We start from the raw sequence: 136,910 nt of genomic DNA, 5'->3' as shown, positions 1-136,910 counted from the left end.
CATCATATTTGAAAACAAATATCCAGGCAAGTAAGACATGTCGAAACAGATTTAAAAAGCAGAATCATCAGCCAGGTGGAAAAAGAATCAAATAGTAAATTGTAACGATGGAAAAGAATTAGATACCTGTAACACAGAGAAGACAACAGATAGAATGTAATTGTGGAGCACCATGGATACATATATGGTACCCACCATACTGCCTAAAAATCCAACAGTAAATGGAAGTCTCTGCATACATCGTGGAAAAAAAAGTACATCATCAGACAAGTAAATTAGGCAGTGCGACAGGTTACAAAGACAACTGAATAGGTACATATGCAATCAAGTTACCTCTTTTGAAGACATGTGAGCAAGCTGATTCTTTGGACCTTTGAGTGCAAAGAAGGATGCAATAATAAAGGCACACCCAAGCGTAAAGCAGATAGCAAACTTCTGAGGCATCAACACCATGACAGGAAGGAACATGATAAATGCGATAAAAACAAAGAACACCCCCGTTGCTAGAAACAAGCCAAAATACATGAGAGCTTTTCCTGAAGGGACATTACTAGTAGCAGACTGGAGGCTCCCAGGTATATCTCTCACTCCTTTGGAAACCCTACACAGGAACCGAAAAATTCAAACAAAGACCGCAGCAATTCTGAGATAAAATAAAATCCCAGAAAACAAATCAATATTAACTTTCGTCTCAAACTTGTCCATTCAGCGGGTGTAGGCAAACTACACAAAACTAGGGTACTCGGTGAATGATATGTTTCAGGCAAAGAAAGGGAGTGAATTTATATTTAAAAATGATTAACCAGTTAGATGTTTACAATCTGAAAAATCATTCCATAGAACAACAGAACAACAAGAAAAAGCAATATGCGTTCCCTGCGCCCCCCACTCCTCTTCTTCCCTAACTTCTGATTTATGTCTATATGCCACATTACTAGGATAACCTTTCTGCCCATCATGAAGGAACAACACAACTATTGAAATAACTGTTGGATTTTAGTCTTGCTTAGAGTTATTTGTGAATTGTGAAATTTAAGAACTTTAGATCTACTACTAAAAAACCATTGCGCATTTTGCAAGCTTTTTTCTAATCATATGAAGCTGAGGCACACATATTCAGTTACGCATTCTACTAACTTAAATACACTCTGCTATGAGCTAATTCTCATTTCGTAAATACCTCGGCCAGGACCCTCCACTAATCCTATAACTCACATAGCTTGGAAGCTCTTCGTTTAACTATAGTCCAATCATACAGTCAGGACTCAGAAGGAAATTCATAGACCCTAAATCAGCATATGAAACATCATAACCAGTATGATGCACTCAATCAAATACTAATCACAGATCCAAGCACAGAAATCAGATGCCCGTCATCACATTACATACCTAATCCCTAATGCAAATTTTACGAAACGGGTCAAGAAATTAGCTTATTCTACAGACTCAACAGCTCCTAAACCCCTAAAAACCAAAATCTCCATATCAGATTCACCTCAACATTTTGTCATTTACACAAACATAAACATAAACAGCCCCATACAAAATTCACCAAAAATATACATAAATATCATTAATCCAATATCAGATTCACTTATTTATACAAAAATACCCAAACCCATGATCAAGTTCACCTCAATATGCACTGAATCGAAAACCCAATCATCAGATCACTTAAAAACACAGAAATTAAAAAACTCACTACCAAAATCTCCAACAAATAACTACACAGTAACTAAAATGCTGAGTTAACTAAGCAAAAAACTATGACCAGATACGAACGTACACGCTGAAAGTTCCGGAAACGGTGTCGTTAGCAGAACGGACCGCAGATTCGAGATCGAATCCAAGTCCCAAAGAGGAGCTCTCGTCCGTAGACTGTGAAGCGGCGTAGGAGTTCCAATCCGCTAACAAGGACGACGACGACGGCTTCTGCGAGTCATCGACGCCGCTGCTTATCTGCGAAAACCATTCCTGCGCCATCTTCTGCATTGTGAAGAAGCTTCGCCGGGGAATTGGAAAATCACCGACTTTGAGCTTTCGGGGAATTTAGAATTGGAGAATGGAAGGGAAAAGCACGTTTCTTTTTGTCGAGTTTCCTTGTCGAAACTTGTTTTCGGTGGATAGAAAAACGGCGGTTTGGTGGTTTCCCGGGATAATTGTCGCCGTGGAGGCTTAGGAATGAAGCGTAAGGCTAGCGGTGCCGGTGGGCGTGGGTTGGGTGGTGTCTGCTTGGAGCCAAAATCGAAACCAAACCAACTTAGTGGGTTGGGTCAAAATTGCAAATTAAAATCAACTAAATTAGGTTTAAAATCGATCACGTCGGTTAATCAAGAGCAATGGATTGATTTGGGTCAGTTCTTAATTTATGTGAAGATGAAAATACGTAACAAATTTTTCTCTCAAAAGCTTCACAACGTAGAATTAATGAATGATTACTCAAGAAAAAACATAAATGAAGCAGCCCAAAAGTTTTGAGAACTGATTTATATTACTACATGGGGACTCTTAATCTAATCACGTTTTATTTTCAGGTGGTGAAACATGGTAACTTGCAAATAACTAATCATTTATATCATTACACATATTAATTATAATTAAAAAATTAAATTAAATATATACATATCGGTTCAATTAACTACACTCTAAAAAATTTGAAAATCAATTACCAAATTGATTATGATCGGTGTGATCCAATTTAACCATCATAAATAAAATAAAATAAAATAAAATAAAATAAAACCAAAACAAAACAAGCCATCCGCACGGTTCAGACGGTTTACTTGGTTTTTTTTTTATTTAAATGCCCAGCCCTACATAAGGCTGGCTGCTGGTAGTAGTTTAAATTTCAATTTTTTTAATTTTTTGGGCGAGAAAGAAATTATTAGGCTTCTCCTCGTCCTTGGGCCTAGTGAGATGTTTTCAAAATGGGCTACGGACTCAATTACGAAATTGTATCAATTTGCTTGCATTAGAATTTTTTTTTTTTTTAACAAACGATATTATCTACATTAAAAAGATGAGGACGAAGGCTATGGTTATTTAGAGAAGGAGTTAATTGATGCAGTGTATTATCCGATGATCCTGCCCTTGAAGACTATGCTACCACCTATCGACTTTTGATCACTATATATTTCTTTTGGTTCAAAAATTAACTTTACAATCAGAATATCTGTAGCTGGATATATATTATATGTTACTTGGCTCGAATCGAACCGTACGTTTGCTTCTAATTCTCAAGTCGTACGTGCAAGAGTTTTATTATTTCATATATATATATATATATATATTAATGAATTGTTCTGCGAGTTTCTCTACATATTTGTATTCATATAATAAATCTTTGTTTTGCGGCTTCTCGTTAATAATCTAAACTACCAAAAGATGGTAAAAAGACTATTTAATCTTTTAACACAAAAAAAATGATGAGTAACAATGTAATTTTACATATCCAAATTTTACTATTTTTTATTGAACCCTCATCTACAAGTAATGTTAAGATATCTTTAATATTTAAAAAAAAAACAAAACAAAAACCTCGCACTCTTACCTATGTTGTCTCTCCCTCTTTCCTTCCCCCTTTTATTATTATTATTATTATTATTATTATTATTATTATTATTTTAATAATAAAAGTGTTCTTTCACACACAAAATGTGTAGGCAAATGCTAGTAGTTACTGAAGAAAACATATTAATTTGGATCAAATTGAAAAACTGATTAAATAATATATTTATTCTATAGTTGTACGTATGAGATTACGTTCAACTTCTTTACTTATCTAGATATAAAACGTCGACATATTCTCCACGGCCTTTGAAGATTATGATCGTCTAAGTTTTCAAATTGTTTTAAAACACAAAATCTTATTGAACAATACTCCTAATTATTTTGAATTCATTATTTTCATCATGTCATGTATGCTTCGGATTTCCATACTATGCTATCAGTCATCAATATAATTTCACTCTGCACGTAACTTACTTTCTGTACCCATATTATTTTTTTATTAAATCATCAATATCTCTTTAAACTCATAATTTACTTACCAAATTACAATCACACACCCAATTTAAGATGTAAATTTACAACCATTTTAAAAAATAAAATAAAAAACCCAAAAATTAAAGCCACGTTGTCTCCTTCAAACAAGTACGTCGTCTTTCCTTTTAGTTATTTGTGATTTAATAAAAATAGAAATCAAAATCAAAATTAATACGTTAGCAAAAACTCAATCAAATAAATAAATAAATAAAATAAAAATTACGGGGTTGGTCATGGCCCAAGTCCACATGATATCTGACCTTCAAAAAGTAGGAATAAGCCTATATAATATTGGGCTTGATCCAAATCGAACTAGATCAGCCACGATCAGAAACCTAAATAAAAGCAACAAAATAATCTTACCTGGTTAAAATTTCCAACGGGATCGTAACTGGTACCAAAATTCTGTAACCCTAACTTGCTATCGCGAATATGGCGAAGCGCTCCGATGACCCCAATTCTTACCGTTGTGGGACAAAAAGAAGGTAACTCCTCTGTAACCCTAACTTGCTATCTCGAATATGGCGAAGCGCTCCGATGACCCTAATTCTTACCGTTGTGGGACAAAAAGAAGGTAACTCCTCTCTTTCTCTCTCTCTCTCTCTCTCTGATGGGGAATTGTGGGTACGAATTTAAAGTTGCTAACTTTTGTTAGTACTTAGCAGTTACCCGGCCGAGAGGTGATTGAAAAACTTCATAAGTTTGTGTTGTTTGTTTCAGTAGGTTGGATGCTGTTGGTGGTGGTGCTACGGGAGGCTGTCGTCGCTCGGCACGTTTAGCACAGCATTATGATGCCGATGCTGCTCAAGGCACCGCCGCCGAGGTCAATGAGTCCAGGAGGCAGCGGAGGAAAATTACTGCTCAAGGCACCGACGCCGAGGTCAAGCAGTCCAGGAGGCAGCGGAGGAAAATTGCTGCTCAAGGCGGCACGCCTGATACGCAGGACCACCAGAAGATGGAGATCACTACTGAGGTCACCTCTTATACGCCCGAAGACGTCGAGGAGTATCGGCTACGGAGGGGAATCCGTGTTGTAGGCTGGGATGATATTCCAAACCCCATCAGGGCCTTCGATGACACTGGGTTTCCGGGTACCTATGTTTATTTTTTTCTTGTATTAAACAAATTGCTTTGTCATACAATATAACAAACATACATTTCCATGTGAATGTATATACATATATGTATTGAATTCTTCAATTCTCTTGACCATTGCAGAAAATGTTATACAAGAATTTTCAAAAGCTGGATTTGTTAGACCTACACCAATTCAAGCTCAAGTATGGCCAATGGATTTGGAGGACCATGACCTCATTGGTATTGCTCAACCAGGATCTGGGAAGATGCTAGCGTATCTGATCCCTGCAATTCTCCATGTAAACTCCCTGCCAAAACGATGTGAGTATTATATATGTTAGTTATCCTTAAGATAATCAAATCCAAGCTCTTTGAATCATATATTTGGTTATATATGTATATATATGAATCAGGAATAAAGTTTTCCATTTTATAATTTTCCTTCAGCTCGTGGTGGAGATGGCCCAATAGTATTGATTTTGACTCCCACAATTCAACGCGCTGAACAAATCCAACAGGAGGGTGCTAAATTTGCTGCAGCTTACAACATTAAAGTCTTATCGGGCTTGCACCTGCTAAAACGTGAAAATTATGGTCAGACTTGTGGTAGGTGGTGGCGGTGGCGGTGAACTACATTTTACTATCTATTGCTACTGTTTTGCTACTGTGACTGAATTTTCATGTGTCGGACGTTTGCTACTTGTTTTTCTGTTATAGGCTTTGGTTATGGTAACGTGCAATTTTGTGTAGGTGGTGATTTTAAGGGGATTTCTTGTTTGAGTATACAGTTATTCTACTTATTGATTGCATTTAATATTTTGGCTCAGGAGGTGGGATTTTAATCGACACACTTAGTAGCTTGCTTGTTTTGTTAAAGAGCAAAAGTACGAACTTGAAAAGCGTCACATACCTTGTGTTGGATGGTGCTGATTGGATGCTATCAGACACGCATGAGTCTCAAATACGAAATATATTATCTGAGGTTTGACATGTTACCCTTACTTGGTTCTTCATACCTGCAGTGCTATGTTTTCAACGTCAAACTCTTGAAAAGCTGGAAAACATTATTGGATTCCATTAAAGGGGTCAGATGAACTCTTTAGCATGTTTAAATTCCCTTACACACACACGTGTGTGAGTGTGCGCGCGTGTTTATATATCAAAGTTTATGTTCAGTTGAAATTGTCATTCTATCTGTGGGTTTGTTGAATACAGATTCGCTCAGACTGTCAAAAATCATTCTGGAGTACTGGCTGGCCAGAAGAGGTTGATAAACGGGCAAAGCTATTCCTTCACAACGCTTGCAAAGTATTATATCTTACAATTTTTTTTCCATCACATATTCGTTTTTAATTATTGTTAGTGGATGAAATTGGTAGTCACATAATGTCCTTTTAATTCTATCTTGTGATTGCAATAGTACTCTTGGCGAATTTTCTCATGTGCAATACCCAATACATGTTTGATATTAATCTTTGGATGTTCAACAGGTTCAAATAGTTTCTCCAGATCTGAAAGTGACACCTCCGGTTGACCAAATTGTTTACGTCCTTACTGAAGATCAGAAATATAACAAGTAGGGGACATTCTAATGGTTAACTCCGTGCAGTTTGTTTGAGGTTATATATATCTCTGATTTATTTCAAATTTTCAGGTTGGTTGCGCTGCTATATGGTATATCGGATGGCAGCAGAGTAGTGATATTCATGGATACAAAGAAGGGACGTGAATCACACGATCAGATCGCCCTGCAGCTTTGCACAGCCGGCCTGCCCGCAGCCTCATTTCATGAAAACCAAAGTCAAGCTGAAAGGATCGGTATTGCCTCTGAGTTTCAAGCTGGCAAGGTCCCTATAATGATTGCAACAGATGTAGCTGCTCGTGTTCTAGGTATTAATAGAATTTCTCTTAGTTTGTGAAAGACTTGAAATGAACTCTTTTTTGGTTGTGCCTCAACAGGTGCATCTATTATTACTATTATAATTTTATTTAGAAAGAAATTTACGTTCTTCAATCTCATCACAGTTGAAGGCTTTATTTGATTTACTAGTCGACATCCCCCTTTGCAAAATCATGTCCTGTTAGTAACCTAGGGTTTGTTTGTTTACTGTGGGGGTTGAGGTGTGTCAACCTGGCAAATTTTTGTTGAATGCGTTTATCCTGTGAAATGGCCAGACGCCTTGTTTCTAATCATCTGTTTTATGCTTAATTTGCAGATCTGAAGGATGTGAAATATGTTATCAATTACGACTTTCCAGGATCCCTTGATGATTATGTTTACCACATTGACCGTTTTGGAAGTGCTGCAGCAGAAGGAACAGCATACACATTCTTTACAACTGCTAATGCTGGATGCGCAAAGGAACTTACCATCTTACTCAAGAAAGCTGGACAGTATGTTAGTTCTGAATTGGAACAACTGGGGCGTGATGTAACATATCCAGGTCAGTAACTACAAACACTAGGTTAAATAATGTTGTACACACATTGTCATATACACACGCGATGGGCTATGGTGCACGGATACTTCTGTTTGGTCCCTTATCCTGTATTTGATACTTGATCAGATATTATACTTGCCCGATACTCTCGGATACTCATCCAACACGTATCCTGGTTGATGGACATGAATTTGACATGATGGATACATGTATCCGGCTTTTAGGATACATTTACACTTTCAAAAAAGGTAATGAGGAGGAGAAAATTAATAAGAGACATCCATAATTGAAAGTTGCTGAATACAAAGAGTTTCCCTCTAATTAAAACCATGAATACGACTCTCACACTTCTTATACAGTTTAAAGATGATTAGATTTCGAACTTTTCTTCTCTAACAACTTAAATGTACTTGAATTTGAATGATGAATTATGTTGTAAAATTATATATTTGTTGCTATATACATCTTTATTTGCCGTATCCATAGCGTATTGTATCTTAATTTTTAGAGATTTTCCGTATTGTCGTGTTGTGTCGTATCGTCGTATCCATGTCCATCCTTTATAGGCGATGGGTAAATTATTCAGTTTCAGGTTCAGTTATGGTTACTGTGGTATCCACCTAGAACCCTTACCCGAAACGAAACCGTTTCCATTTTTTAATGAAAGAATATAAACATTTATTATATGGAGAACTGGTTATAAATAATCATGTATTAAAACATTTGGAAGTTCATGCTGGTAATTATATGCATTATATCATTACTAGTATAAATAATATGCTTATCAATTATCAGTAGTATAATTATTTTCTTGGTAACAAATATTTAAAAATATTTGTTATATGCATATATATCAATTTTATTAGTATTAGTAGTCTATTTAATCTCATTTTATTTAAAATCCACTATCTAATTAGTATCTAATAAATATAAAAATACCATAATGGGGAAAACTGTTACCCAATGAAAAATCTGTTATCTGATGGGTTGGGTTACGCGATAACCCATTAAGGGATTCTACGGTTTTGTGTTTGGAGAAAATAAACGGTTTTGGGTATGGGGATGTGTGTCATCAAAACCCGATCCACCCCGTTGCCCTCCGGTCCTACGAACACCCTGTATACTAGATGCTTTAATGTGATTTCTTAGGGTATTATATAAATTTTGTTGCTTTGATCTCACATCTCTTGTCGCCATTCTTCATTTAAGCCTAAAACTTGTTTAGCTGCCCTACTCCAATATTGATGGTTGGTACTTTTTTTTTTTTATGGTTTATGATTCGGGTATGCAAACATATTGTTAATCTTCGACTTCCGATTATTTATTTATTTGGGTATGATTGATGGCGAAACATATTATCAAGATTTATTACTTTTCAAATTCATTTCTTTTTTGGATTTATGATATGGATATGAATTGATGTCTTCCAGGAACCTACATACCTCGGACGTGGCGCTGGAAGGCTAACAACAAAATGGTATATGTGAATATGTGTGCACGCGCTGCTTGGCTGCAGCTTACTTTACCGTGCATTTGCATATAAGAACATTAAATAATGGCATGCACCATCTGTGCTAATACATAGTGTAATACACATTTGCATTTGCATATAGGACCATAAAGTAAGGTCTATATGTTGCTAACTTTCTTCCGCTTGCCTTTATTTAAACAGACTGGATATGGTCATTTCTCTCCTATGTATCTGCCTTACCCCAGTACTGAAAAACATGCACGTTTCGCCCTGGAGGAAATCAGGAAAATAAAGGTTGTGATCTGAATTTGTAATAGCTGCTGCTCTATTTCTTACGTTAGCATGTTCTGTTTTACGAGTAATCTTTAGTAGCGCACTTGTTTTAATATAATATTCTGCATGGCTTTCTTTTTTAGGGGCTCCAAGCGCATTTTGTGAGAGTGGTGGAGGCATACGAATTCTTCACCTTGTGTTTTTTTGTTAGTATGACTTATCTAACTTTTGAGGCCGCTGACCCCGCGACTTACGAAAAGAAGCTTTACCAAGCAATAGTTGTTAAGGCGAGTGGCAAAAAGGATTTGATGTTGTTTGGTATGGTCAATTCTGATGGCCGTTTGTCAAAAATGCATGACATCAGAGAGGGAGTCGAATATCGAAGTAAGTATCAGCTGTCTGAAGCACTTAAAATTCAGAGAACTTTCAAATTAGTGATATCTGGGGTTCTTAATTAATTATCATGCATTTCATTTGTCAGTCTATAGTATCTGGCGAGAAGACGATGAAGACGATGAGGACGATGAAGTAGAGGAAGATGACGATGAAGACGATGATGAATGATGGGGCACGAGTCACATTGACAATAAGCGGTAAATTTGATGTTTTATTATGTCTGCGATTTTATTTTTGGAACTTTATAATAAAGAAGATAATACTTATCTGCACTGATGTGTATCATAAATATAATGATTTGCAGGCAACTGTTATTGCAATGACTAAGAATTTAAGAGAATGGAAGAAGCCGGCCGGGGCGGGGCTACTGCAGGCTAGGGTAATCTAACATGACTGTAGATATTGATTAGGCTTGTTTTGGAGACCGTAAATTACGTAATATGTGGTTGTGTTTGGATATGAGAGTTGGAAAACCCAATGACCATGTATTATACTTCAGTAGACCTAAACTAACTAATTTCGACGTTGATATCAAAACTGGGTGTCAATGGTTGCTTCATTTGCTATGTCGCGTTTGCACAAAGGTAATCCGAATCAAAATGCAGAATTAGTTCTAACGAACATTGAGAATCAAAAAGTTGACGGGACTCACTCGAATTTTAAAATTTGTCTCCATAATTTGGAGGAATTGGAGTTCCTATGTTTAGCTGGTATTTAATTTCTTGGTTTATTGGAGAATCGGAATGGATTTATTTTTTCCCTATTATACCCTTCACTTATTTCTAAAGGGATCATTTTAGTTCCGGTCTCTAGCTGACCTTATTGTTAAAATGAATTTGTTTAAATAGTTTGATTGAAGTCCCTAAAATCATTTAAGAAAATTAACTCCTGCATTTATACATTTAATATCCCATTATGAAATTTAAACAAATTCAAATAGTATTTTTATAATATAATAATTACTTAAAAATCAATAATATAATAATATTGTCCTTCGTATGGTTATTGACATACCTCGATCCAAAATGTCTACTAGGACTCCGAATCGAGCTAAGCTAGTCGACACTTGAAAGGTGACGAAGCCAGAAGCCATAAAATGTAGTGATGTGGAAAATGTGAATAAATTTAAACCTCTGGTGGACCAAATTGTTTACGTCCTTACTGAGGATCAGAAATATAACAAGTAGGGGACATTCTAATGGTTGACCCCGTGCAGTTTGTTTGAGGTTATATACATCTCTGATTATTTCCAAATTTTCAGGTTGGTTACGCTGCTAGATCGTATATTGGATGGCAGCAGAATAGTGATATTCATGGATACAAAGAAAGTATGTGAATCACATGATCAGATCGCCCTGCAGCTTTGCACGGACGGTCAGCACGCGGTCTCGTTTCATGAAAACAAAAGTCAAAACGGAAAGGGTCGGTATTGCCTCTGAGTTTCAAGCTGGCAAGATCCCCATAATCATTGCAACAGATGTAGCCACTAGTGTTCTAGGTATCAATAGAATTTCTCTAAGTTTGTGAAAGACTCGAAACGAACTCTTTTTTGGTTGTGGGTCAACAGTTGCATCTATTATTACTTTTATAATTTTATTTAGAAAGAAATTTACGTTCTTCAATCTCGTCACATTACTTTTATAATTTTATTTAAAAAGAAATTTACGTTCTTCAATCTTGTCACAGTTGAAGGCTTTATTTGATTTACTAGTCGAAATCATGTCGTGTTAGTAACCTAGGGTTTGTTTACTGTGGGGGTTGCCTGGCAAATTTTTGTTGAATGCATTTATCCTGTGAAATGGCCAGAAGCCTTGTTTCTAATCATCCTTTTTATGCTTAATTTGCAGATCTGAAGGATGTGAAATATGTTATCAATTACGACTTTCCAGGATCCCTTGATGATTATGTTTACCACATTGACCGTTTTGGAAGTGCTGCAGCAAAGGGAACAGCAATACAGCATACACATTCTTTACAATTGCTAATGCTGGATGCGCAAAGGAACTTACCATCTTACTCAAGAAAGCTGGACAGAATGTTAGTTCTGAATTGGACCAACTGGGGCGTGATGTAACATATCCAGGTCAGCGTTGGGTAAATTATTCAGTTTTAGGTTTAGTTATGGTTACTATGGTATCCGCCTAGAACCCACAACCAAAACGAAACTGTTTTCATGTTTTAATAAAAGAATATTATTATATGGAGAATTGGTTATCAATAATCATGCATTATTAAATTTGAAAGTCCGCTGGTAATTATATGCATTATACCATTAATAGTATAAATTATATGCTTATCAATTATTAGTAGTATAAATATTTAATAATATTTGTTATATGCATTATATCAATTGTATTAGTAGTAGGAGTCTATTTAATCTCATATTTATTTAAAATCCACTATCTAATTAGTATATAAATAAATATAAAAATATCATAATGGGGAAAACTGTTACCCAATGAGAAATCCTTTATCTGATAGGTTGGGTTACGCAAAAACCCATTCAAGGATTCTACGATTTTGGATTCGGAGAAAATAGACGAATTTGGATATGAGGATGACACTTCAGAACCGATCAACCCCATTACCATCCTGTCCAACCTACACCCTGGATACTATATGCTTTCGTGTGATTTCTTGGGGTACTAAATAAATTTTGGGAGCTTTGATCTGACATTTCTCTTGCCGCCGTTCGTCATTTAAGCCTAAAACTTAACTAGCTGCTCTTCTCCAAATATTGACGTTGGTTCTTTTTTTTTTTTTTTGGTGGGTTTTGATTCGGGTATGATGCAAACATATGTTTAATCCTTGACTTCTGATTATTTATTTATTTGGGCATATGATTGACGGCAAAATATATTATCAAGATTTAGTATTTTTGGAATTCATTTATTTTTGAGAATTTTAACGAAAAACTTCTGGTACTGTTTATTTTAACGAAAAATCACATTTTTACGCTAAAAATTCAATCCTGGTGCTATTCACTTCTCCCTTTATTTTGTCCTTATCGTTAAAACTCAAAGTTTTCAAACCATTTTCATTAGTTTTCCTTTTATTTTTTGGAGTGTGAACTGATGTCTTCCAGGAGCCTACATACCTCCGTTGCGGCGCTGGGTGCCTAACAACAAAATGGTATATGTGAATATATGTGCGCGCTACTTGGCTGCAGCTTATTACTTAACTGTGCATTTGCATATAAGACCATAAAATAAGGTCTATATGTTGCTAACTTGTTCCGCTTGCCTTTATTTAAACAAACTGGACCTGGTCATTTCTCTCCAATGTATCTGCCTTCTCCCAGGCCTGAAATACATGCCCGTTACGCCCTGGAGAAAATCAGAAAAGTAAAGGTTCGGATCTGAATTTGTAATGGCTGCTGCAGTATTTCTTACGTTAGCATGTTCTGGTTTAGGAGTAATCTTTAATAGCGCACTTGTTTTAATATAATACTCTGCATGGCTTTCTTTTTTAGGGGCTCCAAGCGCATTTTATGAGAGTGGTGGAGGCATACCAAGTCAATGCCTTGTGTTTTTTTGCTAGTATGGCTTATCTAACTTTTGAGGTAGCTGAACCCACGACTTACGAAAAGAAGCTTTACCAAGCAATAGTTATTGAGGCGAGTGGCAAAAAGGAAACGATTTTGTTTGGTCTGGTCAATTCTGATGGCCGTTTGTCAAAAATGCATGACACCAGAGAGGGAGTCGAATATTCAGGTAAGTATCAGCTGTCTGAAGCGCTTAAAATTCAGAGAACTTTCAAATTAGTGATGTTTGGGATTCTTAACTATCATGCATTTCATTTGTCAGTCTATAATACCTGGCGAGAAGACGATGAAGACGACGAGGATGATGAGGACGATGAAGACAATGAAGAAGACGATGAATGATGGGGCACTAGTCTCATTGACAATAAGAGGTAAGTTTGATGTTTTATTATGTTTGCGATTTTATTTTTGAAACTTTATAATAAAGAAGGAGAAAACTTATATGCACTGATGTATATATATCATAAATTTAATGGTTTGCAGGCAACTGTTATTGCAATGGTTAAGAGAATATGGAAGGAGCCGGCCGGGGCGTGGCTACTGCAGGCTAGGGCAATCCTAACATGAATGTGGAGATTGATTAGGCTTGATTTGGAGACCGTAAATTATGTAACATTTTTTACATTTTTTTTTTCATATTAGTTAGTATATAGAATTTAACCACAAAATTATATATAAAATAAATTTATTTTAATTATAAGGCATTTTAGTACTTACACTGATTTTCATTTCGATTCTAATGAATTAGTAAACCGTTTATATAGAATTTATACCAATCTTACTTCGATTCCATAAGGTTTTAATAAACTTCAACATGAATCTAGTTCTGACTCATCTTCTTTCCAACTCCTCATTAATTCAATTCCTCCAATTTTAATTGCAATTTAGTGAACGAGTCACTAGTGTCCCTTAAAATCCTGCAAGTCAAAGTTAATCAAGATTCTTCACAACCATCTTGAACCTGAAGACGCTCCATCGCGCCTATGCCTCTCTCTGCCGCCTCGACTACTCCATCCCATCATGTCGAGTCGTTGTTAAAAATAATTCAGAGATTAATATTGGTATAACCACAAAACGAACAAGTAGAGGCCGAAACATTCGCACCTATCAATTAAAAATAGGGGCAAATATAGAGATTTCTGCACCTAATATTAAGGAGGGCCATATGTTGTAATTTAAAACGATGACGTTTCAAACTCCATCGGGACTTTCAATGACACTTGGTTTCCGGGTACATAATTTTTATTTTTTCTTGTATTAAACAAGTTAACTTGTTATATAATATAACAAACATACATCTCCATTGAATATACATATATATGACATTTTATACAAGAGAATGCTGATGTACCGATTTTCAACATTCAGAGCTCAAATGCCCCCAAAACCATTCTCGAGCGGATATCATTTGGAGTCGCATGAATTAATCTGCACAATCTGTACGTTGAATCCTGACACCGCTGGGAAGCTTTACGGTCCTGAATGCTTCAATTTCCAAACAAAAATCACATATGAGACTCGTATAATTTTCCAATATAAGAGCTCAACACAACCTTTGCATCCCAAATTATGACCTAAATTTCATGTAGAAATCGAAAACACAAAATGGAAACAAACAAAGACCGACATAAAAAATTTTGTCGAATGATTTCAGGCTCTTTTATCTCTGGCATTGGTGCCGCAAAAATGAGATGTGCTAGAACTGGGCAGAATCCCATGAACTGCAAAAACAGCCTTCTTGGCAATGTTTTCGCCGGTGGTGAGTGAAATCGTTCATGCAAGGTCCTGGCCACGTTAATTTTAGATTGATCTTTCTCAACCTAACTGGTTTAAGCAACAACAACATGATCAACCAACTCCCTCAAAATTTAAACCAAAATATCAATTGCCAGATGACATAAAATTTGGTCACTGCAATCTAGGAACTATTATAACAGTGAAGACTGAAAAGGAACTTGCTTTTAGATTCAGTAAAGTGGGAAAGATCACATAAATTTAGTTTTCTAACTAACATCCAACACTATCATCTTCAAAGAGGAGGTCACTGCAGAAGTATTCCGAGTCCATCACGCATAGTCAAGTGAAAGAAATTGAAACGCACGACAATACCAGAATGACTTGATATATTATCATTTTGGCATATTATCATATTGACATTCCGGTGTAGGCAAGTTTCTCCCGAGAAACCAAATATATATGTCAAGATGCAGAAACTTTTACCTTGGAATTGTTCTGTGAGAAGAATGGAGGAGCTGGAGTAGGGTTTGCAATGAGAGAGCTTCCATTGGCAAATGGAAGTTGAAGAACTTGGAGATAACGGATAAAATGTGGGGAGCTTGAGAAGGCATGGAGAATTTTCCTACTGAGTGTCAATGTCCATATAACACCGGCCATATGGACCGTTCTTTTGGAGTCATACAAAAAAGTAGGTATAGTGTTAAGTTTTGTTTGAAATATTTTTAAAATGAGTTAAAACGTTTTTAAAGTAAATGTTTTTGGGTTTTAAAAGCGTTTAAAGTACTTCCTACAAGAAACAATAGTTATATGCTTCTTGCATAAAACAATAAAAGGCTTTTTTTTTAAGATTCATTTGTCATTTTACTAAGAATTGGTTCCAAAAATTTTAATAACAAAAGAGCTTTTAGCTATTTTCAAACGAACGCTAAGTCAATGCAAAAAAGAAAATAATTATATCCGTGAAAAAGATCAACCATTAATTTCAAAAAGAAGAAAATTAACCATACTTTAAGATCTAATGTTGATTGATATGAAATGAAATTGAATGATAAAATACAAATGAATGTTTTGATTTAGTGGTATTTTCTTTGTTAATGTCGGAAATTCAAGTACGAAGATGTCATATTCTCTCTATTTATAAAAAGAAATTATATTTTCACTATCACAAATGTAATGAGTTTGAGTATAATGTAAAGTAAGATTGGAAAATTGCGTATTTCATGAAAGAACTAAATTAAATAACGTAAAAAAGATTTTTTTTTTTTTTGTTGGGGTCAAATGATAGATTTGTATAAAAGAAACTTGGGATTTCACAATTTTGTAACCTTCAACCAATGAATCTACATTAGATTTTCTTGATTGATTAGATTTTGAAAATATCATTCAACCAAGTCCTTCATATTAATGGTTTTTTAACTAGATAGTGTTAGAAGGTTTTTATTTATTAAATATTTGACTACGAGACTAATAAATGTTGTTAACTACTTAAATTACAAATCCTTATGAAAAAGAAGGTCGCAATCTTTGTGTTTAGGTATTATAAGTACTTGGAAATTACCAAATCCTTTTCTTATAAAAGAAGAAAAAAAAAGAAAAAAGAAAGAATAAAAAAAAGGGATTTCATCTGTATTACATGTGGAGCTGCTTGCAATTTGAGCACGTTTGCAACTGTCATAGATGATTGGATGCAATCTGTTACAGGTGGAGTCTGACTCTTAAGAGGCTGTGGCTGTCTGCAATGGAGGTACGAATGACCAGGGCAGGCCTCGAGAATTTAGGGAACTTGTGCAACATTTAGACGGAGGCCTTTCATTTTCTAACAGTGTATTTTTTTATATTATTTCTTAAAATAGAATTGAAATATTACAAATTAGTGAACCAAAAATAAGTTTGTGTTTATTGGAGTGTTTTCTATCTTCAAAAAGTCTTGAGTTCGAAACAAGTTGAATGTTTTTGTGTAAATTTATCTGCTCAGTAAGTTTATAATATGCAAAAATTAGAAATTCCAAAGCAAAACAATAGGGAATCGAACCCCTCTCTTAGGTGAAATGGTAGGAAGCCCAAAGCACTACCCCCTTTGAGATAACTTTGGCGTTCTCTAGCACATTTAATATATTTATATGTATATGTGTACATGTAAAGAAATTTTGGGTGGCACCCTTTACACACCAACAAGGTTGACTCTGCAAATGACCCTTCGACTCTAGGTTTTGTTGCTTATGATATTAAGGAGCTGACTTCTGAGTCACAAGAGTATAGTATTTTGTATATTTCTCATAATTGTAAGGGAGCGATTTGTCACCTCGCCAAGTTAAGGTTATATAATGGTGATTCTATAGTTTAATTTGAGGAACTTATGTTATAAAGAGAAGTTTTTCAATGTACCAGGAATATAGGATTTTACGTCATAAATTATATACCAGTGGTGAAAATTATTTTTTAAGCGTTCTCAACTTATATAATAATATATAACGTATGTGTTTATATTCTATGTACACCTAAAAATCTCTTGTTATAAGGGACATACTCTACCAAAATTTTGTACTCTAGTCGAAATTTCTTCGTCACTAAGGCTATCGTTTTTCAAAAAGTAAAAGAGAAGAATCATTCAAACGTGAACTTCTTGGCAAGTTTCGGATTCAAACTTCCCTTTTTCCTCTTTGATTCTCTTATTGGGGCAACTTGTCAACACAAAAAGCCGAAGCCCTCAAATTCGAACAGTCTAGACCCGACACGTGGCACCGCAACAGCCCAGGTCTAACGGAACAGGAATTCCCAACCCGTACGCGAACCGGACCCCGAAAATTCCTATAAAAAAATAAGATCCAATTAATTGGCGAAAAATAGCAATCGAAGGATCTAGAAACCCTAGTCAAGTCTCCTATATAATCCCACGCCTCCCTCACTCCAGGAACCACTCTCTCCTACGCTCTCCCTTTCTCTTTACGACGTCGTCTCCAAAACCCTAGATCTGCAGAAAATCCTTTTACGCGAGATCAATGGCGGAGGCTGAGACGTTTGCCTTCCAGGCTGAGATCAACCAGCTTCTGAGTTTGATCATCAACACCTTCTACAGCAACAAGGAGATCTTTCTCCGTGAGCTCATCAGCAATGCCTCTGATGTGAGTCTTCGATCCTTTGATGTTCTATTTGCTTTCAGTTTCGGTGTTTTTGTGGCTTCTTATATGAATCGTTTTGCTGTATGTTTGCATTTGGAATTGGGGCGTTTAGATTCTGCGATTGATTCTGTTTAGGTTAGATTAGAGATCTGAACATGTTAATTTAGATGCTAAAGTATGTAGATTTGTTCTGTTTATCTGAACTTTTCGATTACTGTAGAAAGAATATTGGGTTAGATATCTTGTTATGGCCTGAAAATACTGTAGAATATGTGATTAAGGGTTTCCGGGTTTCGATTATTGTTAGGATTTTGATATATTCTGGGCTTGTGTAATTCATCCTTAAAGCCAGTTATTAAGTTCAATTGGGTATAAATTTTTTATATGTTACTGAGTTTCATACAAATAGTGATCTTGGTTTTTAAAGGTGTGGAAATTGTGTAGTTAAATATTTTTATGTATTTGTTTTATTGTGATTTCTTTTGTTGAGATAGATGAAATTGGCACTCTTTTACTTATTTGTTTATGTTATGTATACAGGCTCTTGATAAGATCAGATTTGAGAGCTTGACCGACAAGAGCAAGCTCGATGGCCAGCCAGAGCTCTTCATCCATATCATCCCTGACAAAGCCAGCAACACATTGACCATTATCGACAGTGGTATTGGGATGACCAAAGCTGGTACGTTGGTGTTCACTATTTAATTTGTTATTTGATGTTGTTTGATTTATGGTTCGTTTATTTGATGCTAATCCAAATGGGATTTATGCTTATGGTTTTAATCATGATTTGTGATGTCAGATTTGGTGAACAACCTCGGTACCATTGCTAGGTCTGGCACCAAGGAGTTCATGGAAGCCTTGGCTGCTGGTGCTGATGTTAGCATGATTGGTCAGTTCGGTGTTGGGTTCTACTCTGCATACCTTGTTGCCGATAAGGTCATTGTTACCACCAAGCACAATGACGATGAGCAGTATGTGTGGGAGTCTCAGGCTGGAGGCTCATTCACTGTGACCAGAGACACGACTGGTGAGGTTCTTGGCAGGGGTACAAAGATCACCCTGTACCTTAAGGAGGACCAGCTTGAGTACCTTGAGGAGCGCCGCCTCAAGGATTTGATCAAGAAGCACTCTGAGTTCATCAGCTACCCAATCTCTCTATGGATTGAGAAGACCACCGAGAAGGAGATTTCTGACGATGAGGATGAGGAAGAAAAGAAGGAAGAGGAGGGAAAGGTTGAGGAAGTTGACGAGGAGAAGGAGAAGGAAGAGAAGAAAAAGAAGAAGATCCAGGAGATTTCCCATGAATGGTCTTTGGTTAACAAGCAGAAGCCTATCTGGATGAGGAAGCCAGAGGAGATCACCAAGGAAGAGTACTCTGCTTTTTATAAGAGTCTCACCAATGACTGGGAGGAGCACCTTTCTGTGAAGCACTTTTCGGTTGAGGGTCAGCTTGAGTTCAAGGCTGTCCTCTTTGTCCGAAGAGGGCTCCATTCGATCTGTTTGACACCAAGAAGAAGCCCAACAACATCAAGCTGTATGTCCGCCGTGTCTTCATCATGGACAACTGTGAGGAGTTGATCCCAGAATACCTTGGCTTTGTTAAGGGTATTGTCGACTCCGAGGATCTTCCCCTTAACATCTCAAGAGAAATGTTGCAGCAGAACAAGATCTTGAAGGTCATCCGCAAAAACTTGGTTAAGAAGTGCATTGAGATGTTCCAGGAAATTGCTGAGAACAAGGAGGACTACAACAAGTTCTACTGAGTCCTTCTCCAAGAACCTCAAGCTCGGAATCCATGAGGACTCCCAGAACAAGACTAAGCTCGCATGAGTTGCTGAGATACCACTCCACCAAGAGCGGTGATGAGATGACCAGCCTTAAGGACTACGTGACAAGGATGAAGGAGGGCCAGCAAGACATCTACTACATCACTGGTGAGAGCAAGAAGGCTGTTGAGAACTCTCCATTCCTTGAGAAGCTGAAGAAGAAGGGTTACGAGGTTCTCTTCATGGTTGATGCCATTGATGAGTATGCTATTGGTCAGCTCAAGGAATTCGAGGGCAAGAAGCTTGTCTCAGCCACCAAGGAAGGTCTGAAGCTTGATGAGAGCGAAGACGAGGCCAAGAAGAAGGAAGAGCTCAAGGAGAAATTCGAGGGTCTTTGCAAGGTCGTCAAGGATGTCTTGGGCGACAGAGTTGAGAAGGTTGTGGTGTCTGACCGTGTGGTTGATTCTCCCTGCTGTTTGGTGACCGGCGAGTATGGCTGGACTGCCAACATGGAAAGAATCATGAAGGCGCAGGCTTTGAGGGATAACAGCATGGCCGGCTACATGTCTTCCAAGAAGACCATGGAGATCAACCCCGAGAACCCGATCATGGAGGAGCTCAGGAAGAGGGCAGATGCAGATAAGAACGACAAGTCGGTGAAGGACCTTGTCCTCCTCCTGTTTGAGACTTCTCTTCTCACCTCCGGGTTCAGCCTTGACGATCCCAACACCTTCGGCAACAGGATCCACAGGATGTTGAAGCTCGGACTGAGCATTGATGATGACGCTGTCGAGGGCGACGCAGAGATGCCACCATTGGAGGACGCTGATGCTGATGCAGAGGGCAGCAAGATGGAGGAAGTCGATTAAGTTTCTGAGTGATTTAACCCCCGCCCAGCCAGCAGTAGTTTTTCTTACCCCACCCCCCTAAGTAGTTATTTTTCTTTTTAATTCTAAGTTTTTGTATTTTTGGATGGTTTACTACTGTTTGGTATCGGATATTATAATTACCATTTTTATTAATGAATGCGTTTTGGAACAATTATCTCTTGTGGCTCTCTCTGTCCTTTTTTAATCTTATATTTTAAGAAAAATTAACCAAAAGTTTGGAAATTGTTTTTTTGATTTTTTTTATTTTGGAAACTAAGTTTGGAAAAACTTTAATTTTAATATAAAAAAATAAATAAATGTGTAGTGAATAGTATCATGAAAAGGTAAAAAATATAGTTTTTGTTATAATTAAATAATATTGGTAGTATTTCGTTAAACTCTTTATATTTTAATTCAAAGTTTATGTACTTTAACATGGGCATATCTGGGTTATTGGTTTCTTAATTTCTGTAAGTAATATTCTCTTACAAATTAGAAGAAATTATAGCAGTAGTTAAAGTTCAATTAATATCTATGAATATTGGTCTTTTTTAACTCATCAAATGTGTAAATACAGTCTTTGTTAGAACATGCATCAAAATGAGTCACACGTAAGCTAAACTAAGAAGCAAATATAAAAACAAAATAAAATTTTGCATTAGTGATTTCTCAATTTTAATTCAATTAGAGTAATAGTTTCTAAATTTTAACCTAATTGGAAAAATGTTCTTTCAACTTTAGCCTAACTGTAGCAATGATTTTTTTTTTTCTTTTTCCATGACTTATTTTTTACTGAAGTTTTGACAAAGTTGACGAAAATAATCATAGATACACGTTTTAATAAGTTAAAAACTAATGGACATCGATTTTTTTGTTAAAGTGTTATTGTTCTAATTTTGTTAAAGTTGAATATTCATTACCATAAATTATAGACGGACTTGCAGAGACGGGGTGACATTGCCATGATGTTTTCGCCTACTAAAAGCAATGTTGATTTGGACGCTACCATATGGTTTCTTGGATCGAAAAGGTGGATGCGCTTTCATTAAGAGAGATTGGGGACAGTTGGGTAACACTAGATTTTGTTTTACCAACGTTTTCATTTTGGATTAGGATTTTCTCCCTTTCTCTTTTTATTCTCTTTTATCTCCTTCTCTCATATTCTTTTATATTGTTTTTCTTTTACCATAAAAAATTAATATAAGATGTTGACGTAACTTAAGCGTGACTATTCAAATAGAAGGGAAGGGAAAAAACGAGAAGAGAGAATCATACTCCCTTCTTTTTAAATTAAATGGACAACTTTCCTTCGTTAGAGGATGTCGTTGAGTTCAAATTTCATAATTGATAATTACTTACGAAAGAAATAACGTATTTTCATATTTAAGTCTATATTCAAACATAAGTATCGGTGTCGAATATGAATTTAGATAACAATCTTATGGTGGTGTATTCAAGCCTAAGTATGTTAACTTTTTTCAATCCAAACTTTGATTATCCCGTAAGATTTCTTGATCGATTTGCCAAAAAATCCAAGAACGAAAACCAACAGTTTGATTTATTAAGTTAAAATCGAAGATTCAGAACAAGCAGCAGTCAAATTGATAGAACAGTGTTCTTCTTCTGCAATCAAGTTTAAATTTCACTTCTCGTAGATTAGTGCAAGGAAGCTTTGGCAGTCCTTAGAGTTAGTGTTACGTAAAGATGCCCTTTGCTTTCCACTAGTGGTCTTTGTCATCAGGCACCAATTGCAACTTGAGTTGTTAACGGTATGACAGTCACACTTGTTTATTTATCGGAGTGTGACAACTTTGTCATCGTACTTCATTTTCAACATCAAAAGCAGATAAAAAGGCAGAATTCTTCATTGGACCAAATTATATCGAGTGGACAGATACTTTTACAGAGTACCAATGAATGACAAATTGCAAGATAGCAAAGAACTTGCACTTTTCTATCTTTTTAAGTGCCCAAAATCATACTAGTGTGCCTCTCTACAATTCAAATTCAGTCTCGAAAGAAGCCGAAATCGGAAGCCACATTATACTTAACAGGCAACTTCAGTCGTCGTCGTCGATCATAAAATACACAGCCAAAAAAAAAAAAAAAATTCAAAAGAAACGACAAATATGACGGTGTAAAAATTTTCTACTTGGCCCTTTTACACAATAGTGAGCCCCTCCCATTCTTCGGAAACATGCAAACCACAACCGAATCAAAGAATGACGTCTGTTGGAGCTTAAAATCGGAAATTTTCGACTTCAGGTGTCGTCCACTTGTGAGTGAAATACGAAGCTCGGGAATGTTGTGGTGATGTCTCTGCTCACAACACAAAACACCTGATGGTCAGAAGTGTATGGTAACACGCAGTTGAATCTGCTACAATGAGTTCAATTAAATCTCAAACTTAGTACTCGTAAAGATTTCTAACGTATTCAGTTTAAAGTTTTGAGTTGGTAATGATCGTTTGCTGGCTGTTCATCACAGGAAAATCAAAACCAAAGCAGATATCGTGGATATATCTTGAGCCCTGTGGCTATAAGCATACACGAACATAACAACGTTGATTTACAAGACCATGGTGTTTCAAAATCATTTCCACAAGAGCTGTCTTTGTATGGCCGGAAAATTTTATCTTGTACTCAGCAGGCATATAAAGTAGGGTCATTTGTAAGAACAATGACTTGTGGGACAACTGCAATGCGTATTATATCTGAAACTTACTTGAGGTATTGGAGCGTCATATTTTTAAGAAGGGACGGGTGTCGCAAAACAAGGCTTCTCCACTCTTCCTTGTCGATCCTCCCATCATGTTTTGTATCAGCTTCCTCAAAGGTCTGAAACAAAAAGTTCCAAAACAAGAAAAGCAAAAACCAAATCAACTTCAGTAACATACCAAGTACTCTTCCACGTAACAAATATATCCAGGAACATCATACACCAAAATATCAAATACTAAAGTTGGGTTGAGAAAGCAGCTTATCAATTATACTCTCTATCACATCATCCGAAAGGTTCATGCCAGATTCTGCGAGAGTAGCCACAACCATTTGCTTCACCTAGATACAGAAAGACAAATAAGAATAAATGAACTGTGAGAAAGAAGCAGATTGAATCTCAACAAATAAAGTGGGAGATAACAACAGTTTACTCGAAAATAAATTATTACCTCCTGCCTTTCAATGAAGCCTTGCTGCTTGAGATCATATAATTGAAACGAAACTGGAATTCGACATTTTCAAACTTAGTATTGAAAAAACAATAAAAAAAACGATACAAGACAAGGCATAATTGATTTATTAAAGACTTAACTTTCAATTTCATGATCATATTTCACGAGTTACAATTCAGGTTGAAACATTAACTGAGAGATATTACAAGTACATAATTAACAGCATGAAAGAAATCGTCAACTGCAGACAACGTACACTCAATCTTGTCATCAATAGGGGCGTTGGGATGAAAGACAGAGAGAGCTCGAGCAAACTCTTCAAAACCTAGTATTCCATTGTGCTTTGTGTCGAACAAGTCAAATACCTGCAATGACAAATCAATAAATAAGCAGCGGCTTATCCAAGCCACTTAAGGCATGACAAATGCCTTAAGATGCACAAGTGATGAAATTTAGATGATGGATTTAAAGAAAAGAATAACAAAATATGATGAAGATGTAATATCTCACAGAAAAACGTACACGATCAGCAAACAAGCTCTCTTTCTTGTTTGTCTTGAATAATGCCAGTTGAAATTCCTCCTACACAATGGCATAAAAGAACAACTTGAGAGAAAGATATAAAAAAGAATGGAATGGAGAAAAGTAAACTTGTAAGAAAGTGCAAAATCACAAATACAATTCTGATCCAAATGCATACGTGAAAAGCATTGGCTAAAGAACAAAAAGATTATGCAAACCTTGTTAATCAACCCGTCATCAATCACTGCACTGCTGATCTTCTTAAATAGCTCGTAAAGTGCCTCTATTTCACTCACACTGACTGCATTTAATAAGAAACAGTAATTTGCAGTAGAATGAGAACCGATTGTTTAGATCTAGAACTAAAATAATGGGTATTTAGACGCATTAAAAGTTAAAAATTGCTCATTTATTGACATACACACTGTCTCCCTTGCTAGAATTTCAGGGTCTTCTAAGCCTCTCGATTGTTTGTACAAGTCAAGATCACAGCAACTCAGTAGGGAAGCACATAAATGCTTTAACCCGCCTATACACTGCAACATGATATTTTCCGCAGATCAAAACACTCCATACCTGGTTGACACGAAAAAATGAAACCACAACATGAGACTACCTTTAAGTGTTTCTACAAAAGATAGGATTCTACAGCATGTAAATAACAGAACAAACCTTTTAACCATTTCCTGCTTCTAACTCACGGCCCGAACCCCAAGATCGTAAAACTTGAGGCAGCCAAAGCTATATCTCCTGTGAAGCTTGTGATAGTAGCTGAATCAAACAAGTAGAATGATAGATTAGAAAGCGTTTTCAAAAACAAGTTTTCCACTCCTAAAGCCCAAAAACAAGGGTAAACACACAATTACTAAACAAGGAAATGCATATGACTCGACCAACGAAAACTCTCTGACTCAAGAAGAACAGTCCGATCACATGTGGCAACCGAAAAAATGATCATAATGAAATCCTTTACATTTTAAAGAATCCTTCCATCATAAAAAGAGCAAAAACTTCATGACATAGGCATCCTAGGAGTACAATTTACAATACCTGACAACTATCTTCGATTTCTAAATACCACAACGTTTTCAGAGTCATAACATCTAATGGGATTTGAATAGAACTAAACAAACACAAATTCTTCTACCGATTACAACCCACAAAATTAAATAAACTTTCAATTTAGACCATGAGAACGAAATTACAATTATGAATCTTTATTCAGCTCACTCAATTCATACCCCATAAACACTTCGATTGCTTTCGAAACACACGGCTGAGAAACAATCCAATAAGAAAACATATCCGAGAGCAGAGACGAATAAATGTGCAAAATTTCGCACTAAATTTCGGCTTAGAAATCATGGAAAGTGACTCCTGAATCCACAATTCATTTCCCTAACCAATCGCACATCGATAAATAAAAAAATTCACAGCAATGGACAGAAACATTAAAATAAGCTCGCAATCCTCGAATCCGATTCCGAGATCCAACACAACCAACCGAAGGCAATCGGAAGACTCAAAATTTATACACCAGGAGCTCAACGATCCGTTTGGCGCCCGAGAAAATCCGAGAACAAATTGAAAACAGATTCCGAGAAACGAAAAAACAAGTAAAGATTCGAAATTTGGAGAATTATATGAAGAAAGATGGAAACTTTACTTTGTGAGAGAGAGGAGGGGCAGATGTCGCGGTGGCTGAGCAAGCTTCGCGGCAGAGGAGGCGGTGGTTTGGGATCTCCGTGCAACTCGCTGTGGTTGTAGCGAAAGAGGAGTTACGAATGTGATAGAGAGGAGAAGAAAAGAAGAAGAGCACGACGTTGTTGGAGTTGTTTAGAAACACTGTTTTATGATGCGAAAACCATTAACGACGACGTTTTGATGTTGGATGGGCAGATTGCCACCCGCCGCTAGAGAATTATTGGAGGGTATTTGTTTGTTTTGTTTTTAATTGTTTTTGGAAAAAAAGATAAGGATATGTTATTTTTTGGGTTGGCAATCATTCTAACTTTTACAAAGTTTTCCAACTGTTATTTGTTTATTATAACATGCTTTTTGAATATTTAATGATTTTATTTATGTAGCTTTTTGATAGGCATTTCGTTTTTCCATCTGTTATTTTTAAGAATTTGATTAATTTTTATTTTATAATTTTATTAGAAATATGTCTGATTATCTATAATATTGGTCTAAGTGAATTTATGACACATTTGGATTATTGGTATATTTTGTTCCTTAGTAATTTTAAAATGTAAATGTATCATAAGTCAGCAAAAATCAGTAGGGTTATTTACAAATATACCATAAGTTTTAAATACATTTTTTAATACAATTATACGTAAAATTTTAGCAAATATTCATGAAGTTTTCTTATGAAAGTATACGTAATATTTAACAAATAATCATGAAGTTTTGTTATGAAAGTATTAATGACTTTTTCTAATGAAGGGCATAATTCCTTTTTTGTTCAAATTGAACATTACTTTAGTTTAGCTGATCCCGCTTAATGAGGTAAGCTTTGATTATTGTTTCTTGCCATTGCTTTAGTTTTTTATTAATAATAATGTCTTGTTGTTGTAGTTTCCTTGTAAAACAATTAACAAAACCTATTTGGCATCATAATCTCTAAACGACCCTCTTACTAAGCGCTGGTCAAATTAAGGTTTAGAGTTCAAATCCTGCCTTCTTTGATTTAAAATTAATCGACAAAAAAAAAAAAAAATAGAAGTATACATAGTCCCAAAATTTCCATAAATATCTGAACAAAAGTTAAGATCCATTGGGGCTAGCAGATGAATTTATTTTTTAAGTTAATTGGGCTTGCGGATGAATGATCCAGCACCTATATACATATATGAAGTGTTAATAAAGTGTTAATCTTAATCTTTCGTGAAGTTGGTTATCAATCGTAGTTCAAATTAAAATTTCTGTCAAAATCTCATCCGCATTCGGAGGTAAAAAGGTCATTTCATTCTTTTTTTCTTTTCTTTTTGGAAATTGCACTTTTTTATAATCAACAAAAATATAAGGAAAAAAAAAAAAATAATCCCTATCCTTATCAACCATAGCCACGGCCACCCACGATCTATGCCCCTCTCTCTCACATAACCCTAGTCATACCGTCCACTACTGTTTTTCTTAAAATGAAACTAAATCCAATGTATGCATAATAACTTATATTCTAACCTAAACACGTTAAGGTACTTTGTGATTTTTTTACATCTTGGATTTAAACTCTTGGCTATCTTAAAATGAGAAAGTCTGATAATATGAATTCTTTAATTTTATTGTTTATTTATTTTTTTATTGTAGTACTAAAAGTTTTAGAAATAAAAAAAAATTCATGTCTATATGGCGTTTTATGATTGATCGATAAAATCAATAAAAATGAAAATAACAATTTTAACCCTACAAAAGAATGAGGGAAAATTCAATTTAGACTCTTAACGAATTTCACCACAAAATTACAATTAATAACTTTCTCACCGCGTGTTCTATTTAAATGTATGAATCACCACAACGATCACGAAAAATTTTTGGCCTAAATAAAAAGAGCGAATCGCAACGCAATCAAAATCCTTCAAAAATTCCAGCTGAAATTTATCTGTTCAAATCGGAAACTTCAAGATCCAATTTTTTGGAATTTGGGAAAAATCCAAAGGAAATCGGAAGGAAGGTCGCAGGTGTTAATAGGCTATTTGATTGAAAAAGAGAAGCCCTCAGAGAGTTGTAATCGATGGGGAAGAGGAAAGAGCGTCGTCTTGCAGCTAAGACTAGCGCTGGTCGCAGAGTCAAGCTCGATCTCTTCGCGGAACCCTCTGGTAATCTGTGTGTGTGTGTGTGTGTGTGTATCTGTATGTATGTATGTATGCATGTATGTATGTGTGTGTATTTGTGCTTGAAATATTGAGACTACCCATTACCCTGTTTAGGAATTTTTCTAAAGTAACTATGTATTGATTAGCTTGTCTGAAAAGTGTGCTGAATAGTTGAGGTAAATTTTTATGCAATTTTGACAGGAAAGAGGTTTACTTTAGATTAATGGTGGATTGAAGGTCTCTTATTACCAACAAATTCGATATTCTGCTTATGTAATGAGTATAAGTGCTTTTGCTAGGCGTGCTTTTCTTATAACCATGTTGAAATTTTTATTATAAAGGCAAGTGCTTAGCAGTCCCAAACAGGTTCTAAGTATCGACATTATTTTTGAGTAAAGATGACATCTTGTGTTGCGGGATTGGGTAAATATATAAATGGTTTGTTTGGAGTTTGTATGGATATTGGGGTGTTAAGTTGAGGAGCTTTGTTTTGCTTTTATAGGAGATTTGGGTGGCTCTGCTGGACATGATGAACATGGAGACGAAACTAAATCTAAAGGCCATGCTGGGTTACCCAATTCACCATCTTCTTCAGGTGGGTTCCGTCAGTTTTCTTCAAAAAGGACTTTGTAGAGAGGACATGTGTGCTCAACATAATGTAGATCGGTGGAATTTGGATACTATATGTGCAAGACATGTTATGTTATTCGCCCCCCGAGATTTTGTTTCAGACTGTAGGGTGGCTGTTGTCATGTTAAGAAAATTTGTTGTCAGACCATCTCGGACCCTGCCACAGTGAAATTATGAGTCATTCCCATTCATTATGCCCTTTCTGGCAGCTGCAAAGCATTTTGGAGAGTTCGGCTGGGAATTTTTTCTATCGGTTCGTATGTCCTGGCTTTATTTTACATTGTACTTGCTGACATTTTTCTTCCTTGTGTAACAGGTGGCTGCAATGAAGAGATCCTAATCTTCTTATTTCAAATTTACATTTTGCATTCTTAGACAACTTTTTCCTCCACAATCTTAGTTGCTCCTACTTCCATTCTACATTAGTACTCCAGCTGTTTGTTTGTTTGGGTGCTGATAAGTTGGTGATTACTAAGTATACATCTCTATCAAAAGATTAGTAATTAGATAATTCGATGGATTAGGTGGTGTTTGACATGCTAGTATTTTTATGTCTGCAGATCAGAAACCACAAAATCCGCTGCTATTACTTGGGCAGTATAGTGATGACGAGTTGGATGATGATTCAAATCATAGCAATGCTTCTGTAGAAAATTCTTCCCCTGACAAAAATGATGAGGTAATTAAATAATTTTCTCTATTTTCTGCCATTTCTGAGAAGCTTGGTGAGCAGCTCTTTACACTGTTCTAGGATTTAGGGTTTAGATGTCAAGATGTACTAAGTTGGGTTTCACTTTAAGGCTTTAAGCAGTAACGCTCAAGCTAGGTACTAAAAGTAAATTCTGTCCACCTCACAAACCTGTCTTTTTGTGTTTACTCCACATGCTAAATGCTGTGCCTCTTTCAGGTTAAGAGTTCGCTTGGTGAATCTCATCAGCATTTGGATTCCGATGCTAGTGAAGACCTTGCTTCTCAGAATGTTGAGAAACAGGGAGGTAATACAAATTCTGCCCGGCAAGATTGTGACAAGAACATGGAGGACAATGATCAAAGAGAAAATGATGATATCGTCTCTAGTGATTTACGTACAGAATCTGATTTGATTGAACAAATCTCTGTTCCTGAAACCTCTAGTGTACAAGTCATTGGAGATGTTAGTTCAGGTTGGAAGATTGTAATGCATGAAGAGAGTAATAGCTATTATTACTGGAATACTGAAACTGGCGAAACTTCATGGGAAGTCCCTGATGTTTTAGCCCTGGAAACAAAGTTCGGTGACCAGGAAATGGCTACTACTGCTGGAACAACAGATAATGTTCCTGTTGGTACAGAGGGGTCTAACGCTTCTGATGTGAAGTTAGATGGTTTTTCTAATTCTGCCACAGTTGAAGGGGGTGCCAATATAATCCATCATGGAATAGAATCGCATGGGCATGGGTCCCAAGTGGACAAGTGGAATCTAGAATTCAATGAAGGAGCCACTCACGATACAATGGCTAAAGAAGATTCTGAATCAGCGATTGATCTCTCCTCTGGTCTCATCAAACATTGTGAGGTGTTGTTAGAAAGATTGAAGTCACTACAAGGGTACGACATGTTTTGCCCTTCTTTCCCCAACCCACCCACAACACAAGCATCCAGTTTTCTTAAATTTATTTGTTTGATCATTCATTTAGATTCATTTGTATGTTACCCTCTGTTTTTGTTCTTTTCTTTTAGATGTTTAATAAATTAGTCTATATGCTTCAGGTCGGAGGACCCGCTGCCAGGTCTCACCTGGATCTCAAAGTACACTATGGAAGTTGAGATAAGGCTATTTGATATTAAGTCTCTTTTATGTCATGGTCCATCTCTGCTTCCATTTTGGATGCACTCTGAAAGACAACTTAAACAACTAGAGAGTGCTATTAATGACGAAACGTCCAAGATTGTTAAATCTCTACGGTCAAATCAAGTTGAGACAACATATCCATCTTTCTGCCAGGGAGAAAACAATTTTCAGGAAAGCATGGGGTATAAAACTGAAGTAGATCAAGTTGGAACTCTGGATGATCGTCATTTTACTCATATTGTTGATACATTAGCGATGGTTTCTAAAGATCAAGATGTTAAAAGTTCTGGTGCAAATTCTGAGCATGTGTCTGCATCTGTCTCTCCTACTAGACATATGAATAGTGGCGAAAGTGAACAAGTCAATGGGGTGGTATTTCCCGATGACTCGACTACCAAAAATGAGATTTGTGCTGGGGAAGAGGTTGATATGGATGTGGACATGGAAGTTGAAGAGTCAAACTCTGCAGGAGATACAACTATTGAATATGCATTGAATTTCAAGGAGTTTGCTCCACCAGAGCAGCCAATTCATCCTAGTCCACCTTCTATATACACATCTTCAGTGTCAGAGGATATGTTCACTGTTCCACCTCCCCCAGATGAGGAATGGATTCCCCCACCACCACCAGATAATGAACAAATTCCTCCGCCCCCACCTGATGAGCCGCCACCTGAGCCCCCATATCCTCCTCATCCATCTTACCATGAAACAGCTCAACCTCCTTATGTAGAGCAATACAATTATTCCTATCCAGCTTCCAGTTTTGGGTATTATGGACATACCGTCACTGAAGCTTCTAACACTAATTTTTTTGGACATCCTGAAGGATCGCAAGTAGTTATCCCCCCGGCACCACTTTACTATGGTGCAGTTCCTAGCACCTACACGGAAACTGCTCAAGTTGCGGTTAACCCTGTTGAGTCTGTCACATATTATGGGCTTCAAGATAGCACTGTACCAGCTGCTCCTGTAGTTAGTAGTGTAGAGCCGTTGCAGTTTCACAGCGAGTCTGCTCCTCTAAGCTATGGAAACCTGGCATCTGATCAGACTGGATCCATCACCTCCCATTCAGGAGCAGGCAGTAGCGCTTCAAATGTGAATATTGAGCATTTTTCTGTTGGTGGCAATGGTGGGGGATGTATTGAGGTTTCTTCTACCACAGCCACAATTCAAGCACCTGCAACTGTTTCTGTGCCATCAACTAAGTCTGTCCCTACCGCCGCATCTATTTCTGCCACATCAGTGGCTGCCAAGGTTCAATCTAAAGGTAAAGATTTTGAAACCTAATTAAATGGGGTAATTTTCTTTTCATGGCATTCTTCTTTGTCATCCTACTTAACGTGAATGATGGATTTAATCTCTGACAGGTCTTAGTGACTGGCGTATGATTATAAGCATACTCATTACTTTCCTTTTCTCTTATTCAGTTCCAAGGACGAAAAAGCGGACAATTGCAGCTGCTTCCTCCTTGAGGTCTAATAAGAAAGTGTCCAGTTTAGTAGACAAGGTATGTTTTTGTCTAATTCTTTCATATCCCTACTTGCATCATATAATGATTGATCCCCTAATTTGGTTTCAATTTAACCAGTGGAAAGCAGCAAAAGAGGAGTTGCTTGAAGACGAGGAGGAACCTGAAAATGCATACGAGTTGTTAGAGAGGAAGCGACAAAGGGGAATAGAGGTTTGCGCTGGACTTTATTTGTACAGTACTGTGCTTTGCTCCTCCTTTTGGCTCATTCTGGTTTCTTACGTTCCTATTATTGTAGGAATGGTATGCACAACAAATTACCAGCGGAGAGGCCAAAGATAATGCTAATTTTCAGCCTCTGGGTGGCGACTGGTATGGTGACCTAAATTACTATGTTAACATGTCACTGTAAATTCTAAGTTTGCACTTATATTCATTTATTTTTGGGATGACTTGGTCGCTTTCACTGATTCTTTAGACACTGAGTTTCATGTTACATCAACTTTCTTCTGATGTGATAGTTCTGTTTCCTGCAGGCGTGAGAAAGTGAAGCGAAGAAAAGCTCAATTAGCCCGTGAAGCTGCAAAAACTGCAGCAGCATCTGCATCTGAGGCTCCTACTGATGGGAACAAGCAGCCTGATATGACCGAACAATCAAACGGTCTCCCACCCGGATGGCAGGTATGTCTTACTGAGCACATCAGGAGTTGTATTCCTTAATAGGCTTTGATGTCTGCTTTAAACAAGGGTTGTTGCTTATCAACATTTCTGTTAAGTTGATCCTGGTCGCGTTGAAACCCATTAAGAAAGAACTTACAGCTAGAGTCTTACTCGCTTTCCTGGTTATGTGCTTATTGTTTAATCCGTTAAATGTGAAGCAGTTAATTTTCTCTGGCTTAGACCGAAGGGAGTTACTTGTTCAAAATCTGATTTTCTTTTCGACTTCTGCAGGCCTACTGGGACGAATCCTCAAAGCAGGTTTACTATGGAAATACCGTGACCTCGGAAACTACATGGACGAAACCAACAAAATGAGTCTTCAAAATTTTGAGGGATTTTTAAGTAGATAGGATTAATTACAGTGATTTGTTACTGCTTTTTGTAATCTAGGGGTTGGATTAGGAATACATTCTGCTATACAATAACCAATTTTTGCCAATTTATTGTTCGTGTCATTTTCATGTCATATCCTTTATTTTAACAGGTTGTGTTATGTCAAACTGTTATTGTAACGGGTTATTAACATGTAACCTGGCAATGAGCCGATTCGTTAACAGGTCGTGTTGGTCATGTAAAAAATTGTCATGCTTAATATCAATACATTTGACAAACGATATCTTATCAAGTTTGAACAGGTGATCCGATAACTGTCTGACTTGTTAATGAGTTTTTAATGAGTGATTTGATAATAATTCGACTTGTTAACAAATGACTTGAAAACTGTTATTTCGTGTTGGTTTGTATCGAGTTAATAGGTCATGCAAGAAATTGCTAGACCTCGCTCCCTCGTGGAAAAATCGTTGACGACTGCATATTTAGCGAATCGATCATGCTAAAAACTAAAAATGAAATGTTTATTAGATCGTGTTGGTCAGTGAATGAAATATGAAAAAGAATACAAAGCTGTGTTGAACGCTGATGCCTAAATACTAGGCAACCGTACATTAAACAGATCTTTGTCGAAGTATAAAAGTTGATTATTATTCATTGGCGCAGAAAAAATACAATGCAAAATCTTCATAATACGTCCCCTCAAATTCCATCACCTTCTCCTATTTTCTCGATATGAACCCTCACTTTCTTTATCCTTTAAGAAGCTTAGGAAAAGAAGAAAGCCGAAAAAGGCAAAGCCTCCGGACCAGTTGCCTCCACCGCCGCCTCCACCACCACCGCCATCGCCATCGTCACGAGGAGGGAAGCCACTCCCGCCATCATCAAGCAGTGGGGACTTCTCCTTGCCTGCAGTTGCACACACTCAACTGTTAGATGACTTCATTTCAGAAATTCAGGCAGAGAAACACGGCTTGCAAAGTACATGCACATTTCTATGTGAATTCTAAATAACTATTGAATCCAAGACTGCAATAGAAGCATTTATGTTCAATAAACACTCATCTCTAATGTTTCAAAACGATTTTTTCCGCAGCACTAGTAAGAGATTAATACAAAATATCGGCCCTTACCAGGAAGATGTGTAATTGTTGGAGCCTCACGTGTAACAGTCTGCGTTTGTTCTGCACCGCATCTGGCATTCTGCAAAATAAAAGAGCAAAATCAAAACTTCTTTTCCTTTTTGTTCCTTGACTGAGGAAGTTAGGGAAACGAACAACTATAAGAAGCAAGAACAAAATGTCGACTCATAATTTGAATAACGTTTTAAACAGCTATGCAAAAACAATTTCTCGATGCTTATTTTAGGTTATGCAAACTTAAGTGCAAAATTTAAAAGTAGTACAAATAACTGGACCAGGTAACTGATTAATTCCAGCCATTTGTAGCCAATAACTCAACTCAGGTTTGACCAAAAATTAAAAAATAAAAACTCAACTCAGGTGAATGAATTTTAAAAAACCATGCCCATATCTTGCTTACATCACCAATATGAAAAGGAACAAAATGCATCGGCTTATCCTACAGGGTCACCATTATCGGGGTTCAAATCAATGAATTCATGATCCATAAATGCTTCAGTTATCTCAAATTGCAACAGAAGAGTATAGGATACATAGCGATCCATTATGCAACAAACCAAAATTATATTCCTATGTAAAGGCAAGGTAAGAAATGATACTAGATATAAGAGAACAAACTAACCAAAGCACTAGCGCATATGACAGAAGCAGACTGTGTTCGACTGGAAACCATGACCAGATTTCTCCTCTCGAGTGGAAACTGTGCAAGCCCCATCACTTCCATCTTAAGATGCACCATTTTTCCATCAAAATGTACCTTTTTCGCTCCACGGCTAGAAAGCTTAAATTCTCCACGGCATCGGCCTACTGTTCTCACATATACAACCAAACATCACAACAATCACATGCCATTCGCAAAAGAAAACCCTACAAATATCATCAAACTGAAAATTCCGACAAACACAGTTATGGAAAAAAGTTCTTCAAAGAGAAACTCTTGTTACAAAATCCCATAAACGAGCAATCAAAATCAATAGGAAAATCAAATAACAGAATCTGTGAGCCTTCAAAACCTCAAAAATTTAGGAATTGAATGTCATGAGTACCTGCTGGCAATACAGGCGAGTTAACGATTGTACTTGCAGCAGTCAACATTGGCATCTTGGTGATAAAGATCACCTGAAAATAACATAAAATTAGGACATAAACATTCATAGCAGCATGCGATTTGGAATTTGGCAAACCCTACTTCGGCTAAAGCTACAAGTTCTTGATTAAGATTAAATTGAAGGGAAAATGAAAATGAAAATGGCAAACAAATTTTAATCAGATCATTTATATCTAATAAATAATGGGTTACGTTTGTTTTCATGAATTCGGGCCACAAATATGAACTACAAATAAAATAAATAAAATAATTTAATTTAATTAATTTTGAGGTGAAATTTATCAGAACCCAAACTTCTTACCCGATAAAGACTCCTCCTTTGGACCTCAGAAGCAGCAGAAAACCCCTTTCAAAAACCCTAACCCTAAATTATCTGCAAAATTTTGAAGTTTTGTGGAGGTGGAGGTTTGGGTGTTGATTTCGGTGTGGACGCCTATGGAAACTATGGATGGCGGTGAAACAACGGCCGAAATTCCCAACGGTGTCGTTTTGTCTTCAGTTTTGTTATCGTCTTGGACAGCTGGACTGGGCCTAATCCTTACCCATATCTTCTGTTCGGCCTGCAAAACAAAAGACCTAGGCTCACTTCAATACACACCAAAATTTAATTTCCTTACAACCCCAAAATTCGAAAGTAAAAATAAAAGAAAAATTAATGAAAATTGTTTGAAAATTTTGAGTTTTAACGATAGAGATAAAATAAAGGGTAAGGCGAATAGTATCAGGATTGATTTTTTAGTGTAAAAATATGATTTTTCGTTAAAGTGAATAGTACCGAGAACTTTTCGTTAAAGTGCCCAAAAAAAAAGTAATTAAAACAATGAAAAGGTTAGGGTTTAGAGGGAAATAAAGAATAAAGCATTTTTTTTTCTTTTTCAGATTTCATCTTGCAACCGAATCGAATTCAATCTAGTTGGTTTCAAGTTTCTTTGATGATGTGGGGGTGATAAGAGAAAGGAGACGATATTCCAAATTACTCTAATTTACGAAAAATAAAAAGGTTTCAAGTTTCTATGATGTTGTAGGCCGTTTTGAGTAGCCTAAAATTTTGACCATGACAACTTTGCAGTCGACCCGCCCTCAAAGGAGGCAAGGAGAGAGAGGAGATTTGGTTTTGTGACCACAACACTTTAGCGTAGTATTACTAATTCACGTGCAAATTTTTAGAATTCAATATTGATAAACATAAATTACATAAATGTACTGTAACATGAGTTTGGTGATAACACCAATTAATTATGATGAGAAGAAGAAGGTGGGTGACGGTCAAATGACGTCTGCATAATTGGCGTTACATACATGTAAGCAGTTCTAATCCGTAGGGCTACTTAGTTCTTATTACATGCGGATTGATTAGTCAAGTTGTTTTACACGGACTGTTAGGGTGAGTTCAACTTCAACTTGATGGATTTTATCTCTTAGACGGATTCCATATGATAATGTTATGAGTTCGATTTTTAATACTGGTAAATTACATTATAATAGCTAGAGAGAGACTGAAATACTTATGAAAGTTTTTCCATCCCCAAAAAAGATGGGGTGATGTGACATCATTAGCTGGTTGTGTTTTAACGATAAGGACAAAATAAAGGGTAAAGTGAATAGTACCAGATTTGACTTTTTAATGTAAAAATGTGGTTTTTCGTTAAAGTGAACATTACCGTAGGCTTTTCATTAAAACTCTTTTCTTTTTTTTTCTTTTTTTTTTAAGAAAAAAAAAAAGATAGTTTGTTTGCGTGTTGACATCATAATTTGGCAAAAATAAAAAAAAAAATAAAAACCATCAAGAGCCAAATTATAACTTTATTATATATCTCCAAAACGAAAAATGAATCCCTTTACGATTCGGAATTCAATTACAATTTTGGGTAGGATTAAGAAACTGGCTCAGTACTATATATACGTGCTCCGCCTCATGTTTTCTTTCACCAAACTCTCTAGTTGAAAGTAACCTAGCTCTCTCTTCTCCCATGGATCCCAAGTTTGCACTCCGGTTTCTTCTTGTTCTTCTTCTCGTTTCACCTCTCCTTGTTACCAACACCATGCAAGCTGAAGCTGTCCAACCCTACGAAGAAACAAACCAGCGCAAACCATCGGGGACGATCAATGGCGGTATGGTGTCAGCCGTACTCTCCGACAAAGGGTATCATGCCATGTCACTTACCCTAGACAGGATTCTTGAAGCTATAAACCCTAACAGCACTATTACCCTCTTTTGCCCACAAGACAAAGCTTTCTTCAACTCCAAGTACCCACAGCCTCCGTTGACGCTCCTCAAGTACCATGCTGTGCCATTCAAGATGAACAAAGATTCCATGGAGGCCTCTTTTCGCCACGGTTCCAAGGTTGACACTCTTCTGCCGGGTCATCCTCTTGTTGTCACTTCCTTACCTGCCGGCACACATGGATATGCTTCTCTTAACCTAGTCAAAGTCACTGAGTGGGATCTCTATAACAACGGACGGCTGATCGCTCACGGGGTTGAGGACTTCTTCGATCCGGCTTTCCAAACCCTAAGGTATCCACAGTTCGACGTGGTTGCGAAAGATGTTAGTTCTGGTGGATCTTGGCTCAAGAAGGCAACAGAGAGTTGGTTTCTTTTGTTCTAAGCCTTCGAAGACGAATGATGTTCACTATTCTCCTTTGTATTATTAGGTTCTTGGTCATGTATCAAGTTAATTGATTAAATTTTTTTAACTATGTTTGAGTTTTGATGAATCTTTTTGTATATTCTGCTGGTTCTTTCTTTCTTGTTTTTATTTGAGGAATAAGAAATATGCACTAGAGTGTTGATTACAAAATTTTAATCAAAGATAGATCCTCGAGTGAATGGTAAAGGGTACTAAACCGTGATTTATATATACTAGAATTGTTTCATTCCTCTGAAACTTCTAATTCAAGTTCATATATAATTTAAATCGCCAATGTCCCTCTACATTAATCCACATTTCACATTTGTTCGGAGAATCAATTTTCAATCACAATTAGGTTTAAGTTATTTTCTCCTTCCCAAAAATACTTGTGGCTGAATGTTAGGCCTCATAGATTAAAATTTTTATTGATGCTGGTTATTTAGTGGTTAATCCGAAGTTCTTGAGTCCGAATCCTCATCTCTCAACATCGTCTTACGAAATAAAAGGAAACAATACGTGCTTTATCATAAACAAAAACAATTTGAATTAAATTCTTAATGTTTTACTAATCAATAAATACTAACAAATTTATACAACACTCATCAGATGTAAGTTCGTTTTTTCTTGATACCCAACATTCATCAGGATCTTAGTTTTGGTGTTGACAGTATATAATATATATTATTTTTCTTATGTTGAAGAAGCTACACGCATGCATGCCAAATATTCACTCAACTCAACATTTTTCCATATGATCAGAAGAAGTTACTGAGCAGGGACTGAGTCATTAAGGGGACTAGGCTCTACTTTTCGGTTCTCGAGCTCCGAGAGGTTAGAGCCGACGGAGCTCCCTACACGGCTGAGGCCTGATCCGAAACTTGATGTCCGGTGGTGTCTGCAGCGGAATGAGCCAACATGAGTGGTTGGGGAGCAGAGGCAGTTCTTCCACCTTGCTGATTTTGGAGTACCTCCTTGTGATGTTGGTGAACCAAGCATGTGATTATGCTTCCTGAAATCCTCTATGGTAAATTCTGGTATGGTTAGGTTTTGACCCTTGCACTTGATCGTCCTTGGGGTTCGGGGATTCTGCTCCACCTTTTCAGCCATATTTTCTGTCAAACTTCAACCAAAAAGAAAAATAACAACCGTTATTATACATGTATTCACCCATGCACTCGAGATTTTGAGTCCAACAACGATTTGTTTAAAGAGAAAAGGCTCTTAAGATACTAGATTTCCAACGATACATGTACTTTTCTAGCATGTTTATTCACAGTAGAACGCATACTGAAATGATTAGGGATGATTCTCGACTTTCTGCGTGTTTACTAACACACGATCATCAAAATTATACCGATTCATGACTTTTTCCGTAGTGTTATTCATCGAACAATTCGATGGCTGAGATATATAAAGCGATCGGAGGACGGCAGTAATGCAAGCATCGTGTTAAACTCATTATCATATATTCAAAATTGATTAGAAAAAACAAACAAATAGAATCAACAAAAGTAAACTTTTGAAATCAGAAGATCTTGACAAGAAAAGTATATATGTAAACCTGCAGGAGAATACTTGGAAATGGCAGAAGTTCTTCCCCAATCGCCAGAAAAAATGTTGTCTGTCTTCTTGCAAGGAGAGAAGGGTGAGATGGTGAAGGGAGGTGCTACCACATTTATCTTTCAACCCACCCCCTTGACAAAATGGAAGAAAATCTTGATTTGAAATATGAACAAATTTGACAGCAGTCACAAATAGCTGAATTTTTGGGCTTCAAGTTTCAACCACTTCTTTTTTTGGAGTTGCAAGTTTGTGATATCTCCTTCATCACAAGTTTGTAGCCACTAATTTCCATTTTTACCATGCCTAAATATTTTTAATTTTAACTAATTATTGTGCCAAGAAAAAAGAACAGAATAACAGCTTTCCAAAAGCCAGAAGTACCATTGGCTAATTGTACAACTCAATATTTATTGAAAAAATAAAGGGCGATCCCAAGCCAACAAGACTTTCCGCTTTGTGAGGGTTAGGAGAAAACTCTATAGTATGCAGCCTTACTGTTGTTTCCATGACTTGAATCTATGACCTTTTAGTCACAAAGAAACAATATTTTTATAGCGCCAAGGCTCACCCTCACAACTTAATATTTGTTAATTCATAAAATAGGTAATCACCTTCCATTCTAAAATTAACCAACATGGTTAGTAGTTCTGAATTTTAATAAGAAAAAGATAAAAAAGAGAGGAGAGTATACAAAAATAAACAAGTCTCGAAGCTACTAGGTAAAACTGAAAATTACGTTGCAAGTGGATTGTAGTTCAATTGGTTAAGAGCATTCGTCCTTGTACGCTGAGGTTCTGTTTGAATTCCCCTCCTGTAGTTTACTATTGATTATCCTATTGTTTGTCAAAGAAACTGAAAATTAAGTTCTGAATGTCATATTATTGATCATAATTTGGTTGTGCTGGATATATGTCTGCATGTATATCTCTATGTTAACTTGAATGCTTTCGTATGTGCACACACTACGCATCAGTCATGCAAGTGCAGGAAATTACTTTTACTGCAACATTTTTTAAGAGACGAGCATACTAAGCCGGGCAGGAATCTGCACAAGAGCTGCAAAGTAAGTGGCATTTGCTTCAGGGAGGCATGGAGTCACAAGGAACAAAATTGACCTCTGAATACAATACAACACAGCAGCTTTGAGTCCTTTTTTTATTCGATAACGGCAAATAAATTAACTTATGAGTCTAATTTCTCCAAGGCCAAAACGCCGAAATCTTACAACATAAAAATACAATTAATGAAAGTCACCAAAATTAACATAGTTTGGCCTAACATATTCAGCAGGGGAGTTTTTCACAGGAAATCCGAAGCAGGAAAACCAGAAGAGAAGGGATACAAACGTGTTTTGCTTTTTCTTATGTCCTTTGTCGTAGTCAATTATTAGAAAATGAGGCAGTAACATTGCCGTTGCTAAGCATTCGGTATCTGCTTCCTTCTTTGCTTACTTCTGCCTCTTGTATATCTTTGCCAAGAATGATTTCAGCACTGCCTGTACTGCTTTACTTGAATGAGATTCAATCAATTTTGTAAGTTTCTGGCAACTGCTGCTCTCATACTCCAGAAATACACCCTAAAAACCGCAAGTTAAATAAAATGGTAATGTTAAAACCTTTGGTTCGAAATACAGAAAAAAACGCACAAGAAATAAACCCTTGATGTTATGCAATATGTTTTCCAGGCTTCAAGATGCGGTTCCAGAAAAGAAAAGTAAAGTAGAACAAGAAGATGGAGAGAATAACCTCAAGCTCAAGGACTTTGTATAGTTCTTTTACTTTTGCAATACATGTTTCGTCATCTTTCCCATAATTCTCCTGGTAACATAACACAAACACGAATAAATGTAATCAAGAACTATAACACCGGGACTAGTATACGATACATTAGAATATAGATTTACTTGCTTACGTGTAATAGTTTCTTTTGTTCCTCACTAGCAATTTCTAAAGCTTTCACAACCAACCAAGAGCACTTGAAGTCTTGAATATCAGTCCCAACCTAATATTTCAAATGACAAACAGTTGGTTCACAATGCTTTGATGGTAGGGAATTGCATGACCAAAAGCCAAATGAGTATAGCTTAAAATATACCTTTCCTATCACTTCGGGATCACCAAAACAATCCAAATAATCATCCTACAAAATACATCAGCATATCGTTCGGTTAAAATAAGAAAGAAGGGGCTTATAAAGAAGGAAGACAAAGAAAACTGGTGGTCATAAATTGACTGGGGAGCTGTGGGTTTGGCAATCCTCCATTTCTTTTTCCCTAGTCATCCTACAGTTTATCAGCAATAAAATAATAGAGGATTTATACGTGAAATTAACTATTACCTGTACTTGAAAATAAGTTCCCATTTCAATAAGAATAGTCTTCACATCAGTATGGTGTTCAAGATCTTCGCCTGCCATTAGCAACGCGCATGCTACCTGAGTGCATAGATTGGTTAAGCATGATTATGTCAAAGAAATTTCATCAAATCCTGGGATGAACATTAATTGTTTCATATGGTTTCGGGTGTTCAGGAAGATAGAAACACATGAATCTAAACCAACTTCTTTTACGGAGGAAATCAAGCAAATAAAAACTCCTTCCTATAGAGGTTTTCGGCTATTCAAATATATGATCAGAAACCAAAAAATCTTCAAAATTTTCAGTTTCATTCACATAGAAAAGGACTAGGCCTAACAGCCTTTACATTACATGCCAATTAGAAAGCAGACTTTCTACCTACGTAAGGACCATGGTTGAAATCTTCTCTAAAGCAAAATTGACAATTAACCGTTCTAGAGGGGGTTTGACTATAAAGATGAAATGAATCTGAGAACCATGAGGCATGAGCTATGAAAGCGTAAAAGAAATTTGTACTCACTGGAAGGTAAAAAGAGTAATAAGCGGTCTTGTACTGAACAATGCGGCGGTGACTGCATGAAAAGACAACCACTTGAGCATTAGAAACAGGAAAAGGAAATAGATTTAATTGGGAATCAATCATATAAATTTGAAACCGTCATAATATTTACTTACAGCGACAATGAGTACTTTGATAGATCTTTTTCTCCTTCATGAGTGGTAATTAAATCTATCAATTGTCCATGAGCTGTTTGAAACTCCACCTCATTAAATAAATCCAGCAGATCCACATAGTAGGGCTTTCCCCTAAAGTGCTTTTTGAGAATTCGTGGGATATGGTTGCGAAGTAGTATGCCATCATTCACAGCAATCATGCCAATCTAGGATTAACAATTATGAACTTTAGAATATTCATAGCAATTAAAAAGAGAAAGGCACAAAGAAAAGCATCAGTCGTGTTAGAGGTTCTCACCTTTGGTAGTCTGAACCAGCACAGCTGACCCCTACGTGTATGAGAGCCATCCATGATATCATCAAGAACAAGAAAATATGCTTGAAGCTGCAAAATTCAATAAAAATGAAGGTCAGAATTCTGTTGTAAGTTTGTAACCAATGCAGACGAGAGGTGTGGAGGTATGATAAACAGTAGGAGCTATTATGTGTTGTCCTACCCATTCAATACACCATCCAAGTGCGGATGAATGAAAAAATTCATCATCCGTTAGGTCCTTTCCATCCTTAAGTAATTTTAAGCTGTCAACAACAGATAAACCTCGATTCAACTTTCCTGCAAACAGCAAAAGCATTATGAGCAGAAGTTCTATCACAAAGAAGTCAAATAAAAATTAGAAATCGTGACATTTCTATACCTCCTGGCACAGTGTAGTCCAGCATCTGAAACAAACGGGGCACAACGATTCAATTAGGACATACAAATATTAGTATGAAATATGACAAAGACAAAGACTGTATTTCCGTAATCTGTCAAACACTTTCTTCAAATTCACGGTCTTCTCAAGCTCAAGACTTGTTTATACATACATTGGCCTTCAACCCAACAATCTAGGTGCGGAAGAACAACTACTAACCCAGACACATACACATATCCACACATATGTATGCTTATACAACAGTGTAATTTAGATTTACAAACTGCTACTATAATTTCACCTTATATATGGATAAATCAAATCAGAAACTCTTCCATATCAGTTATTTGACATTCACCTTAACTAATCAGAACTTATCATTAGCATTCCAAAACCGTCATTCTACACTCCTTAACACTAAACAACAAGGAGGAGTGTAGCACAACTTTTCTCAATTGCAAATAGCAGCTCTCTAATCATATTTCCTGATAAGTATGTATTCCATCTTAATCGTATTTTAGTCATTTTTTAATCTTTGGCTCTTCTAAGGGCAATGCCTCGATTCATCAAGCCTCTCACCTCAGAAGATCACTGCTATAACTTTTCTCCTATTTTTCATTGTTCCTTTTTATTTCGACCATCAACATTCACAACAAGACAAAGGGCGTTTGGAAGTGCTTTTTTTTTTTTTTTTTAATCAAATTTGGAGGTGTTTTTAAAATGATCGAAAGAGCTTTTAACAAAAAAAAATTTGGAAACTAAAATCACTTAAAGTGCTTCCTGCAACTGCAAGAAGCACTAATTTTGTGCTTTTAAAATGATTGAAAGCATTTTTAGCAGAAAGTTTTTGGGTTTGAAAAAGCACTTAAATGCATCCTTTCCAGGATTCACTTGCACCTTTACTAAGAATTGGTTCCAAAAATATTTGTACCAAAAGCACTTCCAAATGAGCTCAAATCCATGCGATAAATCCAATCATTCAATCTAAACTAAATCATTGTAATTGAATGTCTCTAGTACTATGGGATTGGGCAGTTCATGTAGAATACAAGCAAAACAAACAATTGCAGCAATGTCGTCTTACTTCGACGAAAAACAAATGCTTTCGAGCCAATTAAGACTACCAAATCAGATCGGAACCAATACTACTACAAAATTTCAACAGAATCTCACCAATCGAAGCCTTAACAAGCAATCCCATAAAAAATTTACAGCCAAGATTAAATCTTCCTCGATTCAAACACTTTCCTTTCAACAGAGTGAAGGATCACACCCCTCCCAAAATCCAAAGCAGAAAATCTTACAAAACTCAACTGGATGTAACAGTAACACCAACAATCAAAATATTAAAAAAAAATATTGAATAAAGATTTAATCTTTCACTGCTATGCACATTGACTTATGAATTACAAACAGATTAAAGGGATAGATGGAAATACCCGTTCGATCCATTGACGAGAAACGTCCGTGAATTCAAAAGCCGGATCATTGAGAAGCTCAGATTTCAAAACAGAGTAAACCCCCAAGAACTTAGACCTCAAATCACCCATTTTCTCTGCAGATTTAGAGAGAGTAGAGAGAGAGAAGGGTGACGGGTGAGGTGTGAGAAGGAGAAGGTATGAGCTTTTAAAACGAGAGTAGAAGAAAGAGGAGGACGAGTTGGGTCTTTAAATGCCAGCAGGAGAAGGAGTTGTGTCTTCAAATGGCCGCCCCAAGCTTTGAACTCTAGAGAGAGAGAGAGAGAGAGAGAGTTTGGCAACAACTCACGTCTGGTTGGCTTTGGAATTACCATTTTTTTATATCAGAAAAAGTATCCAAATAAAAAAAAAAAGGAAATTGAGAGAAAGAAAAAGACAAATTTCTTCTTTATGCTAAAGAGATCAGGTGATAGTTTCGTCATGATAGTTTATTTTTATATTTGCAAAAAGATTTACAAAAGTATTTTAACATTTTCTAATCATCGTAGTATGATTTTCTAATGCCAGAATCGAACTTAAAATGTGTCATAAAAATATAAGCTTTAAATTCGTTTTCGACCTACTAAATCGTGATAGTGTGGTTAGAAGAAAGACAAATTTAGGACAATGTAGTTCTTATCCAAGTTGTGCCCATCAATAATAATCCCAAATAAACTTCGATAAGATTGGCATCTACCAACCACCCCCTACCTCCGTCCTCAGTCAAAGTAGGTGAGCCAGGAGCCAGCCTGCCAAGTCCAATTGCAAAAGTCAACCCCCAACCCACCTCTTCAAGACGGTGCGGTGACTCGGTGGCATCTAAAGGCTATAATATGCATGGGCTCGTTGCCCGGCCTGCTTCTCATAAAAGAGCCCGTTTCAGTTGTAGTCGCATGTATTGGGCTTGAGTTGGGATGAGTTCGAAATATTGAGAAATGAACTATTATGGGTAGTTTACAGGTTGACGAATTTCAGGTCTGTATATTTTTTTTAAACAAACGATATTTTTTACATTAAAGAGAAAGGGGATGTGTTTAGCCTCTTAATAAACTAGTAATAATGTGGTTCAAATTTTCTTTTAAAGAGAATCGAACATAAGACCTCTTACTTAAAAGTGAAGATGAATAAGATGAGACCGTAGTACTAAATGACAATTTCAGACCCGTATTTAACACTGCATGTTCTGTGTTAGATTCTTAGCATTGGTGACTCATGCGATGATGGTCAAGAGGAGGCATAAAATGCCTTTATGAGTCTTCTTAGGCCCCCAAAATGGTAGACTGTTATGACAAAGTCACCCGCTGGTCCTCTTTTTCGAAAAAAAAAATTAAAAAAAAATTATTGGGAAATTGGGTTAGGAAGATAACTAGAGTCTTTATATTCAGGATAGATTTTTCATTGTAGCTGTCACCATTCATATTCAACAAGTGTAGTTTGTTATTTACAATTAATATATTTTAAGTTTATAAAGTATCAACCACGTCATTCGTAACTTTCTCGAAAACACAGATTATAATTACAAACAATATTACTATTCTAAGCTCCTCTAAAAAAAAGCGATAGTTTGAACTCAGAATGCGTGAGTTAAAGAAAAACCCCTTCTATCTAACAACTCCATCCAATCTAGAGCCTTAAAGTCACATTTTCCAAGCAGAAATCAGAAAGGTAAAGTATTAAAGCACAAGCTTTTAATGAATATTACGAAGGTTTGATACATTCTTTAGTGCATTTCCATGTACATATATTCCAGAATATTAAAACAAACAAAGTCATAGAAATTTGTCGTGAAAAATAGAGTGCCGACTGTTGACTATCTGACACCTTCTCTCTCCTCTGTTATCCAACCTTGGACCGACAGTATAAGATAAACTTACACAAACAGAGTTATTCCATAATATTAATAAAACTTAGAAAAAGAATGTGTTTTTTTTTTGGTATACATACGGGAGAAATTTGTAAGGATACCAACATCATTCTCTTGCTACCTATTTGTATATTCAACCACTGTAAAATTTGGGTATACTTTAGTTACTGGTGAGCTCCCCTGTACAGGCAAAATACTCGCTCGAGTAACCGCGTAAGTTCACGCTGAAAAAAAAGAGAGAATCGAAGAAAAAGAAGAAGAAAAAACTCAACCATTTTGTTGTTGTAATTCCTATCTCTGCAGTTCTTGCTTACAAAGAGGACAGCAAGATATGATTCTGAGCCAATGATCGACGCAATTGAGGTGAAACATATGGGAACATGGCAACTGCCGTACTTCTTCCTTGTCTCGGTATTTTGCCAGGCAAATGCAGCAATCCTGCGAGCACACGAAAAAGGATTAAGAGACGAAATTAATGAGCCGCCATGTGAGATTACAAGGCGTTTCTTGACGCGATATAGTTCAGATAACCAGTAGACCTCAAAAGTTAAGTTTGTACCGCATATAGGTATAAATTACAACCCCATTCTCTACTTTTCAGATTACGTTGACAAATAAATGGAGAGGAGAATCGGAGGTTTCGATTCCAAAAGCTCTTGACTCCAGAAAGTTAAGGGATTCAACTGCTAGGACTGTACATCGAAGCAAGAAAAATGGAGATTCTCGCGTGTAAAGAAACCGCAAGCAGAACAAAGATTATATGAATATAACAAGGCCAAATTAGCTTTTTATATATGACTATGACTTACTGGATCATCATTTAGGGATCCTGAATCGCAATCATTTCCGACTATTTTGGCATTAACCTCTTTGTATCTCCAGCTGGGAAGCTGAGAAATTTGGTCATCAGAAGCTCCTTTATCGATGGATCCCATATTCATGTTGTATCCAAGGAGGCTGCTAATTAGGGGTACACAGCAACATAGCAGCACAAACAGCAGGAAGGGAAAGGAGTAGCTAATGGCATTCCAAGCAAGCAGAGAGATGCAGAGCACATGGAGTTTCGGGGCTCCAGTAAACGAACTAAAGCGAGAATCGAAGACCCAAACATTACCCATCACAAACCATACGGCAAAGAAGAGCTCGAGTGAGGTTCTACACCTGTTCATCAAATGTGTGGTCCTGTACACATATACGTTGTACTCCATATATCAAACTCCGAAACGTAAAAAATTCCATGTGATTTACTCCGTATATACTTGCACAAATCTTTCGTAACTATATGGAAGTAACCGAAGCCAAAAAAAAAAGTACCTGGAATCTTCAGTGCTTCTCTGCTGTTCCACATCGGAGAGGTTGAAACCATCACTTTGAGTCAGATAAAGTAGCCTGTAACGCCCAAAGAGCACCAACATATTGAGAACACAACCAATATCATACCCAACAATCCAAATTCTCATAGGCCAAACCGGCCTCTCCTCCTTCGAAACAGCCAAGGTAATCGTGGTCACGCCTATTTGAACAACCAAAGCCATGAATTCCAGCATCATCCAAGTGCTGTTATCGAAAGGATTTGATCCAAGATTGGACCTCGAACCATTTTGGTAGTGGAAGACTCTTCTCAAGAAGGTGAACCACCTTGCTCTAGATATTCTCATTGCCATTCTCATTAAGAATGAAGGAGGAGCTCTAGAGGACCTTGTCCTGACCAAACTAACTGCCGCACCATCATCTCCCGGAGAATTTGAGGAAACTGAAACCGCAGCGAAAGCAGTTTGGCACATGAGTTCTGGTTGAAATATGTAACGGCTATCCATAGAAGAATGATTCTATGATTCTATGTTTCTATTGGCAACTATAAATATGGCGCTTTATACAAGTGTTATATGGTGTGAACTGAAATTGGGAGGCTGTTATGAAATATATGAGAGTTGTGTCACAAAAATTGTGCTGGGAGTTTTCACAAATGTGTGGTGGGCTGCAATTGCAGTCGGGTTTGATGGAAAGCTTGTGTTACATAACATTCATGCAACTTTCATGTTTTTTCATGTTTTCTTCAAGTATAGTCATGAGAGTTAAATGAAGCAACACAGGTGAAAAATACCATTGGGTTGAGCAGCCAAACGCACTTTTGGATCTGAAAAAGCTTCAGCCTTCAGTTTGCAAATGAACTGCAAACCTCTGAAAATCTCTCCCCTCCAAAACCCAACTCTAAATATTCGAAAATCCAAGAAAGCTTACAGCTTTATACAAAAGCACCTGAAATTGAATAACTTTATTGGATCATACCATAAAATTAATCAACTACACACCAGAATTTCCAAAAACCCAAAAACTTCCAAGGCCAAAATCTCTCACTCAAAAGCACAAATCAATCATCTTTACACCAAAATCTTCACAACCCCAACAACCGAAATTTTCCAAGGCCTAAATCTCTCACCCCAAAAGCACAAAACTTGCAGAATGGGTCAAATTCTTTACTGGGCAGACCTCAAATATAAAAAACATGAACATAATTGAAATTTATAAGAAGGGGGATATTAAGCAATTTGAGAAGCAAGAGAAGGGTGCAGAGAGTATGTCAGGAAGGTGAATCTGGGTTCAGATGGTGACCAGAAATCCAACTGCTAAGGGGGTTTATCTTTGATTCCAAGGGAATCACAAGGGTTTGGAGGGAAGAAAGCTAACCGTTGGCCTAATTTCCTTCCTAGTTCCTGCTTTTATTTATTCAGCAAGCAAAAAGCTGCAAATCTCTCTATCTGCATCTTTATCTTTTCTCTAATAGAAAATTAGGAAAAAAGCAAAAGATTTTAATAGACTTTTAAAGTTGATTAGACAGGAGATAAAGTGATAATTTGACCCTTAAGCAATTTGTTAATTTGAGTTTTTGGCGGGTACGGAGCCTCTTTGTCCGTGACACATTTTCGTGTTAAGCAGTTGGCCAACTAATCTTGTCAGCAGCTGCATTATTTTGGAGCTTCATGGCACTCCTCTTTGAGTTGTGTTTGTCACGTTGGCCACACCAATTTTCTGACCTTGTCTAACATCCTATCTTATGCCATTAATTATCCTGCTACATGGGTAGTCATATCAGAATTTGGGTACCTTAGTATCCGAAACTTAAGGATAAGAAAATCCGAGTCCATGATTTGTGTGAAAGTGAAATCAGAGCACTTAGTTTGTTAAGATGGACCAACATAATGATTTAACGGGAAACGTCGGATTCAATTTAAACGGTCCAAACTGTCTGATCTTTAGACTTCGGACAGTGAGATCTGAAGTGAATCTCTCTCCGTCTTATTTGATTTGATATTAATTATCATGCTACATAGGTAGTCTTATTTGATTTCTCCAAGGACAAATCAAGAACATACGTTCAAATTTCAATAGAACCGTATGGTTATAATATGAACACATATTCAATATCAAAAAATTACATTTGTTTGGTGTATGATTCATTGAACGACACGTTTAGCATATTGAGTTCGCGTTCTACACCATTTGATTATTTTATAAATATTTGGACAACAGAGAAACTAAATTACACATTATGATTAGGAAGAAACATAGTCTTTTTTTTTAATAAGAAATAGGGTCATTTTCTTGGGGTTTTTGTGTCTATGAATTGTGCTTATATTTCAAACATTGAATTTTATAGAAAAATAAATGATAAAAAAGAAGTTTAAACATACCTAGCTTTGAACACAAGCAAAACTTAAGACTGCAACATCATAGAGTTTTAAAATGATTTCCAACTTGCTCACATCCTTTAGCAGCAAACCACGTGGCATTAGCCCTCCATCACCTTTCCCATGCAAAAGATACCTTGTAGGATCTTCAAAGGCCTTTGAGATTTTGTTCTACGTTTCAAATTTGGATAGACTTCAATTTTTTTAATATAGGATGTAACTGTACGAGGCGGCAATGTACTGTTTACCTTGCGATCAAATGACGTGCCAAAGCCGAGTTTTGTGATACCAAAAAATGCATTTGTAAGAGTTGAATAAGAAATTACAAACCTTTGCTTGTTTTAATCTTATCTCATAAATAAACTATGAAAAACAAATTATTTAAGGGAGCCCCCAAAATCAATAGGCTTTATATTGAATCAATTTTTGTGGGGAAACTTACATGTGAGAGAGCCCCCAAATTGATAGCCTTGGTCTCCTTGTCTCATTAAGCTAGCATATGCAGCTCTTGCTGTAACTCCGATGGTCCCTTGCTCGTCTGGTTCGTGACCCTCTGTTCCCACCATCTGTTCGTGGCCATTATTTATCACTAGAAAGGAATCAGCTTTGACAAGTAAGACCCATCTTGTTGCCTTATTCCATTTGAATATTGTTGATGCCTATATCATATTGTTTAGCAATTACATAAATTGATTTGATTCTTCCTTGTTTTGGGGCTTAAGAGAATAAGACAGTTCCTTTTTAATTTAATTAATTCATTTTTCCTTCCTTGATTTTAAGGAAAACTAATGAAAATGACTTAAAAACTTTGAGTTTTAACAAAAAGGACAAAAACGTGTTGTAAGTGAATAGTATCAGGATTGATTTTTTAGAGTAAAAATGTGGTTTTTCGTTAAAGTGAATAGTACCGGGAGCTTTTCGTTAAAGTTCCCTTGATTTTAATGGCGGCTATTCATACTTCCATTTTTATCTCCACACACAGGCAACATATGTTGTACACTAAAATATGCCATTGCATGGGAACTGCTCAAACTAGCGAGGACAAGCTCACTTTCCACCGATGCTCCTAAAAACAAATGGAGACCATTTAATCAAACTTTACTAAAATGATAGAATTTGGGAAAATAGACATCGGATTCATATTCGACACGTCGAAAAACCTAACGAGGGACCTCGAGTTGCCCCACGCGCTGCCATGGGGTGGCAGCCTAGGAGGCCACACGCTGCCACGCTCCGAGTTGGGTCACTGAAAAATTCGCCAGCATCGCCATAGACAACGACATAGCACAGTACCTCCTGTAGAGGCCCGTGTACTCTACGTGGGGGCCATGCGCTGACCATGTAACATTGGATTGGATTTGAGTCGGATTTAGGCTTTGCTTAGTTGGGCCGATAGCTAGGTTGGGGCAAGGGCTTGGGTTACATGGCCCAAGGTTTGGGCCGAGTTATTGGATTGGGCCCCACCATTGGGTTGGGCCTAATTATGGGTTGCGGATTGGGTTTGACTTGTTTGGGCTCGTGGGTTGCTGGACCCAACGAAGAAAAAGGCCAGATTCTGGAAAAATGGCGGGGAAGGTTCCCCGGCTCCGTTTTAGGGTCAAAACTCAACCAAAACTAACGCATAATATATGGTTTTAAAGCTGGAGAAACAAGGAAGAGGAATATACCTATCTCGTGGCTAGCTATCGCCGGAGTTGGTCGAAAAATGGCTCGAAAGCTGTTGGACCTCGTCGAAAAATTTGGGAAATGTTTCCCCGAGTTGTTTTCTGCATTAGCTTATCCAAAGCTCGTGTGTAAGCTCGAAATCAAGCTAGAAATCGAAACTAAACTAAATGGAATGACATAAGTCTTTACTGAGGCCGGGAAATAAGAGGGTACCGTCGGTTCTCGTCGATGATGACATGTGGTTTCTGCTTTATTGTGCAGCGTGCACATACAAGGAGGAGAGATGAGGGAGATCAGAGAGCGACAAAGGCCCAATGGTGGCTAAGTTGATGACAATGGTGGTGGGTGTTGTTGTTGTTGTTGTGTATGTTGGGCTTAGAGAGGGGAGATTTGCAGAGATAAGAGAGAGACAAGAAGGGAGAAAGTGTCCGAGAGGGTCTGAGTGATTGGGGGAGGGGAGGATAAGGGGAAGAAGGAGAAGTGGGGGTGTGGGCCCCATGGCTCACAAAACAACACACACAAAAAATATCTCCGAACATAAAATTACCGAATTGCCCTTCATGTTTGTGATTTTGTAAAATCTCCATCTTAGCTCCAAATTCGATTTCGTTTGTGCCCACATGTTCATAACAACGAGTCCTACAAGGATATGCCAAGGAAAAGTGTGACATCCCACATCGCTTAGGGGAGTGATCCTTAAATGTATATTCCCATCCCTACCTAGCACGAGGCCTTTTGGGAGCTCACTGGCTTCGGGTTCCGTAGGAACTCCTAAGTTAAGCGAGAAGGGGGCTAGAGCAATCCCATGATGGGTGACCCATTGGGAAGTTGCTCGTGAGTTCCCAAAAACAAAACTGTGAGGGAATGGTAAGCCCAAAGCGGACAATATCGTGTTACGGTGGTGAAGCGGGCCCGGGAAGTGATCCGCCCCGGGCCGGGATGTGACAATTTGGTATCAGAGCCTAACCCTGGTCGGGCGTGTGCCGACGAGGACGTCGGGCCCTTAAGGGGGCTGGATTGTGACATCCCACATCGCCCAGGGGAGTGATCCTTAAATGTATATTCCCATCCCTACCTAGCACGAGGCCTTTTAAGAGCTCACTGGCTTCGGGTTCCGTAGGAACTCCTAAGTTAAGCGAGAAGGGGGCTAGAGCAATCCCATTATGGGTGACCCACTGGGAAGTTGCTTGTGAGTTCCCAAAAACAAAATCGTGAGGGAATGGTAATCCCAAAGCGGACATATAGTGCTACGGTTAGTAGAGCGGGCTCGGGAAGTGATCCAGCCGGGGCTGGGATGTGACAAAAAGAGTCTTATGCAATAAAATTATAAAAACTGAAATATTTGGGGACATGTCTTTACATAGGGGATATCAAATGTATTGACTTTTGTTAAAGAGAATAAAAATTGCAATACCTAGGGGATTGAGAAAATAAAACACAATAGGTAAGTGTATGGTTCACTCATAATAAAACTGAGGTTTTTGGTAATAAAATCTAAAATCTAGTAATAAATGGTTAAGTTGAAAATATTTGTGTGGTCAGAAGTGGGACAGTGGCCCGTCTTTCATAATATTTGACATTTTCTACCTTTGTACTAATGGTCATTTGGATTCTTACATTTATTAACACATGAAAATGAAAGTTGCATGACACTCTTACTATATGTGATTTAATACCTAAAAAGTCAAGAATTAGATTAATTGAGAAATTGTTAATTGCATTCTCGTTCTGTTCTTCTTCCAAAAAGAGTAAGTGTCAAGTTATATAATTATGATAGTGATCTCTGGACACCCATTTTTACTTCTCACACTTCTCTCAATTTTCGATTGTCGGATCAGATAGATGATTGAAGATTAAGAGTCAAAATTAACAAAGGTGTATAAGAGGTAAAAATGTGCATGTGAATAACACTATCCATATAAATGATAAATTTAATAATTTAATAAATATAACAAATTGAGTCTATTTAGATACACTAACTTATTACACCAACAACCAATACACCAATTTCTTATTTATTATGAATAAATAAGTTTCAAAGCGATCAACTAAAACACAAAACTAGAGAAACACCACCGTATCAATTGCCGTTCAAAAGCCAGTTTGCACGCTTGTGACGCTTGCTGAGAAGCTAGTTATCTATAACCACTGGAAGGGTACTATTATTTTGTTCTTTTGACTCAGTTGGAAGATTTCCTATCCTCTTGGGTTTTTGACTAGAAAGCCTAGAAGGTTTTAGAATAAAGTGGCAACTGGTAACTTACAAAGACCAAGGACAGTGGTTTTATTGTCTTTTTGTCAGACATTGGCAAAAATAGAATCTTTCGTTGTTTCTCCCTTCCTACTTTAAACGAAAATGACAACATTCGGACGCATCAATCCATTCAATCTTCTCAAAGTTTGAAGCTTTTGAGCAAGAACCCTCCTTCCTTTCCCAATCCTTCGATTTCCCAGTTCGGCAATTTCTCCATTTTCTCACTCCAAGGTGCCTGGACCTTCCAATCTTTAACTCTCCTGTTGAAAGAGAAGACGTAATTTTTCGATCAATTTTTGTTGGGTTTTTTTGTTTCAGATGTTGATCGATCGAGGGTTATGTGTGAAATTCGTTTTGTTGGTTTTTTTGTGATCTGATTGGCGTAAATCGTATCGGGTTTTCGATTGTATATGAATTTCAAAGTTTTGATTTTTCATGCCTACCTAAATCGATTCGTGTTTAGAATCAGCTTGAATGAATGCAATTTCTGATGCAAAAAATGCTTGCGTAATTATTAACTGTATCGTCGTTCGAATAGCCAACTTTTGTACGAATTTTGTGCTCTTTTCGTAGGTTTTGGTTGAAATTGCTCAATCCTGTGCTTTGTGTTTGCCAGTTTTGTTGGGTTCATTGGATTTGATGGATACCAACTGGAGGCCTCCTCAAGGTGGAGAGCCTGCCATGGATGCCGGTGATTGGAGGAGTCAGCTGCAGGCTGATTCAAGGCAAAGAATTGTCAACAAGATGTAAGTGTTTTTCTTTGTCTGGAATTTTTTTATTTGAGCGGTAGTGTAATCTAGCATAATCTAATCGAAACTAAGGGGAGAGGAATTTGAACTTAAAAAACAGATTTTAGGGGATTGAATATGATTCCAGTTTTGATATTATCAACGCTACCCCCATGCATTGGTAGTCAGTAACTTATGTTGATTTATTGCATGTATAGAATGGATACGTTGAAGAGGCATCTTCCCTTCTCCGGACAGGAGGGATTACTGGAACTCAAGAAAATTGCTGTAAGGTTTGAGGAAAAGATTTATACTGCAGCCACAAGCCAGGTACATCCATGATATTGGGTTTTAATTTTTCATTGTGCATGACATGTATGCGTACTTTAATACGTATTGATCTATTACTTATGTCATTTCTTAAATAAATGTTGTCTATGTTTCAACTTTCTTTGTTTTTGGATAGAATTGTATTCTAAGTTTAGCATGGATTTCTTTTATTTTTACAGTCGGATTATCTACGGAAAATTTCGCTGAAGATGCTCACAATGGAGACCAAGTCTCAGAATTCAATGGCCAATTCCTTACAGTCTAACTCTGCTGGTAACAGCAACAGGCCTCCGGATCCAGGTAAAAACAACTATTGAAAACTGCACTCCTATTTGATGCAAATTTTAATTATGCTCTCAGCTACCCTTTTCTCTCCCAGGTAGCTTTCTTCGTGATCATTAATTAGTTGCTAGAAACATTCTTTGTTTTTCTTAATTACTTCCGCATTTCTTAACTGAGATGATTCGTTCTTGATGTCTTTATTCGCTTGTATTTAATGGGTCAAATGATGAGTATAAATGACATTTAATGTATTCTTGTTTTGACGCTTGTTTATGTGATGTTTATTCTTTCTATTTTACTTGAGTAGGGTCTTTTCCTATGCAACCCCAAGTCCCCAATCAAGGGCAATCACTCTCTATGCCGTTGCCAGCTAATCAATCTCAAGGACGCCAACAACTTTTATCACAGAACATCCAGAATAACGTTCCGCCTGCTGGAGTTCAAATTTCGTCTGGCTTATCATCTGCACTACCTCCTTCTTCCGGTTTAACCCAGACTTCTATCCCAAGTATTGTTGGACAAAATCCAAACATGCAAAATATGTCTGGAAGTTCACAGAACTCATTAGGGAACTCCATGGGCCAGGGGGTACCCTCCAATATGTTTGCTAATTCAAGGCAAGTGCCAGGAAGGCAACAGGTAGTTCCCCAACAGCAGCAGCTGCAGCAATCCCAGAATTCGCAGCAATATATGTACCCACAACAGCTGCAACTTGTGCAACAGCAACAGCAACAGCAACAGCAACAACAACAGCAACAGCAACAGCAGCAAAACCTATTACAACCGACTCAGCTGCAGTCTTCACAGCAATCTGTTATGCCAACATCATCTGTTATGCAGCCTTCGGTTCAATCATCGCTCTCGAGTCTTCAGCAGAATCAACAATCTGCTATGCAACAGTCATCACAACCCATGCTTCAGCAGCATTCACAGCCAGTTCTCAGGCAGCAACAGCAGGCTCAACAGGCCGCTGTTCATCAACAGCAAACACCAATGCCACAACAGCCAATATTACCCCAGCAACAGCAGCAGCAGCCGCTTATGGTGCAACAGGCAACTGCTTCAAACTTGTCCCAGAATCAGATGATTGGACAACAAAACAATGTCGGTGATATGCAGCAGCAACAACAGAGGTTGCTAAGCCAGCAGAATAATCTTTTAAACCTGCAACAACAACAGCAGCAGCATCAACAGCAAAAGCAACAACACCAGCAGTTAATGGCTCAACAAAGCAACCTTTCTAATATGCATCAGCAACAATTGGGCCCTCAGAGTAATGTTACCTGGGTTACAGCAACAGCAGCAAAGCAACCTTTCAAATATGCATCAGCAACAGTTGGGATCTCAGAGTAATGCTACTGGATTACAGCAACAGCAGCACCTCGGAACTCAAAGTGGTAATTCTAGCATGCAACCAAATCAGCACTCTGTACACTTGTTGCAAGCAACAACAACATCAGAATGCATCTAACATGTTACCTTCTCAAGGACAGCAGTCACAACCTCAGGCATCCCAGATGCAACAAATGAGTTTGCAACAGCAGTCAAATCCACTGCAACGAGATATGCAACAAAGACTTCAAGCATCAGGTCAGATATCAGGAACCAGGCTTCAATCACAAAACGTAATGGATCAGCAAAAGCAGTTATATCAAACTCAAAGAGCCCATCCTGAGACATCATCGAGTATGGTTTTTTGCACTTATGCACTTTCCTTCTTATATGCATGTGCTTTCATGATATCTGGATTATCATAGCTGCACATTTTGGACAGAATCTTGTTTTATATTTTTATTTTACTTTCATATTATGTGCCATTTGGATCAGTTTACATATTATATTATGAGTAAATAACAGTCATTTTTATGTGATGATCTGATTTTGTTACTAAAAACGGTCTTCATTATATGTTTTTATGGGGGAACAATGTTTTTGCATGACTTTGGTAATATATTATTTTGTTATGGTTGCCAGATGTAGGGGTCTAGACTGTCTATGGAAAATAATCTAGTTTTGGAATTTTATCTTTACCATATGTAACTTCTTGTATTAGAAAATAACATGGATGTGCATTGGACTTGGTCAATAGAATTTTTTACGCATGGCTATCATGCCAACTAGGTGTATCCCACCTTCCCATCACATGTTCGTTGTCACCATCACTTTTAAAGAGATGCATCATCCTTCTCTGTCAAACACGATAATTTCTGTTCTTTGCTAGTTCCTTCAGCATCTAGCCATCATGGAATGGAGAACCAGATTCCTATGCACAATATGTGGTCACAGTGAAACTGTAGAGCTAAGGTTGATATGTGTAGTGGACTTGAGATTTATATTTGGTCATTGGATGATCAGTGTGGTTTAAGTGTATATAAAAGGAACAGAGGGCATTGACTACTATTATACTATATGTTGCAGCACAGTGGAGGAAAAATAAAAGAAGTTAAATACCAAACTGAAAGAAAAATAAATTGAAAGTTAATCTTGTATTCTTAATATCCATAGGCTCAACTAGGGTTGAGTAATAGAGATTGACGTGGTTATATAATCTAAAGTAAAACCCCCAAGGAAATGAAATAATTATAGTAAATAATAGTCCACGAGGATAAGGACATAGGTTATTAAACCCGACTAACAGAATAGAATTTATATAAATAGCCTAGTTATGAGTTTTGCGTCTATGCCTAAAATTAGGTTTATGGACCACCGTAATTACCATAAGTTTACCTTTCACCTCTGGTGCTACATGTTTGCCATCAGAGTTCTTTCGAGCAATTTACTGGTGGAAGCTGAAGCTTCTGTTGCCTTTGACTTTAGTTTTGCATCTTTGGCTTTTCATGAGCTATTGTGATAGAGAGGCTATTCTTATGTTCTTACATAATGTTAACCCTTTTTCTCTTGATAATTAACTCCACAATTACTTTTAAACAAAAGAAATAGAACCTTTGAAATTCTTCCCATAAAAGAAGTAATTGCCTTCATAAGCATAAAGTAGGAGCAAAATCGCATCTGAAGTGCCTTTCATACCTTTGGTTTTGAAAATATGGGTTTTTATTCTTCAGTCTTGCTTCTATTGGTTTATAGATAAAGAGCTTTTGGTGGACTTCCATGTTTACTAAATGTCATTGCCTATGGATGTATTATCTACAATCTTGTGCATGCATGGTCCTGTTCCCTTTGGCTCATGAAGCTTCTAGTCTGTTCCTAGGTTGCTTATGATGTTGGAATGATATTTATATTTTGTTTTACAAAAAATACATGTTCAACTGTTTTGGGAACGATTGTTTTCCATTTTTGTCAATGTTTGAATGCAATGCTTTTTTTTTTTTTTCTTCTGATTTTTAACCCTCGTGCCCAAAGTTATTTTCATGTGCAAACATTGACATATATTCCTGTGTATTTTGTAGCATCTCTAGATTCCACAGCTCAGACTGGACATGCAACTGGGGGTGATTGGCAAGAGGAGGTCTATCAAAAAGTAAGATGGCCAGACTTCTTGCCTATTGATGGCTTTCACATACAACATTTTAACATAAAATACAAATAATTAGGTGTGGGGGTTGGGAATAGAGCCACTGGAAAATAATTATACTAATGCCAAAATTGCCTTGATTGGGGATTTTAAAGAAATACATACTACTTAAGCTTCCATCTGTTGGGAGTTAACTAAAACTTGATTGTGGGGCAGCTTTGTTAAGCTTCCATCGGTTGGGAGTTAATTAAAACTTGCTTCATTAGACACAAGCATACATGATCTCATGCTGTCTGAATTCATGGTTGCATACACGGGATCTTTTCCATTGACATTGATGATATGATGGCGTTGGCAAGCATGTAGATGCAGCAAAGTTCTTTCTCATCATCTTTGTACTTACGACTTTCATTTGCAGATCAAAAGCATGAAGGAATTGTACTTTCCCGAACTAAGTGAAATGTATCAGAAAATTGCTACCAAACTTCAGCAGGTATGTAATCAATTCAATTTTTTTCTTTCTCTCATATTGTTGTTTGAACTTTTACCAATAAGCGGGCTTTCCCTGCTAGGTTATTGCGGTGATGTTCTCTGATAGATTCTACGTAGATCTCCCTTTTAACTATTGTAGACAGTCAACATGTGATTATTACCTCACCAATAATGCTAATAACTTTTTGCAACAAAGTCTTGTTACTCCTTATATTGCCGTTCTTTTGCTTACTGACGTCTGTTCTTTCTGTTTGCCAGCACGATTCTCTTCCACAACAACCAAAGTCCGAGCAGCTTGAGAAGCTAAAAATGTTCAAAACCATGTTGGAGCGCCTCATATCAGTCTTACAGTTTCCCAAGAGTAACATTACACCTGGCTTCAAAGAGAAGTTGGGTACATACGAGAAGCAGATAGTAAATTTTATCAATACAAATAGACCAAGGAAGCAAGTTCCTCCTCTGCAACAAGGGCAGCTCCCCCCACCTCATATGCACTCCATGCAGCAGCCGCAATCCCAAATTACTCAAGTGCAGTCTCATGAACATCAAATGAACCCGCAGTTGCAAACAATGAATTTACAAGGTTCTGTGCCAACAATGCAGCAGAACAATATGACAAGCTTGCAGCAAAATTCGATGTCTTCTATATCTGGGGTTTCAACAGCACAGCAGAACATGATGAATTCATTGCAGCCGAGTACAAATTTGGATTCTGGACAGGGAAATGCACTGAACTCTTTGCAGCAAGTTCCGGTGGGATCTATCCAACAAACTCCTGTCAGTGCTCCCCAGCAAGCAAACATGAATGCCTTGTCATCACAGAGTGGGGTTAGTATGCTGCAGCCAAATATTAATTCCCTTCAGTCAAATTCTGGTATGCTTCAACACCAGCAAATGAAACAGCAGGAACATCAAATGTTACAGAATCAACTGAAGCAACAGTATCAACAGCGAATGCAGCAGCAATTTATGCAGAAGCAGCAGCAGCAGCAGCAACAACAATTGCAGCAAGCAAAGCAACAGCTTCCGGCACAGATGCAGGTGCACCAACACCAAATGCCACAGCTTCATCAAATGAATGATGTAAATGACTTGAAGATGAGACAGGGGATGGGTGTTAAGCCAGGGGTTTTTCAGCAACATATGCCCGCAGGCCAGCGTGCTTATCCGCAACAGCAGTTGAAACCAGGATCTCCATTTCCTATTCCATCAACAAACCAACTCCTTCAGGCTGCATCTCCTCAAATTTCGCAACATTCTTCTCCCCAAGTTGACCAGCAGAATATACTGACTCACCCGAAAGCTGGAACCCCTTTGCAAACTGCTGGTTCACCTTTTGTCATCCCATCTCCTTCAACTCCCATGGCCCCATCCCCCATGCCAGGGGATTCTGAGAAACCTTCCTCACTATCGAATGCTGGGAATATTGGACATCAACAAGCAGCTGGGGTGGGAGCACCGGTCCAGTCCCTTGCAATTGGCACCCCTGGGATATCAGCCTCTCCTTTGCTTGCTGAATTTAGTGTACCAGACGCTACTCATGTTAATGCTTTGTCAACTATTTCTGGCAAGTCGAGTGTTACCGAGCAGCCTCTTGAACGCTTGATTAAGGCGGTAAGTAAAGTGATTTATTTTACATTTTTCTCTTTTTGAGTGCTATAATGATGTTTCAGTACTTACTACGTTTCCTTCCCTCACTTGTGCTTAAATTAAATATCTGTATTTTCAACTTGCAGGTGAAATCGATGTCGCCTAATGCATTGAGTGCATCTGTCAGTGACATTGGCTCGGTAGTTAGTATGATTGATAGGATAGCAGGGTCAGCCCCGGGTAATGGATCTAGAGCTGCAGTTGGTGAGGATTTGGTTGCAATGACAAAGTGTCGTCTGCAAGCAAGAAATGTTATGACTCAGGATGGATCAAATGGGACTAGGAAGATGAGGCGCTACACTAGTGCCATGCCCTTAAATGTTGTGTCTTCAGCTGGTAGTATGAATGATAGTTTCAAGCAGTTGATCAATTCAGAGACATCTGACCTGGAGTCAACTGCAACATCTCGTATTAAGAGGCCTAGGGTTGAGGTATTTATCTTTCTTATATACTCCTAGAAATTATAGCTGTTGCAATTGTTAGAGCAGTGGTTGGGGAAACTTGAAATAGTTAAAGTTTTACATAAAAAAGTGAAAATTTCTAGCAAGACTTCAAAGCTAATTGTTTTGCTGCGCACCTATGCATACACTTTATGTGACTGGACTGGCGTGCTTTGACAATTGGTACATTCTGAGTGGCATTGCCTGCATGCGAGTTAACCGTTCAAGATGATAACTTTTGTTGAATGATTTTTATTTCGGGTGTGTGTACGTCTCTCCATTGCTAATCTGGACTCAATGTTTGCTTATTTAAGGAATTTCTAACTCGTAGTTTTTCATTGTCTGATAAAAAGGCTTATTCCTGCTTCTTCATTGAACATAATTGTGTGGCTTATCTTGCAGGCTAATCATGCTCTTCTGGAAGAAATAAGAGAAATAAATAGGCGGCTTATCGACACAGTTGTTGATATCAGTGATGAAGATGTTGACCCTAGTGCAGCCGCTGCCGAAGGGGGTGAGGGTACTGTTGTCAAGTGCTCTTTTGATGCCGTGGCTCTCAGTCCAAGCTTGAAATCGCAGTATGCTTCAGCACAAATGGTGGGCTCTCAAACGTTAATGCCATGATTTTTTACATTTCTCCAAAATACTAAATATATGGTATTTACTTGGCTTTAATATTTTGCAGTCACCAATTCAGCCATTAAGACTGCTTGTTCCCTACAAATTATCCCAACTGCTCTCCGGTTCTCTTGGACAAGTTTCCAGTTGAAGTCAGGTGAGAAAACAAGGATTCTGACTTTACATGTTGCTGCTGTTACATAGACGTTTCCCAATGCGCATTCTCAGCCATACGGGCTTGTGCCCTTTTTCTTTTACCGCATTCTGGTGAAATCCTTATTCAAATGTCATCTTTTCTCGATGAAAAAAAAGTGCTCATTAGATGCATGCCCTATTTCCCAATTCAATTTATAGTTTGTCTCGGTAAAAGTATGTGGTGCCATGACGATGAGACAGAGTCTCTCAATTATTTTTCGTTCTCTTTTGAGTTTCATGTACTCCTTTTGCTTTCATGTGCCAAATTTTAAAGCATAAATTCGCTGTAAATGTTCTACTTTTGCAGTAAGGAGTATGAAGATCTTTCTGTGAAGGCCAAGTCGAGGTTTAGCATATCTCTAAGAAGCATTTCACAACCCATGTCCCTTGGGGAGATAGCAAGGACTTGGGATGTTTGTGCACGTGCAGTTATTTCTGAGCACTGCGCAGCAGAGCGGTGGAGGAAGTTTCAGCTCAAAGTACGGGACATGGGAGAACTGCTTGAGCGCTACTTGATCGATCCTCTGTTTATTCATTGAACAGAGTTATTCCAAGGGTTGTCGTGATAGCCGCGATGGTATTTTTCTGTGATGATTGAAGCATTTTTATGGGCAGGCATGTATAGGAGGAACTTACCTTAGTATGTGTGGGGAATAATCTTGGGGGATGTTATTTAGCTTCTTGGTGGTGAATTTATCTGAGGTTAATTCTGCGTGATTTACTTGAAATACTGTAAGTCATCTCGGAATTGTCTCTGTGTTTCCGTTTTGTTGAAAATGTGGCATCTTGCCGTGTTCTGCAGTCTGTTTGTAAAGAGTATTGTGTCAATATTTTCCCAGATTATTTATAAGATGGAGATATCCAGGAATGTCATCTCAGTGGCGAAAGTTGCATTGAGCTTGGCAGCATGGAGTCGGGTGAAATCAAAATATATGGAGTTTGTTTTTGTAAAATATCCTCTCATGAATGACGTCGTTGAACTCATCACCCAAGTTTTGTCTTTATCTGGTAACGAGAAGTACTAGCATTAGCGACGCGTATCACAACACGTCAACTACGAGAGGTTTTTTGGTAGGGAATTGGATCTGCTCGATGGAGCCTAGGGATTAAATCATCTGGGCCGTTGATTGGTGTGTAAAAGAAATCAGAATCGATGGTGGTGGTGGACCTAGGAAAATAAGTTAATGGGGACCGTTGGATTTAATTTGTGCAGTCCAAATGAATTGATCCCTAAGCTTCGGACCTTGTCCGGAGTGGATCCAATTCCCTTGGGTATGACACCCCCAATCTGGATTGTTTGAGAAGAAAGAGGGGTGGGACGGGGACTAAAAGTGGGCCAGGTTAGCATGACAAATAAGGAAGGTGGGGTAAGTGAGTGTTTTTTGTTTTGGCTCGGGTCCGTATTGGTGAGTTAGTCCGAAAATTGAATCTTAGAGTTTCTCGTCAACTACAGACACGAAAACTAATACACAACGGAGAATTGAGTCCTACGTTGGAGATATAACAAATTAATACAGTTTATATGGGAAAAATTCATTTCTTATATTACCCGGAACTTTTGTGATATAACCGCTAGTATTAAGTGAAGGATGGTAATCAAGGATTCTATGACACCAAGGCCCTGTTTGGCAAATCGGATAAAGGATCGGATATGATTAGTTATACGGACCCGGGTGTTTGGCGTTTACTCGTACTAAATAAGCACCGGATTAATTTAACTGGTCGGATAGGATAATACGGTATATACCCGCTTAATAAAACCAACCAAAACGTCCGGATTATTTAGTCGGGGAAGAAGAATATGGGAGAGAAAGGGAGGGAGTTTGGGGGGTGTGGCGGAGAGAGCTGGGGAACAATTATTTGGGATTCTTCTACCGTCGGGGAAGAAGAAGGGAGAGAGAGGGAGGGTGTTTGGGGGGTGCGTAGAGACCTGGGAACAAAAAAATGATTTCATTTTTAAAATTTTTTTTTTTTTAAAGTTTGATGCCTCCTATCTAGTATAATATCAAATACAGTATAAATAATACGGTCACTAGTCCGATACTGCACCAAACACCCGACTAATTTAGTCAGTACTATCCGGTGGCTATTTATCCTATCCGACAGAAATAGTCAGTACAGTCCGAGCTGCCAAACGAGGCCCAAATTCGGTATCTTTCTTTTTTGGTGTTTGATTTCAGCCACCATACAACATAAGAGGAATTCAGAGATCACTCATCATCCATGTTTTATTCATATCCCAACGCCACAAGAATGCAAATCATCTCTGATCGCCTGTATGTTTTCGTCGGCTTGAAAATGCCGCTCAATGCGTGCAGTATTCCAGCGATGTCTACTGGAAAGTTTGCAAGGAGCATTGAGTCAATGACTGAATATTCATGAAAAGGTATCTAAATCGACGAACGATGTTATAGCCAGAAACAAGATATTAATTTTGATGCATGAAATAATTTACCAAACAGTGTGATTACACAATTACAAGGTAATGTATGAGAATCGATACAACCTAAAATACACATTGTATTACAGTCACGGAAGAAACAATGATAAGAACGGCACAACAACAGTAGCGAGGCTGCTTCCTAGAAAACCAGCCCGTCTCCAAAGCAAAACTTGCGGGGATAAAGTTTTCATTTCTGCTCCGTAAAACAGCGCCAAGAACGGCATCACAAGGTGAAAGTTTAACATTCATTTGAGCATGATGCGAACCATCTTGGCAATCTCATGACACGGTCTATTTTGAGCTCTCGTCAATAAGAATTCCACAGCAGCTTTCGAGTCATTGCGGGAGGGGCTAATCCAGGAATATCTCGAATGTCCTTGTTGTTTGGATGAACCAGCTGAAATTTACGATATAAAAACAATTTAACCGTATATCCACCAGGCACTGTCCAACTACCAATCACAGTCCAACCATCTCAACTCTTGTTAATAAACGGGAACCAAGTTTCTCGAAATCGCTTAAAATTCTACGTAAGTTTAAAGAAACAGAGGAAACAATTACTCCATAATCAAAGGAAAATTAGTTCATTGCTGAACTAGGGAACCAGGAAACTCAAAATCTAAACAAAGATTTAGTCGGAAATTATTTCAGAGAATACTTGCAACCAAGTAGAGACATTCAAGTACACCTTATCAGTTCCAAAGTATTACTTGCTTTCAAGTCTAGGATACACTGCTTTCAGAAGCATCGTATGTACTTCCAAAATTTCAAACAAACAATGCATGATTCAAGTATTTAGAAAAAGAAACTGCATCAAAGCACTAAAATTGCTGTATGCAACTGAAGATCAGGGATAGATTTTCAGCATACAAAAGCGGTGTCAGCAGCAATAAAGGAGGCTAAAAACCATACTTCTCTAGCATCTATCAGGCTACACTTTGTAAAAAAAATTAAGAACACAATTAAGTAGATGGAATTTAATTTAATACACATTGGTAACAAAACTAGAAGCAAGCGTATTCATACCTTCACAATAATGATGGCTATGACTCCGACGACAATCAAGAAGAGTAATCCCATAATACATCTATCAGTTGCAACCTAACAGGAAAGAAAAACAATCATAATGAGTAATAAAAGTAGCAAATATCATCAACATATGGAATAAGAAAGTGGATAATTCAGAAAATGACCTGCCTACCAATTTCCCTGACCAGCTTAGAAGCTTTCTTGATTGAGAAATGTATAGAGTCCAGCTCGTTGACTATCCTGCTCATTTGTTCCGTCTAAACACGAAAAAAAAAAAAAAAAAAAAAAATTTAGTTACCATGCCTCTCCAATTTTCTAAAAGGAATATGAGGAAACATAATTGAATACTACATACTTGAGCCTTGAGAGCTTGTGCTGTCTCTGTTCCAACATTGATGGTTTCATGAACAACCTATTACAAAACAGGAACACAAAGAAACGTTATACATGAATCACTTTTAACAACGCCTGATAGCAGGAACAAAGTTTTTCTTTGAATAATCAAATCGATCTTTTGCAGATGCACCCACCTTCTTTGATCTCTCAATGGCTTGATCTGTCTCATCCATCATTTGGTTTCCATTATCAATAAGTTGTTGATTCGTCATAGCTGCCAAACATATGGACTCCAGTTAACAAATAACTCATATGGAATATATGTTTATTGTCTTTCAGGTAAGACAACATGGTATGACTTGTTATATCAAGCAGAGTTTCCAGAGTTTCTGAACATTCAACAAAATGCATCATTCATTTTCAGCATTCCATCTAAACAAAATACTAATGTCATAGTTATTACCTAAATGCATTTCTCTTAGGAACTTCTCTAAAAGTTAATATGCTTAGTTTTTTTTTAATTTTTTTTTTTTATGATATCAAGTTTAACCTCTAACCCTATAGCCTATAAGGCACATGTGTAATTGGTTACCAAAGGCATACATCCATTATGCAGTCACTGTTTTCAATGGTGAATTACTGCAATATAATTCATTCCAGGATGGGATACACTTCCTACTATTTCTCAATGTTATCAGTGAATGTAGACAAGACAAGTACTTTGGTATTCAAATTTATCTACAATTGATTTAATGAGGTCCAACTTAGAGTTGTGACAAAGCACATACATAAAGACCACCAAACCATATATATAATGCAACCAAACAAATAGAGGAAAAAATGTAAAAGGTTGTCTGTGGTGTCCTTTTGAGCCTCAGAGAGAGAAGAGAGAGAAGAGAGAGAGAGAGAGAAGCTGTATAAGGAAATTTTGCATTTCAATTAGTGCCCCTCATGTGTGTATTTTTTCCTTTCCACATCAACTATGCAGGATTTTATGGCGTCCACTATATAGTTGTATGAGTGTCTGTATTTGTGAGTGAGCACATTTGTGCATGTACAAGAGCATTCTTGTGAGAGCTATATATAAAACCATAGCATCTCAACAGATGGGTAATATGTTGATAGTGAATTGTTAAACCCATAATTAGTGCAACAGTTTACGGGGCTGGATTTCATGTTACCCTGAGGCTAGCAAGACATTCTGTTCCCCCAAGTCTTCGGCCGGTCCATCAAAGAGATCAATTTTCTTGTTGTCAAGGTTTGATGCATACCTGTACCAAAGGCACACCAAATGTTTTTATAAATTCTCTTAAGAAAAATACATATCTTCAATTTAGAAAACAACTTTGACCCGAATATAAACCAGTACTTTGATCGTCCAATGGGACAATAATATAGTTCTTTTTCAACAAATAATAAAAACAAATTATTTTCCTGTATAGTACAACTCAGGCTTCTTCTTCTATTAAAAAATGATGGTGAATCAATTAATGTAATTTCTTGCTGATGCTAACTTACTGTTTTTTCAGAGCCACATATGAATTCAACTCTTTAATCTGCATAAAAGTTAAAACTATTAACACACGTGTAACGTGGTAAAAACAATTAATAGATACAAGATGACAATTAAAACAAAGGAAATTAGAAAAGGAATAAAAAGTACGCATAGCAGACTCCAGAAATAAAGCAAGGATTGAAAACACACCATCGACTGCTTTTTCTCATTCAGCATTCTACTGGTATTTGGATCATTTATTCTCTCCATATTCTTCACTTCTCTATCAAATTCTTTGATAAGCCTGAAAACAACACAACATATAACCTTATTAACAGAAAGAACTTGAATTGGATAGGGACGTAGCGGGCAATTGGCCTCGAGACATTGAATAGTGTCAGTTTATGTTAGGCACTCCTTCTCAAGCCGCATCTCCTATGATGAATGCCAGAAAATCGATGGCAGGAAACCCCATATGCTGGCCAAAAGAAGTAAACTAAGCACGGTTCCATAAGATTATAGCACTTGTTTCTCAAATGGCATGTCAATACATAAGTCAAAATCGAACCCTTAATATTGAAACGAACAAAATTCTATAACATCAAGATCTAATGGAGCTTAGTGGACTGAAACTCATTTATTTCTTGGTCAACTACCCATCTGCTGATATTTAAGCTAATTCAATTGCATTACCTCCCATCACAATCAAAAACCCTATTTACCATTCAATAACTCTTAGCACAGAAATTCACCAACTTATACAATAACAATGACAACAACAACAACCAAGCCTAATCCACTACGTGTGGTCGGCTGTATGAATCCTAGAACGCCATTGCGCTCAGTTTTGCACCACATTAACCCACATTAAGTGAAACAAGAAACAAAGAGGATAAAACTGTGAAAACTAAATTACCTCTTACAGTCTCGCATCTTTTCAGTGAGCTCTTCCAGCTGCCTACTCCGCCTATTTGAGTCCTTAATCTTCTCCAGCTTCTGAAACCCATTTCTGCCATAAATTCAAACACGTAAGAGTATTAGAAAGCCTGTACTCTTCAGGAACCATAAAATAATCAGAAATTCGATCAAAAGCCAAACAGATGCTTACGATAATGCGCGCAAAATGTCGGTGATTTGTCCGTCGATCTCCGCCAGCTCTTCGCTGATTGAAGAAAACGGATCCATCCCTCTCTAATATAAAATAATCCAATCCAATCCAATCCAATTTCCCAAACACCTTCAAATCATTACAAAACTCAGATCCTCAGAAATTTCCCAATCAAATCCAATCAGCTTCGAACCGCTGACTAAATCAAACCGAATGTTAAAACAAAGAATCAAATCGCATTCAGACAGCTTCCAAGAACAGTCGAATCAAAAATTAGAAATGCGGCGGTGGGATCCGGGGCAATGTGGGCTGCGACGGGGATCGAGGACACAAAACGATTGAATAGATAGGTAAATTTCAATTGGATTTGAGTTCCTACTGATTGGAAATTAGGGTTTTTACCTGGTTGAAATTTGGGTTCTTCGATTTGACTCGGAGCAGACCAGAGACAGAAAGCTTAGCTGTTTCCGAACAGAAACAAAAAACGAACAAGAGCGCGCAAATCGAGGGACCTCCAACTGAGCACCAAATGCGCCAAGTTTTTTAAATGATCACGTGTAATGCACGTGCCTTTCCCATCCACTGAATAAAATGGAGGACAAAAATGGGTCATCTTCAGATTCCTTCCATTAAATCTATCAATTTGAGTCTTTGAAATTTAATCTAACGGTTAAAAACAGGGGTCACTTTTAAAATTTCAAATATCCAGATTGATGGATTTAGTGAAAGGGATTCGAAGAGGATCCCTTTCCATGGAGGACAACCTGCAATCACAGGTGGTCGGTTGCAAGGATATTAAGGTGGAAAATAAGAAATTCTAAGCATATGAACTTATACATTTTTTTCAATTTGTAAAAATAGAAAGTTGGAGATAGCGGTGGTACATAAGGAAGGGCTATAAAATTTTAATTTCTAGTACTTTTCTAATTCTAAAAAAGAATTTTGATGTTTGTAAAAAGAATAATGGATAATGCTTGATTTTCCTTTTAGATAATAAATATATTTTACCACTTTTAGATAATTTGTCTTTCAGTAAAAAAATTGTAGTCAGTGAGCGCAAAAGAAACAAATGTGAAAAAAAGGAATGAGGTTCATTTTCCCCCTTATTCCATTTAGTTGTGCATTGTGTGTAGAAGTTTCTACTCGAAAAATTATCACATGTAACAATAACACAACAAGTCTTATTGGTTGACATTGCATTTTAAAGCTCACAAATATTAAATGTATAACGAATTTATAGCATCGAATGAGAATCATCCTCAAGTGTTTTTTTATGTTATGGTGAAAATCAAGCACCTTTATGATCCTCTTCACTCGAATTCGAAACTTCTCACCCTCTTTCCCACTCAGAATTCCACCTAACTAGTACAGAAAAAGTGATTGAGAAATGACTAAAATGACAAGGAAAATGATTTTCACTAAGAAGAAGGCCCATTGGAACAAGGTTCATTAAATGGAAGTAAGGGAAAAAAAGTATGGCCCAACCCGAATAAAAACCCGGGGGCCTAACCCGGCACCGCCGACATTCTTTCCTATATGTTTACAAACTACAAAACGCTTCGTTTTCTTTGTTCTGCCTCATTAGTTCGGAAACAGCTAGCTTCTCTGTCTGGTCCGAGTCAATTCGAAGAACGAAAATTCAACCAGGTAAAAACCCTAATTTCCAATCAATTAGGAAGTCGAATTCATTTATTTACCCATGTATTCAATCGATTGTTCGTGCCAATTTTTGTACTTTTAAAATTATTGAATTCTAGAAACAAATCCCGATTTTGTTTAGGTTTACGTTTGGATGCTGAGAAAAAAATCCTGATAGAAATTCAAAATTTTGTTCGAAGAATTGGGGAAATTAAGATGGGATTGTTAACCATCTGGTTACTTTATATAATCTTTCATGAATTTGTTTGATTGGTTGCTGAGAAAAGCATGAAAACGAAGAGAAATTGAAATTTTGGGTTTCATTAACTCGAATTTGGGTTCGGTTTTTATTGGGTGTTTTGCTAGAATCATTCCGCATCATCGGCTTTGTTTTTGTCGTTCCACCACTAGGAAAAGAGCACCATTGTCGAATTGGTGTGTGTTTTTTATTTATAGGAAATGAACTTGAACTTGAATTTGAATACTCTCTTTCCCGTTTATACGTACGAACGTAGTCACTGTATTTTGATGTGCTCGTTGCACTCAGATGTATGTGATGAGCATTCTGCGAGTGTACGAAGTCATTGCAGGCTTGTGGATGATTGTTGGATGTTGTGCTTATTGTTTGGTTATCAGGTGTTGTAAAGACAGTTAGAAGACATGACGACGGCTGCTCGACCCACGTGGGCACCTGCGAAAGGTGGTGATGAACAAGGTGGTACTCGGATTTTTGGACCATCACAGAAATACTCATCCAGGGATATGGCTGCCCATACATCTCTAAAGCCCAGGTAGATTTGTCATTGTTACTGATTCTTATGCGTGTTAAACATTTTTAGAGTGCATCATGTACAATGCAACTCTGCATGTGTTTATACCTCTTTTTCCCCTCCAAATTTCCGTTGTTCTGTTTATCTTTCTGGTTATGGTAATATGTGAGTGGGTTTTCCTGGGATTCTAATTTTGGACTTTGCCTTTCTTGGTATGCGTGTATACAGAAAGCCGGGGCAAGACACCCAGGATGAGTTGCAAAAGAAGAACCTCCGGGAGGAACTGGAAGAGAGCGAAAGAAAGCATTATTCATCAAAGGATAAATCTTATAGTTGTATGATATCTTCCTCAGATTTTTTACAAGCACTTGGGGCGGGTTGACTAGTTCTTTTTTTTCTATTTCTCGAGTCTATAGGGGATGTGATGTTATTTCCTCTTTGTTTCTAATTGATATGTGCATTGTGCAGATGACAGAGATCGCAGGAGGGGAAACCAGCTGTTGTTGGAAGGTGTATATTCTAAATCTTATATTTTACATTTTAAGGTAGCAAGTTGATAAATAAGTAATGCTCAATTACTAACTAAAAATATTTTTGCTCATAGGGGGCAGAAGGGACACTGAAATTGTGCCGCGTAATATAGATGCTGATGATTCTGACGTGGAAGCTCAAAGTGATGATGAAAGGTCAGTATTCTTTGCAGATATATTCGAATCCAAATGTATAAATAGTTTCAGTCAAGTGCTAGCGTAGCTTTGATGTTGAATTATTAAAGTTCTATCAAATCTTCTGATGCAAGACATGCTTGGATATATAAAATATAACTCTAATGGTTTTGTGAATTTAAGCAAGAAGAATTGTTTATAAGGCATTATGCATTGACTAGATGAACAGTTATGTGTTCCAGTTTTTTTTTTCATGGTTGCGATGGGCTTTATTAGCTTAACTCCAAACTGGAGAACAATGCACAGAATTTCATGGTTTATTACAATCACTCATGACTTGTCTGCTTACAGTTTAGTTTGGACTTTTCTCAGTAAATATTACATCCATTTATGGTAGGGGTTCGTTTGTGTAGTTATGTAACTTCATGGTTGCCGACTTTCCATTTGAAACGATAACAATATCGGCATCTCAAAAATAGATACTTACAGACTAATAACAAGCCTTTAATTTGTTGGTAGTAATTTTACCTTTGCTTGTATAGTTCAACCCATTTCTTGAGGTGTAATGATATTACTACGTGTTTCCCTAATATATGTGGAACAATTACTTTGATTATAGTGGTGAAGATGACGATGACGAGGAGGATGACATGGAAGCTCTACTGGCTGAGCTTGAACAAATAAAGAAGGAAAAAGCAGAGGAGAAGTTACGGAAGGTGAGCTTTCAATGAAGTGATGTGACGGAATTATCAATTGCTTTGATATCACTGAATATAACAAAAATTGTACTTTATGCTTCCACAGGAACGACTAGAGAGGGAGGAAGAGCTTAAAGTCAAGGAAGCAGAGCTTCTCCGAGGAAACCCATTGCTTAATGGTGCAGCACCCGCATCGTTTAGTGTGAAAAGAAGGTTAGTCAAGATTCTACTCCTAGCTTGTTCTGTGATCAAGTTAGGATTTTCCAGTGGTTCCATTCGGTCACTTCTCTAATAGCTCTCTTCTTTGTGGATCTTTTGGCGCAGATGGGATGACGATGTGGTGTTCAAGAACCAGGCCCGTGGTGAAACCAAGACTCCTAAGCGCTTCATCAATGATACCGTCAGGAGTGACTTTCACCGCAAATTCCTGCAGAAATACATGAAGTAAGACCTTGAAATCAATCGCTCTCTTGACATGTAACCCTGAAGTATCGAAGACCAAAGAAACTTTTCGTCTTTAACAGTTGTATGTACTGTAATGCTGGAATTGAATGCACATTAAAGATGCAAGCTGGATCTTGAGATTGAGTGTTACCTGCTTATGAATTTCTTGAATTTGGTAATGCGATTGTTTATACTCGCTTCTATTTGTTTGTATATCTCTGTTTACTTAATTGCTTTTACGAAACAGTGTCCCTTAAGGACGCGTTTATGAGTTTTGAGGTCCCGAAAGTACTGATAAGCACGAGGGCTCGAGTTTATGAGTTTTGATTCACCAGGGATGAAATGAATGGTTTATAAAACAGCACCAATCAGTGATTTAAAGAAAGCTCAACAGCAAAAGATATCATCGACCCGACGAATCCGGTATTAGGGTTACTGTACAGAAGGATAAAATCTACAAAATTTCATTCCATTGTCAGCAATTGATAGGATACATATACAGAAACCAATCTGACAGAGAAATACAAATGAACTCATAAATATACAGGAAAAAAAAAAAATTAACTCACAACAGCCTGCCTCGGATGGCATATATTAAGATACAATGAATAATGTGCTTGCACACTTCGGAGTAAGCTGCCAACAAATAAATAGAAACTGCGGAAAGACGGGCAAACATGCTTTCTACTCGGCTTTATCCTTGGGTTCGTCCAGAACAAATTCCACATACAAATCCTTAATCGCAATCACAACCGTTGTTATGAGCGGACCCATAATTGCACCCTGCAAACAATACAGTCCAACATTCATCGGGAGCACGTTACGAAGTGAATGGATGTATCGACAACTGAAAATGGACTAGGTGTCATCACGTAATGGTCAAGGATGACAAAGTTGAAAAGGCTATGTGATCTGGCTAAATATATGAACCTTAACCTATCTGGTTATCAACATTGCGTGAATCTCCCCAGAGTAATGAAGATTGTTTCAAAATTTTTGCTCCAGAATGATTAACATAAGTTTTTGATTTGTCGAAACTGGAAAGAGAATTTCTTGCTCGAATCCAGTTAAAAAAACATGCGGGTTTGAAACTAGCTAAACACTTCAATTGGCTTATTTTGTAAAGTAAAACCAAAGTCATCATCCATAGTATATTTACCTCGAATGCGGATGGGAACAAAGTCATTCCACCGATGATGCTGAGTCCGGTAAGATATTGACTATGGCCAGGTATGTCGTCCTGAATTCCAGACGCTCCGTAATCCATAAGCACGAGATGAATAACGGACAAGGTGATGGCTACTATATATCTACCTTCCAGCACCAGTTGAAGAGCTGCAGGGATAGTTGCAAACCACGATGGAAAGATTGGTAGCACAGAACTGAGGATTGCAAGAATGGTGGACGTGTACAGGAAATGTATTTTGAACAGCGTCAATAAAAGCCATGTGAGACATCCCTGAAAAATTGCAATCTCGGCTGTAGCCAAAAGAACACCGGATATAGCATTATCAAGAACTTCAACACATCTAACCCTCGCGGACTTTGAAATTGGAAGCATACTCATTGCTTGTTCAGTCACTCCGCCAGATTCGGATGTGATCAGATAATACAATACCCAGATGAACACCATTAACTGAGACACAAAATTGAAAACCTCAGCTGCTCCAGAAACAATGGAACTACCGATAGAGAACATGAGTTTTGCGCTGCCTCCAAGGACTGATGTACTGCTAGCAAGTATGCGCTGTGATACATCCATACCTCGCATGGCAAACCCTTTTGCCTTCTCGACTAAATCCTCTCTGGTGATTACCAATTCCCTAACAATTGCATCAACCTCTGTGTACATAAGTCCCCATTCCCTCTTACTAACCCGATCCCTCAAACTCACAAGTTTCTCTGTGTACTGAGACGGGCTAGCTAAAGCTATTGAAGGCTTGGAAGAATTAGCCGACTGTCTTACTACAAAATGCTTAATTCCAGTTGCCAATTCTGTCATATTATACTGCAACGCCAAACCATCTAGCTGGTCCGACACAGTTTCATAAAACTTCAAAGTGTACCTATCCACCATTCCAGCCACATCATTCTCCTCCATCCAATGCTTAACGCCAATCTTCTCTGTGTAATTGCTCTCTTCCACATGTAACTTCAACGAAATCACTGCATCTTTGCTCTCGATCCCAATCTTATACGAAAAAAACATGACACCAACGAAAAACCCTAAAATCATAGCAAACATCAACCCAATTGCAACGATGGTCTCCAACCTTATCAATATCCTTCTTGTGAAGAACGCACTATCGGGCTGCGGCGAAAGCTACTGCATCTCAAAGAGGAAACAGTTGACATTGTCGACTCCACGACTTTGGCACTAAACATAAAACCTAGTCCAAGAATTGCCAGAGAGGCAACACCACCAAATTTTTCATAAGCAAGTATAAGTATCCAAAACGACACCAACCACCTCAACAACTTAGAGAACTCACTCCGGTGCCTCCTCCTGTAGTCAGATTTCGGCTTTCGGAGAAAAACCCGAAAGCAAACCTCCCTAATTTCGACAATGGTACCTACGAAAACCCCAAATATGGCCACGGGAACAGCCAGAACAGTTTCAGTGAGGCCAAGCCTCAAGGGCTCCGACCAAAACCCCACAAGGGTTTGCTGTATTCCTCTCAGAGGGATCGAGCAGAGCACCGCCCACTGAATTGGCCGCAAGTATTCCTCTAGCAGCTTACCCACGGCGTAAAATATGAAAATTGTAAAGGCCAGGCCTGCCTGGGCCATGGTTATGTAGAGGGCTAACCTTACCTGGGGATCGTCGGAGATGGGGGTTTTCTGTGCTGGGTCGGCAGATTTTGGCGGGTCCTTGGGCGGCGGCGCCTGGGGTTTGGGCGCCTGGGGCTCTGGGGTTGAGGATTTACGGATTGAGGCTGATCGGAACATGTCTTGCCAAGCAGGGTTTGCTGAGGGGGGTTCGGAGCTTGGGTCTGAGTAGAGGACTAAAGCCATCTTTTTAGAGAGAGAACTGAAAGAGAGGGTAAAGTTTGAATCTTTGAAGCTCTAAAATGTTGGGTTTTTTGTATTGTGTTGGTGGGTTGGATTGGAGTGCAAAAAAGCAGAGCTCAGAGAGAACAACTTCTTAAGGTGGGGAATTATTGGACAGTTGAGTGGATGAGAGAGAGGAGAGGGAGAGAGAGGAGAGAGAGAGTTCAGGTGGGTAGGGGAGGATGAAATGGTGGTCCATTGACCATAAAGTTTGAAAAGGAGGAGGGCGAACTGGAAGAAGATGAGTGACAGTGTCAGTCTGTGTTGTTTTTTCGTAGTTTGTGGCGGGCCTGTCAAAGTGGCTGACTAAAAAAGTACAGTTGTTGAAAAACACAAGACAGAGCTATCATAAAATATAAACTCAAATCACCGTCCTAGATTTTTTTAATCTAATTGTATATTTAATCCAAGGGTTAGAAATTGATCATCGATTCATAACTGATATGAGTTAAAGGACAATATTGTCCATACAACACTAGATAATTAAGAGGAGGACTTTTTTGCGACATAAATGTCAAATGATATTTCAAACTAATCATGTACTGTTATGCAAGTGAGTAAAATGTATAACATTAAATTTAGTATACTACTACAATAACATTCTTGTTATAGGTAAGTGTCTTTCACAACATTGCCAATGAGGAGAGAGCTCAAGCTAGAGACACTATTTAATACACCACATCGCAGTAGAAGTTTTTCTGCACACATCAATAATTTTTCTAATACTGAGGAGGTGAGGAATCAAACATAAAGATCGAGTGCAAAGTTAAATATTTTTAATATTTGAGCTATATGTCTCTTACGATTATAACGACAAATCAAATCGGATATCAGTTTAGTCAAATTATTATACTAATTTGAAGTTGATTTGCTCAAAATATATAAGAGAAATTTTATTGAACCCATATAGCCTCTTTTTACACCCAACTTAAACTTTAAATGTTAATTGTCTTTTTTACCCTAGTATATAATTACTATCAAGTACAAGATGAATTTAACAATACAACTAAAATTTATCAATAAACCCAAACAAACAGCAAAGTGCAAACAAATCAACAACAGCAGCAATGGGAGATGCCATAGTGCTGAGATCGTCCAGGAGAGATGTTGTAGTGCTGAGGTCAAACAAATCAAATGACATGCAGAAGAGGATTCTATGGCTCGTTCCTTTGTCTCCTCATGGACTTGTGCTAGTATATTTCCTATTATATATCGGGCGGAACAACCATGAATTGTTTAAGTTGAAAATGTCGAGGGCTTGGAAATCTTGGGGCAGTTGGAGATTTGAAGAGAATAATTATCTCATATATGATATATCCTCCTAAGTCCAACCTTTATTTTCATCCATGCATACATGCGGTAAATCAAATAAAAGATATGAAATTTCATCCAACAAAATACATCCTAAAGATAAAATATTCATCCCTAAAAATAGTTGGTTAAATCCTGTACTCAATTGATAGATAGTCACACCAGAGGGAGGACTTCAACTTAAACCAAAGCGGGAAGAAAAATAAGAATAAAGAAACAATAGCATTTAGAATTTAGATTTAGACCATTTGAAACAAACAAAAAAACCCTTAAACTAGTGCAACAAGCTCTTTTGCAATATGATTGTAAGGACTTCTCTTTGCAAATTTTTGGGTTTTTATTTCTAAATGAGTGTACGGATAAATCTACAAATTGAATTGGATTTTGTAAGGGTAATTTAAGTAGTAAATATGGGTTTCAATAGATATTGATAGTTTAATTAAAATTAATATGAGTGAAAAAAGTAAGTTATATGGGTTTAAATAAAATTTCCCAGTATATAAACCATCTTACAATGGCAGCTCCAAGAAAATAGCCGGCTATCTCATTAAACAGCACATCCACAAACTGATGAACACATAAAGACAGCATAGAAGTATACGACATTGAAATCAATCGCTCTCTTGAGATGTAACCCTGAAGAATCGAAGACCAAAGAAACTTTTCGTCTTTAACAGTTGTATGTACTGTAATGTTGAGATTGAATGTTACCTGCTTATGAATTTCTTGAATTTGGTAATGCGATTGTTTATACTCGCTTCTATTTGTTTGTATATCTCTGTTTACTTGATCGCTTTTACGAAACAGTGTCCCTAAGGACGCGTTTATGAGTTTTGAGGTCCAGAAAGTACTGATAAACACGAGGGCTCGAGTTTATGAGTTTTGATGCGCCAGGGATGAGATGAATGGTTTATAAAACAGCACCAATCAGGCCCCCATCTTCGTTGGTTCACGTTTTAAACAAGGATGGTCTTCCCTGTCCGCATTGATTTGTTGGGGTGGTGTTTGGAGTGACGCTCAACTTGGTTGACGCGTCTTCTGGTTGTATCCCCTTTCCTCGCTGTCGTTTTCGTTCTGCCTTCCCCTTGGTGTTTGCCTCTTTGTAGGCTTTCTTGTACTTTTGGCTTCTTGGTCTTGGAATGTTATTCCTAGTTTCCACAAAAAAAAAAAATAAATAAATAAAAAAGCTCAACAGCAAAGGATATCATCGACCCGACGATACTGGTATTAGATAAAATCTACAAAATTTCATTCCATTGCCAGCAATTGATAGGATACATATACAGAAACCAATCCGATAGAGATGAACTCATAAATATACAGAAAATACATATGAAAAAGAAAAAAAAAATTAACTCACAACAGCCTGCCTCAGATGGCATAAATTAAGATACAATGAATAATGTGCTTGCATACTTCAGAGTAAGCTGCCAACAAATAAATAGAAACTGCGGGAAAAGGAGCAAACATGCTTTCTACTCGGCTTTATCCTTGGTTTCGTCCAGAACAAATTCCACGTACAAATCCTTAATAGCAATCACGACCGTTGTTATGAGCGGACCCATAATTGCACCCTGCAAACAATACAGTCCAACATTCATCGGGAGCATGTTAAGAAGTGAATGGATGTATCGACAACAGAAAATGGACTAGGTATCGACAACAGAAATGGACTAGGTATCATCACGTAATGGTCAAGGATGAGAAAGTTGAAAAGGTTATGTGATCTGGCTAAATATATGAACCTTTAACCTATCTGGTTATCAACATTGCATGAATCTCCCCAGTGTAATGAAGATTGTTTACCTAAGTAATGAAGATTGTTTCAAAATTTTTGTTCCAGAATGATGAACTTAAGTTTTTGATTTGTCGAAACTGGAAAGAGAATTTCTTCCTCAAATCCAGTTAAAAAAACGTGTAAGTTTGAAACTAGCTAAACACTTCAATTTGCGTATTTGTAAAGTAAAACTCGAAACTAGCTAAACACTTAAATTGGTTTATTTTGTAAAAGTAAACCCAAAGTCATCATCCAGAGTATATTTACCTCAAATGCGGATGGGAACAAAGTCATTCCACCGATGATGCTGAGTCCGGTAAGATATTGACTATGGCCCCCAGGTATGTCCTCCTGAATTTCAGACGCTCCGTAATCCATAAGCACGAGATGAATAACGGACAAGGTGATGGCTACTATATATCTACCTTCCAGCACCAGTTGAAGAGCTGCAGGGATAGTTGCAAACCACGATGGAAAGATTGGTAGCACAGAACTGAGGATTGCAAGAATGGTGGACGTGTACAAGAAATGTATTTTGAATAGCGTCAATAAAAGCCATGTGAGACATCCCTGAAAAATTGCAATCTCGGCTGTAGCCAAAAGAACACCGGATATAGCATTATCAAGAACTTCAACACATCTAACCCTCGCGGACTTTGAAATTGGAAGCATACTCATTGCTTGTTCAGTCACTCCGCCAGATTTGGATGTGATCAGATAATACAATACCCAGAAGAACACCATTAACTGAGACACAAAATTGAAAACCTCAGCTGCTCCAGAAACAATGGAACTACCGATAGAGAACATGAATTTTGCGCTGCCTCCAAGGACTGATGTACTGCTAGCAAGTATGCGCTGTGATACATCCATACCTCGCATGGCAAACCCTTTTGCCTTCTCAACTAAATCCTCTCTGGTGATTACCAATTCCCTAACAATTGCATCAACCTCTGTGTACATAAGTCCCCATTCCCTCTTACTAATCCGATCCCTCAAACTCACAAGTTTCTCTGTGTACTGAGACGGGCTAGCTAAAGCTGTTGAAGGCTCGGAAGAATTAGCAGACTGTCTTACTACAAAATGCTTAATTCCAGTTGCCAATTCTGTCATATTATAATGCAACGCCAAACTATCTAGCTGGTCCGACACAGTTTCATAAAACTTCGAAGTGTACCTATCCACCATTCCAGGCACATCATTCTCCTCCATCCACTGCTTAACGCCAATCTTCTCCGTGTAATTGCTCTCTTCCACATGTAACTTCAACGAAATCACTGCATCTTTGCTCTCGATCCCAATCTTATATGAAAAAAAGGTGACACCAACCAAAAACCCTAAAATCATAGCAAACATCAACCCAATTGCAACGATGGTCTCCAACCTTATCAATATCCTTCTGGTGAAAAACGCACTAATCGGGCTACGGCGAAAGCTACTGCATCTCAAGGAGGAAACAGTTGACATTGTCGACTCCACGCCTTTGGCACTAAACATAAAGCCTAGTCCAAGAATTGCCAGAGAAGCAACACCACCAATTTTCTCATAAGCAAGTATAAGTATCCAAAACGACACCAACCACCTCAACAACTTAGAGAACTCACTCCGGTGCCTCCTCCTGTAGTCAGATTTCGGCTTTCGGAGAAAAACCCGAAAGCAAACCTCCCTAATTTCGATAAGGGTACCTACGAAAACCCGAAAAATGGCCACCGGAACTGCCAGAACAGTTTCAGTGAGGCCAAGCCTCAAGGGCTCCGACCAAAACCCCACAAGGGTTTGCTGTATTCCTCTCAGAGGGATCGAGCAGAGCACCGCCCATTGAATTGGCCGCAAGTATTCCTCTAACAGCTTGCCGACGGCGTAAAATATGAATATAGTAAAGGCGAGGCCGGCGTGGGCCATGGTTATGTAGAGGGCTAATCGTACCTGGGGATCGCCGGAGATGGGGGTTTTCTGATCTGGGTCGGCGGATTTTGGCGGGCCCTTGGGCGGCCGTGCCTGGGGTTCGGACGCCTGGGGCTCTGGGGTGAGGATTTTCGGATTGAGGCTGATCGGAACATGTCTTGCCAAGCAGGGTTTGCTGAGGGGGGTTCGGAGCTTGGGTCTGAGTAGGCAACTAAAGCCATCGTTTTAGAGAGAGAAAGTCAGAGAGAGAGGATAAAGTTTGAATCTTTGAAGCTCTAAAATGTTGGGTTTTTTGTTTTGTGTTGGTGGGCTGGATTGGAGTGCAGAAAAACAGAGCTCAGAGAGAATAAGAACTTCGGGTGGGGAATTTTTGGGCAGTTGAGTGGATGAGAGAGAGAGAGAGAGAGAGAGGAGAGGGAGAGAGAGGAGAGGGAGAGCTCAGGTGGGGTGTGGGAGGATGAAATGGTGGGGTATTGACCATAAACTGTGTGGAAGGGGAGAACTGGAGGAGGATGATGTGTGACAGTGTCAGTCTGTGTTGTTCTTATAGTTTGTGGAGGGCCTGTCAAAGAGGCCGACTAAAAAGAGTAAAGTTGTATAACTCAAATCACCATCCTAGATTTTTTTAATCTAATTGTAGATTAATCCAAGGGTTAGAAATTGATCATGGATTCCTAACTGACATGAGGTTAAGGTCAATTTTGTCGAGAGAAGAGGACTTTTATACGACAGAAATATCATTGTAATGGTATTTCAAACCAATCACGCACTGTTACGTGAAGAGGTAAAAATTCATAACACTAAAGTTGGAATACCACTACAATAACATTTTTGTATATAGGGAAGTGTCTCTCACAACATTGTCGATGAGGAGAGAGCTCTAAGCTAGAGACACTATTTTATACAACACATCAGTTTCTCTCCACATATCAATAATTGTTCTAATATTGGAGAGGTGAGAAATCCAACATATGGCTCGAGTGCAAGGTTAAATATTTTTAATATTTGAATTATAAGTCTCTTATTATTATAACGATAAATTAAATAGGATATCCGTTTGGTCAAATTATTGTACTAATTAGAAGTTGATTTGCTCAAAATATATAAACCATATTGCAATGGCAGCCCCAAGAAAATGACCGGCTATCTCATTAAACAACACATCCATAAAATGATGAATACATAAAGACAAAATGGAAGTATATGACATTGGTGACTATCTCACAAATCAATGGAACTAATAGGCAAAATATAACTTGTGGTTACAATGCATGAGAAATTCGATTTTGAGGTCTCTTTTTATAGCTGGGATTTCGTTATTTGGTTTTGGTTGCGTCAAAAAAAGGGGAAGGTAAATTAATTCAATTAATACTCAGAGATTCCATTAATCAAACACCAAAGGTTCATCTTTGAACCTTTGCAATTGGGAAAAAGGTAGATTCTTGGGTTCCATGACGAGAAATATAGAAAGATGGAGATATATCTCTGGAATTTACACTGTTACATATTGCTTATGCTAATTCTTCTACGAAGGCAAAAGTAGGCACAAATTCTGTAACCTATTGCCATGGCCAGCAAAATCCAGACTTCATTCATGTCACCATCCAAGTTCACCGTGTCAAATGAAGGAGAGCTCTGCAGCTTCCTACACCCTCCTTTGCTTTCACACTCATAGAACTTGTCTCCAGAATACTGCACTTTCAGCAGCAGCCGGAACCCGTAGTACATAAACGACAAGTACTTCAACCATTGGATAAATTTCGGTATATGCTGCAACCATAACAAACATGTAGCGTCGCGTGACATGTTCAAATATATGGACATACAGTTGTTAAATAAAGAAACATGTATATATGTAGTTAATTAGAGCTTCAACCACTGCATAAATTTTTGTCTGATGTTCATGCAAGAGGCTATGTAGTAGGTTACTTGTAGTGCAAGCGAGTTGGCAGAAGTTAAAAGTTTGCCCTTGAAGTGCCAAACGTAGAGACCAGATTGACAGATTAAAACCACGGTGGATGTGATTTCGGGACAAAACACAATGACGGCCCGAAAATGCAGTTCATCGAAATTAGGTTAAGTTGATTTAGATTACCTGCACATAGTAGCCTCCTGTGAGTAGAAACATCATTAGCACCAGAGAGGCAACCATTCCAGCTCTTCTAATACTCAAAACTAGAGATCCAAACAGTTCTCCTGCCCCCTAAATCGGAAATAATTAAACCAGAATTAAATAACCAACTAGCTTTTAGTCTACTGCTACCTATCTCCGCAATGAAATAACTTAATTTTGTTGGATATTTTGACTTACTTGGCTTGTGACAGCTACCAACAATATGGCAAACAATGTGTAGAAGAAACAAGGAACTGTTCGTATAAAGCCGGCCATGAAATACACAATGGTCATGAAAAATGTTGGATACAACACATGTGCCGTCATGTCACACAAAGTGCTGCAAACATAGTACACACTCAATCTATACATGTCTGCTTTCCTTTCTTTCACCAAGAAGACCTTTTCGAACGGAAACACATATACTGCCCCGAAAATTGATGAAGACGTCCAGAAAATGCAGATGTAAAACAGTAAGCCAACCTGCACAAATGTTTTACATATTGAGAGGTTTGTATGTTTTTCAAATTTCTTTTGTGACCAGGATCATGGAGAATTTTACCTGATCTCGGAGTTGAGCCTCGGTGTCAGTATTCGATTTCCACCAAAGAAGACCTAATAAGATTGCAACTCCGACAGCTTGAATTAGCCTTAGCTTATCAAAGTAATCCCTGCACCTCTCTCTATATGTTCTCTTGAACAATATGGTGAACTGTTCCCACCAAGTGATTGTCCAATCTTTCTTCGCCTGAATAGCCACTCGTAGATGTTCGGGTGTTTTCGTTGCTCGATGATTCTCTTCCTTTTCTTTCGTCTCCAGCAGTGCTTTGTACTTGAGTTGTAGGTACTATAATGAACATAGAACAAATGTTGAGAGGAAGATACATAGATTTTAGGTACGTGAAAGTTTGAAGTAGTAGTTATCATACCTTGACAACAGCCTTTTCAGAGTCAAGAGTCCCTTGCTCTTGAGGCACCAAGAGATCTTCAGGAACACTGATGCCATTAACTTGTCCAGTGGCTAAATCAATTAAGAACTCTGCAGGATTCATGGGAATTTCCGGGATGAATCTCAGAGACGAAAAATACTCCAAAGACTCTCCTGCCATTCCATAGTACACAGGGTAGCCTTCTGATATTAGCAAAAGTTTGTCAAATGTGTGAAACATTCTGCTAGATGGCTGGTGGATTGTTGTGATTATTGTCCTTCCACCCTATAAACCGCCAAAAGCGACTTTTAGCACTTCTTCCAAAGTTCAAATATTCATAAGGATCATTATGTCACAGTGGACAAGGAATTTCCATGTAAGGGGGATGCCACTATGACAGTATTTCAAGTCAATCACACATTGTCACGTAGGAAAGTCAAAACCCAAAAGGCAAAGCAGTGCGTGATTGGCTCCCAGATTTGGGTTATTTTTTCATCACAATGGTATATGAAAATAAACTTAAACTATGTTACCTTTGCAAGTCCTTGAAGAACCAGAAGAAGTCTATTTGCTGAGGTCGAATCAAGGCCGGAAGTCGGTTCATCAAGCAACAACAATGAAGGATCAACAAGAACTTCATAACCTATGCTGGTTCTTTTCCTTTCTCCTCCTGATATGCCTTTGATAAATCCTCCACCTACTCTCGTGTGACGACATCTAAGATCATATGGGAGAGAAATTTAAAACAAAAGTAAAGTTCGGGGGTTCGCCAAAATTTCAGGCAGATATAATCTACCTTTCAAGACCAAGCTCCTTTACAATCATCTCCACCCTCGCATATTTTTCTTGTCGGGTCATGGTGCTTGGAAGCCGTAAAAATGCAGCGAAAACTAAGGTTTCTTCTACTGTCAATTGTGGGAACAGCACATCATCTTGTGTCACAAATCCAATCCTGTTGAGTTTAACCAAAAAAAAAAACCAAATCAAGATCACAACATTGGTACATCATCTATGTGTTTCGAACGAAAAATTTTATGCCGTGAGCAAATAGAGGAGATTCATAGAGTTGGCTAACCTCCTTTTCAGAGCTGGATTATATTGGATATCGTTGTAAGTTACTTTTCCCTTGACATTGTCTAGTAATCTTCCTCCTATCACTTTCAACAAAGTAGTTTTCCCACTGCCAGAAGGACCCATCAGAGCAAGAATTTCCCCTGGCCCTACGCTTCCTGTTATCCCCTTCAATATCTGCTTGTAGTTATGTTCCATGTTAAGCTGCGACGCTACTTTCGACACCATTGCCTTCACTGTGTTGCTCGAAGCTTTGCTGTTTCTCACCTTAAACTCCACATCTTCAAACTGCGTTGCAAAAACAGGCATATGAAAGATCATAAGCAACAGAAAAACAAGCACCATAGTTTTAACTGGACTAAAACGCGGTGCTAATTAATATTCGCACTCCAAAATAGTCATCATGTAGCCCTTCCACTCGTCTGCTTTTTATTAGGGAGAAGTGCAGTATGACTGTTTTGGAGTACTGATAACAATTCCGGTCTGATCTTAAAAAATCGAAAGAGCTAATTGCATGGACTTTGCTACCTTAAGAAAAATCGGAAGAGGGCCATCTCTGTTGGCATTAGAAGTCTTGTCTTCTACAATATCGATCTCCGTGTACCTATTTCTGAGGTAAGCTTGGGACATGAACTCTAGGTTGTGACCAAAGCCACTGCTCCCTGCAATCTGCATAGACCCCAATGTTGGGGGTGACATTGGAATGTCTTCAATCTCTTCTTCTCCCCTAATTTCCATGTTTTCGGACCACCGCGCCCACCCGGACCAAGCTGAGCTAGGTAGAAGTTCAAACTGTGTTTTTATGGAAGGTGAATCAACTGTAACAAACCAAAAGCTTGCCTATATAGTTTCGAGGCAGGGTGTTGTTTGGTGAGCCACATGCTTTCAGTGCTTAGTTTTTGGACATGACAAGCTTGCTTTATTTCTTACTCTTATTGCAACCAATATGAAATTTTGCTTTGGTAAACATACCAAGAACATGACTAGGAATTAGCTCTTTGTGGCACACCGTCTTTTGGGAGGGGATTTTATTGCATGATTTATTACCTGACGAGAGATTAAAAAAAAGATATACAACCGTGTTATAAGTAAGTAAAAGTTAGAGAGATAATATTTTTTAGGGATAAGAACGAAGCGGGTGCAATGTATCAAACTGTTTATTTTTATAAAATGATTGTAGGTAAAGAGAGGAAGGAAGAGATTGATATTATTGTTTTTACTTTTTTTCTTTTCTGTGTATTGTGATGATACACAGAATGTTTCTTATATAGAGTCATATCTGTGAAGAATCATAAAAGTGAAATGAGTGTTTTTTGAAAAACATCATACAACAACAACAATGCTACTATTCTTAAGTCATCCTCACCTTTCATCTTTGACTAAAACATATGAGCATTCACACCTATAACTTTTACAACTAACCGGTTGTATTTTAGATTTTGCCATGGTATAGGAGAAACGTCATTTCCTTCTCAGGAATCTAACGTTCTAGTCCCTTGTATTGCTTAATTTCTCCCATTTGAACTATGATTTTCTGATTTGTTCCTTCTATAATCATACCCTAGACCAAATAGATATACACGTCCTTTATAATTTCCTTTCAAAAAGAGATCAATTGACGGCTTCGTCATGACATTCTACTTTTTCGGAAGATCGAAAAAACTTACAGAAGAGTGGACAAGCATTCACGAAAGACTCACTATACTATGTCAACTTATTCAAATTATGAAGTGTGAATCACACGATTGTTGACAGCGAAGGCTGAAAAAATGCTTCTATCCGAACCCCTAGAAAAGTGAATTGTCATAACCTTTCGTGCCCTTTCTAAGAATAAAAAAAAGATATCAAATTCGACTCTCATTAATAAAGCGTTTGATACGACACTATTACGATGGACTTATTATGTGACATAGTCTAAATTCGTAAATTTTTTTTTTTTTAATTAAGAAAATACGAAGTTGCTTAGGAAACGACGCCGAATCAAACTTTTCGGGCCAAACGAACAGAACACCATAAAGAACATGTACAAAGAAGTCAAACAACCACTTAACACTGAAAACCCGAAATCCCAGAAAATCTCATCAGATTTTCCCTCGAAAATATCGGTGATGGAAGATTCGCGGGAAATACTGCTGAAGTCGTTGGAGAATTCCGGCGTCTGCCTCCCGGACGACGTGTCGTCTGTCAAGGACCTGACGCCGGCGACCTTGGTCTCGATCTGCGCCCAGTCTCTCAACCTCATCGGCAGGACCGCGCCGTTTCCCACCTCCCTCCCCGACTCCTCCGTCGGCGACCAGTTCAAGCTCTGTACCGACATCGCTTCCGGGATCAAGAGCCTCGGTTACCTCGCGGACCTCAGCTTCCATCAGGTAAGAATCGCATCGTTTGCTTGCCAAGTTTCGATTTTTAGGTTCCTTGTTTGGTGTTTGTTTCCCGAGAAAATGCGATAAAGTGGAAGAAAAACTAAAAGAACTGAATTGGATTGAATTGAATTGTGTTTATGAACTAGAAGCATATACTGACGTCATAATGTTTGTGTTATGGTATTTAGATGCAAAATTAACCATGAAATTCAGCCATGCTTTTCTTAAAAACTATACAAATGAAGTGACGCTGAACTATATATGTAAATTCGGGACCGGCATTTGGGATGTGGAGGCATGTTTGAATTCAATATGCAGTCTTGATTAATTTCCGGCATTTGGAACTGCCAGTATATGCAGTTGAGTGATTGTAATTGCTTCTTGTTTGAGTCAAAATTTGTGTGTGTTTTGTTTTGCTTCCGATTGTAGTTCTTGTCATTCTTGTGTGTGTTGCTTACGGCAGTTCTTGTTTCGTTGTTTGTTTCTTGAGAAAATGAGAGATTGTAAAGTAACAGAAATAAAGCATCCAGACTCTCGTTTATGACCATTGTGATTGAGTGAAATCATGTTTAACTTTGCGGTCTTGATTAAATTCTGGTTTTGGTTTATTTGTATGGGGACTGACTAACTGCCAGTATATTAATTTGAATCTATATGAAATATGTGATATTGTCTAATTTGTTTTAAGTTTTGTGTTTGTGTGCACGTTCTTTTTCTTCTGATTGTAGTTCATGTCATTCTTATTATTCTGAAATTATGCTTAGAAACAGACTATATGTGTTGCTTACGGCAGTTCTTGTATCCGTCTGAAGAGGACTCATACAAGTTAATAAGATTCTTGGTGGAGAGGCTTTCAGATTTGTCTGAAGTTGGTGAAAAAGCTGGTCCCAAGGGTGTCAGCGATAAAAGGGAAGTGAAAGAAGATGGCTTTCAAAGCAGTTTGGAGGACCACAAAACTCGTGATGAGGGACCAGATCTTAGTCATGAAAAATCTCGAACCAAATTGGACAAAGTCACATTGATCGGTGAAGTGCCTGAAATCGCTGTCAATGATGTGTGTAGCTCTAGCATGGAAGGATTCAACAAGGACAGACGAACTAATGTATTTAGCGGGAATCATTCGACTGAAAAAGTGCAAAATCAGGAGCAACTGCTCATGGAGGAGGTTAAAGCAAAAACTTCAGAACTAGAACACCTTGAAGAAGAGTTGAAATTGTTAAAAGAAGCAGCAGATATGGCATTTGATGTCCATCATTCTGTTGAATTTCACCTTGAGAAACTTAATGAGCAAGTAGATGTTCGAAAGCATCACCTTGGGGAGTTGATATCACAGTGGTAAGATGTAAATCTTTAAATTGTTCATGACGACTAAGTTGTATATCGGGACTAAAATCTACCTTTATAAAAACTTATAAATATTGGAAATGGTACTACCTTTGCCAGCATATTATGTATGTATTGTTTCATCTGTTACCAATGATTTTTCGCAGGGAAGCAGTCAGAAAGCCTTTGGAAGAGAAAATGAAAAGTCTTCAGGAGTCTGTATATGCAAACAACCCATACGCTCAGGAAAAGCTCCAAAAGCTGAAAGATTATGAACTGGAAAAAGAATCCATCTTATCTGAAATTCGGAAAAGGTATGTTTCGCAAAATTAAATAATTGCATTTTGGGTCATATTTGTATATGCTCCTGCTGTCTTCGGAACTTCTGTGATTCATGATAAAGTTTGGGAATCTTTACTTTTTAAAAAGTAACATATTTCTTTATTAAAGGTACAAGATGGAGGGGATATTTAGAACTTTCTTGTATAAATTGTAATAAAAGATTGCCCATTGTCTGTTTCATTGACTTACGAATCAGTTTCACAACTTCAGTTGCTTGCTTATCATTGATGTCTTGTCTTTCGGTAGGGAGGAGGAAATTTCTAAACTGTCTACGGATCTAGAGAAGCAGCCTAAACTGTCATCAAGAAGGTCCTACATTGAAAGGGTAAAGGAGATCACCAAGAACAGTCGGAAGCAAGAAGCTGACATAGAGCAGATCTTAAAAGACACCAGGGAGCTTCAGTTAGAGAGTAATTCTATTCAAGAACGTCTTCATCGAACGTATGCTGTTGTAGATGAAATGGTGTTCAGGTACGAAATTCATTTACCCATAAACCGTCTGTGCCTTAAAAGTACACAGTTAAGACATTGACAAGTCCATCCCGGTACTTATTGGCAGAGAAGCAAAGAAAGATGCAGTTGGGAGGCAGGCTTATAGGCTTCTCACTAGCATCCACGAGAGCTTCGAACAAATTCGTGAGAAAATCCTGGCAACCGATAGAACCCGACGAGAAGTGGGTGAGCATGAGAAGAAGCTAGCAGCCATGGCTTCGCGAAGCTTAAATGTAGACAAACTACAAGCCGATCTCGATGCCATTAGGAGGGAAAATGAGTACGTAGAGAAATGTCTGAGAGGATAAATAAGTGCACTCTTTGTAACTATAATCCTTTCTTTCAGTTTTGAATTTATACACAGTAATTACTTGATTGTATTCATTTATTAAGAGGAAGCATTGAAATATTTGTGCTAATTCTTCCAGCACAGTGACCTTACTAAGGGTTAGTTTGGGGTTGCTGAGTTGTGAAAAAAAAAAAAAAAAAAAAAAAGCGCTGTTTTAAGAAGAGGTAGAGCTGTTTTTAGCTTTTTGTTGTTTTGGATCCATGGTTTTTCATTTGCCAAACACGACTTTAACCCTAGCCTTTTTTTTTTTTTTTTTAATTTTTAATTTTTAAACAAACAATATTATTTACACGAGAATGGTAGGCTGTTTTTTGCTTTTTGTTGTTTTGGATCCATGGTTTTTCATTTGCCAAACACAACTTTAACCCTAGCCTTTTTTTTTTTTTTTTTAAACAAACAATATTATCTACACGAGAATGATAGGCTAAGTTTCATAATATATTAGCAATAATGTGGTTCAAATTCGTCTTTAGCAAGAATTGAACTTATGACCTTTCACTTACATATGAAGAGGAATATCATTAGACTCTAGTACTAAGTGGCGCCCTAGCTATTCTAAAAAGCTGATTTTGAAATAATTTCAGTAATGTCAAACCAACTCTAACTACAAGACAATGGGTCGTACATTAACCACTGTTTAGCACCCATTTAACAAGATTTGCTTGTAGGCTAATGACAAGATATTGTCCAACAAGGACTTCTATTTTTCTTCTTATAATCGAGTTTCAGCCCATTTAATCTTAAGCCTAAACTTTCCTCCCACTCACTTAAACATATTTAGTTGGATTGCTACCAACATATTCTAAATCTATCTATTACGCAAATCTCAAACTCATCTAAATTTTTAGTTTCGGTTAAAAGTTTGTAATTAGTTTTACGTATTTATTTTCCAAAATTTTGAATCTGCCCCAAAGCCGAGCCTAAATGTGAACCTAGCAAGTCCATGTCAAAAATGACCCCGCCCAATCTTAATTGAAAAAAGGAATAAAAAATTAGGCGAGAAACAATCATGCACTCAATTTTCACCAAGCACAATAGGTTTTGTGAAAGAATTAGGATCCTCCCCTCTCCACATTCTCTCCCCCTCCCTTCCCTCCTCTCCTTTCTCACATTCATCTTTTTCTTTCTCTCTCTGTAAAGAAGTTAACACCAGATGTTAACATGATTTAATCGTGACCGTTCAAATAAAAAGAGATTAAAAAAAAAAAAGAGAAGAAAATTTAAAGGGAAAAAAATCATACTCCTTCGCAAATGGGAGGGCAGAGAGCCCACAAGTAAGGTGGAGCGTCAAATTTGAAGATGGTGCTGCATTTGTTTGCTAACTAATGCTTTGGTAGTTGGGAAAGCAGAAGAAGTAGGGACAGTTGAACGTATAACTTGTTTCGTTGGAACTTCAACGTTAAGGATGCCACCATCTCACTTTTCCGTCTTTAGATCCATGTTGGCTCCAAAACATACAAGTGGTACGAATTGTGATGTTGGATAAATAACTCCCACAGCCTCTGTGAAATACCCCACAGGTAGTTGGATTAAAGATTCCATTTGGGATTGTTGTTGTTAGAAAGCACTTCAGAAAATGCTTATGTAATTTAGAAGAACTTTTAAGTTGTTATGCCAAAAATATTTTGAAGCGTTTTTAGTTGTCATAAAACACTTTTAGCTCTTTCGAGAAAAAACTTCAAGCAACTTCTAAGCTTGTTTTAGCATTAATCATTTGACAATCGTTGATTGACACGAACCTCACCCTATCTACAATAATTAACAGCTCACAATTACTTACACATGCGTGAATGACTGCATTCACCAAACGTTGTGATTTCCGAATTTGATATAGATTAATTTCCCTTCTAATGCGAAAGTTTGTCACTTGCATGAAAATTTTGGGTTAAGATGTCATGGTATCATATCCAGATAACGTGAAAGCTTCCCATCTATCCGAAAGATTGATATTTCGCTTAAAAGATACCCTTTTGTATGTATAATATAACGTAGCAGCAAATTAATTCTACCTAAACTCGCTTCTTTTATCAGTCAGATGATCATGACTTATAGGTCATGTTAATTAGTAGTTAAACCAAATTATTATTTATGTGAAAAAGTTGATGATTATAGGATGTGTCATCAAATTCAATGATATATTTGATAAATTTAAAAGTAAAATTAAAACTAAATAAATGGGACAGATCAGTAGCACAATGTTTATTTTACAGAACTTTTGACACACTTTTTTTGTAGAGCTCACTTCGTAAAATATTCCAACGACTCCGAACTGTTTATTTTTTAATCTTTCCTCAAAGATCATATCTACCAAAAATCATCCAAGTATGAAACCATATGATCGATGGATTGAGAGTTTAGGGTTTCGTTGTAGAACCGTATTTGTCCATTTTATTCACCACAAATAAATGTCTTAATGGTTTTGGATTTGTCTAATTTTTTACAAAAATAATATATGAATGGTGTTCTAAATGATAGATGACTCGGATCGTTAAAATACAGTACAAAGAATGCTCCACAAAAAAATTATATAAAAAATGTGGTGCCACGCTCTATTAAATAAATGATAAAGATCCAGCTAACGTATGCTCTAGTCCATGAGATTAGGAGCACTCCATGGCTTTCTAACTAATGAGAAGCGAGCACTTGGCGGGCACTCTAGGACATGTAATATTATGCATCTTGACCATTTCGTCATTATTTATACAAATCTCTCTCCCTATTGTTTCCTTTACTTCTCCGGAAACCTACATCATTTCGAATTCTCCGCCCGTCGATACTTATATGCTCCCCCACCTGTCCGTCTCGGAGCATGAGATCAAATCTTCTGCATACATACATTGCAACTGAGCAAAATGAAAAGCCTAACAAACTCATTTCTTTTTTCTTAAGCATCATTATTATTATATTAAATTATTTTGTTTTACGTGATCATATATCATTAAATTAGAAAGAAAAAACATTAGGTAGAAAAATATGAAGGCCAGTGTTTATAGGATTGAAGAACTCTAATGCAACTGGATTTTCCTCCTCTCCCACGTTTTTCGCAGAACCCTTTTCGTTTTCCGTGTGGAGAAACAATTCTGAAGGGTTGCTGATTATTTTTCTGGTGATAAATTTGATGGCTGCTGCATGATCCCACCATTTGGTATGGGGCTGTGGGATTCATTGGTGGGGAACGAAGTTAAGAAGTTCCTCAAACGAAAAGATAGTGATGCAGGAGAAGCAGGTTTGAAAAATCTAAATGCACATTATTCTCAGCTGCATCATAAATATATAAATATATATATATATATATATTTTATTTACATATTATATTCCTTTTGTGATCGGTTCTGTTTGCTAACGAAAGGCTTGGTGGAATGCCGAGTACAGTGGCATTCGAGTATTCATACAACCGATACCCTTTAGTGGGATACCGCTTGGTTTCTGTTTTTCTTTATGATTGGCTCTGTTTCTGGTGTGGCTATTGCTGCTTCAGTTTTTCATTCTTTTCTGATGCACATTGTTTACTGGGTTTTGTAGTATTTTTTTTTCCTTTAAATTATTCTTTCCTTCTTAATATATGTTGGTTAAATGCACTTTTTCATCTGTTTGTGCTGTAATTACAATGGTTTGTCCGGTTTTATTTAATATAATAATTTTCTGTTTATTTCAAGAAAAATGAACAATAGACGCTCCTTCCGACTCTCGCAAAGGGAGAGAGCCTTGTTGGCATTTGCCTTTTTATTTCAAGAGAAATAAATAATAGAAGAGTTTGATTGAATGCTTTGATTTGGATGAAAGTATTCAACAGGGCAACAAATTGTTCTTTGTGAGTACTGAAACAATGGGCAGGACTCACCAAGCAATATGTTATATCTTGATGTTTTCTTGTCAAATTAGTTAAATTGACAAAATTTCAAGTTCTTGTAGTTCTCTTCTCATATTACTGCAAATTATCAGGTCGAGCGCTCGAAGAACTCCGAGGCTCTATCTACAATGACCTCCGAACATCAGAAGGCGCCAAGCGCCAACAGCAGCGTTTTTGTGGTCCGGTTGTGGCTATGTCCTTCAATTTCACAGTCTCTGTGGGGATCATCCTTGCAAACAAACTAGTAAGATCCTTTTTTCAGTCACTATGCTTTGGCAATTAAGCAGGGTCAGCAGGCTTTCGTTCGGAAAGAGTTCCCAAATATTTGTGTTTGATAATCGATCTTATGATTAAGTTGCATCTCTCTGCTTGCAGATAATGGGGAGAGTTGGATTTAAGTTCCCAATCTTTCTCACATTGATCCATTATGTGACAGCATGGCTGCTTCTCGCCATTTTCAAGTCGCTCTCAATTCTTCCTGTTGCTCCTCCTTCGAGAACGACTCCTTTCACTTCTCTCTTCTCCTTAGGCGCGGTCATGGCTTTTGCATCCGGTCTTGCAAACACCAGCCTAAAACATAACAGGTTCTTTGTGAGCTTTCTTTCATCTTTTACAAAAATGGTAGTGATTTCACACTCCCGTTTTCTCCTTCTGCACTCCTCCCTTTGTTTATGTCCCTAAAAAAAAAGGGACAAGTGCAGAGAGAGAAAAGGGAGTGCGAGAATCAGTTCCCTCACAAAAATAGCTTGTTAGAAACGTATAATGTCCTGTTTCCTCACCTTGATCTGCTTCCTCCAGTGTTGGCTTCTACCAGATGGCTAAAATTGCTGTCACTCCTACTATTGTTTTCGCCGAGTTCATTCTCTTCAGAAAAACCATTTCTTTTAACAAGGTGAGTAAAATGTTTTACGATTCAAAGAAACATATATTTTTGGATTTCAATTTCCTATCTCAATGGTTGTGTTGAGCAGGTTTTGGCTCTAGCTGTAGTCTCGGCGGGTGTGGCAGTAGCAACCGTAACAGATTTAGAGTTCAATTTATTTGGTGCTTTGATTGCTATTGCATGGATAGTTCCAAGTGCTGTAAACAAAATCTTATGGTCTAACCTTCAGCAGCAAGGCAATTGGACCGCGCTCGCGTAAGAATTCTCTCCTTAATTACTTCCTCCTTAAACATGATCAATGAAGCAATCAGTCAAACAATACACCCCCGCTAAAATTACAATTTCTGATGTGGAACTGTAGGCTGATGTGGAAGACAACCCCGGTCACGATATTCTTCTTGCTGGCTCTGATGCCTTGGTTGGATCCACCAGGCGTCCTACTTTTCAAGTGGGATTTCGGTAACTCAACCGCTATTCTTACATCGGCAGTCCTTGGTTTTCTCCTCCAATGGTCCGGAGCTTTGGCACTCGGGTGAGTCTGTTTTCGCCCTTTTTTTCCGCTTACATTGGTGAAACTCATCCTAATCTTAACCTGACCCATTACCTTTCCTCCCTCACCGCTAAATCTAACCGCGAGGGCTTCGTTTCTGCAGTTTGGATTTACTAGAATTGGCTTGAAGTTTAAACTCTTTCTTGTTCTGTGTTATATGCAGGGCAACCTCAGCAACTTCCCACGTTGTTCTAGGGCAGTTCAAGACATGTGTTATACTACTAGGGGGCTACCTTATATTTAACTCGGATCCGGGCTTTGTGAGCATTTGTGGGGCTGTCGCAGCCTCTGCGGAATGTCTGTTTACACGTCGCTAAACCTGAAAAAGCCGCAAGACAGCACGAGCAAACAGCTCCCAAAGCAAAGCTTACCGACGTCAAAACCCAAAGCCACTGACGGAGAAAGTGTAGAGTCAGAAGTAGAAGATACTGCAACTATTGTCTGAAGACAGAACGCCAAGCATCAGGCCTACAAAACCATTTTTTTGGCGTTTGAGAGAAGGAGAGGACAACACAACGTACCGTTGTCTGAACTTGAAACCGAAAGAAGAGGCTTTTAAACTTTTTTCATGTGATGTAGGGAAGAGAGATGAGGCAGAAGAGTATAGTTAAGCACAGTTTTTAGATATAATTGACCAGAATATCATATTTGTTGATTAACAATTGACACACTACGAAGCTTAAGGATTACAGGCGTAAATCCTTGAAGAACAGGTAGTCCGGAATCCATTAGTTTTTGAGAGAAATCCCAAATGGGGTTTTGATTAAGATTGAAAATGATGAGTCAATAGGAGCCGACCGATGACTTAAATAACATAATTACAACACTTTGGGGTAAAGGCCTTACGAAATTAAAACGACATTCATCAAACGACAAACAAAAAGTCTGATTATAATTACAGAAAGCATAATGTGTTTTTGGAAGTCTAAACGACCTCGAATGGCTAAAACGAAGCTAGGACGCTAAATATGTAAATTTCCATTGCGTTCTTTTTTCTTGTTAATTTTAAAGTGCTTCTTTTTCTTTAGTTTTACTCCTAAAGATTCACCTGAATCTTGTCCTACATCAACAATGAACGTTACTGTATGTCCCAAACAATTTACAGGCCTAAATTTAGTCCCTAAAACATGAGATTTGTGAGACATACAAGCTCAAATCATGCCACATTCTTCAATAGAAAGCTCAGTTTGCAGAAGAGTGATTTATAAATCAATGAAACGCCGTGAATGAGTGAGCCAGAAGCGTCTGCCAGCCTACCTCGAGACTCTGCCTCTCCCGAATTGCAACAGTTTGCTCATCATGAAGCATGTCTTCAAGTCCGAGAGTTCATATCTTCCTTGATTTATACCTGTAATCCTTGCACAAGATGACATATAAATCGTGTTAATCTTCTCTGTATCGTTTCAAATTTTTTGAACGTTCCAAATTTCACGAAAGTTATTTAACTTTGTACCACGTAAGGGTGGAACAATTAGGGAGGGGGCAACACATTTTTCGACAGTCTACTTTCTTAAAATATTATACATTCTTTCATTTTTCTTCCCTTCGCTAATTTTAAGCAGCAGTTCATATATACACTCAGACTCGTAACATATTGCCTGGTTGGAAAGGCAGAGCCGTTGGATCGCGATTGACAAGATAAGAAAGTGGACTATCTCTAATAGGAATTACCTTGGCTATTGAAGATTAAGGAGGAGTTCCTTCTCAAGATAATCTGTAACTGACTCACGAAACTTCGTAATTATAATCAAAATCGTTCATATTATAAATCACTTTCTCAAGAGTATCTCCGCTAAAAAAAAAAAAAATTCATAAAATATGAGATCTTTTAGTCATCAAACTATATAAAAACATAAGGACAAATCAAGTAAAAGAACTATGAAGAGTCTATCTATTTGCTATTGTTGGTTGAATAAATGATCTTCTTTTTAATTTTTTTTTTTTTTTTTTTTGCAGAGATAATCTTTACAGAATGATTTATAATATGAGCAGTTTCAATTATAAACACAAAATTTTGTAAATTGGTCACAATGTATCTTGAGGAGGAACTCCACCTCAATCTTAAGGAGCCAAGCCTTTCTCTATCTGGTATCCAGTGATATAATTGGACCTATTTGAAATAACTGGCTTTTTTTAACAACTTATTTTACTATTGATCACTTTGTGGCAAATAATTGGAAATAATATACATTTGGTACAAATACAGTTTGAAATTTTAACAATTCCACAAATGTTTTATCTTTATTTAATAAATAATTTCAAGAATATAAGTCAAACCTAGTAGCGTGTATTTATAACTGAGCCAGGCATTAAAGTGATTGATTTTATTTGATGAGTCAATGATTCATTGTAACTTCATATTGAGGTTAAATTAAGCATACTCTAAGTCCTTGAAGTGAATGACATAAAGATTATACTTGGTATATTAGCATTTGTACATGTGCTATGTATGTGGGTGTTAAAATTTTGAAAATAAAATTTATAAAAGAGAAAATCTAAATGTTTTGGTAGCTAAAGCTTTTTGGTGACAACTTTTAAACAATGTTTGGTCGCTGAAGAGGTTGTTCATATTTTTAACAATTGTTTTTAGGTAACTATTTCATCACTAAGAGTTTATTTTATTTAGGAGAAAAACATGGAAGAGAGAGGGAGGTGGGAGAAAAGATTGGGACAACTGATATGGTTACATGGGTCTGAGGGAAAGAAAAAAACAGTAAAATTATTTTGTTTTCAGTTTCATTTAGGTTATTTTTCTTTAGCTTAGTTGATGGGGATAGAATTGTTGGTTCACCTTCTTGCAATTAACAAAGAGAATCCTATTAAATAGTGGAGATAAGTAGCAAATCTCGTTTTACCATAGTGGCAGAAAGCATCAACGTCCATTCACTATGATGTGGATATGATCTCCTCCCTCATAACAACGAACAATATACTCAACAACACTATCGTTTGTAAAAAATAATAATAAAGATAAGTAGAGTGGAATGACAGTTGTAGGAAAAATAAATAAATAAATAAATAAAGGACGGTAATTACCAAAAAAAAAAAAAAAAAAAAGAGGTTAAGCACCTTGGAAAGTTGAGTCACCTTTTGTTCCCTTTGGCTTTAATTGGGTGTTCATAACTTTGTTTACATCTTGTCTGCAACTCTAAGCCTCTAAGTAATCGCTCTCTATCGTCTGGATCAAGGCAAGAACATGTTTATAGTTGACTTTTTATTTTCTTAGTTGGTTTTTTCCATTTGAATTTTGTCTTGAAGTCTGATGATCGTGTTTGGTTGGCCAGTTTTGATGGATATCAAACCATCTTCAACCCTTAGAGTAAAATCTAAAAATTTTAGCCCAGAAAATTTAAGTTTTAACTCAAAAACAGTTTTTCTGTTCTAACCCTTCTGGCCTATAATTTTAACCCCAGATTATAAAACAATGAATTTAGGCTTTTTTTTTAAATTAACTTTAAAAAAAAATTATGTAGACTATCCTATCCTAAAAATATTTAAATTTCGATAAATATGGAAAAATCACTAAATCGATACATGAAACTTGTGAAACACTATGGAAGAATATGAAAATCATGATACAGATATATAAACACAAAATACATGAAACACACAAGACACACATAACACATATGAAGCACATATAAAACACATGATAGGAAGAAAAATTTGGAAATGGGAAGAAATGGCAGAAAGAAAAATTGGAAGAATTGTAGGAGAAAAGTGAGTTTTGTGTGAATGTTTGAACAAATACATACGTATTTATAGAGTTTTTGGGCGAATTTTGAGTTAAATAATTTTTTAATTATTTTAGATGTTGGATTTAAATTTGGACCGTTAGGTTTTTTTTTTTTTTTTTTTACCTTTAAATTTAATTATATTCGATTTTAGCCGTTGGATTCAACAAAATTTATAAATATAAAAGTAAAAAAAAATAATTGAATGTAGAACGACTTAGTTGATTTAAGTCGTTCGATCAAAAAAGTAGCCGTTACCCGTTGATGCAAGTGGCCGACATGCCCAAGTGGGTAAGGCCATGTCGTTGCTTGCCCTTGACGCGTCGCTCGCATGCGCATGTCCGACCTTTGCGTCTGGCATTCAGGCATCCATTTCCACTCTCACTGGTGGGCCCCACACGTTTCTTTGGGCTATTTCTTGGCCTAAATCTAGCAATTTTTCTGGTTTTAGCTTCTAACTTCAAATTAGAACTAGGGTTGGAATGGAATGGAGGAGGTGGAATAGAAGGGAAATTATAGGTTTTACTCCAAGGGTTGGAGTTCGTCTTAATAACAAGAGACCTGCTCAAGTGGAGGCAGGTGATTGGAGAAGCCAATTCCAGCTAGATTTACGACGCAGAGTTCTTAACAAGCTATAAGTATTGTTTCAAGTAGATACATAAACAAATTTGGTTACAAACTTTTAATCCAAAATTTTTGGAAATACAATACAAGGGGTTCCAAATCTTGTTATATATACTGTTTATTGTCTTTTTCGTGTCCCGGTTTCGATTTTTATTAGTAGCTTGTGATTAGTTACGTTTGTTCATGTTTCCCTATATGTTTCAGCACGTGAGACAATTTATTCACTGATTTATAGCCCATTTGGAAGTCCATTTATTATGGCTGAAAACGTTTTAAGTGAAAATATTTGGAAGCAATCCTTATTAAATATGCAAGTAAATTCTACAAAAGCACTTAAAGTATTTTATGAATGAAGCATATAACTAGTGTTTCTTGCATAAAGCAATTCAAGTGTTTTTGGAATGCAAAAATATTTTTTCTAAAAGCTTTTTCAGTCATTTCAAAAGCATCTCGAAATGAGCCCTGAACTTTAGTTTGTTAATCATGGACAATAACTTATTGAATATATATTGCACACAAAGAGTTGAAACGTTTAAGAGGCTCATTCCGTCCGAGGGCGAGGAGTCATTTACTTGAACTCGAGAGGATTGCCGGAGGGCTTGAGGAGAAGATATATGTTGCTGCCTCAAGCCAGGTACTTCAAGAATTCCTGGACTTCAAATCTCCTTTGTCTTTGCATTGCAATATTGCATATGCCTAGATCTTTATTTTTCAACTTTATTTATAGGCTTTTTAGCCAAAATAGTCACGAGATTGTCATAACTTCTCACTGTGGTCCTTGAGATTTAAAATTGATAGAAGCAGGTATCGGAGATTGTCCTCCTTCAATTATTTTGATCATTTTGTGAAAAGTTTACGTTAAATTGAAGAAACCACCAGTTCAAGTAAAAGGGTTCATTTGACCAAAATATCCTCAATTTGACGGAGATTTTTCACGGAATGATTAAAATGATTGATTTAGACAATCTCATGGACCACTTTAACCAGAAAGCTGTATTGTAGATAGCTTTATAATCAAAATTGTGTGTGAATCTCTCTGTTTTTTTTTCATTTTTTCTATCAGCCGGATTATCTATGGAAAATTTCTCTCAAAATGCTCACCATGGAGATGAAGTCTCAGACCGCACCACCCCCCTCCAACCTGAAACGCCATCGCGTCTTTGCTTGACTTTTGTAGGTACCCATTTATAAAAAATGGTCCCCTAGCAAATGCAATTGTGCATGAAATAAAATAAAATAAAAACCTTGAGATTTCAGAGTTTCAGAAGCTCAAATGATGCATATATAGTAGAAAGAAACATCTGTTTGTAATATGCATAAATATTAATAAATAGAGTAGTGTTTTTCACACACCCATTTTTACCTCACACACTCCTCTCAATTTTCGGTCTTCAAATCGAATGAATTGAATACGATAATTAACAAGAGTGTATGGAAGACAAAAATAAATGCGTCGAGCACTTTCCAATTAATATTCTTGACGAGCAGTGCTGGCTTCTCGATTGAGTTTGAGGGCGAGCAATTTGTGCAATTTGATTACTTTGTTTCTTGTTCGGGCTTAGAAAATGGAATTAGATGCATGGGATTGGTAATTATGTTACAAGAGGCTAATCACAGTGTTTAAATCAGGTCCCACACTTTAGGACAGACAAGTGCAATTGAATTCCTAGTCAATGAACAAGAGTGTTGACAAAACAATGCATTGTTCTTTAAGGTACTTGCTTGGGTTCAATAATTAAAAGGCTTATTTTTAGCTAGATTTTTAAAATTTGATTTTGATCGCTTGTTATTATATGTAATTCAAAAGTGAACTCTCTATTTCTGAAACTCAAAATTCTCTACTTTGACTTGTGGGTCTCTCTCTTCTCCGTGAAACTCAAAAGTTGTCCCTTCCTAAAACATATGTGATACACACCATGAAATAAAACTATGCCACACGTACCAATTAATTTAATTATAAATCTTCATTATACATTAATCTTCAACAATAAAAAATACTGAGATGAAAAGAAGAAATTAAGAATTAAATTGTTTTTGGTTCCTGTACTTGAGTTACAGAGATAGAAAAAAAATTGATTAGCCTAAAGCACCAAATCAAACCCATGTAACGGAATTTACAAATTAAGACAACATGAAACAAATTTTGAGTTTAATAGAGTACAATGACGACTTTTAAATTTCAGAGGAAAAAATCAGATCAAAGTCAAGTTGCAAGAGACAACAAGTAAAGCAAATTTTGAGTTTCATAAGTAGCGACGTTTAAGTTACTAGGAGCAAAATATGATTAAAATCAAGTTCCAGAAAACGTAGCTAAAATAAAAACACCACATTTCTAACCAACCAAACAAATAGAGAAGCCAATTCTCAATGTACAAATTACAATCGTATAATTCGACATTTTTCTTGCTATCATCATATATATCATCATAATATACAGGTGAGACATCAGAAAAGGAAAACTTGATAAATCCCACCCACCTCTAAACTCTTATCATCCTCCTCAGTTTTCCCACCAAAATATTACTTTTCGAATTAAAATTATAAAAGGAAAAAGAAAAGACTAAGAAAAAAAAAGGATAAAATCTGAGCACTGGGAAAACCCAAACATCCTATCTTCTTTCAACTTCAGATGGTCACTCAAGCAGGTATTCCAAAATTTTCTGGGCAGCATTTCATATATACACTCAAAACATGCCCGCTATCAGATACCCAGTTTAAACGTGACCCTCGGAAGATGTATCGTCGCCTCTCGCATGTATTTCTGCCAAAACAAATGATACCTAATTCCAATTTGTCTGTGTTTGTTGAGCCTGGTGATAAGGAGCGGACTGGGGTCCTATCGTTTCAGCAGCTCCCGCCACAGCTGGAGACTGTTGTTGCAGAAATGTCGGAGAAACAATAGTTTGCCCTGGTGGATACATCCCAGGCATGCCACCGTGACCAGCCTGCATAGGTGAGAAGGTGAAACGCGGCCCCTGAGTAAGGTTGTACATGGAACTCATCTGCAAGCTGGATATATCTTGTCCTGGAGCAGGTATCCACACAGATGAGCCTTCTGTCTGCACGCACATTACCGAAAGGAACTGTATTAGTCAGAGAACCCAAAGGTACACTTTATAAGAAAAATAAGATGGAAAATAAGTAAAATGGCGGTCAGTCTAATATATTTCATAAAGATGAAACCCCACATAGATTCAAGCTTTCTTGTCCTGCAAGGAAATTAAAAACTTCAATTATATGGAATCAAAGACCAACCAGCTGTCCGGTTGTGTAGATATGATTTTCCTTCGGTTGAGATGCTCCATGATCTTCATTACCAACAGAGCTTCCAGATGTAACTGTTGGACCCGGAACATAACCACCGAGCGGTGGTGATAAATGGACCACCAGATTGAAAACTGTATTGTGTTGGACTTCCAGCATTGGCACCAGGCTTGAGATGTGGAAGAGAATACTTAACCCCGGAAGCAGCTGCCCCTGGTGGTGGCAGTGGTAGAAAAACATTCCCAGTAGAAGGCTGTGGAGGAAAGCCACCGTTGTGACTTAAGAACTGCTGCATATGTGGCATATAATATGGAGAGAGATAGTGGCCGTATGGGTAGAAATTTGGGGGATAAGTCTGCCTGTACATAGGAATGGACTGCTGAGAGACAGCTGCCGAGCTTGGCAGGGGTGGAGTTGAGTTTGGGCTAGGCACAGCAGCAGGATTGTCACCCTACAATATGAATTACACAGATCAGAACATACAATGACAACAAAAGAAACTTTCTCCGGAAAGCTACACTTCAAGTACAAATTTACTCTTAGTAATTGAAGGACTTACAACAAAGCTTGGAAGGCGGGCTGTTTCATGAGCCGGATTATCATGCCCTTCAACTTGTAAAAGTTGGCTCCCTAGCATAGGGGGAAAGAAACCCAGACTATAAGTCGGGGTATTTAAAGCTGTTGGGTTCTGGTGACCTTCTGGTGGCAACTGCAAGTCCTGTTTCGGCAGTTCAAGTTTTGAGTTTGTACTTGAAGATACATTATCCAGAGGTGGTAAGTTTTTAAGAGCGTCAGCTAAACTTTCAGAATATCTCCTTGAACAGAAGCGGATACAATATTATTGCTGCATAAAATAAAATAAAAAGCGAGATAAGTAAAAACTTCTTAAGAAAATAATTCCACAGTTTAGAAAGGGTCCTGTTATAGATAAATATAAATACTTTATGCTATGGAAGATAAACTGTGATTAAAATATTTGGATAAAACTTTCAAACTTATGTTCTCTTATCACCAAGCAGAAGAGAAAAGCACATAAATCATACATCAAACAAGCCAAAACAGATAGGCATAAGCAAAATCACCAACCTGGGAGACGGTTCTTTAGCAGTTTCATCAGTATCCTGGGAAGACTCAACTGCACCCATAGAGAAATTATCGCCACCAGTACCCTTAACAGAGTCTACTCTCACTCCAAAAGGAGCATCGATACTTCCAAAGGTCAATACATTTTTCAAAGCTTCAGGCACTTGGATATGATTTGGGAAAGTAACATGTTTTGCAACTGAGGCTCTCAAGTCACGAGGCAAGTGAGAAGTAGCTTCAACAGCATTTGTTGCAACCTCCGGTGCGACCACTGTTTAAGAAACATAAGTGAAAAACTTACTTAAAAAGGCAATGAAAGATACTTAAGCACAAACAAGGATACCAACAACAGATACTAAACACAATGAGTATTGCATAAATGTGACAGCACATACTGAGCACACACACAAGGATAGCGATAACAAAGACAATATAATTGCTGATAAAGAAATTACAGATGCAGCACATGCAAGGATACAAATTATGATTGACTAACAAAATTGAGGGGAAAAGAAGGAAAATCAAGTCTGAAGAACTTTCCTTACAGTCTAAGGTAAATTGACGCAATAAATACAGTGGGGCAGAAAACCAATCTAGAGTTTTCGGGGACTTATGCAAGCATTGCCAGGGAGTACATGATGAATTAAATCACTTTCAATACGTGAAAGTATGAAGATAAAAAGCAACTCTTAGTCTGTAACATATCAAAATACCTTTGGCAGGAACATTAGGCTTTAACTGTGACTGTTTATCACTATTGGAAGGCATCTGGGCCAAGGAGCCATCATGCTTAATATCTCCATAGTTTTCAGCCACCTTGCAATCATTTGAAGTTTTTCCGTTTTGCATAGAATTAACAGATCTTGGGGCCGTTTTTTCACTTTTGGACAACTCTAAACCAATAGCATTACCAGAACCTTTTTGGATTCCTTGAGTATGATTTGACAGAGTAGGATCAGACGCAGAGGAAGGAACGGTTGAAGCAGGGGCAGATGTAGCAGAAACTGGGTTCTGGTTAGGCATTGACACAGACTTCTCATCATCCAGTGAGCCAAAGCTAGGTGTAGATGCCACAACAGCAGGAGGAGGTGCTGCAGCCCCTGACACTTTTACAACTATAGCTGAAAATCCTTCATGAACATTGTTGTCAACATCCGTAGGGGATTTGGGGGAACCACCATGAGTAGAATTTCCATTTGGCAGGTTTTTTAGCCCATTTGGTGAGCCAGTTGAAGCTCTATAGATAGAGATGTATATCATAATTAAAAGGAAAAATAAGACCTAATATTCTTCTTACGCATGCAGTAGGGTTAGGTCTAGGACACAAAACAATTCTTCAAAGATTCAAAAAGCATTTAAAAGATTGGCGAAAGCTTACTTTGGGCCTGGAGCTGGAGCAGTATTTTTTGTTTTCGGAACTGGCTTAACAGGAGAGGGCATGGGACCTCTATCTGCAAAGTGATTGGCCCCATTTTCCCTCCGAGCAGAATAATTCCTCCCACCACCAGCATCTGAAATTTAATTCATAAAACAAGGTAATAAATACCAATAAAAGCAACTTCACATCAAGATAATGAAGAAATCCATACCAACAACAATGCCATCACAAAATCTAGAACTAGCAAGATATTACACAGAAAATATATATGTATGTATTTAACAGATTGAAAGTTTACCAGAAGAGAAGTTAGAAGAATAATTCCCTTGGCCACCACCCCTAGACACTCGCCTCTGTGTGCCTGGTGGCATTCTAGAATCTTCAGATGCTCTGTCTTTTGAATTCTGTAACAGTAACAGCTCTTCATTATAAACTAGCCTAGCTAGCTTCACATGGTACATGTGCGCACAAATGAAAAGACAATAGAAACATATTAACTATTACTATACTAAAACAGCATTGATAAATAAGGATGCATTACTGGATGTATATATCCTTATAGACGAAAGCAAGATATTTACCTCCTTTCTCCGATCTTTTCTGCTTTTGACCTCATGAAAGGTATCTGCCAACAGAAACAATATGTTCATTAGTTTCAGGAGTTGAGTAACTTTTGTTAGGTGCTTCGTGCATGAAGCATGAGTGTTATGCATGACAACTTCTACAAAACAATGATGAGGAAGGACACAAGTAGAGATGGACAAGGTAATCCATAGGCAGTAAGACAACTAAAGGAAGAATCCAACTCAGGCAATATGCAGTAAGACAACTAAAGAAGCAATCCACCTCAGACATGTAGATATCAAGTCAAATTCCCTAAGGATATATGTAGCCCAAGTTAATCGTGAATTCCAAATATTTCAATTGCTTAAAACAAAATGCAAGAATAATTTACATGCAAACTAGGAATCTTATGCAGTAACATGTCACCATAAATAATTTAAGGAAACACATGTATTAACAAAGTAACCCAATTTACTACCACAGATATGAATCCACCAATAAGAATGTCCCATCAAAACCAAGGTGCATTATGTGACAAATAATACCATATCTTACTCGAAAACCTATACTTCACAGAACTACTTTGCAAGATTAAGATACAAAAGAAACCAACTAATGAATTCAACCCCGTGATAACCAGAATTTGGAAGCACACGCGTTCATGCAGATAAGCGAAAAAAAAGCACAACAGCATTATTAGCATAGTCGTAATGGTCAATGCAAAAACAAAGACATTACAAAAAGTTATCTTGCACTTTGACAACAATTTTCTTGTCAGTGTATGCCTTCAAATCTTAGTGAACCGTGAAAAATAAACATTCCGCGAAGAAAATAACATGGTGAAAATGATTCTCATTAACTTTTACCAATTTTTGTAAGGGGGGAAAGCTAAATTTCACGTTTTTACATTTCTAGGGTCAGAATTTCATATCTTTCAGTGCAAAAACTAGCATAAAAAAAACACAAACTTTAAACACACTCCTTCCCCGACCCAGTCCGCAGCAGCCAAAGAGAACCACAACAAGAAAAACAACAACGAAGCTTCTTTTCAACTACTCAAACACTTTTCCACTTCATAAATTTGAAGTAAAGGTTTTCAATTTTCTTATCGTATCTTCAATTTTCTTTATTTTTTGTATCTTCGATTTTCTCCGAAAACAGAGATGAACCCATTAAAGAAAAATCAAAACCCAGAAAAACCCATTGATCACAAGGCAAAAACAAAACAAACCCAATAAAACTATGCGCCAAAAACACAGAACCCAGAAACCCATCGACCTAAAACTTAATGCAAAACACAAAACCCATGCAGAAAATAGCCCCTTTTCATTACCTAAATACAAGAGCTTTTGAGCGGTCTCGTTGGGATCCATAGAGCACTCCCTGAGCACGGCGTAGATTTCATCGTCGCCGTGCTGCTTCCCGGTCATATCTCTGATGTTCTGGATCGTGAGCTTTACATTGTCCGTGATTGAAACCCTAGTCTCCCCACCGCCGCTCATGGTCTGGTTTGCAGACAGAGATAGAGAGAGAGAGAGAGAGAGAGAGAGAGGGAGAGAGAGAGAAAGAGTGTTTCTTGTGTTTGTTTTGGTGTTTTGGGAGAGACTTTGGGTGAAGAGAGAGGCAGCTCAAATAATAAATAGGTGGGGTTTTTTATTTTATTTTTTATAACAAAGGTTGGTATTTACAATATGGGTCTTTTCTCATAATAATAGTAATAGTAAGATTTAAATTTACGTTTATCTAGAATTAAGTATTAAAAGTTTTATATAATTAAAAAAAATACTAATAGCTCGTAATATTAAATAAAAAAAAGTTTCTAATATCGAAAATAAATAAAAAATTATATTGGTGTGCGGAAGGAATTGAGAAATTTATTTGGACATGGAGAACCTTGGGAGACACGGATTTTGGATTTGTGTGTTGTTTGCTGGGGAATTGAAAGGAAACGGGCAAAAAGGGTAAGAACAAAGAGAGAGAAAGTGACAGGAAAAAGTGTGATTGGATGAGAGAGAGAGATGTCTGTGTCTTTACTTTGTGACTAAGGATTGAGATGTAATTGGGATTTTAGGGGAGGTCCAAAAGGGATCGTGAGGAAAACAGACCACGTTTGATGTGGGAGAATTAGGGTTACCCTACTAAATTATATAGATTAGAATTGTTGTGATATTCTTGGATTTTTATGTATTTTCTCTTGTGCATTCGATTTGGTATAAATGACTTGCTAGCTTAGGGTTTAATTATCCTAACTACCTATACTCATAAGTTACGATATGGATTTTAACTGACGTGGATTGAAAGACGCAAATCTTGTGTGAAGTTTCTAGTGTATTACATAGTTGTCCGTCTGTGTGCATAACTTCAACCTATAAAATGGGTCTAAACAAACCTAAAAGAGTTTCAAATGATTTTGCATATTTTGCCTTTACTCTTGAGTTATGATATGAAGTTTAATTGACTTGCTAGTTAAAAGGATGAATTATCCTAACTACCTATACTCACGTGTTACAATATGGGTTTTAATGGACATCGAATGAATGATGTGAATCTCATGAAGAATTACTAGTGCATTTCATAGTTGTATACATCTTTGTGGATAACTTAATCTTATAAAAACGTTTGGTGGGTCAAACCAACCTACGAGAATTTTAAATGATTTTGAATATTTTTCATTCTATTGTACAATCTGGATTCGATATATAAATGACAATTAGTTAATGCATTGAATCTTGTCAACTACCTACATTCACATGCCGCAATGTGTGTTAAAACTCACAACTATTAATTGATATAATAGAAAAAGTATTTGTGGTATGGTATTTCAATTCATCCTCAATCAACTTATATAGATAGTATGGCAAAATGGTCTGTTGTCACTTTGCCAAAACCTAGCACCCTCCGGCCTCCGCCGCTTCCCCTCCCTCCCTCCTCCAACTATTGGTTTTTTTCTTTCTTGATGTGAGCATTAGTAGGTTTTTTTTTTTTTTTTTTTATCTTATTTGATGTAGGCCCAAGTTTAATTCTCCGCTCTTCAATATTTGTTTCTACAAAAACAACAAAATGACACTCGGAGGTGTAAAGCATAGCACAAAAAAAAAAATTGATACGTCACTTATTTTTTATAAGTGTAGAGGAAGAGTTTAACTTAAGACTACCTTGGAAACCGTCCCACTTCATTCACTTGCATGCGATCCAATATCTTAGTAGATAGAGCATTAGGGTTTCCAGCCATAATCCCAGAATTGAAAATCTCCCTCCCCTAAATTTTGATAATTTTGAATCCTATCCCTCCGTTTAATAATAATTTTTAATTAGTTTTTTTTTTTTATGAAACAAAATAACACTATAACAACAACAACAACCAAGCTTTATCCTACTATGTGGGATCGGTTGTATGATTCTCGAATGTCATTGCTCTTGGTTTTGAGCCAAAGGTTACATTAACTCTAAGTACTTCATGTTTTTTCTTAAAGTCTCTTTCAAGTCTGTCTAGGTCTTATTTTACATCTTTTGTCCTGATTTTCCGTCTCAAATCATGTCCAAACCACCTTAACCGATTTTCTATGATCTTATATTCTATTTTGGCCACTCTTTCTGACCATATTTACACTCAATTAAGAAAAGTAAATTACCGTTAAACTATATAAGTTCAACATTTATCTTTCCCCGTCCTAATCATAAGTGGTATTCTGAACAATGAAAGCATGTTTTCAGCATCATTCCTTTACGTTGGCAATGCTGATTTGTTAGGGCAATGAGCAATTAATCACAATTTTTTACTCCCCTTTTGGCACGAGTGTTGCCATTATTTGTCTATTGGAAACATGATTACATATTATTTGTCTAGTGGATACAAAAAATGATTTATTTATTCTTGTTGGGTATATGTACGGGTAATTCAGGATCCACGTTTTTGACATATATTTGGAATATGTTTTTGTGCAGTACATTTCGTAATATATTTCATCGATCAAATTGTCTATTTTTCATATCTTATCTTAAATATTATGTCTATAAAAAAATCATTTAAATCCGAAATCATATGATCTTTTGATAAATTTAGTGTTTATTTGTAGAATCATATTCGTCTATTTTTTTTTTTCATTACAAATGACTGTCTTAGTGGTTTTGGATTTGTCTAATTTTTTTTAAAGATAATCTATGAATGATGTACTAAAATATGTAAGATTCGGGTTGCTAAAATATATTCCAAAGTGAGGCTACAAAATAGGTATAAAAATATGTCAAAAATGTGTCTCCGGATCCTAACCATTTATATATATATATATATAAGAAATGCTAAGGAGACTCTCTCAAAGCAGGACTCTCCATGAACTCTTTTACTACCTCATGTTTTTAGCACAATTTTTGTACTAACATTAAAAAACATTATGTCAAAAACATGAAATAACAGAAAGTCTATAGAGATTCTCATTTTTGAGTGAGTCTCTCCTTAGCATTTCCCTATACATATACAAATATATCGAACGAGTCAGACCAAGGGAATGAGGCGAACAAGTTGGAAGAAGGCATGAGTACGTTTTACTGATCCGTCTCATGGTCGGTTCTGCGCAATTGGTGTTCGAGAATCGATCAGTCGAATGTTGTTGAGGATTAGATTAGATGCATGTAATAATTTGTTGCAGCCATGTTATAGAGACTGCATGTTAATTTCCTCCTGCTGCTGTAAATTTAGTTTACTGCCTGCAGACTGCAGTGCTTTCCTGCTGCTGATTGTTGAAGGTATACTCTTCTTTGATATTCGAGAGCTTGCCAACCAATTGAATTCCATGGAGTTTGCTTTTGTGCCTCGAGCTTGCAATAGGACAGCTCGTTTGGTGGCATCGTAAACCAATAAGGAGAGTGCTATCCACACACAAATTTGCTCGTTTGGTGGCATCGTAAACCAATAAGGAGAGTGCTATCCACACACAAATTTTTACTTCTCATACACTTTTTGTTAACTTCTAGCTATTGATCTTCTTCAAATTATTCGATCCAATAGTCGAAAATAAAAAAGGTGTGTTACAAGTAAAAAAATGTGTGTGAATGGCACACCCCTACCAATAATAGAGGGCGCTCTTGTAGATGGGAAATCTTGTTTCTTGAATTTCTTTTCAATATTCTTGCTGAAGATGTAACATTGCTTTTCGTATTTGATTGAATAAAAGTTACCATTTGACCAAAAAAAGTGACTCTCTATACCCTTATAAATCCATTAACTGTTAATGTATCGGCCATAGTCGTAGTTTAGGAAGCTACAAATGTATTTTTTGGCGACATTGGTTCTACTTTGGTGTATGGTTTGACTCATGGACCAAATTTACACTACCACCTCATGTGCCACTGAGGAGATTAGTTTGTCATCCATGTACTTCTCATACATGAAAAAAATGAAAAAATATATATGTACCAAGGAAATGAAAAATTATGTGCATTTTAGTTTGGAAAATTTGGACTAACCCTTGTCTTGGGTATGGAATATCAGTCTTGACACACCCCAACCGAAATCAAGGCGTGTTGGCCGTCACGTGAGGGTGACGTAGCCACGTGCACAGTGCAGAAGCAAAAATAATAATAAAAGTACGAATAAATAAAAACCAAACTACTAAAGAAGCTAGTTAAAGTAAAACGCAAGTGTAAGACTAAGTGTAATAAACAATATTCAGAGCACAGAAAGCCTAAGTGCAGTCCAAAAGAATGAATAGTAATTACACACACACACACACCCATACCCATACCATACACTCCCGTGACCTTTCTCTCTCTCTTCTCTCTCGGATTTCTTCCATTTTCTTTACAAAGTGTACATACCACTTTAGGTGGTTCCGACTCGTAGGTGACCTGCGATTATTCGCACGGTCTTCACGTGATCGTAGCACTTGAGCGTATTTATTTACACCCAATCTTGTTGTATAGACCACTTTAGGTGGTTCCGACTCGTATGCAGGTGTAGTGATTAAGTTGTGGATTTGAGCTCTAAATTCAGTCATACAGGTTACGTTAGGTGACTCCGGCTGACATATATTCTGCATTAATTAACATTACCTGGGTTACTTACATACATACATACATATTGTGAATGTTGCTACTCTTAGCATGGTTGTGATATATTTATATATTCTATTTTCTAGGAAATTATACGGGTTTTACAGATAGGGGTTAGAACTTTTGAGATTGAAATGATTTTGAAAAGCTTTGTTTTTGCCCACTCACACTTTCTGTTTTGCGCCCATCCAGGTTCTAGTTAGAAGCGTTTTGGTGGCTCACGAGGACTTGCCCAGCACGCTTTGATTTCGGTCGGGGTGTGTCAAGTCTCCTTGCACATTATTTTAGAATAATAAGGTCATCTCTAATCGAATGAGGTTGAAAGGGCTTTCTTTAGCCCTATAGCTCTGCAAGAAATTATATTTTAATAAACAATGTTGGGCCATATTTTATACTATCTTCAACTGAGAGGGCTGAATGACTATAAGCCAAACATATTCCTTTGACAAAAAACCATCTCCAACCGAGGAGACCAAAGGACCATAGGCAAAACATAGCTTATTATTTTAATTAAATTAATATGGTAAATTAAATTAAACTACTGTATTAAAACAAAGTTTTTGAACATATTTTGAGTGTCACTTGTTGTCAAATAAATAAGCCTCTAAATTTCTTATCTTTATATAATCTCAATATTTTTTGGATAAGATATCGAGCGACACATGTTGCTAACATGAGTAACTCTTTAGAATTCTTATCTTTATGTAATCTCAATAATTTTTCGAATAGGATGTCGAGTGACACGTGTCGTTAAAGTGAGTAACTCTTCATATTTCTTATCTTTATGTAATCTTAATAATTTTTTGGATAGGATTTCAAGTGCCACTTGTTGAGATATAATTGGTCATGCAAATTTTAGATAAGATTCTTATCTACATGGTACTCCTTATCTTCAGCTTTCAATGTTGTAGGTAATAGGAAAAACAATTATTTTTTTTTTAAATTCGTCCAAAAAAAAAATTTCAAATTTCAACAGTAACCTGACTGCAGCATGACGTTAGCTAGCCGTTGTTAGCTGGCATAATGTTGACGCCAAGTAGCCATTGACATTCAAATGAGCTGGAGATGGAGGGCTAACAAAATGTCAAGCTTGACATTGTAGAGCTGGAGAGCTGACAAAATGTTAAGCTTGACATTTTATCGCTAGAAGGCTGGCTGGTTGGCTGGAAATGGCTAGCGGCTTGATTTGGGGGTTGGGGCCTGGGGGGGCCCACAAGCCCTTTGGCCTAGTCCCTCGGTTAGAGACATTTTTTGTGTCATTCTAAGCTATTTTTAGCTTATGACCCTTTGACCGTGTTGGTTAAAGATAGCCTAAACAGTTAATTCTCAACCATTCACTCGTGAAAAATAATGTTTGGGAGCATTTCCAATGGAATTAAAGATCATTCAATACGAAGAGGCCCAAATTCCAATAGATCCAATACTCAAAAGGCCCAATGAAAATTTGGCTAATCAGCTTAAACAAATCTCAGAGCCCTCCTAAGTAGATTGTGCAGTCGATATGCTCGCCTTATTCTCTAACCACCAAAAACGGAACATAACGGAAAAAACTGTAAAAGCTGAAGCAAGTAACACAGCACCAACACCCTTTCCCGGTAAGTGCTACTGCGGGTCTGCCTAGTGTTTGCATTGAACTCCGATTCTTTAGATTTCACTATCTGGGTTTGTGTTTCTTATAGTTCTTTGAGGCATTTCGTCGAACACATACAGTGCGCCTCATGGTTTGCTTGCTTTCTCTTGACATTGGTATGAAAAATGTGTCATTGGGAAGATTTTGATTACTGGGTAACTCGTATTTTTCCTGCATCAGTATTCGGGCTCATAAAAATATTATCTTTTAGCGTTTATGCCGTTCTGCTTTGGTTTGTATAACAGAATTTTGAGTTTGAATGGTTTGATTCTTAAGAGATACTATGTAAATGTATTTATGTATAGAGTCATACTCTCTCTTGCTACACAAACGTATGGATGCAATAGATGAATTTTCATAGTTCGAAAGTAATAGAATGAAACAAAGCGAGCTAAATTGGTTTTGGAAGGTTTTAGGTGAGGGATTTTTCCATATAATTTTCTTCAAGAGAATGAAATTTGCAAGTCCTATCCAATCATTTTGTTCAATATTCTTACTAGGTTTCAGGGTATCCGAGTATTTATTTCAGAAATCACAGAGGTAGTGCACGATATGGATGATTGGTTTAGAAAGAATTAGTGCTATACCTTTTCTTGTGGTGTCCAATCTTGTGATTTTTTCCTAATTAATCTTGGATCAAAAAATATACGGCTGATGTTGAAATCCGATGAAAGCACTATTCTTTGGATGCATTGGTCGTCTCTTTTGAATTTATGGGTGTAGCTAAAATCCAGAGTTTTATGAGAATTTGGATTAATCATTACAAATCATGAGTCCGAAATTAGTTTAGACCAATTTAATAGCTTGTTCGTGCTTGTAGCTTGAGCTAGTGTGTGTAATCACTGTGATGTTATTATTTTTGTGAGTTATTATGCTACGTGAAGTGGTTGATGTGTTTTCAATACTAGTCCTAGAACCTTGGCCATAGGTTGCACTGTTATAGCTGCTTACCACTCATACTTGTAATTGTTTTGTTTTGTCTCGCATTAGGTGTACCGGACCTTTAACTTTTGTTTGCTTGGATATCCAGGATATTGAGGTACTAGTGAGCGTTTCCAAATGGAAATTTCAAATTGCCGACTCAGTTGCGCTTGTCATTAAGTTCAACCAAGGAGAGAATGCTCCATTTGACGAGACTAAAGATATCCGATCAGCTTACTGAAATTCCTCAAAAGCTAAATTTTTCTGTCATTAACGTCCTTAAATTATCCAGCCAAATACTTCTGTTGTCAGAATCCAGCATTGAAATTGATACAATCACCAGAATAATTAACAACCATCCTTACCCTGATCAACCACTTCAACCGACTCTTCTCCAGCACATCCCACCACAAGTTCTTTCCACCAGTTTTGTGGAGAATGTTCTTGGTCACCTTTTCGCAGCCCATTCCAATGGTCTTAAAGCCCTTGAATTCTTCAATTATTCCCTCAGTCATTCCCAGTTATGTCCAAGCTCAGACGCTTTTGAAAAGATGCTGCACATCCTTACCAGGATGCGTTATTTTGATAAAGCGTGGGAGTTGATGGCAAAACTAAGCAGGACGCACCCTTCCTTGCTTACCCTTAAGTCAATGAGCATCATTCTGTCAAAAATAGCAAAATTCAAATCGTATGAAGATGTCCTTGAAGCATTTGAAAAATTGGAGAACGATATTTTTGCTGGGAGGAAGTTTGGTACTGATGAGTTCAATGTACTCCTCCGAGCATTTTGCACAGAAAGGCAGATGAAGGAGGCACGTTCAGTGTTCATGAAGATGTGTTCTCGCTTTCCACCCAACACCAAGACCATGAATATTTTGCTCCTAGGGTTCAAGGAATCAGGAGATATTACTGCAATAGAACTCTTTTACCATGAACTGGTTAAAAGAAGCTTTAAGCCAAATAGTATTACTTATAACATTAGAATTGATGCTTACTGTAAGAAAGGTTGCTTCGCTGATGGATTGAGACTTTTTGAAGGAATGGAACGGGAAAACTTGTCACCTACGTTGGAAACAATCACTACACTGATCCATGGAGCAGGGGTTGTTCGAAATCCAATGAAGGCACAGCAGTTATTTGATGAGATTCGCTTGAGAAACTTGCTTCCGGACACTGGCTCTTATAATGCTTTGATGAGTTCGCTTATTAGATCAAGACATCTGAAGTCCGCGGTCGCCTTGATGGATGAGATGGAAGAGAATCATATTGAGCAGGACGATATGACTTACCACACCATATTCTCTGGCTTGATGAGGACATCTGATATTGAAGGCGTTTCTAGGCTATACCACAAAATGGTTGATAGAAGTTTTGTGCCCAAAACACGAACGGTTGTGATGATAATAAAATTTTTCTGTGTAAACCATCAGCTTGATTCGGGTTTGCATTTGTGGCGATACCTAGTGGAGAAAGGATATTGTCCTCACAGTCATGCATTGGACCTTCTGGTAACGGGATTGTGCTCCCGGGGTAGGGTAAACGAAGCTTTGAGTGCTCCACACAAATGGTGGAGAGGGGTAGACATATGAGCGAAGCATCGTTTCGGACATTGGAGAGCTTGCTGCTTCAGGAAGGTGAGATGGACAAGCTGAGGAAGCTGAAGCAGATGATAAAGAAATTGCAGAAGGTGTTGCCCCAAGTAAAAGGGCATACTATTGCAGATCCTGCACATTCAGACAGAGAGTTGTAGGGATGTTCTTTATTTTTTATGTCTTCTCAATGTACTGAATTGATATCATCCATGCTTAGTCACAAAAACAATCACTTGGTTAAAAGAGAAAAATTTAGAAGTGCTTTTTGGCAGCCAAAAGCACTTTTGATTGTGATTTACAGAATAATTTAGAAGCGCTTTATAGAGAAGCACATGTCTTATGCTTTTTTATGGATCACTTCAAGTGGTTTTCTAATAAGAGAGTTACTAGATCCATCTCATTGTCTTATTTTCCTATCCACCTTATAATCCCACCCTTTAAAAAAGTTAAAAAATTAAAATGCTATTTTGCCCACCCACTATTATTCCCAAAATAACCTTTAATATATACGTACATATAAAATTATAAAATTGTCTCTTAAAAAATATAACAAATAATATGTAAATGAAAATCACTAAGGTTTGCAAATTCAAATGAAAACGACGAAAGTATCCAAATTCAAAAGAATTCAACAACGACAAATTTAAAAATACGATGGACAAATTCAAATGACCTATACACAAATTACTCTTCTTCCTTTTCAATGGAAACATAATCTTCTACCTCTTCCGTAGAAGCGTCATCTTCTACCCGTTCAATGAAAAAGTCATCTTTTAAGTCCATTGCTATTTTTTTTACTTTATCTGAATGAAAGGAGATGAAAATATGAGTTAGGATTTAAGGTAGACAAATTGTCTCCTATGAACAACCTCTTTTCTTTTTTTCTTTTTTTTTTGTTTTAATTAAGCAAAGCAAAATAATTAATGTCCTTATCAATCTTTTTATAAATAGACAAATTTGTAATTAAAAAATTTATTAAAAAATAGATGAAAAAATAAGACATTGAGATGAAAATAACATCACTCTCTAATAATTACTGGATTTTAACAAAAATTTCCGCTTGTTTATAGAGAAAATCTCAAACATTTAGGTCAACACACTGCACTCGAGATGGTGAGTTCAGTTTCTCTTCCTCCTCTCTAGATTGTTCGAATTATATAAAAGGTTAGATGTAAAAACGATTCGGGGTAAATTTGACATTTCAGTAAATTCCTCCGATGGGGTAAATAACGTTCTCCACTCAAAAGCCCTAATCTTTATTCCTCTCGTCGCTCGCAACTCTCAAAGCTCGTACCTTTCCCTTTTCCTCAAATTTTCCCGAGAAAATCCGATCCCGAACATAATGGGTTCGAAGTCGAATCCCGGCCATCCTCACTCAGGCGACGGCGCCAGCCCTGGGTACGTCTTCCCTCTCCCTCTGTATCTCTCTCACACACATACCCACGCCCAATTTAGCTGTTTTCTGTTTGACTTTCGAGAAGATTGGATCTTTCTGAGAACTTCGATTTTATGTATCTTTATCTTTTTTTTTAGCTGGGTTTTTCTTTGATTCATGTATTTTATCATTATTCAAGCATTGGGGCATCGTTTGCTGCGTTTCCTCACTTTTGCTAATTTTTGTGTAATATTTGATTCGTAATTCGCAGAAAGATCTTCATTGGTGGATTAGCAAAAGACACTACATATGGTATGTCCTTTTTTTTAATTGTAAATATTAACAATTTTTTGACCTTTTTGTTGTGTTCAGCAAAGTAAATTAGCAAGGTTGTTTTTTTCTTTCTCCTTTTTATGAAGTAAATTTAAATTCGGGTCCAGGCATTGTGCGGCGAAATTATGTGGCATGAAATTTAATGAAGTATATAGAATGCTGATGGCGAATTTTTGGTTTTCTAATTGAATTTGGGTAGTTTTAGATTATTTTTAGCTTACTTGCCATATCTCCTGAGATACGAGATTTTGCTTGGTTAATTGACTTTGTATGGTTTTAGATTAAATTCGATTCATTGTTTTGTTATGTTACTGATGTGTTGCACTCTCATTTGTTCTATTTGCATTGAATCAATAGCTACGTTTACCAAGCACTTTGGGAAATATGGAGAGATAGTGGACTCAGTGATAATGAAAGATCGCTTCACGGGTACGCCTAGGGGCTTTGGGTTTATAACCTACGCTGATCCATCAGTTGTTGATACAGTTATTGAGGAAACTCATGTTATCAATGGAAAGGAGGTAAATTAGATGTTTAAGTCTGTGTCTTTGTCTGGTTTATTATAGATATATCTTGCTCATGGATTGCTGCTATTACTTTTTTTTATGCAATTTAATTTTATCTACGACTTTAATTATATGTGGATAATGTAGGTTGAGATCAAGAGAACCATTCCGAAAGGTCAAGGGCAATCAAAGGATTTTAGGACAAAGAAGATATTTGTGGGTGGCATTCCATCATCAGTCTCTGAGGGTATGCTTTTATGTTTTATCCTGCTTTCCATGTTTTCAACTCGGAAGGCTGTTGGTTTCTGATTAGGCTTGCTAAATTTGTGCAGATGAGTTGAAAAGTTTCTTCTCTGAGTATGGGAAAGTGGTAGAACACCAGATCATACGAGATCATGAGACCAATCGATCTCGAGGCTTTGGGTTTGTAATTTTTGACAATGAGGAAGTTGTTGATGAATTATTATCTAAAGGAAACATGATTGATATGGCGGGTACCCAGGTGAGCTTGTTTAGATGGTCTCCGGGTAAACAGCATGTATACAAAATCCTTTTTGACATGGAGCATCAATGTTTGCATCCTCCTGTTTTGTTAAATCTATGCATTAAAGGGTTGTTATCTTTCGTTTCCGTTAGTTATTTTAATAATTCAAATTATTTATTTGGAACTAATTTTAGGTGGAGGTTGTTACAGGTATAGGACTTCTCAGGAGAGGGTGATCACAGTAGCTCCATTTCTAAAAACCTAGGTTAACTAAGTTGCTTTGTTGTAGGTGGAGATCAAGAAAGCTGAACCAAAGAAAGCCTCAAATCCACCATCTGCTCCTGCATATGGTAGCAATTCTAGGGCTCGTTCTTTTAATGATGGCTTTGGTGGATATGGCAGTTCTTATGGTGGTTTTGATGGAGGGTTTGGCCCTGGACCCTATAGGACACCAGGTGGTCTTGGTGGTAGATATGGTGGTGGTTATGGCTACGGTTATGGTAGTGATAGTGGGGAATTTGGCAGTGGTTATGGGAGTTTTGGCAGCAGTAGCTTAGGTGGCTATCGTGGTGAGTCTTCTCTTGGTTATTCTAGCCGCTTTGGACCATATGGTGGTGGTTATGGTGGGGGCTATGGTGCGAGTGGTTTAGGTGGTTATGGCCGAGGCGGTGAAGGCTATGGAAGTTATGGAGGTTCAAACTATGGTGGTGGTGGCTATGACTCTTATCCTGGTGCTACTTATGGTGGAGGAGCAGGTGGACCATATGGAAGGGGGGGATATAGTAGCAGTAGTCGGTACCACCCCTATGGAAGGTAGAAATAGACGGCGATAGCCGCTACCATCCCTATGCAGGATAGTGATGAAGGATTTCCGATGCATTTGCTTAAGCTTTTCCCTAGAAGTTTCACACAGGTTGCTTAGATTTGTGTCTGGCACTCAGTTAGGCACTTTCTTGGAACCGCTAGAGGCTCCCTATCGTTGCAGTTTGGGAAACTTTTATGGCCAGAAGAGTTTATTAGTCGATTTCTATATTGTATGGTGTAGAAAAACTATGTAGATTGAAACACTTGGTGTCTGCTACAACGTCTTGTAGTGTCATTTTGATTTAGTATGTTGTAGACTATAGTATCGTATTATGGAGTTTATTACAGTATAATTAGTTATCTAGATAGATGCTCCATGGTTTAATTTATCTGCTTAGCCTAGCCTATGATGTTCACGTTAGCATTTGGTCACTTATAATTTGATGCGTTGATACTATTATTCGCGTTTCCTGTCCAGGGCTGTAGTTTGTATATGCTCATTCATTAGGGTTCTTGTGAGGAATAGATAAATTACCAAGGTACATGATTTTAATGTAGATGAAACTTCAGGGGCGTCTGTTTTTTCGTTAAGGTTCTTTACTATGTGCGCGATTTCCTCATTGTATTTATCATGTTTGAACTTGACAGTTTGTCCTAGTTCTTTGTTTTCAAATTTCTTTTTGTGTTTCTGATGACTGTATCTTTGATTGGCAATGAGATTCACTCCGGATCTTTGTGTCCGGAGCTGTGGACTGAGAGATCCAAACCGTTCAAGAGAGAGAGAGAGAGAGAGAGAGATTTTCAGGCTGTTCAAGTTTTTGGATTTTTATGAAGTGGGCATGTCCGAATCTCTGGACGCAGAGTCTTGAGTGGATATCAATCCCTTATGGAACTAATATTAGCATTTCAAAAATTTTACTCTACACTCGTCACAAGTGTATTCTTCTTTTTAATTATAGAAAGTTTGGAGTGCTAAATGAGATTATTGGTGTGCTAATAACAATTCTCTTTTATATAATTATATTTTACCCTCTATCTCTGGCGCTCTTTTTTTCTTGGATGAGGCAATGTCCCTTGTTATATTAAAGGTATCTTAACGAAACACTTTTAGTACTGTTCATTTTTAATGAAAATGACATTTTTATCTTAAGAAGTTACTCCTGGTGCTATTTATTTGCACCTTTATTGTCCTTTTGATTAAAACTAAAGTCTTTAAGGATTTTTCGTTTGTTTGTTTGTTTTTTTTAATTTTTTTTTATTTCCATCTCTTGCTGGCCGAAAGACGCCATGGTCCAAAATTCCTGCCGACTTTCGAGTTAATTGCCTGGTGTGGTAGGCATGGTTATTTAGCATTGTGGATCTTCTTCCAGAGCATCACTCAGAATGGATTGTACTTCGGCCAGTGGCTCAGGATGAAACTAGCCACAAGGCTGTTGTTACGTAGGGCCTCCTACTCTGAGAAATTTCAGTGTAACCGGAACACGTTATTGTACAGAAAGACGAGCCAAAAAGCGAAATCTAGACAAAAAGACGAGCCAATTTGGTTTAGAAAATAGAAGACACATGTATCATCATATAGTATCGAGTTCAAACATCTATTTACATAGGGTGGTTTTATACACATGCTAATTTTTATTTACACAACATTTTGCTAATTTTTATAATTTGATTTTTTATTTATTTAATTCGACCGTAAAAATTTGAGAGGAGTGTGTGGGTTACATATATCTGTTAGTCAAATTTGCTCTATGTGAACGCCTCCTAACTCTCAAGTTTGTAGCTCTTTTTCGTAAATTGGATTGATTTACAATCATTATTGCCTTGTAACAAAAAAAAAAAAATTATCAATCTTTTTGTGGAGAGATTTTTAAGTATGATCGGTACATAGAATGATACATCACATATAACTGTACAAATGATGAGATTTGTGTGTTAAAGCGTTAATAATTTAAAAATAAAATTTTGCATCACTTATATAAAAACACACAAATGATGTGATATGTGTGTTAAAATGTTAATAATTTAAAAAATAAAATTTTGCATCACTTATATAAAAGCACAATGTAGTGATCCAATCACAATGAAAAATTTCTCATTTTTGTGACATGTTGACTCCAAAAAAATATTCTTTTTGTGGCCAAGAAAAACAATAAAATATTTGTTTCGTTAGACAAAAATTTACAATTATGACAACAAAAATAAAAGATAAAAATTAAAATTAAAAACATTAGAAATATTCGCAGAACGACGTATCCTCCAACCTTACGAAACACTGAAAATTTGGACTCTCTCTCCTCTGCTTCCTCACTCTCTCTCTCTCTCTCTCTCTCTCTCTCTCTCTCTCTCTCTCTCTCCTTTTCTCTTCTCTGTTGCCGGAGATTCAGCAAGTGAAGTCCAACACAGTGAGTGATGGGCGGCGAGCTACGTTACGAGATCGCACAAAATGCCTACATAAAGCTGGTGCTTCACGCTCTCAAGCACAAGACCTCTGCCGTCAACGGCATCCTCCTCGGCCGCGTCTCCCCCCAGAGCGACGTCGTCGAGATCACCGACTCCGTCCCTCTCTTTCACTCCCACATCGGCCTGCTCCCCCAGCTCGAGATCTCCCTCATCCTGGTGGGTCCCTAAATCCTCTCTTTCTCTCTCGCCACTTTGTTCCTTTAGGGTTTCAGAAACTCGAATTGGGATTTTCCCGGGAAAAAAATGGTGCCCTAACTCTGTAATTTGATTAATTTGACTGTTGGGATTGAATTTGGACAGATAGAGGAGCACTTTGCTGCTAAAGGAGTGAGCATTGTGGGGTATTTCCACGCTAACGAGAGGTTTGACGATCACGAGCTCGGTGGCATCGCGAAGAATGTCGGCGATCACATTTATCGCTACCTTCCTCAAACCGCAATTCTTTTGGTATGCAATTCATCAGTCCATGAAGTTCTGTTTGTGTTTTTTGTTAGTCTTTTTGGCATGGGTTCTTATTTTTCTCGACATTTTATCCATTTCTAGCTAGATAACAGGAAGCTTGAAGCTTTGTCGAAGACGAAGGACCGCAGCCCGGTAGTGCAGGTCGGTATCTTTTACATTTTTCAGTTATGGAAAAGCATGTATCTTCGGTTTTTTTTTTTTTTTTTTTTTTTTTTTTTTTTTTTTTTTAAGATTTTATGATATGGTTAGTGTACGAGTATATTTTATTGGGTGAACTGCTTGTAGTCTGGGTTTAGCTAAAAAGTCTGAGAATTTTGTAGGTATCGGTTTTTATGCTTTTGTGACTTTAAATTAGAGTACTGCTTTGGACTTGTTGACGATGGATGTTGATAAACGTGGGAAGTGAACTATGGCATGTAAGATGGTTGGGGAGCTCAAATTATGTAGTTTGTGTGTTTACGAAGTTTCTATTATGTTTTTTTCAACACTTCCAAGACTGGATAGATTGATAGTAGTCGTCTTACTCAAATATAATGAATTACATAAAGGTAAACTCGACGAGCTATAAAGTTGTTTGTCAAGTGGAACACCACCCGTGTGATTGGAGGTCAGTCCTAACCTAAATATAAGGTGGATGAGGCTTTGGACCTTCTTGATTAACCCTCTTTTACAACTTAAGAGCATAGAATGTATTCTCCTAGGTTGGGCTGGTCATGTTTGCTAGGTTAAGCTAGTAAAGTTTTTATTTTTTTCGCGAACTGAGCTGACAAAGTTTTATTAGTCATATACATTGCCATATTTCTCTCCCTTGCTCCTCCTTCCTCCCTGTTGTGTAAATACACCATTAAGTTTTCTTTCTTAGTACCGATATAATTTAGCGAATGTACATTTTTCTGGTTTCATAAGCTATTTTTCTGGTTTCATAAGCTATATGCAAGCATCAATCTTTTCCAGTTGCTTATTTATGCTGTATTCTACATTGTCTGTGAAAATCGTATTGTCCAGTTCCATTTTGTTGTCTTCATTAGAAGTTTTAATAAAATCTCTGTTTACTTACTACATCTTGAAGAGGTGCTTTGGAGAATTTTTTTCGGACTTCTTACCTTATAGAGTTGGTTAAGGAATTTGCAATCATCCTTAATGTTCTTCAAGTAACATCACACATGAAGTTCAATATTATTATCCTTTCGGACTCCTCCATCTTCTCTGACATGTTTTTTGTCTTAATGTTAATCTAATCTTGTATTACATGGTTTGTTAGTTGCAGCATAGTTTTCCCTTGATTCTCCCTCCTAATCTCGTTCAAGTTTTTGACCTTTATTTTTCTACCTTTTGAAAAATCAGATCTACACAAAGGATGCGTCGAGGACTTGGAAGCTAGTTGGATCTGATGGAAACCAGTTGACCATCAAGGAGCCATCAGCAAATGTTGTTCTACTGGATTATATCTCAACTGAAAAATGGCAGGATGTTGTAGATTTTGATGATCACCTTGATGACATTAGCAAGTGAGTGCAATACACCACTGTCCATGTTATCTTATCTTTAAGCAATTTTAGTATTGAAACTGATGTCGATTGGAATTGCGTATGACAGGGACTGGCTGAACCCAGAACTATTCAAGTAATACCTGCCATCATCGTCGGCCTTTGGTATCGCAAATGGCTTCATGGTTAACTCAATTTCTCGTGCTGGGTTTAAGAGGACACACGTGACTTACAAGAGAATTCAGATAGATTTACCTTACTTTCATTTCTTTCTTGTTTGTAGAAAATTTCGAGATGTAAAAAACTGGATATCAGTTATCTTCGCATACTTTTTACCTTCGACACCAAAGGGTTTCAGTATATCGTTGTTTGTGGTATTGGAACAAAATTGTCAATTCAGTTTTGCACCTGAAGTTATCTTTCCTTTTCATCAAATTATATTGTTGAGTGGGTTTACAATGTTATGCTGTTAGAATACTGGGTGGAAGAGCTTGTGGTGTATGTATCATTTTCGTGTAATATCCGTTATCTTAATCTGTCGTGCTATGGCAAATTTGTTATCTTAATAGGTGATTCGATACCGACTTCATTTGTTAGCGGGTCGTGTCGTTTTGTTTTGTGTTGGGTTAACAGATTATACAAGAAATTTATATGCCTGATGTCTGGATTTGGTAAACGATATCTTTTTAAATCTTTAACCAGTGGCCTGATAGTGACCAGACTTGTTAAATTATTTTTAAAGGGTGATCCAATAATGATCTAACTTGTTAACATATTGACTCAAAATCTGTCATTCTTGTGTTGTTTTATTGGATCAATAGGTTGTGCTAGAAATTGCGAGGCCTAATATCGATTACACCACATCCCATTAGTTATCTTTTTTTTAGTACAACGATATATTTTATACAAAGAGGAGGGGGAGCTCGGCTAAGTCACACAATGGACAACCTAATTTGGTATCGAATTAACCATCCACGAAATTCAAACCTTAGATTTCTCACTTACAAGTGAAGAGAAATACCACCATGGCGTAGTACTGAGTGGCATCACATTAGTTATTACTCGTAAGAAAATTATAGTTCAAGTGGTTAAAAGCATTTGCACCTGCACTCAAGTGTTAGGTTAGTGATGTCAAGTCTTGACATTTAAGATTTCGTAGTCAATAGGCTCCCCCAATTTTGTGAACGAATTTTTGATATATCATAACGATAGCATTAGTAGATAACATGTCAATAGCAAACACCGTGGACGTTTTTAAAACCAAATGCCAAACCCCAAAGCTTTAGAAGCGCCTTATATAAATTCCAAGGCCGACGCTTCAGAGAATCAGAAGTGAAGAAAAACCGTTGAAAGGCAACGACCTTTTGAAAAGTCTCAATGCTTTCAACGGTCACTTGCCTCCATCTTCCTCCTCTGAACCACAATACAGACTCTCACACTCCTCAAACCCTCACAGCAACCCACCTCCTCCACAGATTCGCCTCCCCATCAGAGCTCAAACAACTCCACGCCCACCTCATCAAAACCAACTCTCCTCTCACTTCCCTCCCTCCCTCTCGAATCGCCTTCGTTTGCTCTCTCAACTCCAGCTTCTCCTACGCCCGGAAACTCTTCCAACATCTCGAAACCCCCGAGACAGAAGCCTGGAACTCGTGCCTGAAAGCCTTCGCCGAAGGCAACGACCCCATTGATGCAATTCTGCTTTTTAACCAGTTGCAGAGCTTTTGTGTTTTGCCGGATAGTTTTACACTTTCTTTCGTTCTGAAGGCGTGTACACGTTTGTTGGATGTTTCCAAGGGCAGAGGGATACATGGGTATGTAGAGAAACTTGGGTTTCAGTCGAATTTGTTTCTGATGAATATGATTCTGAATTTGTATACTTTGTGTGGCGGAGAGCGAGATGCGCGGTTGGTGTTTGATAAAATGCCGCAGAGGGATGTTGTGACGTGGAATATAATGATAACCCAGTTGGTAAAGAGGGGTGAAATTAGGGGGCGTATGACTTGTTTTCGCAGACGCCCGGTAGAAGTGTGAGGTCATGGACGTTGATGATTTCGGGGTTTGTTCAATGCGGGAAGCCTAAGGAGGCTATTGGTTTGTTTTTGGAGATGGAAGAGGCTGGCGTGAAGCCAAATGAGGTGACCGTAGTGGCAGTTCTTGCTGCATGTGCTGATTTGGGAGACTTGGATTTGGGTAGGAGAATTCATGAGTACTCGAACCAAAGTGGGTTTAGTAGAAATGTTCGTGTTTCCAATACTTTGATTGAAATGTATGTCAAATGTGGATGCTTGGAGGATGCCTGTAAAGTTTTCGATGGGATGAAAGAGCGAACGGTTGTGTCATGGTCAGCGATGATTGCAGGGCTTGCCATGCATGGACAAGCTGAGGAAGCTTTGAGACTTTTCTCTGAGATGATTGAGAAAGGCATGGATCCGAATGATGTAACCTTTGTAGGACTGTTGCATGCTTGTAGCCACATTGGATTTGTGGATCAGGGTCGTGAATTCTTCACCAGCATGACTAACGATTATGGTATAGTTCCTAAAATTGAGCACTACGGTTGCATGGTTGATCTTTTGAGTAGGGCAGGGCTCCTTCAAGAGGCTCACGAGTTTATCATTAACATGCCTATCAAGCCCAATAGTGTCGTATGGGGAGCCCTCCTTGGCGGATGCAAAGTTCACAAAAACATTGAACTGGCTGAAGAAGCAACAAAGCACCTTTCTGAATTAGATCCACTTAATGATGGATACTATGTCGTTTTGTCAAACATTTATGCCGAAGCACAAAGGTGGGAAGACACAGCAAGAGTGAGAAAGTTAATGAGGGATCGAGGTGTGAAGAAGACTCCCGGCTGGAGTTCAATCACACTGGATGGAGTAGTTTATGAGTTTGTTGCCGGGGATGAAACCCATCCGCAAGATCAGGAGATTGTCCAAATGTGGGAGAAACTAGTTGAGAAAATGAAGCTGAAGGGTTATGTGCCTAACACCTCAGTTGTTCTGCTAGACATAGAAGAGGGACCAGAAGGAAAAATTTCTCTATCGTCACAGCGAGAAACTAGCACTGGTTTTCGGTTTGATCAACACATTACCTGGAACACCAATTCGAATTCTGAAGAATCTTCGTGTTTGTGAGGACTGTCATGCTGCTTTCAAACTTATATCAGCAATTGTTGATAGAGAGATTGTTGTACGTGACCGGAATCGGTTCCATTGTTTCAAAGATGGTTCTTGCTCCTGCAAGGATTACTGGTAAGAGGATCTAGACTCCTAATTAAGAACATTATACGGTTCAACTGACATCATTGGATTATTTTTTTAGTTTTATAGCATGGTTTGCATCTATGGCTCCAAATTATGAAAAATAAACAAACTATTTGAGTGCACAAGACTAAAACTTGTCTGCAAAGTAATTCAAACTAATTAACTAAACCGCTACATCTTTCCGAACCAGCCATGATGGTGAATATCATCACCATCGTCAAAATTAGAACAACTGGGCTATGGTTTGCTACGTTCTAGGATGATTTAGAAGCATATCTTATTAGAGAACTGGACACCCTTTAGTCTCTATCCCTGGTGCTGTCGGACACTTGGCACGGACAATGGTTGTCTTGTTCCAGACCCAACCACTTTGGACAATATCCCTGGATTGGAGTGTGACATATAGGATAACTGCTGTAAAGGCCACACTGGCATCCAAAGCAGCTTATAGGATGTAGTTATGCCTTGCCCATCACTTCTTGTACTTTCTGTGAACATATAAGTTGAAGACCAGTCCAAATGCAAACCATGACAAACAGTTTTCGGCTTTTGCCGGTGGTAATGAACCTGTTGATCCAAGAAGTATAGGCATGATTATGTGCTGAATCCACTTTTTATCGGGGAACTTTTTATGGAGTAGCCAACTGGGAATAGGCAACAAAAAGCCAAGGAGAAAGAACCGGTTCAACTCGGGGTAGTTTCCTTTTTAGTGAACATTCTGAGTGGGCTAGCCCATTATTTAGTCAGTTCATAATTGATAATATTATGTTGTTACACTATCATGTCATTGTCGATTATATGCCGCTTATTTCAGAACTAAAAGTTTGTTTGCATCCACCAGTTTCAAATTATGAAAACTAAAAACAACTTGTTTAATTACAGAAGACTAAAATCTCAGTTTGTAGCTGCAAAGGTGATTCAGACTAATCACTTAACTGTACAGATTCATATATTTCATTACCAATCTGCCAGAATTGGCCTATATATATATGATTTTGCACAATTACATTGTCACACATTTAGGGATTAGGATTTTGATTTTTGAAACAAATCTTAGAGAACCGGACAGCCTTTGGCAACTACACCTGGCGCTGTGGGGCACTCGGCCAACGGACAATGGTCATCCGCTTCGAGACCCCACCAGCCGGGCCCCATAATATTCTTGGATTGAAGGGTGAAATACAGAAGAACTGCTGTGAAGGCCACACCAGCATCCAAAGCAGCAGATAGAATGTAGTTATGCCTAGCCCACCACCCCTTGTACTTTCTGTACACATAAAAGTTGAAGAAAATCCCAACTGAAAGCCATGTCAAGTAGTTCACAGCCCTAGCAGGCGGCATGGAGCCCGTTGCCCCTAGAATTATCGGCATGTTTATGAGCTTAATCCACTTCTGGTTGGGGAATTTTTTGGAGAGGAACCAAATTGGAACAGGTGCAAGCAAACCAATGAGGAAGAACCAGTTCATTTCCGGGTAGACACCTTTGCCTGCGAACATCCTGAGGGGGCCTATGACCCCCCATATGATTGAAGCATTGTAGAACACATCATCTCCCGGGCATGTCCACGGACTTCCCGTTGGCAGCTTCAATGGATCACAGATGTACTCGATGCTTGTGATAAGCCACCAGGATGTGCCAAAGTAGACACTTGAAGCTACTAGCGTTCCAACTAACTGAAGAAGCAGATAAGGGGAAAAATAGGTATACGTAATTAGTTATTTCACAAATAGGGTCCGTTTGAGGAGCTGAAAATTGAAATGGTTATCAAACCAACTGTTAGTTAGTGCGATTAATGCAATTAAATTACCTGCACAACAAACATGGACTTAGGAGGGATCTTCATATAGTGGCCTAATTTGAAGTCACCAAGAAAATTGAGTGCCTGTGACATACTGATATATCCATAGGTCTTGAAAGCCACATTAGCAACAGGCTTCCCCGGATAAATGTACCCAATGAGTAGCTCCGTGATCACATTAAGCCCTGGTTGCTGCAGATCAAACATAATCAAATGAGAAATTGGAATTAATCTTGACATGCTTCGAAGAAAATTTGCAACAGAAGTATGCAGAGCACTCTGATAATATTGTTCATGATTAATGTTTATCTGCGTGAGATGAAAGTACCTGGTTCGTTGTGGCTTGAATAATGCCGATAGGTAAGGTGAAAAATAGGGCAATGCCGCAAGCCATTAAAACTCCCCACCATGGAAGTTGGAGCTGTTTTCCGAAACCTTCGCAAGTATAGATTGCAAGAGCAACCATTGAAACAAGGATGATTTGAAACCACCATTGAGGCACTGCATCATAGTTCTTCTTCATCAGTCGGGTGTGGATGTCACCGATCTGATCTTTCACTGCACTAGTTGTTTTTTTCCACATCTTCCAGATTGTTCTGTTCATGTATACATGTCACATGGAAAAAATGTACAATTTATTAGCTCTAAAGTAATATTTGCTCAGTTGACGTTAAAAGTGATGTTGGAAATGCGCTTAATTACCTTCCGTGGAAGAGAGCAACGTGCGAAATAGTAGCCGTCAAAGTGGCAAAGCTCAGTCCATAAGAGAAGGCAAAGAAGGTACTGAGATAGAGTTTACTGTAACCGTTATACCCTACCATGTTAATGTCGAAATTTTTCTGATCCAGTACTCTGGAAATGTTATAGATCTGGCCAGTGGAGTCGAAAGTGTGAGACGTAATGATTGGAAACTTTTGAGCATCATAGGCATTGTTCCAATAAGCAATGGGGGTAACAATGTAGACAATCAAGACAAAACCGATTAAGATGTTAATGGTTGCGAATCCAGGCGTAGCTAAGGGGCTGCCTAAGAAACCGGCAACGGTGGACCAATCAAAACCAAATGAGCCAATGCCAAGGCCATGCATGCCGGAACCAATCTGTTGCGCGGTGATGGAATCCTTATATATCCAGCAAACAAAGGAGAACGCGGAAATGGAGGGGAAAAGAAAACTCGGAACAATGTAGTAAGCAAAGCTGCAGATGAAAACCATGAAGAAGAACTGCAGCCTGGTTCGGCCTCCCTTCGGTCTCTTTTCCTTTTCGTGCAGTGCCCTGCCATTCAAATCATAAACGCTTCTATTAATTACAGAGAAATCGAAGAAATGCTATTCAATTTTAAGTGGATAAACCGGTTCAATAAAATACCTGAAAAGAGAGACTTGAACAAGATTTGAAGGCCACCACATGTAAGGAGAGTCAACAAGGTATTTTCTGAAAATGCCAGCCCATCCATACCCAAGCATCTGAAAGGTATTTCACACACATTCGAAAAAATATGAATTTCGCAACACGAAAAGTTAGACAGTTATCAAACAACGCTTGTGACAAATTAGCAATTGGTGTCCAAATTTACCTGAGTGGTTTGTGCTAACAAGAAGGCAGCTGCAGGATGCATTGGTCTGTGGTAGAAAGCCATGACAATCGTGATAATGTTAACAGCATAAACACTGTTCGATCCTGAGTTGGCAAATATAGTGATCAACACATGTTCTTTCAAGTTGAAAGGCCCCGGATTCAATGAAAAAGACCAATTTCTATACGGAAGTCGGATTCTTCTCTTCGGAAGAGTAGCAGCCATCAGCTTCCCAAGAGGCAGGACAAGAATTTGCGCTGAGACTGAAGAAACGTAAAGCTGATTCTGGCGATACCCGAAAAACTGGTTGACAAAGGCAAGAACTGAGCATGAAATGATCCCAAGAACCCATGTTCGAAACGTCAAGGTCGGCTCTGAAGGGTCATCGGTTATTGGAACTGTTAGCCTCACTTGCTCTATTGGGCTGTCATCCACTTCATCATCTGATGCATCAACAAAATTGGCAACAATATTCCAGATTAAAATTTGCAAAAACTACTTGTTCTTGGAAGATTTTGCTGAAAGTATATAGATCCCATTTCTTCAAACTTAAGAAACATTTCAAGAAAGTCAAAATTCTCATAGCTTTCAACCCTCTCTCTCTCTCTCTCTCTCTCTCTCTCTCTGTGACATCTGTTCAAGAACACATTTTTGGCAACTGCATATAGATTTGTTTACATAAAAATGCAAATTTATATACCAAAACTTGAAGAAAGAAAAAATTCATAACTCCCTGAAATCTAATATAATCTTTGACGTTTTCCAGTTTTGCATAAACATGTTGAGATAATAAAACAGATAAGATTAATTACTACTGGGTTAATCAGAGGGACTTACCAATTACATCAACATTTGATTGCAGCTTTCCTTCATGAGGAACTCCATCCTCTACATAAGTACCCATCTCTCTCTCTCTCTCTCTCTCCCCTTGGACTAAGAATGCCCACAGCAAACCCCTCAATGGCTGCAAACTCAAAACACCAATTTCATAAAGATGCAAACTTTCTTCTTTGTTTGGTCAAATTTTGCAGTTCACAAGCTTGAAATGGAGAATTTAGAAAGAAAAAAAAAACAGTGCTGGTAGTTTCTTTTTCAAGAAACCATATATTCTTCTTTTCTTTTGCCCTTATTTTTCTGGTGTGTGTGTGTGTGTGTAATTTTGATGATGGTTATTGTGTATATATAGCATGAGTAACTTGATTAAAAAATGGACTTGCACACAGTGGATTTCGGAAGGCTTCTAAATACATGTTCTTGGGCGTGCAGGAATCTTGGACAAATCTTCATGTGCAGTGCAGGACATGACTGCTTCTTTGTTTTTTCCGCTAAAGATTAATACAAACAACTCATAACCCAACAAACAAGAAATTTTTCGGTGGAATTCAGGCTTAATGTTATCAATTTATTCATGTTATAACAATTATCTTATATCTCATAAAATATTAAAATTATTTGCTCATTCATTTTTTCACATGTGAATTAGTAATATAATTCTCGTCATGCCCCTAAGAAACAAGCTTCAATACGAGCATCTCGACCATGTCCCACCTACTGGTTTGCGGCAACCTCATTGAATACTCTCTCCTCCAACCTCATATGGCAGTGTAATCGTCATGCTAGAAAACTTGTCTGTGAAAAAAAAAAATAAAGTAATAAAAAGTTGATATTTAGGATTGTGGATATCTCGTCCAAAAAAAAAGATTGTGAATATCTGCGGTGAACATTATTGATTTTGTACAAAATAATGCTTGTGAAAGATGGACAGTGGAGTAGACGTGTGATGACAATGAGAGCTAGATATGGACTCCAATTTTGGGGGGAGGACAGCTAATTGAAAAAAAAAATGCAAAATTAAAATCAAAGGTGGTTGGAAATTTGAAATTATTAATGGGACTAATTGAGAGCTACTTATAACTTCCAAGTCAATAGCTTCGGAAGATGGCAATCATAATTAGCTACAACAGTTTGAGGAATTGAGATTCTTTCCGCCAGATTTCTATGTTTGTAGTGGACGGATCTGGATATTTATACTATTTATTTTAAATTTTACGGTTCTCATTAGTCTATTTCATTGACTCATCTCACATAAATTAAGAGTTCGCAACTCTTTTTTTTTTTTTTTTTTTTTTTCAATAATCCGAATTTTTAAATCCTTGAACTTCAAACACAATGATCCATAAAGGATATGAGAAGTGAAATTTGAGGTGTGAATATTCAAACGTGAAAGCTTTCTTACCGATCATTCCATGACACATGGGAAGGAAGGGAAGGGGGATTGTCATACTTTATCTAGAAGGACATATAAAGATACGCCACTTTATTTAATTTTTTTGACCCTTGTCACATACTAGCTTCAAATAATGCATGAATAAATTATTTTTTATGCAAATTAATGCAGACTAGTTCACTATATACAGCTTTAACTTGATTTTATATAGCATATACAATTTAAGTTAGGTGGCAAAAAAGTACAACTTAATAAGTATTTTCAATATTTGGTGTATAAATTTTATGGATGACAGGTATTTACTAAAGGTATGTTTGGAAGTATTTTTAGACCGATTAAAAATATTCTTTGACAAATTTAATGGATTGTTGATTGCGTTTTGACAAAAATACTTTTGCTTATGAGTCGTAAAAGTAATTTCTAAAGAAGCATTTAGGACCTTCTTTCGAAAGCCTTGAAGTGGTTTCCATAAAGCACTAAGAATGCATGGAAATCGGCTTTCTTCCAACAAAAGCACTTCTAACCAAAGCATTTTGTATAAAAACAATCTCAAACAAACCTAGCTCAATGTTAAATCAGATTTTAGCTTGGTCACTGAATTAGGTACATTACTATGATAATGCACATACGTAGGTAGATAACTTATAATAATGTACCTAACAAAGAACCAAAATCAAAATCTAATCAACGGGAGTTTCATCTTACTTGAGGAGAGCAATATAAAAACTATACACGATGTTTAATTATTATTATTAATACAAAGATATATTTACATTAACGAGTGTAGAAATAAATTGATTTTGACCTTGTTATCCACGAGATTCGAACTCAAGTCTTTTCACATACCAATGATGAAGAATTTCACTACACCGTAATACTAAGTGACAATTATAAAGAATTATATTTAATAATCTGCCATGCTGGTCACCATCAACAAGAGGAATTAAAATGGGATATAATTTATAAAAATTACAAGTTGGCATATACTGCCATCATATACAGTTTCTTGTTCCTTCCTTTAGTCACTACCCCTTCGTGCCATCCGAACTTATTACTAATTAATTCAAGGTCTGGATTGAAAGAATCCTTCCCTCGCCGGTCTCGCCGGCTACTTGGCTAGAGAGATCCCAACCTTCACGTAACATGCATGTCATTTTTCTATTTTCTTAATTTAGACGAAGAATATTTTTCTGCATTATTTATGTACACATCCTATTTGGTTATTTCTTGTATCTTTGTTAAAGTTATTTTCAATTTTCCCTTAGTTTATGCATTACAGAATCTCTGCAATTGAGGAACAAAGCAATGCCGGTACGTAGTTTATTGAAAAATAAACCAATGGTTTGGCTTTTAGTTTTAAACGCAGTTTTTGCGGTACACAAGCCATCTACATTTGATTGTGAGCAAAAGAAAAATAAATACATAATCCAAATTCGACTAAGCAACGTGATGTCTGAGTTGTAGAAGTACTTAATATTAGATATAAACAAAATGATTAATTGAGCTTTTTAAGTGTTTGAGTGTACGTAAGCATGAACATACCATTACTTTTAACGCTCTTTTATTATTGCTGCAATATTGGGCGGGAGAAAATGAGTGTAACCACAACATCTGGCCGGAGTATATAACATCTTGTAGTTGGACTACCTGCCATTTAGCTCCTACTTTGGAGCTCAAAACTATTTGCATCTTTGTGTGATCCTTTAACTGGTAACTTTCGTTGCGTCAAAAGGAGAAGTTATAACAAACTCTAGATTTCCTATTTTTGCTTAGACCATTGCAAATGCTTGAATAAGAGTATATAATAAGGAAAACTAATGAAAAATGTTTGAAAATTTTGAGTTTTAATGATAAGGACAAAATAAAAGGTAAATGAATAGTACCATGTTTGACGTTTTAGTGTAAAAATATGATTTTTCGTTAAAGTAAACAGTACTGCGAGCTTTTCGTTAAAACTCCCATAATAATATTTGTCAACTCCACTCCGCCTATCAAGATTAATCTTCGTGACACGAAGAAAAAAGCTAGCCAGGGGGAAAATAAATAATGGAAAAGGTTTTAAAAATAAATTTTTAACCCTTTAAAGACTATTAGATTATCTTTTTATTCTCAGATCCTTGAGAACATGATTAAAGTTGGGGATTTGAGCCCTACACAAGAGGGGTCAGTATATTTTAACCTCTAAACAAAGCGGTCAAATGTAACATGTGGATCAAAGAAAAAAAATAAAGCATCCAAATTATTTATAACTCAAGCCACTCAGTACTACAATCTGGTAGAATTCATCTTCACTTGTAAGTGAGAGGTCTTAGATTCGAATCTCATGGATGGCGAATTCGATATCAAATTAAATTGCCCATTGTGTGACTTAGCTGAATTACCAATCCCTTTAGTATAAAATATATCGTTGCACTAAAAAATTACTTATAACCCAAAAAAATAAATGAGTAGTAACGATATGTGAGACAATATGACAATTCAAAAGTGGTAGGTTTCTTGCCCACGATGGGATATGGGAGTGATTTTCAACTTTTTTAATACAACTCGAAGGTACGAATTTTTATTTATTAAAATAAATAAGACAAGGTTCATTCATGACATTATTTACTTAACTTTAAGAGAGTTGGAGAGTTATATATTCATGCTAGCGTGGTGTTTATGTTTGAAATTACGTTGTTTTAAAGTTTTGTGTATTTTACATATAGTTCATTGAAAAACTAATAATTTGTTTCTGTTGAAATAATAGTTTACAATAAGAGTTGAGTTTGACTAATCACGTAATTTTAATATCAAACTTAACATTCATGAGTGTTAAGATTAAATAGAGTTAAGCTTAAAATCTCACACTAGCCAGCTGAGAATTATTTCACTAGACCTAATGACCAATTAAGACCTTAAAGAATAATTAAATTCTATTAGATTGTTCATCAATTCTAATCTAAATTAATGCATAAAGGAAAATTGAGAAAACTCCAATATGTTCTTGATGCAATTCATATGCTTCTTATAGTAGCCATCCCTCGCAACAATTTTAAACAATCATAAAATATAGGTGCGCGGAATGAGTGCAAGTGGTGGATTGCTTAGGGGGTTATAGGCTTCCTCTTTAACACATTGCATTATGAGTTCAAACTTTTTCCCTCCTCTTACTGCAGAATAGTATAAAATATCGCTTATACTTAAAATGTATATTAAACAAATTCATCAACGTAACATGTTTGTCATCTTACACTCATATTTGAATTTTCGTTTCCATAGATTAATGTACAGTAGGTTAAAAGCAAACAGCTGGAGTTGTCACTTTTCAATTTCATCTTCAACTTTAGGGCCCTACTTATCATAATGAAATGTTTAATTCATGAATTTTAGATTTTTGGTAGTAAAGGATGGGTGAGGTGAGTGTTATATTTTATGAATATGAATAGAATACTTTATATTATTGGAGACGCCGTACAATTTAAGGGTTTGCATTATATTAATTTATTTTTAGCCGGTTATACATTATTGGACTAGCTGGCCATCTGCCAGATTCCAATACCAAGAATCTCAAAGTCAAGCAAATGGCCACATGCACCATTTATTTATGAGCATATTATTTACACTTAAAGGGTGGGGGAGTAGGCTAACTCAACCATCACTTTTTAAATGGTGTTCAAATATGCAACTAGTACCAAGTAGCCAGTAATATTAATAAGGAAACATTAGCATATCCTTTCTTAGCTACTTATGATTATTAACGAAGACCTTCTTGGTTTTCAGATTTTAATCGAAGTCTTTAGCATTAATGACACACCCCGACCCGGTATGTCCACT

The 136,910-nt window shown here is 37.4% G+C and overlaps 20 protein-coding genes, 2 long non-coding RNA genes, 1 other non-coding gene and 2 pseudogenes across 30 annotated transcripts in view; 13 read left to right on the top strand and 12 right to left on the bottom strand.

Moving 5' to 3' along the window:
* LOC103952259 (protein transport protein SFT2-like) overlaps positions 1-2,219 on the bottom strand; it is a 2,840-nt gene extending 621 nt beyond the window's left edge. Inside the window, exons 1-3 of one of the 2 annotated variants that reach the window (XM_048569937.1) lie at positions 1,787-2,219; positions 334-601; positions 127-231 (exon numbers count right to left, since the gene is read on the bottom strand). In XM_048569937.1, the coding sequence (XP_048425894.1) occupies positions 127-231; positions 334-601; positions 1,787-1,992 (579 nt within the window). In that variant the 5' untranslated portion in view covers positions 1,993-2,219. The remainder of the gene's footprint in view (positions 1-126; positions 232-333; positions 602-1,786) is intronic. The other variant, XM_009363812.3, reaches the window with a different exon arrangement.
* Positions 2,220-4,447: 2,228 nt separating this feature from the next.
* On the top strand, positions 4,448-10,317 carry LOC103952260 (DEAD-box ATP-dependent RNA helicase 20). 3 transcript variants are annotated; one of them, XM_048569982.1, is made up of 14 exons: positions 4,448-4,618; positions 4,768-5,135; positions 5,263-5,442; positions 5,569-5,727; positions 5,949-6,103; positions 6,337-6,429; positions 6,612-6,697; positions 6,776-7,011; positions 7,338-7,565; positions 8,993-9,039; positions 9,235-9,327; positions 9,450-9,690; positions 9,788-9,899; positions 10,007-10,317. In XM_048569982.1, the coding sequence occupies exons 1-13, from the start codon at positions 4,566-4,568 to the stop codon at positions 9,868-9,870; spliced, it is 2,022 nt and encodes a 673-aa protein (XP_048425939.1). In that variant the 5' UTR covers positions 4,448-4,565; the 3' UTR covers positions 9,871-9,899; positions 10,007-10,317. The 3 variants fall into 3 exon arrangements, with proteins under 3 accessions (XP_048425939.1, XP_048425937.1, XP_048425938.1); XM_048569980.1 differs by having other exon boundaries at positions 4,765-5,135; XM_048569981.1 differs by having other exon boundaries at positions 4,462-4,529; positions 4,765-5,135.
* A 587-nt stretch (positions 10,318-10,904) lies between these two features.
* On the top strand, positions 10,905-11,957 carry LOC125468047 (annotated as a pseudogene).
* A 1,043-nt stretch (positions 11,958-13,000) lies between these two features.
* LOC103956958 lies at positions 13,001-13,882 on the top strand. Its single transcript, XR_007252952.1, has 3 exons — positions 13,001-13,415; positions 13,509-13,617; positions 13,730-13,882. It is a non-coding gene; the product is annotated as an uncharacterized LOC103956958 (long non-coding RNA).
* Positions 13,883-17,859: 3,977 nt separating this feature from the next.
* LOC103956927 (heat shock protein 90-2) lies at positions 17,860-20,912 on the top strand. The gene is given in 6 exon segments (XM_009368990.3): positions 17,860-18,105; positions 18,643-18,784; positions 18,905-19,576; positions 19,579-19,865; positions 19,867-19,932; positions 19,934-20,912. Coding segments are annotated over 6 exon segments (2,097 nt in total). The 5' UTR covers positions 17,860-17,982; the 3' UTR covers positions 20,741-20,912.
* Positions 20,913-22,585: 1,673 nt separating this feature from the next.
* On the bottom strand, positions 22,586-26,333 carry LOC103956926 (calcineurin B-like protein 3). 2 transcript variants are annotated; one of them, XM_048569983.1, is made up of 10 exons: positions 26,101-26,333; positions 25,107-25,205; positions 24,856-25,010; positions 24,653-24,735; positions 24,423-24,494; positions 24,169-24,277; positions 23,910-23,962; positions 23,721-23,799; positions 23,465-23,579; positions 22,586-23,059 (listed from the first exon to the last, which is right to left on the bottom strand). In XM_048569983.1, exons 3-10 carry the CDS (start codon positions 24,977-24,979, stop codon positions 23,002-23,004), a joined length of 693 nt encoding a protein of 230 aa, XP_048425940.1. In that variant the 5' UTR covers positions 24,980-25,010; positions 25,107-25,205; positions 26,101-26,333; the 3' UTR covers positions 22,586-23,001. The 2 variants fall into 2 exon arrangements, with proteins under 2 accessions (XP_048425940.1, XP_048425942.1); XM_048569985.1 differs by having other exon boundaries at positions 24,435-24,494; positions 26,101-26,326.
* Positions 26,334-27,935: 1,602 nt separating this feature from the next.
* Positions 27,936-33,350, top strand: LOC103956925 (formin-binding protein 4). The gene is made up of 10 exons (XM_009368986.3): positions 27,936-28,258; positions 28,758-28,850; positions 29,446-29,564; positions 29,793-30,472; positions 30,635-31,986; positions 32,147-32,226; positions 32,308-32,400; positions 32,486-32,559; positions 32,724-32,868; positions 33,139-33,350. Exons 1-10 carry the CDS (start codon positions 28,174-28,176, stop codon positions 33,220-33,222), a joined length of 2,805 nt encoding a protein of 934 aa, XP_009367261.2. The 5' UTR covers positions 27,936-28,173; the 3' UTR covers positions 33,223-33,350.
* A 387-nt stretch (positions 33,351-33,737) lies between these two features.
* Positions 33,738-35,963, bottom strand: LOC103956924 (protein FERTILITY RESTORER RF2, mitochondrial). 2 transcript variants are annotated; one of them, XM_048569948.1, is made up of 5 exons: positions 35,793-35,963; positions 35,426-35,501; positions 35,002-35,186; positions 34,371-34,440; positions 33,738-34,146 (listed from the first exon to the last, which is right to left on the bottom strand). In XM_048569948.1, the coding sequence occupies exons 2-5, from the start codon at positions 35,478-35,480 to the stop codon at positions 33,950-33,952; spliced, it is 507 nt and encodes a 168-aa protein (XP_048425905.1). In that variant the 5' UTR covers positions 35,481-35,501; positions 35,793-35,963; the 3' UTR covers positions 33,738-33,949. The 2 variants fall into 2 exon arrangements, with proteins under 2 accessions (XP_048425905.1, XP_009367259.2); XM_009368984.3 differs by having other exon boundaries at positions 35,426-35,498; positions 35,789-35,961.
* A 4,893-nt stretch (positions 35,964-40,856) lies between these two features.
* LOC103956923 (farnesyl pyrophosphate synthase) lies at positions 40,857-45,167 on the bottom strand. Its single transcript, XM_009368982.3, has 11 exons — positions 44,849-45,167; positions 43,410-43,434; positions 43,212-43,327; positions 43,013-43,099; positions 42,715-42,920; positions 42,560-42,611; positions 42,021-42,116; positions 41,778-41,822; positions 41,595-41,684; positions 41,429-41,500; positions 40,857-41,259 (listed from the first exon to the last, which is right to left on the bottom strand). Exons 1-11 carry the CDS (start codon positions 44,957-44,959, stop codon positions 41,131-41,133), a joined length of 1,029 nt encoding a protein of 342 aa, XP_009367257.1. The 5' UTR covers positions 44,960-45,167; the 3' UTR covers positions 40,857-41,130.
* A 1,365-nt stretch (positions 45,168-46,532) lies between these two features.
* On the bottom strand, positions 46,533-49,547 carry LOC103956922 (E3 ubiquitin-protein ligase At4g11680). Of its 2 annotated transcripts, XR_007253038.1 has the most exons (4): positions 48,045-49,547; positions 47,540-47,912; positions 47,290-47,422; positions 47,026-47,168 (listed from the first exon to the last, which is right to left on the bottom strand). XR_007253038.1 is itself a non-coding variant. In XM_009368981.3 (3 exons), the coding sequence occupies exons 1-3, from the start codon at positions 48,545-48,547 to the stop codon at positions 47,022-47,024; spliced, it is 1,023 nt and encodes a 340-aa protein (XP_009367256.2). In that variant the 5' UTR covers positions 48,548-49,543; the 3' UTR covers positions 46,533-47,021. The 2 variants fall into 2 exon arrangements, 1 of the variants encoding a protein (XP_009367256.2); XM_009368981.3 differs by lacking the exon at positions 47,290-47,422 and having other exon boundaries at positions 46,533-47,168; positions 48,045-49,543.
* Positions 49,548-50,261: 714 nt separating this feature from the next.
* On the bottom strand, positions 50,262-52,509 carry LOC125470705. Its single transcript, XR_007253039.1, has 3 exons — positions 52,298-52,509; positions 52,087-52,185; positions 50,262-51,485 (listed from the first exon to the last, which is right to left on the bottom strand). It is a non-coding gene; the product is annotated as an uncharacterized LOC125470705 (long non-coding RNA).
* A 1,888-nt stretch (positions 52,510-54,397) lies between these two features.
* On the top strand, positions 54,398-63,423 carry LOC103956921 (mediator of RNA polymerase II transcription subunit 15a). The gene is given in 16 exon segments (XM_048570135.1): positions 54,398-54,569; positions 54,955-55,084; positions 55,285-55,396; positions 55,576-55,696; positions 55,986-56,962; positions 56,964-57,121; positions 57,123-57,364; positions 59,086-59,156; positions 59,569-59,643; positions 59,901-61,256; positions 61,379-61,723; positions 62,135-62,329; positions 62,418-62,447; positions 62,449-62,507; positions 62,853-62,988; positions 62,990-63,423. Coding segments are annotated over 15 exon segments (4,056 nt in total). The 5' UTR covers positions 54,398-54,569; positions 54,955-54,977; the 3' UTR covers positions 63,062-63,423.
* Positions 63,424-64,956: 1,533 nt separating this feature from the next.
* Positions 64,957-69,437, bottom strand: LOC103956919 (novel plant SNARE 11-like). The gene is made up of 10 exons (XM_048569946.1): positions 68,957-69,437; positions 68,765-68,857; positions 68,059-68,152; positions 67,872-67,909; positions 67,536-67,624; positions 66,548-66,627; positions 66,373-66,429; positions 66,182-66,274; positions 66,015-66,089; positions 64,957-65,385 (listed from the first exon to the last, which is right to left on the bottom strand). The coding sequence occupies exons 1-10, from the start codon at positions 69,031-69,033 to the stop codon at positions 65,296-65,298; spliced, it is 786 nt and encodes a 261-aa protein (XP_048425903.1). The 5' UTR covers positions 69,034-69,437; the 3' UTR covers positions 64,957-65,295.
* Positions 69,438-70,473: 1,036 nt separating this feature from the next.
* LOC103956918 (protein CWC15 homolog) lies at positions 70,474-73,374 on the top strand. The gene is made up of 8 exons (XM_009368977.2): positions 70,474-70,603; positions 71,231-71,385; positions 71,593-71,699; positions 71,833-71,874; positions 71,969-72,050; positions 72,649-72,745; positions 72,834-72,940; positions 73,052-73,374. Exons 2-8 carry the CDS (start codon positions 71,255-71,257, stop codon positions 73,173-73,175), a joined length of 690 nt encoding a protein of 229 aa, XP_009367252.1. The 5' UTR covers positions 70,474-70,603; positions 71,231-71,254; the 3' UTR covers positions 73,176-73,374.
* Positions 73,375-73,619: 245 nt separating this feature from the next.
* LOC103956917 lies at positions 73,620-76,521 on the bottom strand. The gene is made up of 2 exons (XR_007253037.1): positions 74,331-76,521; positions 73,620-73,954 (listed from the first exon to the last, which is right to left on the bottom strand). It is a non-coding gene; the product is annotated as a transmembrane protein 245 (transcript).
* Positions 76,522-78,969: 2,448 nt separating this feature from the next.
* Positions 78,970-81,440, bottom strand: LOC103956916 (transmembrane protein 245; the record flags this gene model as incomplete). Its single annotated transcript, XM_009368975.3, has 2 exons — positions 78,970-79,107; positions 79,578-81,440. Coding segments are annotated over 2 exons (1,962 nt in total), but the record flags the coding sequence as incomplete, so codon positions are not given.
* A 1,266-nt stretch (positions 81,441-82,706) lies between these two features.
* LOC103956915 (ABC transporter G family member 26) lies at positions 82,707-86,066 on the bottom strand. The gene is made up of 9 exons (XM_048569935.1): positions 85,857-86,066; positions 85,333-85,616; positions 85,054-85,209; positions 84,791-84,974; positions 84,258-84,542; positions 83,891-84,175; positions 83,527-83,811; positions 83,311-83,418; positions 82,707-82,985 (listed from the first exon to the last, which is right to left on the bottom strand). Exons 1-9 carry the CDS (start codon positions 86,064-86,066, stop codon positions 82,716-82,718), a joined length of 2,067 nt encoding a protein of 688 aa, XP_048425892.1. The 3' UTR covers positions 82,707-82,715.
* Positions 86,067-87,334: 1,268 nt separating this feature from the next.
* Positions 87,335-90,257, top strand: LOC103956914 (coiled-coil domain-containing protein 22). Of its 2 annotated transcripts, none has more exons than XM_009368973.3 (5): positions 87,335-87,697; positions 88,485-89,026; positions 89,182-89,328; positions 89,603-89,827; positions 89,916-90,257. In XM_009368973.3, the coding sequence occupies exons 1-5, from the start codon at positions 87,350-87,352 to the stop codon at positions 90,154-90,156; spliced, it is 1,503 nt and encodes a 500-aa protein (XP_009367248.2). In that variant the 5' UTR covers positions 87,335-87,349; the 3' UTR covers positions 90,157-90,257. The 2 variants fall into 2 exon arrangements, with proteins under 2 accessions (XP_009367248.2, XP_048426098.1); XM_048570141.1 differs by having other exon boundaries at positions 89,179-89,328.
* A 2,590-nt stretch (positions 90,258-92,847) lies between these two features.
* On the top strand, positions 92,848-96,169 carry LOC103956913 (nucleotide-sugar uncharacterized transporter 2). The gene is given in 8 exon segments (XM_009368971.3): positions 92,848-93,423; positions 94,140-94,291; positions 94,423-94,631; positions 94,846-94,939; positions 95,019-95,185; positions 95,292-95,462; positions 95,644-95,759; positions 95,762-96,169. Coding segments are annotated over 8 exon segments (1,170 nt in total). The 5' UTR covers positions 92,848-93,326; the 3' UTR covers positions 95,926-96,169.
* Positions 96,170-102,149: 5,980 nt separating this feature from the next.
* Positions 102,150-107,729, bottom strand: LOC103956912 (GBF-interacting protein 1). The gene is given in 11 exon segments (XM_018649796.2): positions 102,150-102,897; positions 103,094-103,201; positions 103,203-103,553; positions 103,662-103,912; positions 103,915-103,946; positions 104,189-104,456; positions 104,899-105,422; positions 105,564-105,696; positions 105,862-105,967; positions 106,145-106,188; positions 107,461-107,729. Coding segments are annotated over 11 exon segments (2,265 nt in total). The 5' UTR covers positions 107,630-107,729; the 3' UTR covers positions 102,150-102,618.
* A 5,907-nt stretch (positions 107,730-113,636) lies between these two features.
* Positions 113,637-116,713, top strand: LOC103927469 (pentatricopeptide repeat-containing protein At3g61360). Its single transcript, XM_009336395.3, is given in 3 exon segments — positions 113,637-113,770; positions 114,836-116,268; positions 116,271-116,713. Coding segments are annotated over 2 exon segments (1,551 nt in total). The 5' UTR covers positions 113,637-113,770; positions 114,836-114,923; the 3' UTR covers positions 116,477-116,713.
* Positions 116,714-117,523: 810 nt separating this feature from the next.
* Positions 117,524-120,184, top strand: LOC103956909 (heterogeneous nuclear ribonucleoprotein 1). Its single transcript, XM_048570018.1, has 6 exons — positions 117,524-117,716; positions 117,965-118,005; positions 118,384-118,547; positions 118,680-118,779; positions 118,865-119,034; positions 119,306-120,184. The coding sequence occupies exons 1-6, from the start codon at positions 117,661-117,663 to the stop codon at positions 119,831-119,833; spliced, it is 1,059 nt and encodes a 352-aa protein (XP_048425975.1). The 5' UTR covers positions 117,524-117,660; the 3' UTR covers positions 119,834-120,184.
* Positions 120,185-122,096: 1,912 nt separating this feature from the next.
* Positions 122,097-124,664, top strand: LOC103956906 (ER membrane protein complex subunit 8/9 homolog). Its single transcript, XM_009368963.3, has 5 exons — positions 122,097-122,436; positions 122,581-122,727; positions 122,824-122,883; positions 124,087-124,250; positions 124,339-124,664. Exons 1-5 carry the CDS (start codon positions 122,230-122,232, stop codon positions 124,367-124,369), a joined length of 609 nt encoding a protein of 202 aa, XP_009367238.2. The 5' UTR covers positions 122,097-122,229; the 3' UTR covers positions 124,370-124,664.
* Positions 124,665-125,500: 836 nt separating this feature from the next.
* On the top strand, positions 125,501-132,333 carry LOC103956907 (annotated as a pseudogene).
* On the bottom strand, positions 128,344-132,625 carry LOC103956908 (oligopeptide transporter 1). The gene is made up of 8 exons (XM_048570023.1): positions 132,419-132,625; positions 131,708-131,834; positions 130,871-131,313; positions 130,663-130,760; positions 129,997-130,569; positions 129,623-129,890; positions 129,304-129,486; positions 128,344-129,169 (listed from the first exon to the last, which is right to left on the bottom strand). Exons 2-8 carry the CDS (start codon positions 131,772-131,774, stop codon positions 128,549-128,551), a joined length of 2,253 nt encoding a protein of 750 aa, XP_048425980.1. The 5' UTR covers positions 131,775-131,834; positions 132,419-132,625; the 3' UTR covers positions 128,344-128,548.
* Positions 132,626-136,910: the final 4,285 nt, after the last annotated feature.

The sequence above is a fragment of a genome, unplaced genomic scaffold (genome assembly GCF_019419815.1).
Source record: "Pyrus x bretschneideri cultivar Hongxiangsu unplaced genomic scaffold, Pyrus_bretschneideri_v1 Contig51, whole genome shotgun sequence".
NCBI classification, from domain to species: domain Eukaryota; kingdom Viridiplantae; phylum Streptophyta; class Magnoliopsida; order Rosales; family Rosaceae; genus Pyrus; species Pyrus x bretschneideri.
Note: the sequence above shows the minus strand (reverse complement) of the source record. Positions and strands in the feature narration are given on the sequence as shown.

Excerpts from the sequence above, each read along its gene's own strand:
- LOC103956923 (XM_009368982.3), bottom strand. The coding sequence starts at position 44,959 with ATGGGTGATTTGAGGTCTAAGTTCTTGGGGGTTTACTCTGTTTTGAAA. Across the intron at positions 42,117-42,559 it reads ATTACTCTTTTTACCTTCCA|GTAGCATGCGCGTTGCTAAT; the intron begins GTGAGTACAAAT and ends CTATGCACTCAG. Across the intron at positions 41,685-41,777 it reads ATCCCGAAGTGATAGGAAAG|GTTGGGACTGATATTCAAGA; the intron begins GTATATTTTAAG and ends TTGAAATATTAG.
- LOC103956924 (XM_048569948.1), bottom strand. The coding sequence starts at position 35,480 with ATGCCAATGTTGACTGCTGCAAGTACAATCGTTAACTCGCCTGTATTG. Across the intron at positions 35,187-35,425 it reads CTCGCCTGTATTGCCAGCAG|TAGGCCGATGCCGTGGAGAA; the intron begins GTACTCATGACA and ends ATGTGAGAACAG. Across the intron at positions 34,441-35,001 it reads TCATATGCGCTAGTGCTTTG|AATGCCAGATGCGGTGCAGA; the intron begins GTTAGTTTGTTC and ends TTTATTTTGCAG.
- LOC103956919 (XM_048569946.1), bottom strand. The coding sequence starts at position 69,033 with ATGGATCCGTTTTCTTCAATCAGCGAAGAGCTGGCGGAGATCGACGGA. Across the intron at positions 67,910-68,058 it reads ATGAGAAAAAGCAGTCGATG|ATTAAAGAGTTGAATTCATA; the intron begins GTGTGTTTTCAA and ends ACTTTTATGCAG. Across the intron at positions 66,430-66,547 it reads CCATTGAGAGATCAAAGAAG|GTTGTTCATGAAACCATCAA; the intron begins GTGGGTGCATCT and ends GTTTTGTAATAG.
- LOC103952260 (XM_048569980.1), top strand. The coding sequence starts at position 4,566 with ATGGCGAAGCGCTCCGATGACCCTAATTCTTACCGTTGTGGGACAAAA. Across the intron at positions 5,136-5,262 it reads CGATGACACTGGGTTTCCGG|AAAATGTTATACAAGAATTT; the intron begins GTACCTATGTTT and ends TGACCATTGCAG. Across the intron at positions 7,566-8,992 it reads GCGTGATGTAACATATCCAG|GAACCTACATACCTCGGACG; the intron begins GTCAGTAACTAC and ends GATGTCTTCCAG.
- LOC103956925 (XM_009368986.3), top strand. The coding sequence starts at position 28,174 with ATGGGGAAGAGGAAAGAGCGTCGTCTTGCAGCTAAGACTAGCGCTGGT. Across the intron at positions 30,473-30,634 it reads AGATTGAAGTCACTACAAGG|GTCGGAGGACCCGCTGCCAG; the intron begins GTACGACATGTT and ends TATATGCTTCAG. Across the intron at positions 32,869-33,138 it reads GTCTCCCACCCGGATGGCAG|GCCTACTGGGACGAATCCTC; the intron begins GTATGTCTTACT and ends CGACTTCTGCAG.
- LOC103956926 (XM_048569983.1), bottom strand. The coding sequence starts at position 24,979 with ATGTTGCAGTGTATAGGCGGGTTAAAGCATTTATGTGCTTCCCTACTG. Across the intron at positions 24,278-24,422 it reads CTGATCGTGTACGTTTTTCT|GTATTTGACTTGTTCGACAC; the intron begins GTGAGATATTAC and ends TTGTCATTGCAG. Across the intron at positions 23,963-24,168 it reads TATTGATGACAAGATTGAGT|TTTCGTTTCAATTATATGAT; the intron begins GTACGTTGTCTG and ends GTCGAATTCCAG.
- LOC103956915 (XM_048569935.1), bottom strand. The coding sequence starts at position 86,066 with ATGGAAATTAGGGGAGAAGAAGAGATTGAAGACATTCCAATGTCACCC. Across the intron at positions 85,617-85,856 it reads CTCTTCCGATTTTTCTTAAG|TTTGAAGATGTGGAGTTTAA; the intron begins GTAGCAAAGTCC and ends TTTGCAACGCAG. Across the intron at positions 84,975-85,053 it reads AAGGAGCTTGGTCTTGAAAG|ATGTCGTCACACGAGAGTAG; the intron begins GTAGATTATATC and ends ATATGATCTTAG.
- LOC103956918 (XM_009368977.2), top strand. The coding sequence starts at position 71,255 with ATGACGACGGCTGCTCGACCCACGTGGGCACCTGCGAAAGGTGGTGAT. Across the intron at positions 72,051-72,648 it reads GCTCAAAGTGATGATGAAAG|TGGTGAAGATGACGATGACG; the intron begins GTCAGTATTCTT and ends CTTTGATTATAG. Across the intron at positions 72,941-73,051 it reads TCGTTTAGTGTGAAAAGAAG|ATGGGATGACGATGTGGTGT; the intron begins GTTAGTCAAGAT and ends CTTTTGGCGCAG.
- LOC103956914 (XM_048570141.1), top strand. The coding sequence starts at position 87,350 with ATGTACAAAGAAGTCAAACAACCACTTAACACTGAAAACCCGAAATCC. Across the intron at positions 87,698-88,484 it reads CGGACCTCAGCTTCCATCAG|TTCTTGTATCCGTCTGAAGA; the intron begins GTAAGAATCGCA and ends TGCTTACGGCAG. Across the intron at positions 89,027-89,178 it reads GGGGAGTTGATATCACAGTG|CAGGGAAGCAGTCAGAAAGC; the intron begins GTAAGATGTAAA and ends AATGATTTTTCG.
- LOC103956909 (XM_048570018.1), top strand. The coding sequence starts at position 117,661 with ATGGGTTCGAAGTCGAATCCCGGCCATCCTCACTCAGGCGACGGCGCC. Across the intron at positions 118,780-118,864 it reads TCCATCATCAGTCTCTGAGG|ATGAGTTGAAAAGTTTCTTC; the intron begins GTATGCTTTTAT and ends AAATTTGTGCAG. Across the intron at positions 119,035-119,305 it reads TTGATATGGCGGGTACCCAG|GTGGAGATCAAGAAAGCTGA; the intron begins GTGAGCTTGTTT and ends GCTTTGTTGTAG.
- LOC103956908 (XM_048570023.1), bottom strand. The coding sequence starts at position 131,774 with ATGGGTACTTATGTAGAGGATGGAGTTCCTCATGAAGGAAAGCTGCAA. Across the intron at positions 131,314-131,707 it reads ATCAAATGTTGATGTAATTG|ATGATGAAGTGGATGACAGC; the intron begins GTAAGTCCCTCT and ends TTGATGCATCAG. Across the intron at positions 129,891-129,996 it reads GTTGCTCTCTTCCACGGAAG|AACAATCTGGAAGATGTGGA; the intron begins GTAATTAAGCGC and ends ATACATGAACAG.
- LOC103956906 (XM_009368963.3), top strand. The coding sequence starts at position 122,230 with ATGGGCGGCGAGCTACGTTACGAGATCGCACAAAATGCCTACATAAAG. Across the intron at positions 122,884-124,086 it reads ACCGCAGCCCGGTAGTGCAG|ATCTACACAAAGGATGCGTC; the intron begins GTCGGTATCTTT and ends TTGAAAAATCAG. Across the intron at positions 124,251-124,338 it reads CACCTTGATGACATTAGCAA|GGACTGGCTGAACCCAGAAC; the intron begins GTGAGTGCAATA and ends TGCGTATGACAG.
- LOC103956922 (XM_009368981.3), bottom strand. The coding sequence starts at position 48,547 with ATGGATAGCCGTTACATATTTCAACCAGAACTCATGTGCCAAACTGCT. Across the intron at positions 47,913-48,044 it reads AGAAGCACTGAAGATTCCAG|GACCACACATTTGATGAACA; the intron begins GTACTTTTTTTT and ends ATATGTGTACAG. Across the intron at positions 47,169-47,539 it reads GATCCCTAAATGATGATCCA|GATTGCTGCATTTGCCTGGC; the intron begins GTAAGTCATAGT and ends GTGTGCTCGCAG.